The 118,632-nt window shown below is 39.0% G+C and overlaps 3 protein-coding genes across 4 annotated transcripts; 1 reads left to right on the forward strand and 2 right to left on the reverse strand.

Annotated features, from left to right (window-relative positions):
* Positions 1-3,089: 3,089 nt before the first annotated feature.
* EFHB (EF-hand domain family member B) lies at positions 3,090-45,892 on the reverse strand. The gene is made up of 13 exons (XM_037143769.2): positions 44,975-45,892; positions 36,909-36,971; positions 35,642-35,785; positions 34,518-34,698; positions 32,237-32,347; positions 25,176-25,305; positions 21,027-21,110; positions 20,145-20,212; positions 16,517-16,671; positions 10,480-10,687; positions 7,531-7,737; positions 5,620-5,801; positions 3,090-3,263 (listed from the first exon to the last, which is right to left on the reverse strand). The coding sequence occupies exons 1-13, from the start codon at positions 45,890-45,892 to the stop codon at positions 3,090-3,092; spliced, it is 2,625 nt and encodes an 874-aa protein (XP_036999664.2).
* Positions 45,893-50,473: 4,581 nt separating this feature from the next.
* RAB5A (RAB5A, member RAS oncogene family) lies at positions 50,474-76,703 on the forward strand. 2 transcript variants are annotated; one of them, XM_037143978.2, is made up of 6 exons: positions 50,474-50,841; positions 54,582-54,835; positions 69,712-69,863; positions 70,183-70,305; positions 71,832-71,925; positions 75,272-76,703. In XM_037143978.2, exons 2-6 carry the CDS (start codon positions 54,673-54,675, stop codon positions 75,385-75,387), a joined length of 648 nt encoding a protein of 215 aa, XP_036999873.2. In that variant the 5' UTR covers positions 50,474-50,841; positions 54,582-54,672; the 3' UTR covers positions 75,388-76,703. The 2 variants fall into 2 exon arrangements, with proteins under 2 accessions (XP_036999873.2, XP_053525292.1); XM_053669317.1 differs by lacking the exon at positions 50,474-50,841 and adding an exon at positions 51,156-51,174.
* A 123-nt stretch (positions 76,704-76,826) lies between these two features.
* PP2D1 (protein phosphatase 2C like domain containing 1) lies at positions 76,827-91,332 on the reverse strand. The gene is made up of 3 exons (XM_037144047.2): positions 91,310-91,332; positions 86,291-87,342; positions 76,827-77,708 (listed from the first exon to the last, which is right to left on the reverse strand). The coding sequence occupies exons 1-3, from the start codon at positions 91,330-91,332 to the stop codon at positions 76,834-76,836; spliced, it is 1,950 nt and encodes a 649-aa protein (XP_036999942.2). The 3' UTR covers positions 76,827-76,833.
* Between the last annotated feature and the right edge of the window lie 27,300 nt (positions 91,333-118,632).

The following is a 118,632-nucleotide window of genomic DNA, read 5'->3' on the forward strand; positions in this document are numbered from 1 at the left end:
ACTGAAGGTAAACTGGAAGGTTTCCAACTGCTCAGACCTTAGGAAAGACAGCTTTTATAAAACCACAAGGGAGCGTTGGTGATACCGCAAGCCATGAAAGGGTTCTCAGGCAGACATCTGGCAAGCCAACACGAGCCAGCCGGATTATATGAGGCAGAAGCAGCCTCAAGATACAGCCTGCTGCAATTTGAAGTACAATTCAGTTAGAACGCTCTTGCTGTACTTATAAGGGGCAGTGACCTTGGCCGATAGCAGGTTGCCAAGATGCAATAAGAAGCAGCTAGGCAAGGATTCAAGTATAGAAAAGAGTGTTTCCATGTACATAAGCCCTTTTGAATATTAGGAGGTAAAAGTTTTTTTTTAAAGATTTTTATTTATTTATCTTTAGAGGGGAAGGGGGAAGGAGAGAGGGAGAGAAACATCAATATATGGTTGCCTTTTGTGCGTCCCCTGCTGGGAACTAGCCTGCAGGGAACCTGCCTGCAACCCAGGCATGTGCCCTGACTGGGAATCGAACTGCGATCGTGTGGTTCGCAGGCCCGCACTCAATCCACTGAGCTACACCAGCCAGGGCAGGAGGTAAAAGTTTTAAACAGTAAGTCAATTCAGATGCTTTTAGGCTACAAAGCTTGGTAGTCTGGTTCTAGCTTTTTTAAGTAGGGCTTACCCAGATATATATCACGATGGCCATCACCCCAAAGCCATCCTGCATTCAGAGCAGGGAACAAACCATCAATCAGCTTAACTCGGATTCATGTGGCTCAAAAAACCATCCCCATCACATGCCCCACTTTGACTCTAGGTGACTTAATTTATAGGAGAAAGGAATCTTCACAGGAGGTGAGTTTCTTAATCCTAATCAATTCCAAAGCAAGAAGCAACTGAAACAGCTCCTGGGTGCAGGAGTGAGAGGCCCACTCACAGGGGAATATTGACAATAGCCTGCGATGCAGTGCATTCACTCAGTTCAGTCCCTCGAGGCTTGGATAACACCAATAGGCACGAAGCTTAAAAACAAAAGCATTGTTTCAGATGAACAGAAACTAAAGAGACATGACAACTTAATGCAGCATGTAATTGTAAATTGGGTCCAACCTAGACCAAGAAAAATGTGTTTGCCATAAAGGACAACATGAGTATGATAAAGGATTATTGGAGAAATTTGAAAAATGTCTGCGGATTAGATAATAATGCCATAGCAATGATAATTTCCTGACTTTGGAGATTACACTATGGTTGGTAGTGGAATATCTTTGTTTATAGGAAACAAGAAATACACACAGGAATGTTTATAAGTAAAATATGCATGTGTGGATTGGTGGATAGGTGGGTGGGTGGATGGATAGATGGAGTTAAAGATAACAGAGCTGGACAATAGTTAAAACAGTATAACATAGATTTTATTTGCAATAAGGGAAAAGAGATCTCAGTATAGAATTCGGCTTAATTCTGAATATAGTAAGGAAAAAGGGGGGTTTGTAGCCAAGGATCAGGTTGGGACAGGTTGGTACATAAAAATTATTAAGAAAAGACATCAAGGGTAGGAGGAGTTCTTGCTAAACAACTTAACAGGCATTCTTGCTAAAGGCAAGCCAAGGTTTCATATATTAAAGATGAGGAATGAGGGATTTGATAGGACATGATAGAGGGGAAGGGAGTCAGACATCTAGGGTGAGAGGATCCTTTCAAAAACTGGGCAATGTAGGCCCAGTAAGGACAAACGCAGAAGTTCAAGGTCAAGTCCTAGTTGAGAAGAGGGCTCATAGGAGCCTTAGTAAAGTTTGGTCAATGAGTCTGTCTTTGTCAATGAATCGAGAGATGAATAGATGGACAGACACACAGACCTAGATATGCTTGCAAATGTTTAACAATTGACTCTTTGGGGGGGAAATCTCTAATCTATAACTTTGGTTTCCTTAGTGTAAATACTCCCGTATAGTTAGTTTCAAGCTACCAAGGTGGGGTCCCTGGATGCAGTGCTGGAAGAACTGCTGGACTGTGGGCGGTCAGCTCCAGCACAGCCCTGGGAAATTCTCTGTGCTACCTTCGCAAATCTTCTGTAAGTCTGAGATCATTCTAAAATAAAAAGTAAAAAATTTTAACATATATATGTAAGTTCCCTATATCATAAATCTATTATAAAATTATTTTTCTAGAGATTGGGTACAGCAAGTTTTTAAACCTTAGTTCTCTTTAAGTAATGGTAAACTACAGTATAACCACAATGTGTATGTTAAATACTGCTTTTTTATACTAACAGACAACAACAAAAGGTTAAGGTCTATCACAGAGAAATATTGATAGAATTCACATTATTGATTATTGAATTAATCAGGTTATATTACTGATAAAGCTTCAGGCATAGATTTCACCCATGGTACAGAAAAATCCCACGGTCCCGGGATCACACACCTCCCCCTTCCCATGTCATCCAGGCTGGGCAGCACCTGTGTATACCAAAGAACTGAGGCACGAGGGATGGAGCGATTCGGCACAATTTGCTACCAGACACTCTCTAAAGCTACATCTAAATAATGGGTCAGCTGTGTCCTCTTCAGTCTCTTCAAGGACATTACGATTTGCAGGCCACAGAAAGATATTAAAAACCAATGGTCATGATGTCACTGTTGGAACTCAAGTTTTTGCTAAGTTCTGCTACTTGTGATTAAGTCTCAGATGCTCAAAGAAACTAAAAGTCTTCTAAGCTTACATTTGTATAGTGACGTCCAAAAAGAAAATGAACAGAATGTGGAAGGCAAAATTTCTGTGAACCTGGCATCACAGATCAGACCTTCAGACAACCAACTAAAATGCAATGAATTCTTAGTCACACCAAACGTCACAGACTTCTAATGTCATTCCAAACTACAGCTTTCATGAAGACCTTGTCAAGTTCTTTGGTGCTTTATAAAATAAAATGAAATACATTTTAAAATCCTAAATCCAACTTATTAGCAATACATACAGACGTATTGGCCCTGCCACAATGATTACTGACAACAAAATAGCTAAAACTGGAATGGAATGAACATTTTATATAAACACAGATTTAACAATTCTTTTATTTAAGTGAATAAACTCCAAAAATATCACACGGTTGTTTTACTTTTGATCCAGTCTGCATGTCGCAGCTCATCGAGAGCATTTCTAATATTCTCCATACAAACTTCTCCTCTGTGATGTTTTTTGGATGCAAGGTTCCATACATTCTCAAATTCTTCATCAGAAAGCTTGACGCCAATGTTACATAATATCTGTGAAATCTAGAAGAAAACATGGAAAGTCAAGACAAGATTTATGTTTATAAATTTGTATTTTTGCCATGTTTGTAACATGTAATACTACAAATGTTTCCCCAAAAGAAAAGGTATGTGGGAGGAAAGGGAGGTAATTTGTGTGTGTGTGTGTGTGTGTGTGTATGTATGTGTTTGTGTGTGTGCTTGTTACATATAACAAGCAAATATCAAAATTCCAGGACTTTCATTTCAGGAAGAATTTTGTGAAGATGAACATAATGGTGTCCAACTATAACAGCCAAAGTATAAAATTGCTTTCAACTCTAAGTGTTTTGGTTATTTTAAAGGGAGGCAGCCAAATTCCAGCCAAGAGAGTTAAAAATAGAATACCTGCTGGATTGGAGTTCCGTCTCAGTCACTTCTTGTCACTACAATCTTACGTCATGTTAGCCCCTTGAAAATTAGTTTCTCTTCTTTAAAATAAGAATGTGTATAAAACACCTCTAACTGGCCTGTTGCAAACGTTAGTTCTGGGTGTGCGACTGCCAGAGAGATTGTGTGTGCACAAGCAGACCGAAATCTGAGCACATTGAAAACCAGCAAACTGTGGTTATTAATAATCACTCTGCAATAATAATTATTAAAAGAGATGAAGGAAGAGGAAAATACGCTTCTCAACTCCCAGAGAAAGTATAAGAAAGGAACAATTAAGAACTAGCAGTGAAAAGAAATGTTAGAATGAATAGAGGGAATAAAAGATTTGAAACAAACGAACAAAAAAGAAACTAAATTTAAAAGAGGAAAAACATTTACTATAAAGTGTACAGGGAGGGGAAAAAAAGCAAAGAGGGAAATGAAAGGTTAGGGAATACGGAAGCCAATGAAATAGAACAGTTGCAGAATACATTTATTAAGCGGAATCTGAACAACAATTAAAAGATCCCCTAGAAATGATGTGCCCTTGTGGGAAATTAACAGTAGAACCCAATACACTTGAAATTCCGAAGAACCGCTCTGCCAGCAGCCGAAGCTGCTGCACAGCCCTGCAACACCTCGAGGTCCCTGTGCAGGGCTGCTATTTTCCTGCGCCCAGTGGCAGGTGGAGAATGTCCCTGCGTGGCAAACGCTGACGTGGTCTGTGTCATCCTTGGGCACCCAGAGCTCCTCTTCTGCTTCCTTTCCCCGTCCCCAGGAGGCAACCCTCCCAAGTTCAGCGTTCCAATGTGTATTGATTAGCTAATGTAATACTGTTACAGAAATCCACGTCTATTACCCGGTTAATTCCAACCAGGCCTCCAGGACTTACTTTTCATCCCGAATTGTGAAATAAAGGATGTCTTCCTAGTTAAAAAAGAATTTTAGACTTTGTAAAACAAGCAGGAGATTTTCGCGGGGTGTTTTGTTTGTTTGTTCTTTTGGCAACCCTGACCTTCAGTTTTCAGGGGCCCTTTGAAGTGACTGGAGAAGTGAGAACACGGACTAGGTGTGTCTCTTCTCTGACCCGCTGGGACGGATCCTGAGTTCCTTCTTTGGAACCAGCCAGGAGGCGTAGTCCTCTGAACTTCTCCCTGCCTGTCTCCCCCACCGCAACAGAATGAATCACTGCAATGAAGCCACTGTTAATTTAGTATTTAGTAAGTTTCCAAGCCATCGCCCCTTCATCCGAAGTCCCAGAAGGCTTCGTTTTTCTCTTCAGATTATTTCTACCTCCAGCTCAGAAGGTTCTGGGGAAGCAGTTCCTCACTAGGTCACAGGTGCAGTGCTAACCACGCTAGTCTGACCAGGCGCTGCTATTAATCCTCGGCCCTCTGAACCCGTGACTCACTGGCTGCCCCTGCTTTGATTGTCTAGGAAGAAAATCACCTGAGATACGAGGACCATGTTTTCTGAAAAGAAACAGGATGGATGGGCTGGCACATAGTACGGATCGAGTATTTGAAATCAGTGCTGCTTGCAGATCCTCGGAAGCGGGGCGGCTCCCCCCACCCAGCCGCTCCGCACCCACTCCCTGGTTCCCTGGTTCTGGAGACTCAGTCACTTACACAAAGAAGGACTGATCCTTTCGGCTGCTTTTTTCAACTAAAAATGATGTTGAACGGTTTAGGAAAACATTCTTTTTTTTATGACAGGTCACAGTGAATATACGACGTGAAAGCAATGCTTGCTTTCACAGACTGAATTCTACTTCGAGAATCATCCCAAAAAGTCACGACCAATTTGAACATCCATCCTCAAGCACCATTTATTTGGGGATCCTGATGACTTCTGATAGCTGATAAAAAAAGCTCAGGTTTTACAAAGCCTAATAGTAAGTAGTTGTTGACATATACACATTCCTACATTTACGTATTTATGGCAACCCTTTTGAAATAATGTGCTGTACCTCTTTTTTTGACCTGCTCTGGAAGAAGTCTCTTTCAAACACTCCTTTCTGGCCAAAGATGCTGGGATGTAGTAATGAATAGGCATTGCCCTCTTCACCATAATCAGTCCTATCACTGATACGGCGGAATCGGGGGGCAGGAATGTCCGACCGGATGGTTGGGACACCATGGATGGGATAACCTAGGACATCGGCAAGGGAAGAAAACACACAGTTTGAAACTGAGCTGGAGAATGCGGCAGCCAGCCGCCACACGGGCTGTTTCCAGCACTTGAAATGGGACTGAGATGTGCTGGAAGTGCAAAATACACACTGAATAGCAAAGATTCTGTCCCCAAAAGTGAAATATTTAATTCATCACTTTATATCAATTACCCATTAAAATGATAATATTTTGGAGGTACATATTATATACAAAAAATATATACTACTATTAAAATTAATTTTACTTGTTTTCTTTTTCTTAATGTGGCTACTGAACATTTATAAGCACATATGACTCCAGTTATATTTCTAGTAGACAGCATCATTCTATTTCTCTTTTAACATTTTTTATTGTTGTTCGTGTACAGTTGTCTGCCTTTTCCTCTCCCCCTCCCCACCACCCCAGCCCTCCCCGCCTCCCTCCCCTGTTTCCCCCACTCCCCTGGTTGTTGTCCGTGTGTCCTTTGCCATTGTTCCTATAAACCCTTCACCCTTTTCCCCCATTATCCCCTCCCCTCTCCCTTCTGGTCACTGTCAGCCTGTTCCCCATTTCAGTGTCTTTGGCTATACTTTGCCTGCTTGTTCGTTTTGTTGATTAGGTTCCTGCTAATGGTGAGATCACACAGTATCTGTCCCTCACCACCTGGCTTATGTCACTGAGCATAATGCTCTCCAGTTCCGTCCACAGACAGTGTCATTCTAAAGAATAGCAAGACCTCATGCCAGAACGTATAGCAAGTCTATAAAATCCAGCTACAAAAAAAATGTGCAAATGCTTAATCATGTCCTTAGTCCAAGGAGGTGATCTTAGCCAGCATAAAATGGTCTAATAACCAATGTTCATCATACTTGATATGGAGATATAGAATATTATGGGTTAAACTGTATCTTCCCCGGATTTATGTGTTCTAACCCCTAGAACCTAGAATGTGACCTTATTTGGAAATAGGGTCCAAACAGATGTAATTAAGATGAGATCAAATTGGAGTGGTCCCCTCACCTATGATGTATGACAGGGGGACATTTGGCCACACAGACACTCACATAGGAGAACACTCTGTAAAGATGACAGCAGATGATGGGTGATGCAGCAGAAGCCAAGTGGTGCCAGCTCTGCCAGCAAACCACCAGAAGCCAGGGGAGAGGAGAGAACAGATTCTGCCTACCAGCCCTCTGAAGGAACCAACTCTGCTGACACCTTGATCTTGGACTTCTAACCTCCAGAACTGTGAGATGGTACACTTACATTGGTTAAACCATCCAGTCTGTGGTACTTGTTATGGAAGCCCTAGCAAACTAATAGAGAATGAAGACAGTGAGGATTGTTTTGTTAGAGCTCTTCAAGTATTTGAAGCCAAATCTGAGTGTAGCTGAGAGACACATGGTTTAAAAGTCTCCTAAAGCTTGGTGACGTCTGAATTCCTACAATGTATACCATTCAGTGTTCTGATCTATGATGGTTTCGATTTCATTATTGTAGAGAGAATCCTTTCACTGGGATCGTCACCAACAATAGTTCCGTTCAGCCTAAACTTACTGAGACCCCCTGGGTGCTTGGATACAGAATTAAATGGAAGATCCTAGAGTTTGAGAAACTTAAAGTCTAATGGAAAGAGGCTGGGGGACAATGCAAGGACCAACGAAGGACATGTCACTTCCATGTTTGCTGATCATTTCAAACCTCAACAAATATGGTGACACACTCACAAATGGAAGGAACAGCTCCTACGACCGCACTGATCTCAGAAGAAGAGGTCTTGTGGTGACTGGCAACTTTATCACTAGGCCTCAGAAGTGTCCGGAGGGTCTTTTCTGAGCTCCCACTTAAGACAATATCTTCAGGCTTTATCAGGAGAGCTGGTTCAGATTCTTCGAGATTAGCCTCAGCGGAGTTTGCACAATCTGGCTTTCTACCTTTAAGCAAAGAGGGAAAGGGGAGGAAAGTACAAGAAGTAGTTACTACTCGGTTCTTCCAACTCTGCAGCAAAATCATTTTTCCCACTCTTTTTCTTCCTGCTGGTGAAAACTGAGCTGGGGCTGTAGTAAACCCTCCACGGGTGCCAGCGCCCCACTGTTGAAGAGCAAGTTCAGGCCAACGTCATACACCAGGAAATTAGAACCTGGTCCAATGTTTCTTTTCTCCATGCCACTCATTCAACTCTAGAATAAAGCTTTAAACCTAAACGAATAAAAACGCAGAACCTATTTGTTTCTTACTTCTTTTTTTATGAGACTGACGCGCTACCTACTGCGCTAACGAGGCAACTTCTTACTTCTTTTTTTTTAAATCAGTGCTTATTTTCATATTTTACTTGAACTACAGGATTTCCAGAGTTGCTCCTAAGGCTCTGGCCGAGGAGGATGTAGGAAAAGACATATTTAGAGTTGTAAATTCCACACATACCTGACCAAGGAAGGGGAGCCCCCTATGTTGCAACATTTGGAAAAACGATGAGAATTCACTATGAGCTCAGAAACTGGTTATAAGTTACTCCCTTAAAATCAGTTTATAAAAGAAAACCCTGAAATTAGAAGATCTTGGCCTGTTTTGCAGATTAGCTCTGCTGAGTCAATTACGAATTTTAAGAGTACATTCCTGACATTGTTTCAAACAGAGCTGCTAACTTGACAGCTAGCACTAGAGGGCGCTACGGTCCTTCACTCTCTACAAGAACTCGCAGTTCTGAAACAGCCCAAGCAAGCTTTGCAAAGGCAAATGGGGCCCCAGTATGAAAATGAGGTGGGAACCGGGGCCAAGCAGAAGACAAGCCTCCGTAAAGTCTGCACTCCCCATTCAGCACCTAACAGTTCTTGCCATGAAAGCATTCAGGCCAATTCCAGATCCTCAAATCCCCTCCCCACCTCCACCACCACCCCGTACACAAAAAACAGAAATCTGTTCAAATATGAAAAAAAAAGTTCCTCAGGAAAGTGTTGGAAAGCCACTGTCTTAAAGAGTGCTTACTCACCCCTTCCCCCTTCCTCCAGAAGCCAACAGTAAGACAGAATTTGGTATAAGACAATCCCTGAGCCCCTTCTGAAGCATGGGCCACTGTCTTAGAAGATGAAAAATCTCAAGAATTCCATTGAAAATGGCTGACAAAGTCAGGACCCAAAATCCAGGAACGATTTGAAAAACTAGTTTGAAAACAGGCTTCTACTTTTCCCCCACTACTCGTTAGTTGTGCCAAGAAGAAAAAAAAAACAGCCCTGGCTGGTGTAGCTCAGTGGATTGAATGCGGGCCTGCGAACCAGATCTCGAGATTCGATTCCCAGTCAGGGCACACGCCTGGGTTGCAGGCCAGTTGCCAGTGGGGGAACGCATGAAAAGCAACCATACATTGATGTTTCTCTCCCTCTCTCCTTCCCTTCCCCTCTAAAGATAAATAAATAAAATCTAAACACACACACACACATTTCTGAGAGCTTAATTAGGTAGAGAAGATTCTCCCGTTTCCCCGGTGGGTAGACCAGCACGGCTCTGGAGAAAGCCACGAGGAAGGGATAGAAATGAAAACAGTATCTTTTTAGAAGAGAGAAAATAAAATTGTAAACAACCTTGTTAAAAGGTCAATCCTCTCTAATAATCAAGATTTGAACATTAAAGCAAATGATGGATCACTTACATAGTAGCTAAATTAGAGGACCGTTTGAAATAACACTCAGTGAAACATGGTTGCGTAAAATCGTCTCCCAGCCTTGGCTGACAAAGCTGCAAATTGGCCGAATCATTTAGAAAAGCGAAACAAAAATAGACAAAGAGAGTTTACTTTCTGGTATAAAAATAACATTCATAAGGAATGAGATATGATTAGAAGCACAAAGCTGTTTGAGAGTTAACCATCATTAAAGCATTGCTCGTATTACTTTAAAACTGTCTGGAAACAACCTAAATTTCCAAGAGTGGAACAACAGTTTCATAATTTATAATACTCCAGGACGAGGGAACTGAAAATGAAGTTTACAGAACACACAAAAGTATCTCCTCATTCCATAGAAATTTGAAAGTTAACTTTAAAAAAACAAATAAAAACGGTATACTCACTGTCAATTTAGCTATGTTTAAATATGTACATATATACATACAAATGTGTATATAAGTATACCTAGATACGATTAGTGATGTAGGAATATAATATATAATCATGAAAATATTTAAATAAATATAAAGATTATGGTTTCCTTATTTTTTTAAAGATTTAAAGATCAAATCTTCCTCTGTCGAATTCTACTTTGCTCACTGACTTTCCCTGATGGAAGAGAGCGAATTACAAAAATGATTTTCAAACAGCTTTCTTGAGGAACTCTACATACTATTTTGTGCTTCTGGATAACTTCTTTTGCTTTTATTTTTTTTCTTAAAGGAGTAATACATGATTCTAAATTCAAAAGAGACAAAATATAGATTAAACACTGAGTCTCAATGGTAATGTATCCTTTGACTACCCAGTTGCCCATCCCTAGAAATAGCAAATGTTATCAAATTCTTCCCTATCCTTCTACAGATATTCTATGCATAAACAAGCAAATAAATAAATATGTCCATAACTGCATATCTTAAAATATACAATATTGAAATTGAGAAGAGATGAGCTCCTGGAAAAAAATAAAAATATAAAAGTCCATTTAAGAACTCAGCAAAGTTTCAAAAATTACCTTTAATGACGACCCTCTCTTCATACTCTTTAAGAGGCATTTTGTCTTTCCAGTTAAGAAAATTTGCAAACTCCAGGTAGTTAATCAGCCCGTCATTGTCCACATCGCAGTACTCAAACAGCAGGTCCAGCAACCTCGCATCCAAGCGCAGGCGGGCCTGCTCACAGGCTTCCAGGAGCTCGGCTTTATCAATCACCCCGTCTCCTTTCTGTGAGGTGCACAGCAAAAAAGGTGAGGTGAGCATTGCCTCCCAGAGCAGAGAATGCAACATCTATTATTTCACTTAAGAAAAAAAGAAAGAGTTCTATCACATAAATTCAATGCATGTGTCTTATTTTTCACAAGCAAAGAGTCAAGTGTTAAGTGAGATTGGTCTTCATTGTGTCGACCTAATATGTGCAGTGGTTTCAGCCCTGGTCGGAGCAGGGTGTGGCTCGGAATCTCTGCTAATGCTATGGAATAATCTTTTCATTTAAATCATGCTGTTCACATGGTGGTAGAGCAGATGTGGCCACGGTTCACTCCTGCCATTTCATCTGACCAACACGTGTACTTTTGACAGCTCTCTACAACATTTCATGCTTTCCAAACCCTGTTTCACCCCGTTCTGGTGTCCCAGCGGGGTAATCAATGATCCTGCACTTCACTACCTGGTAACGAGGAGAAATTGTGGCAAGTAGCTCTTAGCCAAGTCAGGGGAGGCAGATTCAAAGACAGTTGCTTGCTTCTTGTTAACACTCCTATGGGCAAGAGGGACCTGCTACCATTTTGGTGGTCAGCCTAGGAGGGGAAGTTTCTACCCCCTTTCAGAGAATAGTTAAATATAGGAGCACCTACGCTAAGTGTGATAGGAGGGAAATTTACGAGGCTCTGGGCGGAAACTGGCTGATCCACCTGGGAGATGAGAAGGCAAAGCACATAATGCTTGTTAAGGAAGAATGACAGGAGCTGAGATGTCTCACCGCTCGGCCCCTCCTGTAGTCTATGCAGCCAACCTTAAATCCATTCGGAGATGACAGTAAAGGATCTGAGTATGTTTTCAGTGGCTGTTATAAGGGGGCTTCAACCCTCTCAGAGAGATTTCTCTGAGACAAAATATAATGTAAACAAGAAACAGAAGAAGAAAAAGAAAAACAGTAAGAGAAAGGAGAAGATATAAACCAAAGACAGAGAGAGAGAGAGTTCTCTGAGGCAGACCAGGGAAACCATAAATGACTCACTGACTGGTGTTCAGCTCGTATGCCCGGGATTGGATTTACAACGATAAACATGATCCCTGGAGACCGAGAAATGACCCAGTGATTCTAAATAAATCCCTGTTGTCAGCTCCGTAGGCCTGGAAAATGTCCCTGACCCTTATGTGGAAACAGAATGAGAATTTAAAACATATTTTTAATGCATCCATTGCTATTAAGATGTATTATCTTAACGAGGGAGCTACAAATGCCCTGGACTAAAATAGATTCCTTTTTAAAAGCCTCTGCAGCAAACCCAAGTCAACCAAAAATGCAACCCCTGCAGCCCTGACTAAAAAGCAATGTGGGCTGTGGCTGTTGAACCAAGAGGTCTTCAAAACTGAAATAGACGGTGTAACTAATGGTGACCTTGTGGCCCATGTGGGGCTCTGCGTAGACTGAAAACATCCGTGGTTTTCTTCATTTGTGCGGCCTGATAACTCCGGTGGTTTGTTCCTTTGAGCTGCCTGCCACCACCATACCCCTCAGAACCGAAAGCACGTTTCTTACTCACTGGTGCAGAGCTTCTCCCTCTGCGCCCTTGACCTCTCCCTTCCCATACCCCAACCTCAGCAGCTCGAAGAAGAAGGATGACTAGATGTGGGACTAAAGTCGCCCTGTCCCCAAGGGACAAAGGCCACACGCATCTGTCCAAGTAGGCCATGAAACTTCAGTGGGGCAGAGATTCAAACGTTTGTGGCTTCTTTGGATACAGGTGCCAAAGTCATCAACCTGCTCAGTCTGCAGAGCTGGGGAGAGATCTAGATGGGGGGGGGGGGCAGAGTTTGTTTGAAGTGGAGAAGGAAAGCTAGCAAGAGTATATTTCTGTGGCTTCCAATATGAATGTACAATTGATACTGATACTTTACATCCCTGTACTGGGATGTTCTTAAGAGCCAGGGCACTTATGATCGAGAAGAGCCACATGTAGAGAATTGCTACCATCAGTGCCTGTGGGATCCCACAACCCAAATGACCCCTTTGAGCTGCAAGCCTCCATGACTAATGATTTTGCCACTTGGAGCCGCTGGAAATGAGAGGCAACCTCCACTTGGAAGTGCCCCTTGGGGTTTAAGACTCACTGCTCCCTTCACCCCATAACCACGTGGACACCTTTTGAAAAGCAGCTATTAGCCAGCTACCGAGCTCTTGTTGAAACAGAACACCTGGCCCAGGGAGGCCTTGTGACTTGCCAGATGGATCAACATTTTGAAGTGAGCTGACTTAGACTCAATGATTAGCAAGGTAGAAAGAGCCTAAGAAGCCTCGTTTGTGAAATGGTAATGATATATTCAAGAAGGTAGCCAGCCTGACCCCAGTAACATCTCAGCTTTACAGGAAAAAGGGCAAAAAGGGCAGCAATCCTTTTGGGGAAATTTTTGTTCATCTTTGCTACCTAAAGCAAAAGCTGCTGGACCCTCAGTTCACAGAGGCTCTCCAAGTGCCGGGGCCTCATTCACTAACCTGAGAGCCCGTGCTCTTCACTAGGCTGCTGTGGCTTTGAATCTGAATGAGCGCTATGAAGGACCAAAAATAGACATGCTCACTCTACTCAGTGAACAGAACTCAGGGCCATTCTCATGGCTCTGGGCAATACTTTCTTTGATGAACCCATTACAGTTTTGCTGACCCTTGGACTGTTGCCAACAGCCTGCCGGTTTGGTTTGCCACTTGGAAAGCTACAGACTGAAAGATTAAAGACACTCCTTCTTGAGCCTGAAAACTATGGAAACAAATCATGGTTACTGAATGAGCTATCTGGGTGATTCATACAGATGACTGTGAGAAGGATCCATTCTCTAATGAGAATGACTGTAATCCAGCTTCTGATTGAGCCTGTACCATGCAGATTGCCACCGTTGCCACCATTGCCACCTAGATCCATCGTTGTGCCAGACATGGCACCACACCCACCAGAACAGACAAGGCACGAAGTAGAGTCCTCTGTGTTTCCAACGCCAAGGCTACCACTGTGGCCAAACTGTAACTCCCGTCAAAGGCTGACCCCTTTGTCTCATGATGAGGGAGGACACATCACACACAAGACACTGCTCGGTGCTCCTGGAAGATTGACTGCATCAAATCTTTTCCCATCTCAGAGCTATTAATGGTGCTTCACCACTGTTGACACATTTTCAAGTTATGGAATTGCTGTTCAAGTCTAATCAACCCGCTCCAGCATGGCCCGTGAAATTAATCTGTCATGTGCTTTGCTTTCTGGACCACTTCCAGTCTGACAGTGCTGTGCCTTACAGCACAAAAGTTACTCAGTGATGAGTTAAGCAAGGTATGTAATGATCCTTTCCTGGTCTCAACTATTTACAGCCATCCGGTATTACTGAGCTCTGGAACAGCCTCCTCCAACATTGACTACCTTCCTTATCAGCTCCTGCTCGTACATCTCACAGTAAAGCAGTTTTATCTCTGAATGCAGCTGTCCACTAGAAGGACTCCATTCACCTCAGCTACTTCTGGATAATAATTAGATAAAAGGAGTGAGAATTATATAAGCCTGTTTTGAAAATGTGGGACTCTGTCATGACCATTCTCGGACATGATGCATTATTTTCCCCTCTGGATTTTAAATTCCCTAACTAGAAAGTCTACACATTATTCAGAATAATGTTTGATGGATTGCGAGTGTTCAATAAATAGCAGAATTAATCCTCTGTTTTATTTGCTCTGTTTCGTTTTGTTTTGCCATTAAACTAAAAATGGGCGTTCAATAATATAAGACTCAAGTAATGAAAAGGTACCTACAGCTGCAGTAGGAAGACCCACCCTCCCAGAAAGAAGCCCCTCAAGGACAGTGAGCACTACATTGTGCAGAGTAAAAGTTCACTATTTAAAAGATGTATCGGCATTAAATAATTCTCAGTAATTTCCTCCCTGCTTAATTTAATTTTATCACAAGGAATACGCCTGCTGGTTCACTAAGATAATCAACAGCTATTGAGATGATCATCTTGCCCGTAATTACATTTAAAATGAAGATTATTCTAGAAGCAGAGCACTCTGTATTGTGGTAGGTTTTCTTATCCATACCACTGCTGCCTGAATTTCCCTGGATATCATCTTTGTAAGACAATTGGATTTGAGTTAAGTTTAAAATGTACTTGTTTTAGCATTTAATTCTGAAGAATCCTTTTTAAATTACCTGCAAATAGCAGTTGCTCTCTATTAAGAACCAGAGGAACAGTTGAATACTTATATTTTCTTTAAACACAACTTTATGAAAAATGTAGTTGATGACTGATGGGTGTGTGTCTCTACACAATTACACACACTTAAATGAGAATATTAACCCACTTTTTATTCATTAGCACGGCACAGGTACACAGGCCCTAATCTAAAGACAAATAAAATAAATGGACTTAGAATTAATTAGCCAATGAGTGATCAAGATTGCTTTAAGAGAAAGAAATATAACATGTAACTTTTCCAAAATTGCACTCAATAGTGGAAGAGAAATAGAAACATTATATTTCTTATTTCTGAGATAAACTAAAATTATTCTGCTCTTTTTTTCTTCTCATATCAAGATTATGATACATTGTATCATCACAGATTTATTTATAAGCTTTGTTTACATTACAGTCATTCTAAAATGGTTCCAAGGAAAATACAGTTAATAAAAGTAAAAATAAGCACAAGATAAAAACAGAGCCAAAACAAAAGTGAGGAAATGGAGGCAAAGAGAATATAGGATGGGAAAAAATAAGATAAAACCTGAATAAAAAGATCATACAACATGTATGCTGTAAGATGGATTACACTGAATTGGCTCTGAGCTTCCTAGTTGCCAAGTCAAAAAGGTATGAGCAATTATTACAAAATTCACATTGTTCATGAAGTAAAACAAGCCAAGCACAGTTATTTCCTGTAGAAAGAATGAGATGTCCTCATAGAGAGGATGCACATGACAAAAATAAATGGTCTCGTGGGCATGCTAACAAAAATGTGCCGTGTTTCACAAGCAGTTTACATAACAGTGCTCCTTAGTGTAACCTAAGGCCTGTGGCTTCATAAAACACTCCTGTGATGACCTATAATGGTGTCAGGTAATTATGCAGCTCTGGACTGATTTGACTTTACCAAAAGATAACATTTAGAGTAGCTTGAAAATTGAATTCTTGTACGTCGCCTTTTCAAAACTGAAACCACACCCTGCTCCTCGGGGGAGAGAGAGTCTAAGTTTGACTGGGACCCAGATTGATGGTACTGTGTGTACATATTCGGATTTAGGCAGAGGTTGTCTCTACCTCAGAAGTCTTCCCCAGGCCACAGTGCCTCCCTCCCCCTGCTCCCAGCACACTATACGTAATCGTGTACAACAGTGGTTCTCAAACTTGGATGTGCATCGGAATCACTTGCAGGGCTTGTTAAGAGCACAGTTGCAAGGCCCCACCCTAGAGTTCCTAGTGCAGTGGGTCTGGGGTGGGCGCTGCAATGTGCATTTTTAAACACAATCCCAAGTGAGGCTCATGGTGGTGCCAGAACCACACTTTGACAACCACTGATCTGCTGCAAGAGTCAGCCACCTTTTTCTGTTAGGGACCAAAAACACAAATATTTTAGGTTTTGCAGGACATGCAGTCTATAATGCACTACTCTGTATTTGTTATGCAAAAACAGCCATAAGCAACACTGAAAACAAATACATGTAAAACTATTCACACAAACTGGGGGTGGACTGGATTTGGCCCACAGGCCATAGCTCCCTGACCCCTGGTCTACACCAACCTGCAGGGATCTGTAACCCCACACACAGACAGACCAAAGAGCCCTGCTCTACTACTGGCCTTGTCATAGTGCCTGAAGGCCGCCAGCAAAGTGTCAAAGTTTTGGTAGTTCAAGTTCTTCAGGCGATGACGAACCGCTGAGACCAGGGCTCGCTGCCTGTCCTTGCCTCGGCGATATTCACCCGGGAGTCTATTGTAGATGAGATCATCGGCGCCTATTGAAGAGGAGGCAAAAAGTCTTTTATCTGAATTTAAATTTTGTCAATAGTACTCCCATCCTAAAGAAAGAGGGAGAGTGTGGTTGAGCAACTTCTGTGAGTGAAAACCTCACACCTGACTCCAACACTGTGTTCCAGTAGGACCAAATCTTGTATATAAGAAAGCACATAAAGTAATCGATAATCATTAATATTTCTGTTTTATGTGATTTCTCTGTTCAATGAAAAAAATCTGTAAGATAAATTTTGTGGGCGAATCGTTAGCCCTACTCAGCTGTCAAGTCGTATTCCTGACAGCGAAGGCCTGACTGCCTCTTAGCAGACATTTGTCTGCCGTGCTGAGGACTAGAAAGCTGGGGCGATTCCATGGGGGAGGGGGGGGGCATCTGCACGCCACAGAGTTGACTGCCCCTCTGGAAGCCCCGGTAAAAACTGGGCTAAAATTCCCTACTCCCTCCCAATACACGTTTCTAGTCTGCCTTCGGCCTGTAGTTCAGGTTTTCATTTCTCAGCCCTGCTTCTTCCTACACCACTACCAGCTCCACTGCCCCCATCCACAGCTCCATTAAACTAGAGTCCTGACCCTCAATGAGCCCTCTGTTCTCTGGGAGCAAGGACCTCCCCAGTCCACCTGCTACATCCCCCCACCCCTGGCCATTGCTTCCATTTACCCTTCATGACTTAAAGGAACTTCCCTGAATTATGACACAAAGAAAGAACAAACACACACACACAGCCTCCAAACCTATTCCTTGCCATTCGTTCTCTTTTGGAAAACTTTCTTTGGTTGTTAATGTTGACAGAAATCAGATTAGAGTTGACTGAGCTGCCTCAGATATGGTGGCTTGGTGCATGTGACCCGAAGAGACCTTCTGCCTCTGTTCGTTTCCCTTTGACCTACACCCCTTCCCCTTCCTGTTTATTTGGAGTAGGGTCAGGCTGGCAGTTGAATGTCATACCCTGGACAGATTAATTTAAATCACAACATTGGCTGCGGTTCAAGGGCAACTAATATTTATACCTACTCTGTACAAAGCTCTATATTAGGCTCTGTCAAGAGTCTCTTTTAATAGGTACTCATAGCACCTCTCAGTTTCTTATTATAAAATCTGAAGCTAATCAGGCATGCTCACATATACTTAGAGTATAGGTGAGACGCCCACAACTAATGCTGGTGCCAGGAACTGGGCAAGTGCATTGGACCAAGGCCATCTTTTATGGAATCAGCTACCGTCAGACCACCCTGAAGAGTACAAAACACAAGTAAGGCTCTGGAAGAGTAAATGGAGATGGTTAGAGGTGATTTTTGACAAATAATCATGGCTTCCTTTCCTTCTCCACACTTCTTCCCCAGATATAAACCCTTTGGGTAACTATTCTGTATAAGGGAGGTCCTCACTCTTCTGTGAGATGGATCTTGGTTGCACATTTTTTATCTTCAGAGGCCTTCCCTCTCCATTAACATCCAAAGATAACCATTAATGGTTGTTTTTCCAGCTCCACTCAGGTTTCCCACCACAACCCCAGCAGGTTTAAACGCCTGGTAAGTGAGACATAGGTTAATACCCACTTCTAGCCTGGCCCTGAAAGACTGTTTATGAAGCACATGACAAATCACTTGCAATTGCTCAAGGGCCATGTCTAACAGCTGAAATCATGAATACAAACTCTGGCCCTAAGAGAGAGACCCATGTCCCAGCTATCATACCACGGCAGTCAGGAAAGCTGAGCAAGTGCCTCAGTTGTATTCAGCCTGCAAACGATTCCCATCCTGCACCACTGTGCACCTGCCCTGGATCCTCCTTTACGCTGCCTCTGCCCTGGTGCATTCCAGAAGCTGCCCACGGCCTTCGTGCTCTTCCTGGAAGCGTCCTAACCAACGACTCCAGCTCCTAAGAAGACGGCATCCTTTCTAAAGCTGCCTTTATGTCCCTAAGTAAGGACAAAGGAGAAATCCAAGCCTCGTAAAGAAACCAATATATCCTGGAAGCAGGCAGACCCTGGAGTTCCCACATACTAAATGCTATTTGTTGACCATAATCATGGCCACAAAATGTTAGAACCTAGAGGAAACCGTGTCCATCCATGAGCTCGAGAAAGAGTTCAGAGAGGGCACATAGTCTCCTCCCCCACTTACATTACACAGCACCAAGGCTGGGACCACCCTTACATATTTTTTAAATTAATGTCAGTATCCTTCCCTTTCATTTTATAACACCATCTTATCATCCCAACGATAAAGATAACATCGATCAGGAAATCTGCCAATGTTGTCCAAATGTCAAAGGGATTTATGCTACAAATCTTGGTGAGAAATGCACTGTGTGCCAGACCCGGAGGGCCCAACAGACAGCAAGCCAGAGCACCTACCACATGCAGCCTGCCCTCAGAGTTTACCGCCACTCCCTACTCAGTTTCAGGCTAAATGACCAGCCTCCTAAATCATCTCTGTCCCCCTCTACAGGTGTAAAGAGCTGTAAGATAAACAGGCATCGATTCAACATAGAACAGTTCATCTAAAGACAGAACCAAAACACAATCTCCTAATGTGGCAGTTAATGATGCTCCTCTACTGATGCTGCATAAGCTCACATAAAAATGAATGTTGATTTTATGAGTGAGTGGACTTGAGCTAAAACATTTTCAGTAGTAGTCCTTAAACTTCAGGGTATATAAGAACCTACTAAGTCAGGCTAACAGGGCGTGGGCCCCAGAAACCTGCATATTTAATAAAGTCCCAGAGTGATTTCTGCAGACTTTATTTTGAAAATCACTGATATGTGGCCCAATCCTGATCAGCTTTAGCATAGTTTTTCCTTTGGATGTCTGCGGTTTACATTGCTTAGAAATAAAGACAAAGCCTGGGTTGGTTTCTACAGCCACTTTATGTATTGATTAATGGATTTGCTGGTGGGGAGAAAGTGGCTCTTAATCATGTGATTGTAGAGTACAGTGCTTTTGCAAACCGGAGTATGCCCACAATTTACCTGGAAATACTCTTAAAATGCAGTTTTCTGATTTGGTTGATCTGGGGTGGGGCCTGAGAGTTTTCATTTCTAAGAAGTTTGGGGGGGGGTGGGCAGAGACAGGGGACAGCACTTACTGCCAGGCTGCGGATCACACCTAGAAGAGCAAGTAGCTACTACAACGTTTAATTCATGAAAAGGCCGCCTCACCTCACTTTGGCTTGTTTAATACAGGCCACATTTATTTTCTAAATAAAATTGGAAGCCTTAACTGACTGGAGGTATCATTGCAACAGCTTTAATCAGTGCCTATCTCAAACATAATACAAAAACTTTTTTTTTCTTGTGCTACAAACTTTTCTCACTAATATCACATGGTATTTTAAGCCTCTAAAATTTGAAGCTTTGAGAAGACACGTGAACTTAACTGCTTACCACTGGGGGTGGCGGGGGGGGGGGGGGATGATGTCGTTTGTTTTGTAAGGAGAAAGTTGGTATATTTACCGTAGTCCTCAGGACGGAGACAGGCTCCAAATGTGTGGTCTGGGGGAACATTCATTGTATCCGCAATGCTATCAAAGAAAATAAATCCTGTAGTTAAAATACCCACCACATGCCATCCTTGGAATTTAAAATGTTTGCCATATGTTTTTAATAGCCCGTATTTTCTCCTATAACCAAACTACGAAGATCAAACAGAAGTTCTCACAGATCTTTTCTCTAATCTTCCACTTGCATTAACAATGGCTGAATGCTCTCACTGGCTTTCAGTAGCCCAGATTTAAAAAGAAAAACACAGAACATATTCAAAGCAGATTCATGGGAGAATAGAAAGAAAGACAGCCAGAGAGACGGGGAAGAGAGAGAAAAATGTAACACAATAAGTTAAATTTCTGAAACCCCAGAAATAAAGCTTTACACAAAATAGAACCAGAGACATTGAAATTAAGAACAATCTGGCAGTAACCAGAGAGGAGGTGGGAGGACATATTGGGGGGAAGAGGGGATGGGTTTTTCCGGGAACATGTATAAAGAACACAGGGACAAAACCAGGGGAGCGGAATCAGGGGAGGGAGGTGGGGATGGTTGGGGTGGGGGAGTAATGAGGAGAAAATGCAGACAACTATAATTGAACAACAATAAAATAATTTTTAAAAAAATTCTCCCTCCCTCTTCTCCAAATGCCTTCTCCATCTCAGAGGAATCAGCACGTCCCTGGAGTCCCAAAATCTAAAGAAGCTGCTAGAGTTCCCTAGCAGACACAAAAGGGTAGCTTTCTTATTTAATGGGTAGGAACTAATAAAACACAAACCAACATTTACTTCAAGAGTACTTTTTAAATTCGACCCACAGACACTGACAATTCAAAGTTAATCGTGAACTCACGGATCTAAAACTTTTCCAAGCTTGTGTTGAAACTTTTCTTTGAAATCATCAACTCTCTTGGATACAATCTTAGCTCCTCTTTTCCTAGAAAATTAGAAAATTGTCAGGTATCTCCACTACCTAAAGTATTCTCAGCTGCCAAATATATACACACGGTAAGGAAAATACAGTACAATTTGGGTCATCAGAAAAATGATTCCAGTTTCAAAAGAAATTGTATGCTAAAAAGAAAGCTCTGTGCTCATCCTATCATTCTTATGTTCTATTATAACAGTAAGTTTATAATAGAATATATACTTTTGATAAAAGAGTAAGACAAGCAGACTTAAAAATTTTTCAGTAAACAAAACCAAATTGTTAATATTACAATATTATTATAAATGAAACTTTTAAAATTGCTAAAATATTAAACATTGATTACATAAATAAATAAAGGATGTAAACAAAAAACATCTAGTAAGCAAATATATGGAGAAATAATGAAAGAAATGTACAATTAAAAAGTGACACTTTTAATGTATTATAGTACATAAGGATATATATATAGAGAGAGAGAGAAAGAAAAATACCTAAATAGGCAAATAGTAAACCATTCGTAGATTATTACTGCAAATTGCTATAATCATCTTAGAAATAATTTAGTAATATGATTCAAAAAGCATAAAAATGTCCATTCCCTTGTAGCCATATCTGGGAACAAATCATAAGAAGATTATCCACATAAAAATTTAAAATGTGGAAAAGTTATATTTATAAAATGTTTGTAGCATCATTGACTAAGAAATGGAAAAAAGAAAAGAATCTAAATGTTCGATCATGAAGGATGATTATATTATGTCATATTAACAAGAACACACAGCCCGCAATTTAAATGTGGTTTATGAAGCATGCACAGCAATATAACATTATTTAATGTTAAGTGAAAAAAGATACAAAATAGAATTGCACTCAAATTTAACCTATGCAAAGATCTACACAGGAAGCCACACTAGAAACAAATACATTAAAAAAGATAACAATGTGATTTTATTTTGCCAATTTTCTGTAATAGAATTTTGTTCCTCATTGTGATTAAATTAGTAAGATCTCTTTTGAGAACTGTAAAATTACAACACTACTATCTAATAACATTAAAATTAATAAGTTCTCTGTTGTTTTGCTGAGACTGAAAATAACGAATACAAAATTCTCAAAGTTTATTTTCTTTTAACACTCTTTCCTGTGCTGTAGAACTATTGAGCTGAATAAATTTCGGAGGAAGAGTGATGCTCTGTGGAGAAACAAAACATGAACTGCAAAGTGAGTGACCTCTAATTTCTTCATTTACATTTCATTAGTTCAAAAAGCAGAGAAAAAAAAGAATATGGGTAAAGCCAGAATGATCTGAACAAATGAAATAGTTAATCTAAAAACCAGCTCCAAGAGACATAATTAGGAACATGGAAGAATGATAAGGATTAGGACCTAAATCACAGAGCCCACCCTTTTCAGTTCAATACTGTCTGGGTTAAGTTTGTGAGAGAATCAGAAGGTATCTGTGAGTAGCCACATATGTCGGAATATCAATCACTGTAACATCATTACACGACCACACAGCATTTACTAACCAACTCAGAATAAAGTCCTTTGTGTGCCCGTGAATTTTTTTCATCCAGAAACACACACACACACACACACACCCCTATTGTTTGAAGATCCTGATTCTTCAAACCAAAAGTCATAAACAATATAAATAGAGGTAGTTTTACAGAGGAAATGTGTCTCTTAAAAGTTCAGAGGAAACCAGATTTATGTAAAAATAGTACATATAAAATTCAGAAGCCTTAAACTGTAAACAAACATGCTTAACTTCAAGTTTATAATAGAAATCACACCCAAAAATAAAGTAGTGAGTTCTGTTTTTTAAATCCAACAAAATGAAGGAATAAATACTATTATTTTAGCAATATGTTTCCAACTAAGTTTCAAAATCCAAAAAGTAAGAACAAATAAAATATTGTTCCATAAACGATGTGTCCTTGGGGGTAGAGACAAATTGGAAAGAAAGGTACTGTGCATCTTGCCTCCTTTTATAAATTAAATGTATTTTTATCTAGATATAATGAACATATAGCATTGTACCAGTTTTTGGAGTACTCAGTGTATTTATCTATGACTATGCAAAATCAGTGATAAATATGTCCTTATCAATAACCCAAAAGACTCTGCTTTTAGAACATTCTTAGGGACTACATTGTCATTAATGTATTTATTTTATGTCTTTTATAAATTGATATGTTTGGATTTCTAACCTTTCATAACTGAATAAACCATATTTGTCATCTCCCTTTGAGTATTAATTTCTGTATTATATGTAATTATAAATATCTATAATCCTTAAATTTTTAAATCAGTTTTTCATGTTTTCCTTTATGTATAGTTTAAGCACTTTAATAATGATAAATTAATGAATATTATATAAGATTTTCTGTTATACCCAAAAGAGAACTATTTCATATGGGTTTACTATAATATTGTAAAGTTCATTTTGCATTTGTGTTTTAGCATTATTGTTTTGAATAATTTGAGTATCAGAAACTCATTTAATTAGGGAGTAGGAAAGGGACAGAAATCATCTTTTCAGGTCTATGATCACAGAATCAAGTGCCTGTAAACCTGATGGGGTGGGTAAGGACAGCCCTTTGGAGCCACACTGCCTGGGTTTCATCCTTACCCCTAGTCCTTCCACCTACATGCTCTTGGGAAAACGCTGTCATTTCTCTGTATGTTATTTCTTCATCTGTAAAATGAGTAAAATAAAAATTATAGTACACCCACTCCATGGAGGTGTGGGTGGAATTAAATTAATAATAAATCATTAACACTTTGCCTCAATAACTGGCAGCTGTGGTTCTCAGAGACCAGATGGGCAGGCTGGGTCACAAGCTGTAGGAATGCACCTTTGTGTCTACACTGGAGCCTGGAAACCTGGAGGGCGGTGTCTCCTTTAAAGAAGGCAGAAGGCAAAACAAATCCACTCCCACCCCGATGTCTAGAAGAAGTATAGGCCCAGTATATTAGTTTCCTGTGGTTACTGTAAAAATTATTACCACAAATTGGTGGCTTTAAGCAACAGAATGTATCTTCTAACAGTTCCGAAAGCCAGAAGCCTGAAACCAAGGTCCCAGCGTGACTTCATTCCCACCAAAATTCTAGGGGAGGCTCTGTTCATTGCCTCTTCCCACAGCTGGGCTGCGGGCGTTCTTTGGCTCGCCTTGGCTGAGGCACATCACTCCAGTTTTTCTCCTCCACCTTCACTTCACCTTCTCCTCTGAGTGTCTTCTCTTCCGTCTCAGATCTCCCTGTGCCTCTCCCTTATAAGGTAAGGACACTTCTCATTGGACTGAAGGCCCATCCAGAGAAGTCCAAAATGATGTCTTCATCTTAAGATCCTTAATTTAATTACATTGACAACAACTTTTTCCCCCACAGAAGGTAACATTCAGAGGTTCTGGGAATTATCTGGACATATTTTTTCAACCTACTAGACCAGTATTCCCAATCTTCTGATTTTAAAAACATAGTAAGAAATACGAATTTTTATGAGCAATCTCCCATTGTTTAATCTCCCACTGTTTAACTGTTAGTTTAGGTATAAAATAGAACACAAGTAATGAAAAACTAAGGAAGCTTATTTCAGTTTTCTAGGGAAGTCATCATACGTAGAACAAAGGCGTAAAAAGATCACAGTTTACAAGATTTAATCAGATGCTCCAGTACCCAAATAACTATTAAACAAAACTAAATGATAAATGACAAGTCAATTATACGTGACATGATTGTCTTTGTAGACTTTGGAAAGGCATTGTCTTTAAGAAACATCAATAGGGTTGATCCCATAGATTAAAAACATGCACACATCTCTTCATATTTGGTTGTAAAGGCAAAAGGTAACTTTAGAATGATACGTACGCATACACACACACAAACACAAAGTGTCATGATTATCCCTGGGGGAACGGGAAAGTTAAGAAGATAACATACCGTACAACTTTCTATTAATTTTATGTTTGAAACATGCCACTGAATTACCTCTTCAAAAAATAATTTTTTTAGTCCATATGTCATGCATCTAACACTTGTCCCAGGATACAGTATCATCAAACTTACTTTTGTAGTTCATGCAGCCAGTATGTAGTTTTCGCCATGGTGCGGCCATCGGTATAATGTGGTGTTGGGACCCCATACAGGTCAAACCTATGGAAACTGGATGGGTTATACTTTCGGTTCTTTGCTTCTCCTGTGGAAAGAAAGGGGAGATGTCTGCCTTCGGTGACACAGATAACCTTGTCTTGAAGGAAGCACATTATGTTCTCATTGACACTGAAAATGAGAGTGGAACAACGAATGAAACTGTAACAGGGCAGAGACCTGCACACATTTGGCTACAGATGATAGAAGCATTCTCCCGTGAGAAGTGGGACACAGGTGGGACCGGAGTGCATTGTGTTCCTATTTGGAAAGTAAGTCGGGAAGTGATGTAGGACAAGGTCATATTAACGATGAAACATGCAGGCCCAATTAGCGCTGCCCAAATCCTGAAGGTCGGGGAGGTACAGCTATGGGATGCAGCAGTCCTTTCTACAGTGCTAGGATCTGAGAGGTAGGTGTTTTGTCATCGCTTTCATGGAGATTTGGTGACATTACCAGAATTCTGCAACCCCCACATTGCATGTGAAATAAATAAGTCACATGATTTGAATGAAATAACTCACGCAGGGTGATTGAGAGTTGAGAACCCAACAGGGAAGTCTTTGTATTTAAGACCTAATACCGCAGTTTCTTCTTTTCCAGTTGCAAATGGCCGACAGCTTTCTATTTCTAGGTAAGAAAGTGAGACTGAAACCAGAGACCAGATCAAAGGTTAAGGTATAATGGAGGGAAGATATTCAGCCTCACCAGTAACCCAGATAATGTGAATAAAAGCAATCATGTGAAATCATAATTTGTCTCTCAGTTAAGTAACAAAAGAGGAGATTGGCAAACTCACTGTAGGAGAAGGTGTGGGGAAGTGAAAACTGTCATGGGTATGAGGGTAAACTGGGGGAGCTATTCAGGTGGACAGTTAGAAATCGTCCACCTGAATAAGTGGGAAAAAGTGGAAATTTTTCCTAAGAGGGAAAGTTTCAAATGCTCAGAAATATAGGAATGTACCCTAAGGAAATAGATAATATTCACAAAGATATATAAATATTTTTTACTATTGAAAAATACTGTATTGATACTGACATGAAAAGACAACCAAGACATTTCAGACAACGGGGGTGCGGGAACAAACAGGGAAAGAAGTGCACACAGTGGGGAGAAAAACACATACACACGAACAAAGAAAAACATCTATGAGAGTTTCATCTACGGAACATTGGAACTGTGGGAAATATGCATTGCATTTTATACATTTCTCTGTAGCTTGTGTTTTAAGTATATTTTATTGATTATGCTATTATTCTTGTCCCAATTTTTTCTCTCCTTTGCCCCCCTCTACCTAGTTCCCCTCTTCCCTCCAGCAGTCCCCCGCTTAGTTCACGTCCATGGGTCGTGCATATAAGCTCTTTAGCTTCTTCATTTCCTATACTGTTCTTAACACACCCCTATTTTGTATCTACCAGTTATGCTTCTTAATCCCTGTACCTTTCTCCTCCCAGCTGATAACCCTCCAGGTGATCTCCATTTCTGTGATTCTCTTCCTGTTCTAGTTGTTTGCTTAGTTTGTCTTTGGTTTTGGTTTTGGTTTTTAGATTCAGTTGTTAGTTGTGAGTTTGTTGTTATGCTAATGTTCATAGTTTTGATCTCCTTCTATTCCTTAAATAAGTCCCTTTAACATTTCATATAATAAGGGTTTGGTGATGATGAACTCCTTTAGCTTTATCTTGTCTGGGAAGTACTTCATATGCCCTTTAAATAAATGATAGCTTTGCTGGATAGAGTAATCTTGGTTGTAGGTCTTTGCTTTTCATCACTTCAAATACTTCTTGCCAGTCCCTTCTTGCCTTCAAAGTTTGTTTTGAGAAATCAGCTGACAGTCTTATGGGAGCTCCTCTGTAGGTAACTCTTTGTTTTTCTTTTGCTGCTTGTAAGATTCTCTTTTTATCTTTAATCTTTAATTACAATGTGTCTTGGTGTTGTCCTCTTTGGGTCCAACTTGTTTGGGACTCTCTTTGCTTCCTTGACCTATATATCTAATTCCTTTCCCAAATTAGAAAAGGGTTTTTTTCATTATTTTTCCAACTTCTTGCTCTTTCTCTCCTCCTTCTGGCATCACTATGATTTGGATGTTGGCATGTTTGGAGATGTCCCAAAGTCTTCTTATTCTCAGCTTGTTTTTTTTAATTCTCTTTTCTTCATTCTGTTGTGGTTGACTGTTTATTTCTACTTTTTGTTCCAACTCATTGATTTGAACCCTGGGTTCCTTCCCTTCACTGTTGGTTTCTTGTGTATGTTTCCTTTTTTTAAAAAAAAGCTTTTATTTATTTATTTTTAGAGAGAGGGCAAGGGAGGGAGGAGAGAGGGAGAAAAACATCAATGTGTGGTTGCCTCTCATGCGCCCCCTACTGGGGACCTGGCCTGAAAGCCAGGCATGAGCCCTGACTGGGAATCAAAACAGCGACCCTTTGGTTTGCAGCCCACACTCAATCCACTGAGCTATACCAGCCAGGGTTCTGTGGATTTTTCTTTATTTCACTTAGTGTAGCCTTCATTTCTTCCCTTATACTTTTGCCGTACTCAGTGAGATCTCTGAGCATCCTTATTACCAGTGTTTTAAACTCTGCATCTGATAGGTTGATTATCTCCATTTTGCTTAATTCTTTTACTGGGGTTTTATTCTGTTCTTTCATTTAAGCCATATTTCTTTGTCTCCTCAATTTGGCAGCCTCCCTTTGTTTCTGTGTATTAAATCTGCTTTGACTCCGTCTTGGCACACCTGTTACCTTGTATGGGCCTTAGGTAATCACCAGGGTGGGGCAGCCTGCTTCAGCACTTTGTGCCTTTGTAGGCGAGGGAGTGGTCGGAGAGGGGGCAATGCTGGAGCCTGCCTGCTGGAGGCTTGTTCAGCACTCACCCCACTTCCAGTCACTTAGGCAACTGGCACCCCTCTAGCTGTTGGCCTGGTGGTGATTCCCAGAGTAGGTGGGTTTGCGTACATTCTAGGACCCTGCAGGCCCTTTGAACAGTTTCTCCTGCAGCCCCAAACCTCACTGGTTTTTTCAGCCAGAAGTTATGAGACTTTATTTTCCTGGCGCTGGCACCCTGGGCACTATGGTCAGGCCTGTGGCTCCCTTCCCAGGTATCCCTAATGTGGGACCGTCTGTTCCGCCCACCACACCACCGCCCGCACTACACTGTGTCCTCTTCTCCCCATCCCCCTCTCTGCCCATGCTACCCATCCGGATAAATATGTCTTCTTTAAATGCTTGATCATCTGACTCCCATACAGTTTGATTTCCTGGCAGTTCTGGGTATTTTTTGTTTTGAAGTTAATTGTAATTCTACTTATGATTGTGCAAGGGGGCAAAGCATATCTGCCTATGTCTCGTCTTGACCGGAAGTACATAGCTTGCATTTTATAAAAAAAATATCTATTACTTTCATAGTGCTTAAAATTAAGTGTGTTTAAAAGAGGTTATAAATGCATAAAAACAGACACATGGATCAATGGAACAGCATAGAGAGCCCAGAAATAAGCCTATACCTTTATAGTCAATTAATATTCAACAGAGGAAGCAAGCACATACAATGGGTTAAAGATAGTTTACTCAATAAACGGTGTTGGGAAAATTGGACAGATACATGCAGAAAAATGAAACTAGAGCCAGAACCATAAAATTTCTAGAGAAAACACAGGCAGTAAAATCACATTGCTCATACTAATATATTTTGTTGATAGATCTCCTCAGACAAGGGAAACAAAAAAAATAAACAAATAGGACATCAAACTAAAAAGGTTTTGCATAGAAAAGGAAAGAAAATTAAAAGACAACCCACTACATGGGAGAACATATTTGCCAGTAAATCTGATAAGGGGATAATATCCAAAATTCAAAGAGAATGCAAAAAACTCAATATCAAAAAACATACAATTAAAAACGGGCAAAATGCCCTGGCTGGAGTGGCTCAGTGTATTGAGTGCTGGCCTGTGAACCAAAAGGTTGACCGTTTAATTCCCAGTCAGGGTACGTGCCTGGGTTGCAGGTCAGGTCCCCGGTTGTGGGTGTGTGAGAGGCAACCACACACTGGTGTTTCTCTCCCTCTCTTTTCCCCTCCCTTCCCCTCTCTCTAAAAATAAATGAATATTTTTTTTAAATAGGTGAAGGACCTGAATAGAAACTTCTGAAATAAGACATACAGATAGCCAATAGACATGTGAAAAGGTGTTCAACATCACTAATCATCAGAGAAATGCAAATTAAAACAACAGCGAGATAGTACCTCACAGCAGACAGAATGGCTGTCATAAATAAATCAACAAACAAGTGCTGGCAAGGATGTGAAGAAAGGGGAACCCTTTCACTGTTGGTGGCACTGCAGACTGGTGCAGCCACTGCGGAAAGCTGTGTGTAGATACCTCAAAAAATTAAAAATGGAACTGCCTTATGACCCAACAATTCCGATTCTGAGAATTTATCTGGAGAAACCTGAAACATTAATCTAAAAGAACATAAGCACCCCTATGTTCATTGCAGCATTATTTCCAGTCGCCAAGATATGGAAGCAGCCCAAGTGTCCATCAGCAGATGAGTGGATAAAACCACTATGGGACATTTACACAATGGAATACTACTCTGCTGTAAAAAAGAAGAAAAATTTACCCTTGTGACAGCCTGGATGAACCCGGAAAACATTACGCTAAGTGAAATAAGTCAGTCAGAGAAAAATACCATATGATTTCACTCATGTGAGGAATCTAATGAACAAACTGAAAAAGCAAAATAGAGACAGACTAACAGATAGAAAGCAGGCTGACAGCTCTGCTGCCGGGGGTTGGGGGAGGTTAGTGAGTAGAGGGATCGATCACAAAGGAGACAGGACTCATGGACAAGGACAACAGTGCGGTGACTGCGGGGGGGAGGGGGTCAGGGAGATAAACGGTAATGGAAAAAAAAAGTAACTGATTTTTAAAAGAGGTTATAGATATATATTTATTTATTGTTATTTAATAGTGTCATTGACATATTATTTTGAGTTAAAAAGACTTAATGTGTATAGCGGATTCTCCTAATCATGGAGCATATGATCACATTACACTAAAGATAGATCGGTGGATGCTGGGTTGGAGAGATGTTTAATATATCTCTGGTGAAAAGCATTTCAAGGTTACATTTATTTTTTATTCATTTTTTAACATCTAAACTCTGCACGATATTATGTATATAATAGAAATGAAGTATTCTCACTATGAGAAAAATAAGGACAATATTTCAAAGATTGGATTTCATGACTTTTCAAGTGGCTCATGAAACCTCTATAAAAATCAGCACATGAAGTTAATTTCAGTCATGTTTCAGTCTGTTAAAGCTCTTCAAAATATTGTTTTAAAATTGACACTCACCTCCGATTGCTAGGTGCACATAAGATATCTCACTATAGGTTGTCTACATATATTCATCATATAGTTCTTTTTAAAACAACTAAAAGGCATTGGATTAGATCGTGCAATAGATGCTAAGCTTTTTTCCGAAAGATGAATAAAACATTTTCATGGGAGAGGGTGGGAGGGAAGGAGAACAAAAGGAAGGGAGGACTAGAGGGTGGAAAGGAAGAAAGGGAGGGAGAGTCAGAAAATAAAGGGGTGGAGATATGGAGAAAAGCCAAGGTTGTGAGAAGGAACGTGGTGACCAAGTGGGCGGAAGCAGTGGCAGTCCGTATGGGGGGTAGAAAGACCATCTCAGGACTGAGAACATTGGAGAGTTTGGGAAGCAGCAGAGACTGGTCGTGAAAGAAGAGAATGGCAGGTTCCAGACAGAGAAATGGTGGGTATAGGAGACAAGTCCTAGCTATGAGCAAAAGCTCAGAAGGAAGAGCATAGAGAGGGAGTAAGGTGTGAGAAGATGGTGGAGGAAGAAAAGTAAGGAAATAAGGAAGGTCTCTGACTGGTGTGGCTCATCCACACCAGTTGGTTGGACATCGTCCCACAAACTGAAAGGTCACCAGTTCAGTTCCCAGTCAGTGCACTTGCTTGGGTTACAGGCCAATCTTTCCCTCCCTCTCTCTCTCTCCTTCCATTCCCCTCTCTCTAAAAATAAATAAATAAAATCTTAAAGTAAAATATAAAATATTAAAAAGAAATAAAGAAGGAGCAAGGGAGAGAGCTGCCTTAAGTTGCAGTCAGGGAAGAGTTGCTTCTAGCTAATGGAGGTTGAGTTTACCAATCATTCACAATGCAGCAGCTTTCTGAGGACATATATCAGAGTCTAATTCTCAGTCCTCTGTTGTATCAGGATTCTACTTAACATCAACACCTCAACGATTAAGTTGTGTTTTCAGCACTATAAACACCTAGTGCCTTTTAGCTGTGCTTTAGAGTAATTCTAGTAACAGGCTACTATTAATCAAGATGACTTAACACCACTATTAATAGTGATTGAGCCCTTACCATATTCTAGGCACTATGCTAAGCATTTTGCAAGCACTCACTACATCCTCGCAATATTATTATCCAATTTAAGAGACTAGAATAGATGGTAATAGAATTAGTAAAACATCCAAGATCTAAAAGATGAGCTAGAATTTGAACCTGATATATCTGATTCAAAATCTGTTCACTTAACCATTACCCAATCAATATTCCTCATACAAAGCTAAGCCCTTGGAATAATTCTAATCAATATTCCTCATACAAAGCTAAGCCCTTGGAATAATTCTAACATTTGAAGAAGAACAGTCTTTTAAAGGCTAAAACCACTAAAACAAAATAACACTATCTAACATTTACTCTCTCTTACCTGTTTTTTTTCATTTTAATAATACATACATTTCTACATTTTATAACAAAATATGGAAGGCTATGTGTTCCCAGCTACCAAGGTTTGGGACCTTATAAGAAACTGCTATTATTTATTGATCACCCATTATACGCCAGGCACTTAACTTCATGCACATTGTTTCTTTTATCCCTCTTCACAAACCTGAGAGTCCCACATCCTCAGGCTGATTTTATACTGCTGGACACTTACCCACATAATAGTCATTGTGAGAAACAACATACAGATCATGTCCCTCCCGTCCTTCTTTAAATACTTCTTGATAGGATTTTGGTGGGTTCACCACAATGCTAGCAGGTATTTCTGGAGAAAGAATTAAACATATCAGTTTTAAGGTATTTTTCATCTATTTATATTTAAATTAACTAGAACAAATGACAATAAGGTAAGCTGATAGCATAAGCCACATAGCCAACCTAGGAGAACACAAAGCCATACAAATGAAGATTTATCAAGATAGACAGGACATAGCACAGATGTTACTGTTCTAGGGACCCTCATTGGACCTGGCTCATTTCCTAGAATTCTGAAGATCAGAACTCTGTATCAGTTAACCATTTAGGTTGTCCTGAGCCATATTCCAAGCCTGGTTAAATTCCCAATTCTAAGAATCTCTAGACAATTTTTATTTTAGTTTGTTCCAGATTTCTCACCATGATCTAAGCAAATTTGAATCACAAATCAGTCTCAGAAATCCTGATACCCTGAGGGGTAGCCTGGTGCAAATTTTCACAGCTGTAGACTGAAGCACACACCCTGAGTTTGTTTTGATCTGAATATCCATCTTCAAAGTAGCCAGAAGTACCAAGGAAATCACTGGATCAGAGCTATAACATGTTTCTTTAGCAGATATTTTCCCAGGTTGGCCCCCAGTCTCCTATACAGTGAATTATTTTGCTTTCATTGTTCTACATGATGATTTTTAAATATAATTCCACTTACAATTTCACTCTTCTCTTTCAACCTAAAAACATAGATGAATAATAACAATATATAATAGCATTATAAAGTAAATAATAATTGCTATATAATTATATTAACTAAATATATAATTACATTTATTATACATTAAATATATAATTATTGTTATATTATAATTATAAAATATAATTCCATTTATAATTTCACTCTTCCCTTTCAACCTAACCACTTGTTTTCTTTCTTTTGGACATTTGCTGAGAACTGAGGTCTGTAAACAATGAAGAACACCAGCAGGTGGTCCTAACTCAAAACAGTCCTGTAAAGTCCTGTAAAGCAGTACTTCTTTCTGATCGATGAACCACTATACTTATAAATACATATATACACATTTTGGAGCTTTCTATGATATATCTCAATGAAGTACACCTAGACAGCACTTTCCTTATTCCACAAACTAATCATAGGCACACTTATGATATTAATTACTGTAACACTGTGATTCCATGTCTACGTAAATACAATTTGTAATCCTATTAAAGAGAAATAAAAAGATTTTTTATCTGTTCTAAAACACACTTTCCATGTTTCCGTTTTTAATTTAAGCGCCAGTACTATACTGTACTACTGCAGATTTTGCATTCCAAGACACAGGCGTACTCTGTCTCTAGGACAGATGTTACTGTGTTAAGGAAAAGAATCTAATAGACTTTTTGGTGAAAAATGTCCTGGAGCAGAGCCTTAACGGGTGCAGAAAGACAAAGAGAACCGAACTTCTCTGCAAGATAAAGGTAGAATCTGAGTTCTCTTGTAAGGCCCCCGGAGACAGGGTAGAAACCTGAAAAGGGCAGTAGAAGATAAATGTGAGAAATGTGTAAAGAAAGGCGCCCAGTGACATGCCAGGGGGCTAGACTTCGGAAGATATAATGGCCTGTGACCAATTAAATTATACGTTGTTGTTTGTTGAATGATGTGCTCCACTCCCTCACAAAATGAGAGTGCAAGTCTGCTCTGTACACTGCCCACATTTGGTTAACATGCGGGTAGATTCTGTGCATCAGCACGAGGGGAAGGAGGTACTGCATTTATCAAATTGATTTGCTCCCCAGTCTACTTTATTAAAGAGTTCCCTAAAAAGTTAAAAGTTGGGTACTCACATCCTTCTACAACCACATGAAAAATAGAGCTCAAAGATGTGAATACACCAGGGACACTGGTGGAAATAAAACCCAGGGAGACAGATGTCCAGGGAGAAGGAATTGCAGCCTTCACAGCTGGTCCCAGAGTCAACTTTCTGAGACTCTCTCCTGTCTTTACATCATTTCTACTCCGCTCACGCAATCCCCACTCCAAAGCTTGAAGTTTTACCTCCTGGCACTCATAAACTTTAAGGATTCTGGGTCTAAGAGTAACTTTGTTACTATGATCCTGTCTTTCATTCTTCATTCATCATTGGCACCACCACCAAACACCACTCCAATGGGATATTTAATCCAATTTTCTAGGAATTATTTTACCATCCCTCCTATTTCCCCCCCCCTTTTTTTTTTACTACCTCTGATGACTGCTGTTCCAAATGTCGTATTGAGTACATCCAAGCCTTTTGGTAATCCTGGAGATTGATCATGAGATTTTCCTAATGGTGCTCTTTGATTACTAAAATATATTGATTCCTTTTTATCTTTAATTTTCTGTTGAAATGTTGTAATGGGCTGTGGGTTTATCAATACCTTTGCCTAAAGAAATTATACAAAGCACTGATGTAAGAACAAAAAGAAGTAAAATTCTGAAAGCTGACACTCTAATTAACAGCTAGAGAGAAGAAAATATGAATGCAGAAAAGTAAGTCCTCATTATTGCTTTGCTCTTTCAAAGAACTGTCCCAGTTGGGGCTATGAAGGTCAAATATGCCTAAACATGAACTTTCTAAAGGGTTAAAGGTTTCAGTGGGGTTAAAAGATTTATGACAGGAGCTCCCAGGTACTTGCTTTAACATCCCAGAAACATGGGAATGGCCCTGGCTGGTGTGGCTCAGTGGACTGAGGGGCACCCTGTGAATCAAACGGTCTCTGGCTCAATTCCAGTAAGGGCTCATGCCTGGGTTGTAGGCCAGATCCCCAGGTGGAGGCCTGTAATAGGCAACCAATCGATGTTTCTGTCCCTCTCTTTTTCCTTCCCCTCCCCTCATGCTAAATATAAATAAATGTTTTAAACTTTTTTTTTTTAATTGGGAGTGACAAGCAGAAGAACCACATGACTTTCACAAGCTTTCTTCTGAATCTAGACTGTGTATTCAGTGAACAGCAAATCCCATTCAGGCCCCATCTCCACTCATCAACGTATAATGTATCTAAGCATTCTGGCACTTCCTGATTTTTTTTCAAACTATAAAAAAAAAAACTTTATTTAGAAAGTCGCTGAAGTAGAAGTGAGCTGTAGAAGAAATGGGATCAGGAAACAAGTTAAAGAGGCAAATGTAGGGCCCTTGGAGCTTATGAGAGAGACAGGTAAAGGTAATACTAGGGAGAAGAAGAAGGAAAAGAGAGACACATTTTTTTTAAGTGCTCAAGATTAAGGGTGAAAAGGAGATTGGGACTGTGATTTCACTAATTCCTCATTTTCACATTTTTATCTTGCTAAGTTAGTAGTAATATACATGGAAAAAAAGGAAAAAGGTACCGGTACTGAAATTTTGGAACTTATTCCATGTGTCAGATAAGGAGCAATTTGAGGATCATTTGCTCTTCCATAAAATATTCTCTCAGCTCCAGCAGGTGGATATCTGAAGTTGAAAAATTTTTTTGCCTCAGGTGGAGTAACTGGCTACAAACAGTAAGACAAGAAAACAGAATTAAATTTCTGAAAATATTAGGTGTGAAAATATTAGGTGTATTTAGTTTTTTAAATATTAGGTGTGATTTATACCAGCGATTTTCAAACGCTGTACGGCAAGACTTTTTAAAACATGCCATACTTGACTATTAAGTCAGGGGCACTGACCTGTGTTTCCTTAGATTGTCAAATAAAAAAATGACAACAGACAACACAACTATAGCTATCCAATGTGAATGAATCAAAATTATACCTATTTTGTCAGATTGGCAAAAATATATATATTTCTTGGTGTGCCACAGAATTTTAGTAATTAGTTTATGTGTGCCATGAGATGAAAAAGGTTGAAAATTGCTGATCTATGCCATTCAATGAACACCTTTTATTGCATGTGTACAGCAAGCACCTGGGGACCTATACCTCCAAATAATGACATTTTCTGAAATTTGGGTTTTTTTATGGAAATAAACAATTTATTTTAAAAGTTATATTTAGCCCTGGCTGGTGTGGCTCAGTGGATTATGTACTAGTCTACAAACTGAAAAGTTGCTGGTTTGGTTCCCACACAGGGCTCATGCCTGGACTGTGGGCCAAGTCCCCATTTGGGGGCATGTAAGAGGCAACCAATGAATGTTTCTCTCACACATTGATGTTTCTCTCCCTCTCTTTCTCCCTCCCACTCTTTAAAAATCACAGGAAATCATAGAACTGGAATTTTCACTTCCTGGAACAAAGTTAACAAAAGGCCTCAAAATACACTCAAGAGCCCTGGCTGGTGTGGCTCAATGGATTGAGTGCTGGCTTGTGAACCAAAAGGTCTCAGTCAGGGCACCTGTCTCGGTTGCGGGCCAAGTCCCCAGTTAAGGTCGTGAGAGAGACAACGGATCGATGTATCCCTTGCACATCAATGTTTCTCTCCCTCTCTTTCTCCCTCCCTTCCTCTCAGTAAAAATAAATAAATAAAATCTTTTTAAAAATACAGTAAAGAATACAAATCCACATCCAATAGATTACATTTGAACAACTTTCATAAGGAATGTTGAGAGTTGTCTATCTTTTAATGTTCACATGCAAGGCAAAAATATAAACGCAAATGCATATTAAAAATGCTCACCCTGGGAAGTTTTTCAGTCAGGCAGGTTGCAACTCTGTATCCAATCGGAATAACTTTCCCTGCCTAAGGGAGGAAAAAAAGCATAGTTGATCATGGCAGGTGGGGTAAGGAAGGGGAGTCTGTAGGGAACATTTTGAAGAGTGAAATTTATTTCAGATTTGGCCTGTGCTCCTAATGCTACAAAAGTTACCTTCAGCTATTGAACATAATTAAGGGAAAAAGTAAGAACAAATTGCAAATCTAAAGCAATCTTGATATATAATATAAACATTCAATGGTAAGTGTGTGTGTGTATATATATATATATATGCATGTTTTTACAGTGCTAGCATTGTAATCCAACTGTAGGAGCTCTGTGAAAAGCTGAGGGGTTCAGCTTTCAGAAATAACCTTGTTAGAGTTCCTATCAGTACAATGGGAACCCGGCCGCATTCAAGCTAAACTCAAGATAAAATGTTATGTAATTCTGACTATGTGTGGGTGTGTTTGTGGGTGGGTGTATTTCCACCAACATCGGAACTTTTGGCAAGTGAAAACCTGTCACTCAAGGCCCAGCGAACGTTCTTTGTTCATCTAATTCTAACTTGGATCTTATCTGACCATCTTTGCCCAAGGCCAAGATTATAACTGTTCATTCCCAGAAATGCACTTCTTATCTATTCCCCTTTTATCATTTCAAGACAGCCAGGAGTCTTCAATCTCAGCTGGTTGCTCTGTAGGTCTGGTGCAGAGAAGTCTTGTCCTGGGAATTTTTCCTGTGCCATTCTGTAGAGCTAGATTGCCCTTCGCTCCCATCTTTGCCTCCTTTCGAAAGGACTTCGAATAAACGTGAAGTCCTTTCGAGTTTATTCCCCATTGCACTGAAGAAAATTCTTTAGCCATTCCATTCCCTAAGAAAGAATGCAGAAAAAGCCATTTTTTGATTCCTTATATCCTTGAAAGTGTTTTCATTCTGGTCTTACATATGGTTATTAGTTTGGCTCAGCATAAAATTCAAGGGAGCAAATAATTTTTTTCTGAACTTTGATGGCATTCTGTCAGCATCCTTTAAAAGATGGTCTTGCTGTTTGGAAGTCTGATGCAGTTCTGAATTTTGTTTTATCATATGTGACTTTTTTTCCTCCCCCATGGAAATATTTAGAATCATCTCTGTATCCTGAGTTATCAGAAATTTCACAATAATTTTGTAGTACGGGCCTTTTTGTCTCTTTCATTTGATTTGATCCTCAGTGAACTCCTTGCAATTTTGATCTGTATCCTTCACTTCAAGGAAATTTTGCCACATTCCTTTGATAACCTTCTCCCCCTTATTTTATCTTTCTTTCTGAGACTACTATTAATCAAATGTTTCCTATTGGGGGGGAGGGGGGGGAGTTTAAGCAATAGTGGCAAGATTTATTAGAGTGAAAGGAGATAGTACAATCTTGGAGAGGCAGACAGCAAGCAGGCTACAGTAGCAGCTGTGTGGACTCAGAAAAGGAAGTTACAAAGGCAAAAAGGAGAGTCCTCTGCTGCTGCCTGCTGCTTACCTGGTCGCAAGTCTCGTGGGGGCCCTTGGAGTCCAGGACAAAAGAAGGTGAAGAGTACATCTCAGAGAGAAGGGAGCAGGCAGGCTCCAAGGAGGGTATGTCCGTTTCCTAATACTTCTTATCTTTTTGTTTTCATGCCTGGGAAATGTCTCTGAGTTCATCCTCCTGTGCCCTTTTGAATTTTTAGCACATCTAATTTGAATTATAGCACGTCTTCTTAAAGGGAGATGAGCCAGATACCTCCACAGCCACCACCCGAGCACAGCATTTACTTGTCATGTCTCTTTCCACCAGGAACAGTTCTTAACACTTCTTTGTTTTCCACGACCTTGTCATTTTTTTAATATAAGCCAATTATTTTATAAAATGTTTAGTGTTTTCTTATCAAAGTGACACATTTTTTGGTCAGGGATATCACAAAAACAGTGCTGTGTCCTTCTATCAGGGAGCACACACTGTCAATCTGTCCTATTCCTAGAAGTGTTAACTTTGATCTCTAAAGGAAGGTAAGGTCTGCCAGCTTTCTCCAGCATATAAAATTATATTTCTTGTGTATTTAATAATTATTCTCTGTAAGTATCCAGTTTCTCACTAAACGTTTACCTACCATTGATGATTCTTATCAAAATCATTAGTACTAGATAGTTGCCGAACAGTGACTTTCTAAGTCCATCATTCCATCTACATCATTACTTGGTATTATACTGCAAGAGAGCACTCTTTTCTTGCCACTTACTCAATCCTTCCTGTATTTATATCAGTAGGGGCTCATGGATTTCTATTTTATTAAATAGCAATTTTACACAATGCCCAAAGTACAACAGTTCGAGTCATCGACAGCCTCTTCAAGCTTGTCCCTGTGCCTCTTTGACATATCTGTATTTTTCTTTAAAAATTTTCATTTTGGCTCTCAAAGGTGTTTCAAGTTGAAATACAAACTGCACCAGCCCTAAAGTCAGCCATTGCCCCAAAGAGTCCTGATTCCTTTTAATAAAGAATATTTAGAAATCACGATCTGTGTTTTGGTGTGCTTATTGTGACTACAAATACACTGTTTCTAGGTCCTCTTAGAAGATAGAGTTAGGAAATGTATGTATGTATGTATGCAGAAATCTATATTAATCCCATAATGTTTGATTTAGTTAAATGTGCATACGTACATATATGTAGATTTTGACATGAACACAGGCATAGACATAGACAGAAACAGAGGCAGAAATAGACACAGCATGGGTTTCCACCAATACCTCCAATTACTATCCTACACAGAATTACTTCTATTCTTCTCATATTTGTAGGTTTTTTCCCCCTCATTGAAAAACTTGGCTCCCATTGTCCTCAGTATATTTACTTATCTGCTTAGGCCTCTGTATGAAACCAAATAAATTCCTACTTCACTGACTACCTCCTTGATCAGCCGCCTCCTTGTTCAGTTCCTAACCACACCAGGACCTCCTCACGCGGACACCTCTTCATTAGCCCTCAGTGTTACAGCTTCTGGTGGCCCATTTTACTTCTCACGTGATTAGCTTCCAAGATTGAAGTCAACTTAAGAAGGCTGATACAAGAGCATTTTTAGCTGCTGAAGACCCACCAACCCATAATCACTATGTTGCCTTCTACTGTCCAAACTCAATGTGGGCTAATATTATGGTTCCATCTTTGCACTGGGCCTTGGCCAAGATCACTGTGTTTTATCCATAGATACCTCTAATTCCGAATATCTCAGAGAAAACACTAGGTGTGATAGCATCAATTTCTTTCTGCCCAGAAGGCCCTGAACCCATCAAGCAAATGAAACCACCCACTTCTCAAAATTCTGCAGTTTGGCTCTTTGCAAATTCAGACAAAATAAAATTCTGCGCCTTTTTTCCCCCGGTACCAGGGCCTGCATAACTAGCAAGGTCTCACAAGAATTACCAGTGGGTGACTCCTTTGCTTCCACCCATTCTCCAAATAGCTCCCTTATCAGGTTCCCTTAGTATAGAACAAGAAAAAAAAATAAGTCATCTCTTTGCATGACTTTCACCATGTTATAAAATCATTGCTTTATTGGTCTCGACTTTCTAGACTCTAAGTTCTTTGAAAGCAGACACCGTATCATTTTCATCTTTGTAGACACAGTGCCTAATCTAATCTCTAGTTGTTGTAGACATTATAATTTGTTAACCTTTCTTTGAACCATTTCTTCCTTCTTCCTCTTTGTACTTCAAGGCTCAATACCATTTACCAATGTTCTTTGTAAGGTTCAGTTGTTTTTTCTTAATAACCCAGGGTTCCTGCCAGAATCAGTACATTAAGGGAGATCAAAGGACAGTCTCAAAATTTGTTGAAGAAATGAACATTACAGAGATTTTGATGTCCACCAAGGGCCCTTTCAAGGCTTCTACAAGGAAAGAACATTTTTTACCAGACTCTTTTTAGTCTTTGAAGGATAGTTCCAAAATCTCCCCTCAGGCCTCTATTTCTTGGAGACTTTTCCTGAATACAGAGCCATGTTGCTATACCAGACTGTTTTCCTAAAAGGACCAGCACGACCAACAGGGCCATAAATCCATCAAACCAGACCTTCCCTTGCAGCTCGATACCAACTTGGGCAGCAACTTCAAACCATAGGAAGAGTGTCCTTATGATGTGATGTACCAGCTTCCCTTCTCCCAACATCGGATAGGCCTCTCATTGGAATGAGCTCCCCAATTCTATGAATGCACCTTGCTGCAAAGCAGTTGTCCTCAGGGATTGATTTTAGCAGGCTCTTCACAGTGGGAATTTCCATGTGAACTCTCCTCACAGTCATGCTTGACTGAAACTGGGCTTTGACCTCACCCAAATGCACTCCCTCCCCTAAGACTGAATGAACTTAAGGCCGTCGAATAGTTCATCATTCCATCCCTTGGTCAGGGTGTTGGGGGATATACGGCCCTTCTCCTTTCAGCTATGAGGCCTATAAGCAGTAAATACACATAATGTAAAAATTGTTACAAGTGTAAATAAAATTGAAAAGATGGAAGGCTTCCCAATTCTTTGCATATACTAGCATTAACCTAATGCCAAACTCAGAAAGAAATAGCACATAAAGGGAAACCATGGTCCAATCATACATAGGATCATAGTGCAAAAATCCTACTAAAATACTGACAAATCAATTCCAGGAATATATAACAATAATATAACCCAACCAAGCTGGACATAACACAGAAACATAAAGAATGGTTCACTATTAGAAAATTAATAATATCAATCTGGAGAAGATGTATTTCAACAAATGAGAGAATTTTCCATAGCTCATGGTCTATTCCTGATTTGTAAACATTCTTAGCAAACTGAAAGTAGATATAGGTGCCCTTAACTTGATATATCAGAAATTTTCAACAACAACAAAATATAATAATATTCAATAAGGAAGCATTAGAATCATTCCCATTAAAATCAGGAAAGAAACTTTACTTTCAATATTATATATTGATCATAGGCAATGCAATGATATGTAAAACAGAAATGAGGTATATGTACTAAAGAGGGAAAGACAAAAGTGTCAATATGATTGTTTACCTAGAAAATTCAAAAGAAATAATGATAAGCAATTAAGACGGTTGACCAAAAAATGGGGGTTCTATCAAAAGTATCCTAACAGGGTCGGTCATAGTGGGTAGTCATGCCCCAGACCTATAACTTCTCTTATGTCAGCCTTGTTGATTGTTCTAGCATATCCAGGTTAAGACACCTTTGAAATATTAGAAGTCACCTTGGTTGGTGTGGCTCAGTGGACTAAGTGCCAGCCTGAGAACCAAAAGTTCACTGGTTTGATTCCCCATCAGGGCACGTGCCTGCATTGCAGGCTACGTCCACAGTTGGGAGTGAGCAAGAGGCAGCCAATCAATATATTGCTCTTGGACATCGATGTTTCTCTCCCTCTCTTTCTTCCTCCTTTCCCCTCTCTTTAAAAATAAATAAATAGAATCTTAAAAAAAAATACCAGAAGTGATACCCCTCCTCCAAGGGGGTATAAACCTCAAGAGAACACACAGTCTAAGCTATTCTGTAATCCACTCCTCACCTCCATGAAATTCTGCTTTAATTTCAAATGCATAAAAGAAACTGCAAAACTGTTATTGTCAGGAGCGTATTTCTCCCCAGCATATATCAGTTTGACTCAAACTCTACAGGTTTGGACATTTCTTACATGGACAAGACTAACAAGAGTGCAGCAAGATGATCAGATATAAGAAGAAGAAGAAAATAAAACAAACATCTGTAGCAATTTTCAATCTCATTACAAATCAAATAAATGTGAATTAAAACAATACCTAATAAATCATTATCAATTTTTAAAATTTAGTGGTACAGTCTTTTAAGAAGGGATTTCACCACAGGAACTAGAAAAAGATCCATCTCTTGACTTCTGCTGAAACTCTATCCTAAGGAAATATTTCAAGACATATACAAAGAAACATGCATAAAGATGTTCATAAAATCTGAATTCTCCCTCCACTATGCCATTCTAATAATGTTGCTAATTTCCTTACTGTCCAAAGCTAATTAATCTTTATCTTAGTTACCCTATTAGAGATGGTTTAACACTGCTAGTCACTTTCTCCTTGACCCCCTTCCTTGTGCTATCACATGTAGAAGGTGGTTGTGAGAGTTAGGAGCAAGCAGAGGTTTTAGAATCGCCCTGTTGGCAACCAGAAGCCCTTGTCTGCTTGGGTGTGTCAGGCCTGAAGCCATAGACTGCAGAAGCAATCCAGAAAGGAGAACAGATGTGGTCAAATGAGAAGAGAGTGGCTGGAGAAATCCAAAATGAGGACCAGAAAGCAAAGTTGGTCAAAGACACCCTGAGTCCCAAGAGAAACAAAAAAGTCTACATACACAGACAAAATTCTGCAGAATCCCTGGGATTATTTGAGCTGAATGGTATTCTCAAATCTCAGTGTGTGGAATCTTTTATTCTCAGAATATCTTAACTATGCTTTCTTTCTATTCCTCCATACTGCTCTCTCAGACTCACCTTTCTTCTCTGAACTTTCCCCATTTAATCATCCAGCCTTCTTTCCATTTATCAAATAAATACTTACCAAATAACCACTATAGGCCAGGCATTGTTATATTCCATGAAGCTACATAAAAATAAGGTAAAAAACCCTTTTCCTCAGGAGCTCACTTAGCCGATATTTCCTTCTCTGACCACCTCATAAATGTGTTAGCCAAGGTTCTTGCCTAGATTTCTCCTCTTATCCCCACCCATGGCTCCAATTGTCTCACATGACCAACTATCGTCATCCTGTACCTATTTCGAACTCAGGAGAGCCAACCCCAGAGAGCCATCTGCCACCAATATGGAAGAGATCATAGAAACTCCTAAGTCATCCATCAACTTCCCTCTTTCACCACATAGAACCACAGCTGGATCGCAATTGGTAACAATATCATCTCCTAAAAAGCTCTCAAAAACTGCACACTCCTCTCTATTTTTTCCAACTCTACCTTAATTTCAGGCAGACATTACTTTGCAATAGACTTCTAATTTTTTCCTGTCACCCAAAATGTTCCCTTTCAACCAGTCCATCATTACTACTGATAGAAGAAATATCTTTCTACAAGGAAACTTTCTTTCTTTATTTTCTTTTTTTAAAAAAATCTTTCTTTTCTTATTAAGGTCCACCATCGTTTCTGTATCCATATGTTTCCCCCCGCATTTTGGACTTTCAGACTTCTTCCACCTATTTCTTCACCTTCAGCTCTCAACACCACGCTGGCTAAACAGAATTGCTTATCTCTCGCAAACACAAGAAGCTTTGGTCATGCTCTACACCTTTCTCCACCCAAGATGCTCTAACCCTCTTTTCCCTTTGACAAGTACTGGCACCTTTCAAGATGAACTCAAATAGTACTTGCTTTGTGAAGCCTTTCCCATCTCCTCCGCACAAAGCTGTCCAATCCTTCTACTGTACTCCATGCTTAGAGATATACTTCCATTAAGGAAAGATCATATTTGTTTCCTATTTATTTTGAAATTTAAATTTGCTTACTTACCTGTCTCCAAATATTGAAGTGACTGCCTAACCCTAGAGGGTAGGGATCTTGTGCTTTTCACTTTATATTGCCCTGCACCCAGCATAGTTACCACCACAAGTCTGCAGAAATAATGAATAACTCACAGAATAAATGATGAATGGAAAAAGAAATATGAATATTAGGATACAACATGTATCTCAGTAAGAGGATTGAGAAATGCAGACTGAGGAGTGAAATGAAGGTCACAGGAAGAAAACAAGAGGAACCACCAGTGTGCACAGAAAACAAAGCTGACATCAAGGAAGGCAGAGAACCAGAGGAGAATGGACAAAGTAACCAGTGGGACAAGAAATATCAGAATCCCAATAAAATCTTTGTAATTTGGCTCCACACTCCCAAACAATTCTCGTCGGCTTATCATCTCTCTAAAGATAGGACTATACATAGGTTCCCAAGGAAAATACTAAAAAACAAAACAAAACAAACAAACAAACAAAAAACAGAAACAAAAACAAAACTTACACTGGGCCAGCAAGGCATTCGATCAAAAAATTTCCCGGAGTAGATAGGTCTGATGCGATCTGGAGGCTCCACTCCTGGTTCAGTGTTCTCGGCCTCCTTTTTACCTTCAGGTTGTTGGGCAAACTGGCACTCAGGGGGTTCTATCACCAAGCCTATCTGGGGGTCTGTATTCATTTCAGCTGACTCCTCTGGTTGGGGCACCCCAGTGTCCACCTCCACGGAAGGCTTCATCTCTGCACTGGACTTCGTCACCTCACAGGTGGACTCTTTTTCCAGTTCCTGGCTAGGTTCCACACCCAGAGCTGGCCGCTTCTCCACTGAAGCCCCTAACCCTTGAGGGGCACCAGCCTCAGGATCTTTCCTGCTCCCTAGAGCCTGTGGACTTCCACACACCACGCCCAAGGGCGGCCTCGTTATCTTTCCGGGACGCCCGGCCAGAAGACACTCATTTTCTAAACCCACTCTTTTTGGCAACATACCCAGAGAAGGTTTTGTTTCCTGTGGGGCTGAGACCCTGTCGATTCCTAAGTTACTCCTCCCCATGAGGGTCCCAGAAACATTCTGTCTCTTTAATCTCATTTCAAGCCCCGTGTTCAATGGGCATTTTGATGTCATCCTTTCCTCATATTTATTACTGACCAAACGGCTCTCCCTCGATGGGGAATCTTCTTTTCCTAATTCCACTCTAAAACCTAACTCCGTAGGAGATTTTGTTCCCACGAAGACCTTTCTCTCTCCTAAATCGTCCTTTCCTCCGTGGGTTAAACCGACCTCAAGGTTTAGGGCAGATTTCCCCGCAGATACCCTCGTTCCTCCAACGGCACCCATCTCTAAGGGGAACCCTGGTTCGAGGGAAGTTCCCAATTCCTTCGGGGGCCCCAATCCTTTGGGGGACTCCACTCGCACGAAAGAGCACATCTTCGCTCCCCCACGGCTTCCTGCCTACCACTTAACACCTAGGGAGTTCTCAGAGCCAAAGGAGGTGGAGGTCTGTTTACCCGTTACCTGGGAAACAGGGGCGTGGCTTGGCGGGCAATTCTTCCTCAGGCCAATCCTCGCCAGTCTTTCTCCCTATTTCTCTGTCTTGGTTTTTCTCCCTCTCCGTCTCTCTCTCTCTCTCCCTTCCTTCCTCTCTTATTCTTCCCGTCACCCTCTCTGATATTACATTTGGAAGGCAAGGAAACTTAAAGGATGTGGTCTTGGACACTGTATCAAATGCTCACCAATTCTCTTTGGTTTCCCAAGCAAAACAGTCCTTCGGGATGGGATGCGCTGCGGGCTTTCTAGTCAATGGGCCATTCATTTTACTGGTGATCAGGGAATAAATAACAGTTTGTGGTGGTGATCACTAATTTTAGGTTCTTCCATGCACAAGTACATTCAGACTGCATTTAGTTCTTTTAGCGCTAAAGAACTACTTTAAATTATTATATTAGATTATTTAATTTAAGTTATATTGGCCATCTGTGGTATAGAAATATCTTGAAGTCTTTGAGAACACTCACACTTTGATAACTAGGCTTTAAATGACATTTAAAGTTACTACATTAAAGTTTGAGATGTGTTATACAATATGCATATTTAATTTTTTAAATATCGGGGTAAACTTTGTTTTCAAGTATGGTATTTCCTTTAAATTGGGTTTACCCTCTGTTGGGTTTTAATCAAAGTTTCAATATTTGGTGAATGTTTGTCGTGTTCTCTCTATATAGGGGACATAGAACATCTAGCTTAGAATTTGAATGCAATTCATAGGATTCTAGTCTTTTTAAGAAATCTATGAAAAATGTGTGAAGTCAAAACAAAATTTAAAAAGTAATTAAGGGATACTATCTAACATTTGTAAAAACTGTTTACCATAATTTTCGAGATAGTCAATATATTCCTCTCCCCCTAAACACTTTAAATGGCTTGATAATGCATAAATCAGGGAATGTTGGTATGAAGTGTTCATTCAATTCCTTTGGTTTACAAATATCTATTGAGTCTCTACTTTGTGTCAGTGTTGGGAATACAATAGAATATAAGCCAATCCCTACTTACAGAATTTATATTTTAGTGAGGACATCAAATAAATCAATACATAAGATCATATCACATACTGATAACTTGTGAAGAAAACAGAAAGCTTTGATATGGAGGAAAGATACTTTATTTTTTATTTTCTTATTCATTTTGAGGGAAGATACTTTAGAATTAATAGGCTTAGAAGTCAACTGATGTCATTTGGGCAATTAGTAGGTGACATTTGAGCTTGCATTATGCCCTGCGAAGACACAAGTTCCCATAGCCTTTTTCTCTCTGCCTTGCCACCACCCACAATTCCTTGTTATAGTGTCTCCAGGCAGTCCAAGTTAAAAGTAAATGTTACCATTCATTACCACCTACGCAAATGTTTATTTTTCAAATACACAATGGAGGAAATACTCTGGAAGAGAAGGCAGAACATACAGGGTACTGTGGATGATTGAGAGAGGTGCTAGAAATTTGTGAGTGTTTAGAGATTTGAGGGCAAAGGGAGCACTAAGGACAGTGTTCACGTCTTTATGAGTTTATTTAGAGCCCATCCATTTTGTAGTTCCTTAACAAATTCTATCAGCTAGTAGGATCCCACATTTGCCACTAAAATATATACAATTATAAGTCCTCCTCAATTATCTGGGGGTTAGGATTTTTTAAAAAAGCATAGTGTGAATGGCATTATAAAGGCAAAACTTTGCCCTAACCACTGTGGCTCAGTCGGTTGTACTATTGTCCCACACACCAAAAGGTTGGAGGTCTGATTTCTGGCCAGGGCACACACCTAGGTTGTAGGCTCAGTCCCTGGTTAGAGCATGTATGGGCAGCAACCAGCTGATGTTTCTCTCTCCATCGATGTTTCTATCTCTCTCTCTTCCTTCCTCTCTCTCAAATCAATAAACACTAAAAAAAAAAAGGCTTTACTCTGGCATTTCTCTCCAAAATTACCACTGGATCTCAGAAGTGCTGGCCACTGGAGCAATACTCTCCCATGCAAAATTTTTTTTGAATTAGATAGATAGATAGATAGATAGATAGATAGATAGATAGATAGATATGACTAAATTATAAAATATTGTGGAATATATTAGAGGAGATGAAGTAAAAGGCAAAATTGGTAGAAGGAAATGAAGAAGCGATAGCCTAGAATGAAATTAATGAAACAGGAGTTCCTAGCAATTTATATCAGCATTCATGTGTTCTTTGTGAGGCCTTCTCAAGTCAAATATTCACCATTTGAAATGTAATACCAAGTTCACAAATATTTTTGTATCTCCCTCTTTTTCCTAAGCTCCAAGGGCTCCTCCATCATCTTTGTAACTTTCTAAATAAACATTCACTTATAATTGTTTTTCTTTTTATTGAGTTTAGAAAGAAATAGACATCAATTTGTTGTTCAACTTATTTATGCATTCATTGGTTGTTTCTTGTATGTGCCCTGACCAGGGATTGAACCCACAACCTTGGCTCATTGGGATGATGCTCTATCCAACTGAGTTACTTGGCCAGAGTCACTTCCCCTTCTAACCTGACCCCCCAAAAAAAGTCCTCTGGAAGGAATTAAAATGATGAGTAAATTATGGTCTTGGCCCTTAAGAACTCTGAAATCCTAATGGGGATGAAAGACTGGGGAAAGTCTTTATTCCCTAGACTCTAGGCACTCCTAACTATAAAATAAAGCAAATGTTAGAATCTTTATAAAACAAAATATCGTGAAACTACAAAACAAAAAAGATTAACAAAATCCTGGAGAAGTATCCTCTGCTGCTGTCCAGGGAGTTGGCATCCTGGCCAAAGTAAGGCCTACGGTGATGGATAGTAATGGTGCTCCAGGTGGAGAGAACGAAGTGATCAAAAGATGCAACATTCTGGGAACACAGAGTAGACTGGTATGATTGGGGGACAAAATATGTATTTGAGAAGGGGTAGGCTATAGAAATAGAATGAAAGAAAAGCAGGTTAAATCTAGAGCTGAAGATTTTTTGGCTCTATGTAGCAAGTAATGAGACACCATTGACCATTTTTCAAGTGTGACTGGTTGAAATGTAAGGAATGAACTGAAGAGGCAAGAGTGTATGTACATTAATTCCAGTTTATTTAAATGCTATCATAGCCCAAGCACAGGGATTAAATCTCACTTTGGGGATTAAAGAGGTTTTGGTGCTAGAAAAAACAATGGGTCATAAGAAAAAGAAGGTAGAGTTGAAGATGATTCTACCTTTCCCGGTCCGGGTGACTGGGAGGCTATAAGGACGTTACCAAGCAGAAGCAAGTTTGTGGTGGTATAGGTTCGATTTTGGTCATTCTGTTGACAGGCCAAAACTGATGTGACATAACCTATTCCTGATTCTTCCTGGGATTGTGTAAGAGGTATTACCATGACTAACATATCATATTCGAACAACACCTTGGGGATAAAGTGCCACAGATACTATTTACCTATGACACATTATACTCTCCTGGTTAGTAACCGGGGAGTGATTTGAAAGACTGGCTGTTCAAGGGCTCAAACCATCTTCATTGCCCAATGTTGACTGAGCACCCACGGAATACCTTATCCCAAGTACACATCCAAGGCAGTCACTGTTGATGTCCTCACAACAGAGTTATAATGGTAAACTGCATACTGAAAAGTAGCCATTATCCTCAGTGAAAAATCAATTAAAGTCTGCCAAATTACAAAACAACTTTTTGTTTTGTTTGGCTTTGCTCCAGATGCCTGGACAGATAGATATTGGCCATTGTGAGATTTAACCAAAGGAACCTGTCTTACCAAGGTCTGCAGTGGAGGGTAACGTTTCCGGTTGTTTTTCACTAACTAGAACTGTGCTTCAGAACTCAGGTTCTTTGGCCAGCCTGCATGTTAAGAATTTCATCACCAACTCAATGTTGATTTCGGACAAATTACACAATCTCTGTGCTTCAAATTCTTTAGCTGTAAAACAGGTTCGCCTCATCCATTCATTCCACAACCGTGACTGAAGACTGCTGTCTAGACTGAGAAAAGTACCACTTAACTGCCTTTACCGGCCCACCCAACCCCTGGGATATATTCAGGGGTTCTCTCCTGCTAGACAGAGTCCGTAGACCGGTTGCCAGGGTTGGGGCGTTGCGGGGTAGGCTGAGAGGGAATGTGAGTCAATATTCACCGCCCCACATAGGATGGAGCAACAAAACCCGAGTCCTCACCCGCTCTCCCGAAAGAACCGAAGCAATGGCATTTACCATCCCTGGCAGCCCCAGACCGCCGCCCAGATAACAATGGCGCCAGCGAGGGCGGGGCGCGCGCGCGCCGCTGGGGGTAGGAAGGTGGTGGTATTGCGGAGACCACGTGACACACCTAGCCCCGCCCCTCGACCAGCTCCCGGTTGGGCTGGCTTTGAGAGGCGCTGAAGAGCCGGGGAAACGCTGGGACCGGCGGCGGCAGGAAGTGACGAACAGGCGCAATTCGCTACGTGCCGCGACGTGGCGGCGAGGCCGGCTCCCGGCGGCGGAAGTGGCTCCCTCGCAGGGACAGGAGTGTTTGTGTTTTGGTTCGCGAAGGATCCCGGGGCTGGCCTGAGGGGAGGAGGCAGTGGAGGAGGCGGAGGAAGAATTAGTGGGAGCTCTAGCGCCGGCGGCGGCGGCGGCAGAGGAGGAGAAAGAAAAAAGGAAGGCGGAGCGGAGAGAGGCGGAGACCCAGCCCGACGGGGGCGGCACCACGGAACTAGCCCCACACCGTCCAGTCTGAGGGGAGCGGCGCGAGGAGGAGACGCCCCGCCGCCAAAGCTACAGCCTTTTCTCGGACTAGGCCTGGGACCTGCTGCCCGGAACCTTCAGCCCTGCGGCTCTGCGTGCTGCGGTCTAAGGTAATCAAACCACCCCTCCCCGTGCCCGGGACGAGCTGGGACCCCTGGTTATCCGCTGTCCCCAGGCTGTCGGTGGCCCTGCCAGCACTCAGTCCCCACCCCTTCTACCTCTGGCGCACCAGTGCCTTGGAGCAGAGAGTTGTTGACCCCGGCGAGACGAGCCTCCTGCCCGCCCCAGTGGCTCACCCTTCAAGAGGCTACGGGGGACTAGGATTTGGGGGCTGGGTAAGGGAGCGACGGGTGTCCCTCTCTTCCCTTCTCAAGATGGCGCCGTGAAAGCGTACGGGAGGCCGCGGTTTCGCCGGCCCCCTGCCTTGGCAGTCTTAGGGGGAGGTAGGTCCGGGCAGGCCCGATTCGAGGGAAAAGGGCCGGAAAGATGGCCCAGGGGCCTGGCCGGCCCGGCTTGTTCCGGCGGTCGGAGTTCGGTACCAGTCACTCAGGTAGTCTCCGGGAAGGAACCGGGGCCTACAGCAGGTGTGAGTTTGGGGAGCTCCGCCTACCCTCGACTTCCAGAGACCGGGTAATGGAGGGAGGAGAAGGCTCGTCTAGATAGGCTCTTTGGAGATTCTTGTCTCATCTAAGGAGGGTGGTCAGTCTCAGCCTTACAGAACTCGAGACAGCTAGGCCGCCGAACACGCTCACTGGGTAGAGACCATTAAACCTGCTCTGCTGTTCTGCTGGAAGCCGGTTACCTCCCAGACACTGACTTGAAGCTCTGAACGTCGTAATTCACATATTTGGTTTTTGTCTTTTGTTTAATGGAATCAAAATGTTGGATCAGTTGCCTTTCACAAAACTAGTAGGAAAAGAAACAGGCACAACGCTGTGATAATAAGGGACAGCTCCAAAACTTTAATATTATTGCCCCTATTACAGCTCAGAGTTGCTGTAAGCAAAAGACATAGAATAGTACTTGGCACAATATAAGGCCCAGTAAATATTAGCTGCTCTTATTAAAAGCTTTTATTAACTATAGAATAGCAGTTATTTTCAAGACATTAAAATGCATTTTATGCCAAATCTTTGTTTTACAAGAGTTTCAGTAGTTAATAAAAGTAAATGCACATAATATTTCACCTTAATGTTAAGCTAACTGTATATAAGTAAACTTAGTTATTTTCTGATTGAAAGCCTCTGGGGAACCACAACCCAATCGAAGGCAAAGCTAAATCATAATTTTTTAAAAATGGGAATGCGATGTTTTTCCTGATGTTTTGGAAGTACAATGCAGCATATTTTCCTTGATGAGTAATTTAATTTGCTGTTCTGTAAGGTAATTAGACAACTGTGAAGTATTTCAATTGCTATTGTATATAATAACTGAAGGAGTGTTGGTGCATTTTCAGTCTATATGATATCTTTTTTTAATTTGTATTTATTGATTTGAGAGAGAGAAACATCAATTTGTTTCACTTATTTATGCATTCATTGGTCGAGATTTTTTTTTTTAAGATTTTATTTAGTTTAGAAGGGAAGGGAGGGAGAAACATCGGTGTGTGCTTGTGTTTTGCACCCCCCAGGACCTGGCCTGCAACCCATGCATGCACCCCTACTGAGAATGGAACCTGTGACCCTTGGGTTCACAGGTCAGCACTCAATTCACTGAACCACAGGGTCCAGGGCTCATTCGATGGGATGATTCTTGTATGTGCCCTGACCAGGGCTGATACCCAAAACTTGTGAATCAGGACAATACTCTAACCTGCTGTGCTACCCGGCCAGGGCAACATGATAGACTGTTTGATACATGGCCATTACCTCATCAAAGGGCCTCTACCAGTTTTCCAGTCCCTACTCTGTGCCACTATATTGGAGATTTTTTTAACATTATAGTCTCTCATTTAATTGTCAAAACAGCTATGTAAGTTAGGTATTCCAAAATTAGAGACTTGGAAATGAAAGAACTTGCTCTGGCAGAAATTGGTATAGCTAGCCAGGTTAGATTCCAAATCTGGTACAAATTTAGGGTGGTGGAAGGGTCAGGGCAGAATTATTTCGGACAAAATTTTAAATTCACAGAAGTAAGGAGAATAGTACAAGAGAACCCATCACTTGCCTTTGGTACTCTTATGACCAGTCTTTCTTTGTTTACATCCCCATTATTTGGAAGCAGTTCAGACATATTTCATTGTGTGTTAATAATAAAGGACTTGCAAGCTACTGTTCAGATAAGGCAGAGATGGTTTTACTCATCTCATATGAAACACATCTCTCTCAGATGTGTTTATTAATGAATTCATTGTTGAGGCATTCTTATGTAAACTCATTTCATGGGGAAGGCAAATATCTTAGGAGGTACCTAAATGAAATATAACAGTGATTCCAGGGACAGAGCTATCAGACTTAATAGTATTAGTAAGGACCTGTCAGATTTTTTATTAAAGGTGGGAGAAAAGGAAACTTTAGGATTGATTTGTGACCAGATTGGAGCTCTTTAAATGTTTGTTAATTCCTTTAAGATTGAAAATTAGAATAATAAAAGGAGACAGAAGTTGCTATTCAGGCTAGTTTTTTCTAAATTACTAAGTAGAAAATAATGATGTTTAATTGTTAGGCTCCAAACTACAGGAAGTATAAATAAGATACTAATAAGCTCACCATATAGAGAACCACAGTTAACACTTCCATGTATGTGTACTTGAGCACGTGGAGAAACAGTTCTAAGTCTCTCAGCCATTGGACACACAAACCTGGGAGCCAAATATATTTGTTGATCAAGAAATGAAGAAGTACAGATTGGTGGTGGAAAATAGTCATAGGTATATAAGTACAACATAGGGGATATAGTCAGTAATATTGTAGTAACTGTGTACGCTAGAGTTAGGAGGAAGGGGTACACTTCATAAGTTATATACATGCCTAATCTCTATGCTGTATACCTGAAACTAAAATAATATTAAATTTCAATTATAGTTGAAAATTAAAATTTAAAAGAATTGTTGCTCCAAAATCACCATTAATTAAACAAAAAACATGTATAATTTAACAGAGACATTTATATAATAGCAACATTTATTGAGCTCTTACATTCTAAGAGCTTTTAATTTATTAAAACTTTTTTAACCAAGGTACTGTGGTTCCAGAACCTGAAACTCTTGAGTCACTTCTAAGGTTACCTGGGATTGAGACTTTGTTGCAGCCCTGTCATAGTAACTGTGTGACCTCAATCAAGTTACTTAACCTCTCTGTGCCTGTTTCCTCATTTTTTAGGGTATAATAGTCTAACTTTATAAGATTGTTGAGTGACTGACTATGTTAACTACCTGGCACAAAGTTGAAGGGGGTTTATGTTTTTTAAGATTTTATTTATTTGTTTTTAGGGAGAGGGGAAGGGAAGGAGAAAGAGGGAGAGAAACATCAGAGTATGGTTGCCTCTCATGCCCACAACCTAGGCGTGTACCCTGTCTAGGAATCAGCCAGCGATACTTTGGTTCACAGCCAGTGCTCAATCCACTGTACACCAGCCCGGGCTCGTAGTTTGAGTTTTTAGTAAAGTACAGCTTAAATTTTTTTTTTAGAGTTCTGAAACTTAGCAGCATGATTTTAGGCTCAAATCTTAACGCCTTTAACATTATTTTATAACAAAGGATTTAATGAATTAAACTAAATAGTACTCAATGCCCAGTAGAGGTTATAATTGTCATATAATAATATGTTATAAGCAAAATTTACTGAATTAATTAATGTATTTATTCTGTTTTACTGACTTGCATATTTAATTTCTGTTTGTTTCTTTATAGGTTTCTTTGCCTCTAGAAAGAAAAATTGACACCTTGCATCCTGGAAGTTCATTTCAGAGACTGAAATTAGGGACTTCTTTAAAAATTGGACATGGCTAATCGAGGAGCAACAAGACCCAACGGGCCAAATACTGGAAATAAAATATGCCAGTTCAAACTAGTACTTCTGGGAGAGTCTGCTGTTGGCAAATCAAGCCTAGTGCTTCGTTTTGTGAAAGGCCAATTTCATGAATTTCAAGAGAGTACCATTGGGGGTGAGATTTTCTTTTTTTCCCCTTCTTCATTTAATTGAATCATACATTGGCAGAAAAGATTTTGCAGTTCCAGGTATGATGATGAAAACCTAAATAGGTAACTCAGCGAAGAAAAGAACTGTTCAGCATACATCACGCTTTAAAACTTACCTTGATTCTTACTAACATCTTTCTACATTTTGATTTTCTGGTTATTCTTATGTGGTTGTATGAGAACTAAAATACAGATATAAGTATGAGTAGATTTAATGTCCTAAGTAATAAGATTTTATCTGCTATCTATTTTTGATAATTATTAGAAGCTTCTTCAAATTACTACAGGTGTGTGCTGAATTATACTGGCTTTAGAATAGTAAAAGAATTAACCTTAAAGTTTTAATTCTAAATATTGCTGGACTATTTGTAAAGATATATTAAATTTTATTAAACTTGTTTTAAAACGCTCCTAGGGTGACAGAAGAGAAAAAGAGTGATTATTGGTGAGAGACATGAAAGGAAGTGGGACCTGAAGAGAAAGGCGAAAAAGGCGGGGGCAGGGGAGTGGTATAGGTCCTGCATACAGTCGTCGTGGTATGAGCATGGTGCAGGGAAGGTAATATGTAGGACAAAGAGGAGGCAACGAACAGTTCAATATAGTTAGAAGAAAGGAAATTAGATAATTGTATTTAATCAAAGAAATCATAACTATTATATGTGAAGTGGTGGGGCAAAATCAGAGGAATCACACAGTGTTGAGATTCATAATAAAGTCAAATTTTTGAACTGTGTAAGATATATGCCCACTGGCATGTAGCAACTTCTTAGAATCCATCTTGCAGAAGCATGATTTTATGCTGTGCGTTTTGTGTATGTTCTCAGGAAAGTACTCTTGAGAATTTTATTCATAGTCTCAGACCCTCCCAGTACAATAAATTACAAAACTCTACTATATCCTGGCTTTTCCCTACCTACAGGAAATAGACTAGATAAATAGTATTCTCACTGTAATAGACTCAGCAGTATAATAGTATTTGTCAACTTATGTTTGTATGACTGTTACAGTGTTATATCATTTTAGTGTTACATGTTTTTATAATGGGTGAGCATCAAAAATGTAGTCCATATCATGGAGCTTTTAATTGGAATCAGAAAATCCTAGTACTTATTAAAAATTTAATGAGCAATATATTACACATTCTTTGTGAATACAGCTAACTAGCCCACATAATAGGAAGAGTTTTAAAGACTGTTATTTTAACTGTTTTTTTGGCAAGTGATTGTCAGTGGTACCATTTTCCAAAGTACATACGTATTCTAAGCTAAATACCTAGACCACATAGGTTTGGAACTTATGGTATGCTACCCTCCCCCACTTCCACAGTGCACATACTAAAATAATAAAAACACTGAAGTACTGTAGTAAAGAACTTAATTCCTGAAAAAGTTTGTTGGAGCCTGAAGAGCCTCAGAGTAGAAGTTTTGTTTTTATCTTGGATACTCCGAGCATCTTTTAAATGTATTTTTTTGTAATGACATCTCCAGAATGTTTAAAAGTAAGATTTAATCCTATATGAGTCCATCATAAGTACAGTTATTCTCTAGTGTATGTGTATGTGTTAGATTAGAATATACCAATTAGATTGTCTGCATTTTTGTTAATGAATTTTTCAAAAGGACTTTTTTTGTTTATTCCTGTGCATAAAGCTTCCTTAATATTTTCTACCCATACAGATCAAATCAGTCTTTCCAAATCAACTTAGGAAGAAATTACATTCAGATTTCTATGTTACTGACTAGACTATTGTACACTATTCCACTGTGTCGACCAGATGTTAATATTTTCAGGCGGTATGACAGTATCATTATAGCTGTGAACACTGTTCTTTTTGTTTTTGAGGGGGGTTTTTTGTTGGTTTTTTTTTTGAGATATTGACATTTGGCATTCTGTAAGTGTACGGTATTAAGACATGTTGTTTTGATATGTTTATATAGTGAGCACTGTTTCATGCTCTTTGCTAACAGCTCTTTAACTCTAGGGACTATAGTAGATTCTAAGCATTCAAAGATTTCAAGGTGTGAACTATTTAATAAACACCATGAAGGTCCTTAACTTATAAGTAATATATATTCTAGTTTTGGCTGATGTGTGGGAACAGTTATCTAGCATGTGAACCTGCCCATATATTTTGCATTTCTTGTGTTCTTTATTTTTTTACTTGTTTTTACCTAGTTACATTAGTTGTGACCTGAACTTAAAGTTTTTATCTCTGTATTTTAAGGTAGAAATCATATGCTGCACTCTTGTGTATTCTAGAACCTCATACTCATCAAGAATAGTGAAGTTTCTTCCTTGGTTTGTCTGGCTCTTCTAAATATGATAACTTGATTTAAAAATCCATGTTGACTCACCACAGCCCACACCCCTGCCCCTTGAGTCTATAGCACTCATAGTGAGATTAGCTAGGTAGGTATTGGGTTTAGCACTTTGGGGAAGTCTAGTTTGTAGAGGTTTAGAGTCTGCGTGACATATATGTTCCTTTTGGTTGTCTAAACAGAAGTTTAGCAAGGAGAATTAGGCGCAGAGGGTTTTTTCTTGCTGCCTCATCTGGAGGCTCAGTAGCCCTGCAGTAAACACTTTCTAGATGATAGGCCTGCCAGCTTTCACTTTATACTTTAATACCTGAAGATTTCAAAGATTTCTAATGAGTTCCTCTTGTTAAAAAAAAAAAACTAATTTTTTTTTTACAAATGCATTTGCATGACATTTATTTAAAAATGGATCTCAGATGAGGCAGAACAAGGTTAAAATATATAATGAAACAGCATACAGTCATCCAACTCTTTTTTTGCTTTTGAGAGATGGTTTGATACCATAATTTAATTGTATATGCATTAATCATCCAAAAAATGTTTTACATACTATAAAAGTTTAGGTTATGGAACTGTACATGAGAATATTGACAAACATTCCTTTTTCTGGTACTATAATTTTTGAGCTTTAGTTTAGTTCGTTTTCAAAAGAGTATTTGTTACCTGTTCCAGAACCATTTGCATTACCTGAGAACTTGTTAAAAATGCAAACTCTCATGTTGAACCAAAACACTGGGGTGAGGCCAGTAATTTGAAGTTTTAAAACACCTTCCAGGTGATTCTGCTGCATGTTAAAGTTTGAGAACCACTTCTTTCTGTGTTCTGAGTAGTCAGTATTACATTTATACTAAAGTTGTTCTCCCACAAATGGAGTCATTGCTTTTTTTTTTAACTGTTGTTGTAAGACTTAAAAAAAAAATACTGGTCATTCAGATACTTCAGTTTGAGAATTTTGTTCTGGTTTTACTGCATATTACCTGTATCTCTTTGCATGGAAACCCCTTTCTATGGATCTGGTGACTTGCTAGGTCTCTTTAATAAAGTATGGTCCCTTCTCTACCCCATCAAGGACTCTCATAGTGACTCTCCCTTGTCACTACCATAAAGGAGATTGAGTATCCGTAGTTTTCGGTCATTGGTACCCGTGCTACTCCCCATTGTTGCCACAAGTAATCAAGGACTGATTATGCACTAAATTAAAAGAAATATGTACCTCTTTAAAGTTACTTTCAGCAATTATTAGCTCTTAAGTAGAGTGCCTAAAGTATTATTTCAGGGTTTTTACTGGAAGAACAAAATTCATTATACTTCTACATTTAACATCCATCATTAGATACTCTGAGGAGCTACTAGGACTTGTTTTTCTGTTTATACACAAAAACACCTGATGGGAAAAATTTTTTAAATTAAGAGAAACAAGGTTGATTCCAAAGTTATTAATGCACTCTTAATCATTTTATTATTAGGACTTTCTCAAGAGTAAATTATTATAGTTAAAAAAGTAAAGGATCTTGCATCCTTATGGTTTGATTTTATTTTTTGTTTAAAAAATTTTTAAAGATTTTATTTACTTATTTTTTAGAGAGAGGAGAAGGGGAGGGAGAGAAATGTTAGTGTGAGAGAGAAGGTTGTGTCTTGCATGCCCCCAAAGGGGGAACCGGCCTGCAAGCCAGGTATGTGCTCTAACTAGGAATGATCTTTAGGTTCACAGGCTGGCACTCAATCAACTCAGCCACACCAGTCAGGGCCATGTGGTTTGATTTTAAATTCTAGCCCTAGTTCTTAACAGCAATCTTAGGCAAGTCATACCCAGCTTTGTATTTCTCTTTATGAAATGGAAATAATAGTACCGAACTTGAAAGATCTTTTTGCAAAGATTAAATGAAAGCGCATATAAATGTTAGTTAGCACTGTGCCCAAGCACAGAGTAAAATGCTTATTAATACTACTGTGACCACCATTATTTATTCCTGAATCATTGTTAATTACTGATGATGTTTTTGTTACATTGTTCATGACATGGCATTATTTTGGAATCATGGCTCTTCTCCCTTGTGCATAGCATTTGGTTTAGCATTTGACAGTGTGCAAGAATGTTTAGATTTTACTCTCTTACAAGGTGAAGTTTCTCATCAAGAATTAAAGAACAGTTCTGGCTGGTTTGGCTCAGTGGATTGAGCTCTGGCCTGCAAAACAAAGGGTCACCAGCTTAATTCCCAGTCAGGACACACGTCTGGCTTGCAGGCCAGCTATGTGAGAGGCAACTGCACGTTGATGCTTCTCTCCCTCTGTCTCCCTCTCTTTCCTCTTCCTAAAAATAAATTAATTAAAAGAATTATAGGAACAAATAAGATTTTAAAAACTATAAGCAAGTAGTTCCTAAATTTGAGCTTTCCTAAAATGAGGTTTTTGCAGATTCATTCAAGTATGTAACATGTGCATTTACAATTAAGTTTCTTAAAATTCTGTATGCTAAATTCTTACTAATTTTCTCCCCCTTTATTGGTTTCACCAAAGTGGTTAATCATATATATTATGTTAAGTGTATGTCACCCACATCAACTAAGTTATTTGTGGAAGTTTTTTCAGAGGGAGAAATCACACAGTTAAATAGAATACTACATGTATGCAGATATCAAAGTTGCTTTCTAAACAGAAGTAAAAACCAGCCAGAAAATTTAAATAACTCGTGTTTTTCCTGTAGTAAATTTTGTACTATTGCCCTTCACTTACTAACCTTCGAAAACACTTGTTTGTATACTTAAAATCTTTGCATTTACTTACTTGCCTTTGTCTTTTTATATCTGTGTGTTGTTTTCGATTAAAATTACTTTTGAGGAAGGACAGGACGTACAGACAACCACCACCAGTGTATGTTTTTGATTCGTGAGAAAAATGGTTTTTAAAACATTCATTGTCTGATACAGAAGAGTTAGAACTTGTAGAAGTTAATCTTTTTGTTTCAAGTGAAAGGATATTATCTTTATGCATATTTCCTTTTAGAAAGTACATAATTCTGAATTTGAGATACATTATATTACTCAGAAGTTGGTAGAGATTTGTACTAATTACCATCTAAAAATAATCTTTCAATAATCTTAATATCAGTTCTCCAGTATTCTAGATTAAAATGTGATTGTATGTGGCTAGTTAAACATTGCTGTGAATTAGGAGACAATAAGCTTGGTTCTAGTTCTGACATCCTTTTATAAACAACCCTTTTTACACATTTTTAAGATAAGCAGATTAAGCTAGATAAGGATTTTTCTAGAGCCAACTTTCGTTTAGAGTATGTACTCTCTCCTCCATATTAAACAATATAATCAATACAATTTTACCTTTTTTTGCTCTTAAAATTTATTTCACATTTTGGGATCAGTTTTAGTCCTGTCTCACTTAATTCATTGATGCTCTCTGGTGGTGCTTACATGTTTCAAGCTGTTTGGTAGAGTGATTTTGCTAGTTAGCTCCAGCTATAGTAAACTACCTCTGTTTTTGTAGATGTCGTCATTCAACTGCCTTGAACTGCTTCTTTTATTTGAGTATGTACAGGGAGTTGAATGGACTTAGGAAATGGTTTTCAGACCTCTCATGGGTTACAGTCAGTGCTGGGCCTAGATTCATCTCAACATATCTGGCAGCTAATGCTGGCAGTTGGTTGGGGCCTCCACTGGCTGACAGCCAGAACACCTGCAGGTGACCTCACCACCTGGCTTGGGTTTCTTCATAGTATGCTGTCTGTATTCAAGAATGAGTGTCCCAAAAGTACCAGGTAAAAGCTGGATAGTCTTTTATGAACTGGCCCCAAAAGTCACATAGATGGCATCAGTTATGTTCTAGCCACAAACTCGAACAGGTTCAAGAAAGTAGTTTCAGTGTCATAAGAAGAATGTGTTACGAGAAATCTTGTTGCAGCCATACAGCAAGATTGGAAATACAATGTTGTTAGGAATACAGTCTGCCAAACTTCTCCCCATGTCACTTTATGGGGAGCATCCTCATTTTTCTTGACTGTACTAGTATTCCATTGCATGGATCTTATCAATATATATTTAATTCAGTTTTCTAGTTTTGGATATGCACATTGTTTTATATATATGTATGTATGTGTGTGTATATATATATATATAGTCTCTTAACAGTGCTGCAGTGAATAACTTAATTCTTAGTTATTTCTCACATATTTTAAGTAATTCTGTAGTATAAATTTCTATAAGTTGATTGCTGTCAAAGGTTATACATTTGTAAATCTGATAAATTTTTCCAGACTGCCCACCAATCAGCAAAGCTCAGAATGCATATTTTACTAACTGGAGATAAATATTGTAGTTGTAAATCTTTGCTATTCTTATATGCATTGATCTCGGCATTTTTATGTTCACTTTTCCCATAGTGAGGTCAGGCATCTTGACATTTTAGAGCCCATTGTATTTCCTTTCTCTGAACTGTTTATGGCTTTATGATATTTTGTGTAGGTTCATTAATAATAGTAATATTGCATTCCATTTTATTTCTCAATATCTCTGGATTATATTCATATTTATTAACTGATAATCTTTATTTTTTAATCATACACTTATTGTTGGACAGTTAGTGTTTATATTTTTTGTTTGCTCTTTCAGGTAATCATGTATAATAGTGGGATTTTTTCCCCCTTTGGACTTGTTCCTGTAAGATCAACTTTTAGATGTGGTACCAAACCAGAATTTTACCTAATTATTGTGGGATCAAAAGGATTTCAGTCTTTATCACTTTTTTCTTCCAATGGAGGTGTTCCCAATTTGGGGGGTCATTGCTTGACATAGATAATTCTATTTTGAGACTACAGGTTTCCTGGAATTGCTATTACTCTGGGGTTAGAGGCTTCCCATCTCTTCTCCCTTCTTTAATTTGCCCTTTTTCATTTCTGTGTTGTAAAATTCTCAGATATTAGAACTCAGTAGGCTTATTGCTAAGCTTTAAAGAGTCACTTTCAAGGCTGGTAATATTTTAAAGGCGTGGGAGATTCCCTTGAGGTCTGGGAAGCATTAAGTGCTAGGTTCTTAACCCAAAAGGAGAAAGGGTATCACTAAGGAGAAGGAAGAAAGCTTCCTTTGCAAAATAGCCTGGACACTATTCATGCACATTATCTTTGATTTTCTGTAGTTTGAAAATGATATTCTTAAGTGTAGGTATTTCAGTATTTTATCTTTCTTGGTGTTCTCTGAGCTTCCTTGGATCTATAGTTTTTCCTGGGATATTCTGTTCTTATTTTTCAGTCTTTGTTCTCTTTATATTTTCAGTGATAGAAGTGTTAAGGCCTGAGAGTCTCTCCTTAGCTGTGCATAGTCTTCTAATGAGCCTTTCAAAGGTATTCTTCATTTCTATCAGTGTTTTTGATCTCTAGTATTCTGTTTTGGTCCTGCATTAATGTAGTATCAGAAAACTATCATGACAACGTTCAGTTGGTGATATATAACCGGTTTATTTCCTGGTTAGTGAATTCCTTTAGGAGAGTTATGTATACTTTTAGAGTAACTGTCAAGTTGTGATAGTAAACACACACACACACACACTGAATTCTCTTACTCTTAGAATATTTCTCAAAAAGTTACATGAATTAGTCATACATTGTTAAAGAAGTTATTCTTAATCTTCACCTCATTTTACTTGGCTTTATGCAGACTCTTTCCTGTGTATCGTTAATAATTCCCAAGATTGCATTTCATTTGGGAACAATTACCTTTAGATGTTGCTCAGTGATTTTTGTTGTGGTAAAATATGCATAATACAAAATTTACGGTTTCAGCCATTTTTCAGTTTACAGCTCTGTGGCATTAAATACATTCACATTGTAAACCATCACTACTGTTCATCTTCAAAACTTTTTCATCTTTCCCAACTGAAACTCTACCCAAACAATAACTCCTATTGTCCCCTGCGTCTGCCCACGACAAATACCATTCTACTTGTGTCCATGAATTTGGCTCTAGGAGCCTCATATAAGAGAAACATCAAATATGATATATCATATTTGTCCTGTGGCTGGCCTATTTCGATTAACCTCGTGTCATCAAGGTTCATATTGTAACCTGTCAGAATTTCCTACGTTTTAAGGGCAGAATAATAATATATGTATGAACCACATTTTGCTTATCTGTTCATCCTTTGTTGGACTACTGGTTTTCTTCCACTTTTTGGTTATTGTGAATGATGCCACTATGAACATTGGTGTACAAATATCTATTCGGGTTCCTGTGTTCATATCTTTTGGGATATCCACCCAGCAGTGGAATAGCTGGATCATACGTTTAATGTTTTTGAAGAATTTATACCACTTTTCACAGCAACTGCACCATTTTACATTCCTGCCAGTAATGCACTAGGGTTCAATTTCTGGCTTTTTTTTTTTTTTTTTTTGCCAGTTTTTTATTGTTTTGCTAATGATTGTCCTGATGGATGTCTTTGTGGTATTGATTTGCATTTTCCTAATGATTAGTAACGTTAAGCATCTTCTCGTGGGCTTGTTGACCATTTGTGTTATCTTTTTTGGAGAAATGCCTACTAAAATTTTTTGCCCATTTTTTAATTGGGTTTTTTGGGGGTTTGGGGTTGCTGAGTCATGCAAGTTCCTTCTGTAGCAATCTCTTATCAGGTGATTTTGTTTTTGTTTTGTTTAAGAATGAATCCTATATGATAGATGTTTTAGATCATCTCATAAGATGGATTTACTTTTGGGAATATTGCTGTCTTTTTACATATTGTATAGTAAATATTTTTATCTTTTTGTCAGACTTTTGGAATATTTTCTGTTTAGTCACATGTATATGCTTTCTAGTATAACTCTTCCCTATGTTAGATATGTGGGGTTGGTCTAGTTTGTTTTGCTGCTATAATTCACTGGGTACTCCTATATATACATACAATTTTAATGGGTGATAAAAGTGGCCTTAGTTTTTATTTTGCCTCTTGTCAGTCCTGACCATCCATATATTCTTCTCTGTACAGTTTATCATCTGCAATGAGTGCTCATCTGTCTGAGAAAAGTCATTCTTTAGATTACTGTTACTGATACTCATTTTCTCAGTAAACCAACTTCTGACTTGACTGATAACTTCAGAACCTGGTTGTTGATGCTGCTTAGTCAGTTGCTGCTATTTCTTCTTCTTTTTTAAAGATTTTATTTTATTTTTAGATACAGGGGAAGGGAGGGAGAAACAGAGGGAGAGAAACATCAGTGCGTGGTTGCCCCTTGTATGCTCCTAACTGGGGACTTGGTCCACAACCCCAACATGTACCCTGACTGGGAATCCAACCAGCAACCCCTTGGTTTACAGGTCAGTACTCAGTCCACTGAGCCACACCAGTCAAGGGTGTTAATTCTTCTTGATCCAATACTCATCATGAAGTTTGATCCAGATCCATTAAACTCTTACTGAATTACTTTGCTCTAAAAACCTTTGCTTTCCTTACACATCACTTCCAAATGATGTCAAACTTGGATTTGATGATCCCAAGGTCCTAATATACTGAGATCTTGAACAAGGCCCTTCCCCTCTATAGTAATTTATATTTTTAACTTTCAGTTTTGACAGAACCTCAAATCCACCACTTTTGATAGTTTTACATAAGGGAAGACAGTCATGATTCAACTATGGAGACACTACCATTTTAATTTTTTTCTCTTCTATGCAAAATTTTCCATTCGTGTTTTTACATAGATGGATTTTTTTACTTTATGGCAATAAGTCATTTTATAACCATTTGTGGTTGGTTAATGTTGCTACAGTATTGACGTAGTTATAATTTGAGTGCTAAACTTTAAATAGGTCTTTTTTTATAAACATTTTTAAATTGCTACTTAATACTTACCATGCCCACCAGTGTCTTTTCATTTATACATTTTGGTGGTTTCCTTTTTTTTTTTTTTTGGTACAGAACATATTGTTCTCCCTGCCTTCCCTTTATACCATATTTTGGTAATTTCATGATATAATAGATTAATAAGTAACAGCATTACATGGCTTTGCCTGGTTGACAAGATTATTTCCAAAACAGTTATATACCATCACCAGCAGGGTGTTTTTGCCATACTTTTTTGGTAAGTTAGGAGATAAACTTAACATTTTTGCTGTGAAGATGATTTTGTTGATTATAGTGATACTTTTTTCTATGTGTATTCCTTTTTTGAATTTTCTTTACAAATTTATCCTTGATGCTTTTTGAATTTTTTGTAAGATTTAAATGAGCTTCCCACACATTAAAACTAATCTGTTAACATTCATTGTAGAGACTTTCCTGAATATATTCTGTCCTGTGCTATGGGTGTATAATACATATTTTGCAAATCTAGTCTCAAATTTTTGTGTACTTAAACCTCATAGTCATAATACATGGTTTTTAGTTAGTCGTTAAACTTTTTTTCTTAGTTCTTGGCCTTTGGCTAATGCTATTGATTTGCATAGACTTTCCCCTGCCTACTGTTTTTGCAGTGTCTCCTCCTTGCTTACTATTTATTAAGGTCTTAACACATTCTGGGCCTTTGGTATTTGGAGATTTAACATTTACACTTTGGGGTATTGTCAGATGACCCCAAGGTCTGTGATTCAGTAATTTGTACTTTTGCTGAGACTGCACTGTTAGGTACTTGCTGCTAGGCTTGCAGGTAGGAACTGATCGTGTAGCTCAATGAGGGAGCCTACTAGACAGGCCAGCACCCGCATCTCAACGCAGCTTTGTTTTTCTCTACTTGTCGTCGCGTACACAGTAACTCTCGAAGTGATAAAAGCTGTTTCTTTGTGAAATATGGGCCCGAAAAGAAAACCAACTGCTAGTGCTGGTGATGGAAGTGAAGAGAAAATGAAGAGGTCTAAGAAAGTGATGGTTCTTAGCCAGAAAATAGACGTTTTGGATATATTAAAGTGTTTTTGCAGATTCAGGTAAGTTTGTGGTTGGTTAATGTTGCTACAGTATTGATGTAGTTATATTTTGAGTGCCAGAATTTATTTTTTTTATAACTTTGTAAACGCCTGGTAATATATTTTTAGAAGCACTAAGGATTTGAAGATGTCAGCTGTACATCGCTGCATTTTATGGGGAAGTTAAATGCTTTAGTAATATTTGAAAACTTGTGAACTTTGGGGAATAATGATGGTCTTGCAGTATATGTTTATTATAATACTGGGTTATTCTATTCCCATAATGTATGTTCTTGTGGCACTACAACATTTTAATTTTTCTTTTAAATCCTCACCCAAGGTTGTTTATTGACTTTGGAGTTGGGGGGAGGGAGGAGAGAAACATGGATCTGTTCTTTCATACTGGCCCCAACTGCAGATCGAACCCAGCATCAGTTGATGCTCCAACCAACTGAGCCACCAGATCAGGACTAATTGATGTAATATTTTTTGATGTATCCTAAATCTTACTTCCTTGGCCTCTGACACTGGTCTTTTTCTCTCCCAAAGTTACACTGCCATCATACCACATGAGCAACAGTATAGTGTAACCAAGTTAAAAAGAGTTTGATGGTATTTTGTTTGAGATTGTGTGAGGTATATAATACCATACTCAGACATGTATGATGTGCTCCTATATATAAGGTGCACCCTTATGTTTTCCTCAAAAATTTGGGCCAACAGGTATGCATTATATGCATGGCAAAATATGGTAGCTTGAGTATAGGCCTTTTGAGATGTCTATTTTTTTCCCATTTGGGAACTGTCTATTGCAAATTTTAACTGAACTAGCCCAGAAATAGTTCCACATACCTTGTATGAACAACTTTTAGCAAACATTTTGAACATTTATATGAACTGGGATTTATATTAGATGTTGAGAAGAATAACTAATAGTAATTTCTCAAGGAACTTCCAGTCTTAAGAAAAGAAAAAGATAATAACTATAATCTTTTTAAAAATATTATAAAAAGTGTGAAACATTGTTTCACAGGGCAGTCTGGGAGCACAGAGGTAGGAGCTATTAAATAGTGTGAGCTGAAGAATGGTTTCTAAGAGGAATTGAGTTAATTGATTGTTCTTATTCTTTGTTAATATGATTGAGATCCATTCTTCTCCCAGCATGATACTGAAAACCTGGTCATTGTCAGTGTATGGTAAGACTGTTGACTTTGATCTGTTCTAGTCAATTTAAACAACTGGTTATTATCTGCTGCCTTTGGATTTTCATGTCAGTCTTGTCTCTTCCAAATGTCTCTTTCCCATATTTTTTACTTTTATTATTATATGGATATCCGAGATAATGTTAATAATTGTGATGATGTACTTTCTTGTTTGGTTTCCAGATTTAGCGGTACTGCCAAAGAGCTTTGCTATTAATCACAATGCTGATTTCAGGCTTAAGGATGAAGTGGACACTTGATACATTTTAAGGAAAAAGTTTTATATGTATGTTAGGAACATATGTTGACTCTAACACCCTTTTTAATATATTTAAATAATACACAGTTTTACAGTTTGGGTTTTTTTGTTGTTGTTTTTTTGGGTTTTTTTAGCCTACTGGTGTAATAGCTTTGTATTTCTGAAAGAATTTCTATTTGATCATGGGTTGTGGGGTTTTTGTTTGTTTTTACTGTATTTGTTGCTGTTTCTTTGCCTATATTTTATTTGCTTTTGTACATGCATCGATAAAAAAGATTGGTAGCCTTTTGTGATGTGTTTAACTGGTTTGAGAATCAGATTATGTTTGCTTTAAGGCAGCATTAAATAATAGTTATTTCCCTGAGCCTAGAGTTGACTTATGAAAGTGTAGGTGAATGGTTTTACTACCAGTGTACTTTGTGGTTATTGAAAAGAGAAAACAGGGTCTGAATTGCAAATTATAACCTAATTTTTTATTAGTGTGCATCAAAATTTACTTAAGAAAAACATTTTGTAGTCCATATCTTTTACCCCCTTTTATTGAAAAGGTGTTGTCTTGGAGGGTATATTTTAAGTGTTTAAAAATATTTTTGATTCTATGGGAGAACCATTCATGAAAGTGAAAAAAAAAGGTAACATAGTACTTTCTTGATATCTTTTATCATAAATACAGGATTTTATTTGCTTTTTATTTTTAAAGATTTTATTTATTTATTAGAGACTGAGGAAGGGAAGGAAAAAGAGAAGGAGGGAGACATCAGTATGTGGTTGCCTCTCACACGCCCCCTACTGGGGACCTGGCCTGCAACCCAGGCATGTGCCCTGACTGGGAATCCAACCTGCGACCCTTTGGTTCACAGGCTGCCACTCATTCCGCTGAGCCTCACCAGCCAGGGCATAAATACAGGATTTCAGAAAATGAGTATTACTGCTAATGTTTTAGGGGAAAAGAAGTTTGAATTCGAATATATTTTAAATATGACTATTCTTGTGAGAATTCACAGAAAATTGTAGCTTAAGCTACAATTCTAATTATAATGTTTGTAAAATTAATAACAATTCTATGCCAATTTGGGAGGAGTTGAAGACCACACCTTTAGCTGAAAGTAAAAGTGAGGAGCATACTAGTTGAACATGAATGATAGAGCTGAGGGTTTAACTACCAAAGTAAACGAAGGAAGGAACTATAAGGTATGGTTACTGTTGACCAGTGTGCTGCTAAAGATGGCTGTATGTAGCTCTTGTTCATAACTCTCTTTAGTGCAGCTAGCTGCAGTTAGACATTTACTCTAATGTGGTATTTTAAAGTTAATTCACTTGATTATAACCTACCTTTTATAAAAATCTGTGTATGTTTTCATAAGAGTCCATTGTAGTGTCTTTCCTCGTGTTAATTAATCATAGATCCAAGATAATTATTTGTGATAAATATTTACTTCATGTTGTTCTTATGAAGCAATTCAGAAAGTGATAAAGTAATACTTTGCAGAATTTGACAGCGACCTCTCAATTTTAAAAGCAAAGATATCATTATAAAATCATGTTTTTTCTTATTGTTAAAATCTGATAGGAGATGAAAAGGTACAAATCTAAAAAGTCCTATAGTAGGCAGTGAAAGAGTTAATATGGAATCTGCATTTAGAAAATTACGTCTAGATTGTGAATAGAAAAATTAAAAGTGTAAGTGTTTTGAAAGAATAATAACAAAATACATTGATTTGGTGGTAATAGACTGGGACCGAAACCCCAGAGTATGACAGTAAAAATCAAGAGTATGGAGCAAGGGGGCGTAGTTTGGCAATGTAGGTGATAGTTATAAGTGTGCTGATTTTTCCCCCATTTTTCAAGAATTTTAATATACTTCTTAAATTGTTTTACAATTTTACTTTAAAGACAAGTTAAGAAACTATCAAGCTTATTTATTACAAAAACTTTTAAGAATGTAGGAGAAACTTTCAAAATACTTTTATTATAAAGGTCATATATATTTATTTATGATCTTAATAAATGTAAAAGCATGTATATTTATCTTTGAAGCAGATCTTACGAGTATTTAAAGCCACTGTTAAATGTGTTTATGCAATAATACATCAGGTTTCCAGGTATTTTCTGTATTATGAAAATATTAGGGGGGAAATGATAAATTTACTGTACATATTTTCTTTTCAGCTGCTTTTCTAACCCAAACTGTGTGTCTTGATGACACAACAGTAAAGTTTGAAATATGGGATACAGCTGGTCAAGAGCGGTACCATAGCCTAGCACCAATGTACTACAGAGGAGCACAAGCAGCCATAGTTGTATATGATATCACAAATGAGGTAAGTAAAAATGCTGATATAATGAAACTGGTTTGAATATCCATTTTTGATATTCAGAGTTTTGATTAGAGAAAAGATCTTTGAAAATCTTTTTTTTTTTTTTTTGATAGGCAAGCAGGACATTTTCTGCCAAAAGCTTTTGAATTTGAAAAGCTGATTTGACAAAAAATGAGATGAAAGTATCTTTAATAATACATTATCCTAAGAATTTCTTTTCAAGAGTGACTTTGGACAGTCTTTAAAGCCTTATCTCACAAAGACTTTCCCTAGCCATTTTTTTAAATTTGTGCCTCAAAATGGCTGTTTATTTGTTTCCCAGGAATCCTTTGCCAGAGCCAAAAATTGGGTTAAAGAACTTCAGAGGCAAGCCAGTCCTAACATTGTAATAGCTTTATCTGGAAACAAGGCTGACCTTGCAAATAAAAGAGCTGTTGATTTCCAGGTATGTTGAATTTAACTTTTATTTGAATGCACACATTTATTGTAATTTTTTTTCTGTATCTACACTTGAATTATAGTTATTAGTTCAAAACCATGCCAGTAAGAGAATATAAAATGTATTAAACAAATGTGATGTACTATATGTAATAAAATGCTTGTCATGATAAACCTGAATATTTAAGTATCTTTACATAATTGTAGTATATAAAAATTCAGATTTTGTTTACCTAAATAATTATGAAATAAACTATTATTTACAATTAGTGCAGAAATAAATAAAAGCCAAATGTCTTCTACCCTTCCTTCTCATCCTTTTTCTGTTTATTTAACAAATTTATCAACATGCATATGCATACCCATATATACCTTACACATTTGTGGTACACATAAACCTACACTCATGTGGTTGTTCTTAAAAGGGCCTTCAGAAGTGTTCTGAAAGCCCACTTTGCATGTTATCTAATATAGCTAACTAGGAATGTTCCCTGGCATAAAATAAGTACAGTAATTTAAAATAAAGCAAACACCCTAGTGGCTTAGTTGGATGGGGTCATCCCCAGGCACCAGTGAATGCATAAATAAGTGGAACAACAAGTTGATGTTTCTCTCCCCCTCTTCTTCTCTCTCAAATCAATAGGTAAGAAATAAAGCAAATGTCTTTAATTAGACATTTAAAAATCTCTAGTTTTTTGTTCTTTAACTTTTCTACCAGAGGAATTTGATTGTGGCCATTATATGTATAGTATCAGTGATAGGATTTTTTTTATTTTTTTATTTTTTGATGATGGCTAGATAAAGGGAAGAAATGGTTGTCACACCCATTAGGTAGAAAGTTGAACACACACAGTTCATTTGATGCTGGTGACAACTATATGAGATACAGTATCTTCTATTACTGTTTCTAAGACAGTTACCTCCCTAGCATAGAGTAGTAAATAGAGCACCTGTAGTCAAAAGTGGCACTGTCACATCAGAGTTCAAAGGAACCTCATACCTCATTGTTTGTCAGATGGGAAAGGTAATTAGTTGCTCTTCACAACAACAGCTGTGCGCATCAAAGGCAGTAATCTATATAAACTGTAAAGCATGACAAAAATTAGAGTAGTAACACGATTTTCAATGGAATGATTCATATTCAAAATTAAAATGTTCCTTATACAAGTCATTTAGAATTTATATGAGTATGTATCATTTAGTGATTGAAGCCATGGTTTCCCTTTGACTTCTTTGCAAATACTGTAAATACAGTTTTCCATTGAGATCAAAATTTTTATATTTAGAATAGCTTAAATTTTTTCTTCTCTGGAAAGCAGATTTAAGATGAGACCAGGTTAATCAGGCTGGGATAGTGTAAGAAGTAAGGCAAAAAGAAAATTATACAATACTCTGACCTTTGTTTTATCTTGATTATTGGTTATAGGTCATTAATTGGAATAGTAATAAGGAGGCCTCTTCTTTTAATAACAAAAATAATGCAGGTGTAGTATATATAAAAGATATATCTTACTATTTTTATTCTGTAAACAGGAAGCACAGTCTTATGCAGATGACAACAGTTTATTATTCATGGAGACATCAGCTAAAACATCAATGAATGTAAATGAAATATTCATGGCAATAGGTAAGATTACCTTTTATTCCAAACTGTATATATAGGCAAAACAAGTTATACACTAGGGCATTTTTAGTTTGACTTTTTAAAAAATTATTGGATTTTTTTTAATGATTACAGCTATTTTATATTCATTTGACTAAGCATTCATTACTTTGTTAGTAATTGTGTTAAATTTGATTATTACCTATTAGGTTATAATACTTGCAATTTAGTTTCTTCTGAGTTGGAAGCCTGAATTCCGAGCTGAATTTCCTAAGGATTTCACTGAGAAATTTTAATAAATGTGTTTTTTTTCTATTAGGTTATACTTTTTTATATAGAAGGTAATATACTCAGCCATATTTTTCAGTGCAGCATGTAGGCATAATGAGATTTTTCTTACTGATCAATAACAGTTTTCATCTCTCTTGTGCCCTGAACCAGAGCACTAATTTTGTTTTTCAAGTTTTTTTAGGTCATTGATGTATAAATATACAGATGTATAAATTATTTTAATGCAAATATTGCATTAGAAAGTTTCAAAGCATGAAGCACAGAGGGAAAGGGAAGGCAAAACATTTTTGCTTTGTGTGAGCTCAGTGGTCATTGGATCCTTGATCCTGTGCAGACCTCTTACCTTCAACATTCTTTTAACTGATGATGACTCCTAGTCCACAGTTGTTGAATGTAGGTAATGAAGTTGGAATAGTAATAAAGAAGTTTCCTTTTGTCTATAACAAAAATAAAAGTATTTCTAGTGACCCTTCCATCAGTTTCAAGGTGCATATTCTATGAGAAGGGTCTACTTAGGTGGCTCTCACAGTTTTCTGCCTCCACGCTATTCATGTGCAAGCACTCTTCTTATACCATGACATTTTTTATTACACAGTAGTGATTATTAACTGGGTGTCCACATTCCTGCCCTCAAATAAGGAATACTTTTTTATATTGAAGTCATACACATTGACCAATTTAGAGCTGATTCAGGGGCTAAAGAAACCTCATTAAAAGCTGCAAGTACTGTCATAATATCTTTCATTAGATGAAAGAGTTGAATGATGGCTCATTTAGGGAAAAAACTTGCCTGTTTATTGTGTAAAATATTTTCCTGAGAAACTCAGGCTTGCAGTTATTAGGGAAAAGTGCTAGCACAGTTGTGAAGCATTGTTTGGCAGTGCTGTTTTTATAGAGGGGATGGGTGACACCCAGAACTGCACCTGAAAGTTTTACAGGGAACGACATGATCGGTCCTTCAAGTTGAGCTGAACTTTAAAGCTTTCTGGTAGTATTTAATTTGTATTTTTTATTCAGGTGTGCTAGGATGGTTATTTTTCCAGTCAAAGTAGCCTATATACTACAGTTTCCAATTATTTTTCTGAAATTAGAACATTACTTTCCTTGAGAGAATGGAAATGCCATTTCTTTTATTAGAATATAACAAATAAATCACACAGTGCACTCACATTTTTACTTTTGATGGCTTCCAAAAAGGGGAGAAATAAATACTTCGTGGGAGAGTCTACAATAATTTATTGTCTGCTTTTAATTGTACAAGGTTTTGAAAGGCTTCTTTTCTTGCACATCTTCATGAACTCGATCTAGGATTTTTAGTTTCTCACAGTTACCAATTTAGGGACAAATTGATAACCTGCAGTTACCCATATACAAAACAGTACCAGTTTTACTTTGGTAACAATAAGATATGAGACAGGAAACAACTTCCTTTGAGATCCCCAAAATGTGTTTTTAGTTTATCATCACAGTAAAAAATAACCGGTAGAAGCTAAAAGTTCTTCATTGCAGTTTATTTCCATCAGCTTCCTGATTTCACTCATATCTAATTACAGGTAGCCCTTGGAGAAGCATGTTAAAGTGAGAAATGATCACTCAGTCCTAAACCTAACTTGGTATTAACTGTATTAAAGTTTATAGTACTAGTCTACTGTTTATCCTACAAGGCTTTGTTTGTGAATACAGTTGACTGGAAATGTACCATTGTATTACCATTTATAACACCATCTCCAGAGCAGTTCCTAGAGAAGTGGCCCAAGGTAACGGCTTTTCTTCCCAGACCACATTGCTCTTGGCTCCCAGATCATTGGTCATTCCAGCATCTAGAATTCTAAAGATGGTTACTACAAATAAAGGATAGAAATCCAGAACATAACTAGGCATTCAGATTTTGAAGTAGAGCATGTTTAACTTTTGTGTAAATTGAGCCAAGGCTGAGGTTAAGTTAGAGTCTTACTATAGTATGTAGTCTGCCCCCAAAGTGATAGAGACCAGTGTGTCTAGCCACCCTTAACAATCTGTACTCTTAGAGATGTTTAACATTGAATGAATCCAGCACATCAAGGATCCTCAGATTCTAAGCAGGTGACATCTGATCAGTAGGAGCCATGCCCCAGAGAGCAGCATGTTATCCTGCTCTTATTACAGTAAATGCCATTAAATGCTGGTTGAGGGGCAGGCCATGCTCATCTGACTCAACATTGGGAAATCGTTTTTTTTGTTGTTTTTTTTTCTTTTTTTTGAGAAGGAGCCTGAGGAATAGTCTCACTAGTTAGAGTTACTGATGAATCAGCCTAGTGTTCTTAATCAGCCACGAAAGAGGAAAGTGGTTGGTATTTGAAGGACAAAATCTATAAGCCAGAAAGAAAATAAGAGATGTGACCTGTCATAATTTTGGAGAATAATTAGGTAGCACAGTAGAGAACAGTTTCTGCTGGGGTGATGGTAATGGTATTCGTTTATATCCTGACTTGTTCCAAAAAGTGTTTGTGGCAGTCCAAAAAGCAATGATACAAGTTGAGCTGCCGTTACCAACACATTTATTAAATAATTAGGGTTTTTAAAAATAATGATTATGAAATCAAGTATAACTCTTCTGGTATTACTAAGTGAATCTATGTAAAGAATTTAATATAGCTCTAGTCAGGTTAAGTTTTAGTTTTGTGTCAGCAACTGGTCCCCATTTACCCTTCCATCAACTCACTAAGCTCCCCAAGGCCAGGGACCGATGTTTTGATGTTTAATAGATACCCAGTAAAGATTTGAACAGAAAGAATGAACATGTGGTGCCCTTGACCAGTGCGGTTCCATTGGTAGGGCATCATCCCGCAAACCAAAAGGTCCCAGGCACATGCCTGGGTTGGGGATTTGGTCCTGGGTTAGGTCTGGGTGCGTACAAGAGGTAACCATCTAATCAATGGTATCTTTCTTTCTCTTTTTCTTTTTTTTTTTTTATAATGGACGTGGTTATGTAATAATTTTGGGATAACCTAACTGTAAAGGAAGATTATAAATAAGCAGATGAAAGTAATTCTAGTATGAATATTCTAATTATGTTTATTTTAATAATTTAATCTCTTAGCTAAGAAGTTGCCAAAGAATGAACCACAGAATCCAGGAGCAAATTCTGCCCGGGGAAGAGGAGTAGACCTTACTGAACCCACGCAGCCAACCAGGAGTCAGTGTTGTAGTAACTAAACCTCCAGTTTGAACCAGCTGGAATATTCTTCTGCTTCTTAAATATTAACGGTGGAATTGGAGCATTTAACAAGCTCAGTATGACTTCCAAAAGAAGAGACTTATAATAGAGTCAAGTTTCTAATACAGAATTATTTTAAGTGTTTTGAACTTAATTTTTAATAACATGCATGTGACCCTCTGACTAATGTTTTAGCAGCAGAAGGGGGAAATGAGAGCTGTGTGTACACTTGTTTCCTTGGAAGGTTAGGGGTAATCATTTCTCATCACCGGGGATATATATAGACAAACGACTATCTGAACCTACAGTTACCCAGCCAGACCTATGAAAAAGATTTTAAATTTAATTTGAGCTTTTCAGAAACATTCTTTTTTAGAAGAAGGTTCTAAAGATATTTATGCTTAGCTATGGTATACAGGCAACTGGTAATTTCTCATAGTATCCGTATTTAAAGTGTACATTCCACATTTTAGAAAATTAGCCACAAGAAAACAATTCCACATCTTCAGGACAGGGTAAGAAATGAGCATTAGTGGCATTGAAATTGTAGACAGTCCTGTTATTTTAAGTGGGGTGTAAAAAAATCAAATGTTAACCCCATCTTGTTTTAGGAATATGAAAACTGATAAATGCATTTTAATGGGTAGTGTTTCCTTCAAACATGTGAGCTCTTCAACAAAAGTGGAACAAACCAGGTGTCTGTAATTTCTGTTTAATCACTGCGGGCCATTATATAGGTTTAGTTGTTTGGGGCATGGAAGGGGCTTCTGTTCCCTTTGGACATGATATAGTCAATGCACTAACAATTATGTACATTCAAACTTGATTATTTTAAATTCAAGCTGTACTGTAAATAGGGTACTGCATTGTAGTCTCCATCTGTTTACTGCTTTTCTGTAATATTTAAGAATTGCTTAAAAGTATACAAAATGTACAGTTACTAAAACAGCTAATTTTTCCCTTCTCACCCCCTTTCAGTGGAAGGGGCTTCAGTTCCTACATGGCTAGAGCCATGATAAACAATGTACCAGTAATTTGTAGCATAAGTATTGCAATATGTTAGTAACAATCTTGCAGCCTTGTTTTCCAAAGTTCATTTTATCTGGATCAGTTTGGTATATTGCACTAATTGTTTTTGGTATTTTCATTATATGAAATCTACCATGTGTCAGAGATGATTTAATCTATTTAAGTGTTGAACTGCTAGCAGAACTTGTATATTTACAGTAATTCAGAATTAGTAAGGAAAACGGTTCGCCAGTGTTTAGTTTTATATTGAGGTGCCTAGGTTGGAATAAAGTGGTATAAAAAGCAAGTATTGGTTTTTCTCTCTTTTTTGGCATGGAACAGTAAACATATATAAATGGTATTGTATAACTTAAAATCTTCTTTTATATTTTCGTAACCACATTCTTAAAAATGATTTGTGTGGTATTGATGTATTATTATCCTAATATCTGGTTCATTGAAGAAATTGTCTTTATATTTTTGTATTCTGGATAATCAGAACTTTTATCTTTTATCTTCAGAAACTGATACTCACTTCCACTGAGAAGTATGACCATAACTGTAATGTTGTCTCTGGAGCCAGCCATTAAAGCAGCATTTACAAGTTCATGGCTGATATACTCAGCTGCATCTTCATAGAAACTACCAGTGCTTATTTTTTCTTTTTCACTTGAATCTTTTGGCACACTGTCTACATGTCTGTCAGTTTCTTCCTCACTGCAAGGATCACGATTAGTCATTTCTGGTAGAATTTGTGCATTTCTAGGAGCACAAGTAAAAAATTGAGAATATTTTGAATCAGACATATGTTCTTCGGAATTTTTACTTGACACACATTCTTCAGATTTACGTTGAAACAATACGTGGATATCACTGTCTGATTTAGAAATGCTTGGTTTATTGATTGGGGAAAACAGAGGAACTTTGGATGGTGAAGATTTGTTTTGGATGATGGAATGGTGTGTTTCTTTATACGCTTGAAACATTGTTATTGCCAGTGCGGTGACTTCCTTGTTATCCAGAACTTCCCAGAGTCCATTAGTAGCTACAATAAGGAATTGACATAAATTATCTATAGCGACAGAAATAGTCTGAGGTGCTGGAATAATGAACTTTTTCAGTTTGGGGTTTCCATGAAATCCAAGTCCTCTTGTAGTTTTTATTTGCCCTTCTAGGAGCCCATATGGTTCATTTGAACTAATTATCGCTCCATTCTCAAGTGCTCTTCTTTCTTCGTCTGTGTTTCGCATAGTGTGTTCTTTGGTTAGGCGAAACCCTTGCCCATTTCTGCATAAGACTGCTTGCACATTACCTAGAAGATTATTAGAAAAAATTGATCCTAGAGATTTAATAACCAGTTGTATCAAAGTATGCTGCTAACTTTATTCTGTGTTTCATTGCATAAACAAGTATGTGTAATATCGATATCATTAATTGGATAATAGATAGTAATTCAGGCTGGGAAGCCAGTTTATTCCTTATTTTAAAGCAATTTAGTGTTTAAAGTACTGCATTTAATATTAAAATAACAAATTATAGATACTGAAAAGTCAAATTTGTTTATGAAACCACTTCCAAATGTTACTTATTTTGTAGAGCCAAGAGTTTAACTTTTTTATAACCAACATATATTCCATAGAGCAGACATTTTTTAATGTTTAAGTAAATATCTTTTCATTTAAAATCATAAACCTTGAATTTTTTTAAGTGAAATTTGGTGATTTTATAACTGGTAAAAATTAAAAACTAAACATGTATGGGTGATGAAAAAATTAAAATACCGCTGTTAATGTCAGTCTTGCGAGGTTCCTGATGTGTATGGCTAAAAAGAAATCAAGTCACCCCTGTGAAGAAAAAACTATGTATTATTAATGTATTAAATGGTTAATAGTTAGCCAACATGAAATTAAACCTTTGATTGAAAACTGAAATCATAAAAGTTGATTATAGTTAATGTTTCGGATGAACCTGTTATGTGTGCTTCATTGAAATCTTAAGAAAATAAACAATGCTCTGAACAGATTGAGGGATGGTTTTACCAGTACTTTCTTTGGTTTATAAAAAGGGTTTGTTAGGAAAATTAATTTTTCACAATTTTTTAGAACATAATTGTATATTCAAGCATAGTTCATACTTGATACAGAATCATTTATAAAGGAGTATTTAAATTACTCCGAGGTGGGGTGAATGATGGTTGAATATTATAATACCTTTGAGAATGACTTCCTGGAATAATAAGAAGTATAGCATATTCTGGTTCGAACATGGTGTTATACCCAAAATCAGAAGTTTGTTGTTGCAGAGGTTCAAGTCTAAATCTGCTTTTTTTTTTTTAAGATTTTTTTTTATTTTTAGAGAGAGAAACATGAACATGTGATTGCCTCTCACATGCCCCGCACTGGGCACTTGGCCTGCAGCCCGGCAACCCTTTGGTTTGCAGACTGGCACTCAAGCCACTGAACCACACCAGCCAGGGCTAAAACCCTGGGTTTTAAGGTGAAGGAATTTAAATTTCAGAAGATGGAGGTCTGCAGTCTAGTATAGGGGACAGAAAGCATAGGTTAGTGAGGGATTAGTAACAGGCATAGACTGAGCCTGTTGGTTCTTGTACATAATGGGAATTGTTAAGGTATTTGAGTTAATGAATTGGACCAAAAGTTGAAGATGCACGTGGAAAATGTTTTAGATCTATGAACTGTATAAATGACAATCCTAAAAATTACATGACCTCTTCTTCGTAGTGGGGTTTATTAATTTGTATTCACATGTCTTTTCTGCTGATTAATATACTGAACACTTTGCAAAGGGTAAATCAGTAAAGTAATTTGTCGGCTGGCTAGTGTGGCTCAGTGGATTGAGCTCTGGCCTCTGAAGAAAAGTGTCGCCAGTTTGATTGCCAGGGTGGGTCCGGTCCCCAGTATTGGGGGGTGTTTCTCTCCCTTTCTTTGTCCCTTCCCCTCTAAATAAATAAAATCGTTTTTTTAATAATTCTTGACTTTAGCTAGTTGTAAATTATTGCTGTACCAGCAACAGAAAATGACAACTTTGTAAACTGAATTGTACATGCCAACTCTGTAAAATGAATTGTTCTGTAAAGAAGGCATAGTGCCTCTTTTAAGTTAAATTTAAATCTCTTTATGTGTATACACACATGAAAGTAGTGCAACCATAGCTCTGAAAAATGAGACAAATTTTGGCCCAGAATAGTCAGATCTTCTGAGTTCCTAAATGTTCACTGATGTCATAGTTCAAAGCCCATGCGAGAAAAAGAAAAGGCTTTATTTTTCTACTCTGAAGAGAATTTGATACAATTATGTATTTAACACTGGAAGGGTAGTAAACTGGTATTTTGATTTTAGTTGCCTCTGCAGAGAGCTTGATATACATAGCCATATGCACTGTTTGCCTTTTTTTTTTTTTTTTTTTTAATTTGCTGGAGAGTAGGAAATGCCATTTTGGCTGATTTTCCTCTTTCGTTACTATTTTCTAGAAGAAGGGACACTAAATCATGGTTGCAGTTTTTGCTCTGCCATTGACTTTAGGTGAGTTACTTAATTTCTTTGACAAATTATCCTGATAAAAGGGAAGCTAGTGCTTTCCAAATAACTCACATTCTTACCGGTGTGAATGGCACATGAAGAGAAGGTAAAAGTGAAGGACAGGTGCCCGGTACTTCTCAACTATTGAAGCATAGCCCAGGAAGTAGAGGGATAAGTGCAACTGAGGGCCAGGAAGAGTGTTAATGGAACAGGTAAGAAAAATTGGATGTGCTAAAGTCAATCATTTTATTTCCTGGACCACCTAGGGTTGCATATGCTGTCAACTGCAAATGGAGTGTTTGAAAGGGGTTGACTGTTAAGCTAGAAGTTAGGATAAACTAATGAACAAAAAGCCCCAAGAAGATGGAAGATGAAGAAGATTTAAAAACAGAACTATATGTCCATATGTCTGCAGAACTGAAGGAAGAGAGGAGCAAGTCATGACTAAAAGGGAGGACAGATGGGCTTTAAAGTTGGGTCCCTGTAACATCTGTTCAGAGAATACGAGAATTAGCAAATGAACTGTGATGATCCCCCACACAGAAATTCTAACGAACCTAAGCATAAATAATTCAAATTCATAGACATAAAGTTATCATTAGCTGGAGAAAGTGTGCTCTTAAGAAAATGCTACCAGAACAAAAATGGAATGGCTACTGGAAGAGCAACATGTTAGGGACATTAATCATGCAGGCATTAAGAGAAACTGAGATGGTACTTGAGTCTTTTTAAGATGTCATATATAGTCCAGCAAAGTGTTCCTTATGTAGAGGGCAACGATGTAACTGCCTCCTGTAATTGCTGGGCTATTTCCAACTGGCGAAAAGAGTATTCCTGTGAACTCAGAGGGACCTTGGAATACCAAGGGGAATTCTGCATCTGAATGGACAAGATCAAGATTTTTTTTAAGAAAGAACTACAAAAAAGAAGAAAGGTTTTATATAGTAGTAAGAAAAGGAAACACCTAGCCAGGATGTGTGGGTGCCCTGGAACAAGAAGATGGCTTGTTTAGAAGAAGAAGCATGGGGAGAGGACAGACTGGAGAGCCTGACACATTTGAACTTGAGTCCCAACTTTGCATCCCTGTGACCTTAACCTAAGTCACTTTATGTACCTGAATAATTGATTTTCCACCTGCCGTTTTTTGTCAAGGTTATTGTGAGGATTTAAGAAGGTACATAAGTAGACACTTGATAAAGTTTCCCTGAAGGGGAAAAGCAGGCAAAGAGCCTATTCAAAAAAGATTGAGACAAAACTATTTTATATCAGACCCATTTATATAAAAAAGTAAAATTATGAAATAGAATTATGGGTTAAGGGAGTAGGGAAGAGTAACTTGGGAAATGAGGTAGTTATTCAGGAAAGAAAAAGTAAAGTTAACAGGAAAGAAAGTAATTTAAAGTTAACATTAAGGAAATTTAAATGCACATGAAATATACCTAAAATGGAAACATAACAAGAATGCATGTAAATAAAACATGTTAGGGAAACAACCTTTCCAGTTATCTTCACACCAGTTAGGAACTGTAGGAACTATCTTCACACAAACTACAGGGCTGTAGTTTTGGCAAAAAGAGGCTGAATTTGTGTACATGGACACCAGGCTTCCTACTGAACACAACAGCCTCACCGATGTATTTCATGATCGTACATCTGGAGCCTAATGATACTTCACGCACCAGTCAACCCAGCTGTCAAATATTTGTCGAATGTCTTCGCAGAATCAGGTTTGTATGTATGTGAGTCCACTACCAACCACCAATGAAGGGAAAGTGGGGATGGTAAAGTATGTGAAAGGTCAGTGTTAAATTTTAAGAATACAGTTTCCTGCATAAAATAAGATGATTCTGGAGTTGAATTAGATTTTTAGGGGAAAGGGTAGGGCTGGAAATGATTTTAGTAGCAACTAAGACTACCATGAGTAAGCAAAATAAATCTTGATAGGAAAACGACAAAAAAAAATTCAATGAGATCCGCAAATACAGCATCGATCATGAATGAAGGTGAAGGCAACAGAAGAAGGAAGATAAACCCTAAAAACAAGGCGGCTGGTGATGCTTATTTGATGTAACGGTTAGTCTAAAGGACATCAACTCATCGTTCATTATTTAATGATGTAACCTTATTTAATACTTCGGTGATTCTCAGTCATCTCCTTTATTAAAACGTGGTTATCCTTACCTCAAAGGTTGTGAGGATTAGATAAAAGGAGTCTCTCGGTAACCTGGAGAAGAGAAGGAAGGGGACTTGAGCTGGCCAAAATTAAGGAATTGGGAATAATAGAAAAGAAGTGGGTAAAGCCCTGCTTCCTCTTTGGATCTCGAGTGGGTTCATGGGATGGAAAACTAGATGCTAGGGAACAAAAGTAGTTTGGGGGATCTCAGAAGAAATGATTAAGAATAAGTAGTCTAGACAATAAATATTGGAATAGCAGATACACTAAAACAAGTACTACAAAGGAGCAGTAATGTGGCAGTCTGGGTCTCCAATTGACTTCCCACTGAGTACCAGAAATGCCCTGGATGATCTGCCTATACTTTTAGGTCAGGTGCATGGATGAGCTATTAAGAAAGAGTTCTCAGGTCAAAAGATAAGGGCTGAATAAATGAGCTTTTAATTTTCACAAGGTTGTAGAACAGGAGGCAAAACAGGGCCTGTCCAAGGTGGGGAAAACTAATGGTTCTTCCCAACACAGCTTGGACCTTAAAGAATCATACCCTCACTGAAAACAATGAACTAAAACACGCCCCATACCACCACGCAAATAACCAAAAAAAAAAGAAAAAGGGAACTACCATTAGGAACCACCAACCTTCACATACAAGCATACCTTCTTCTATGGGTCTTCATTGTGCTTCATATACTCTGCATTTTTCACCAAAACCCTCCCCCAGCAAAAAGATTATGACTTGCTTTATTGCAGTGATTTGGAGCCAAACTCACATTTCTGAGGTTTGTCTGTATTTGTTTTCTGGAAAACCTCAAGTTGATTGTGTTAACAGGCAGCAGCAAATGCATACTCAGGATAACATAGGCCTCGTGATTCCCCAAAATAAAAATTTTAGGTTATTTCTGCTGCTGGCCAGTGACTGGAATTACCTTTCATCTGTGTTGAGGTGATTGAACTGAGTCTGAGGACACCAAGGGAGCTGGAGTTGACCTAGGACAGTATATCACAGAGAAAAGCTGAGAGAATCCCAGCGCCCTGCAGAGAAGCCTCCCCCAGTGTTCAGTAGGATATCAATCAAGGTGTGCATGAGAAAATCCCCTCGACACTCGCAAAAAAACCAAACAACTATTTTAGAAGGATTAGAATATCACCAAAGTTCACTTAGGGTTGGGAACAATGTCTGTTCTCACCAGTCATACTGGGAAAATATAAATTCGTGGGTCATTAGGTAGTGAACTTAGGAAGGTCTCGCCTCAATAGAGGAAAATAGCCCAAAATTGAGCACTATCCTGGACACGCCGACAAATCTTAAAAGGTGTATAATCTAAGAGGATCAAACTATTGGGGAAATAAATTCAGCCCAAAACAAAGCTTAAAATAATGTCCAAAAAAAAAAGAAAATATTTCCCCATGCTAACAACCCCTATAGCCTAGATTTGCAAGTATAATTGAATCTTGAGATCATCCAATAGAATCCTTATCAGAGACAAGAGCCACGCAGAGGAGTGGAAAGCTGTGCAAAGATGGAGGCAGAGATTGGAGTTCTGCAGCCACAGGCCAAGGTGCCTGGAGCCACTAACAAGCTGAAAGAAGCAAGCATTTTCCCTTAGAGGCTTCAGGGGAAGCATGGCCTTGCCAACACTTTAATTTTAGGTTTCTGGCCTCCAGAACTGGGAGAGAATGAATTTTTGCTGTTGAGAGCGGCCAAGTTTGAGTTAATTTGTGTGGCAGACCTAGGGAGTGAGGACACCAGGCATGCAAGTAAGCAGGAAAATGCTGCCCACAATAAAATGAAAAAAGCAAACAACGGAAACTAACTCAGAAATGACACCGATGTTGGGATCAGTGGGCAAGAACATTAAAAGTTGTAACAGCGTGCCCTATGTTAAAAAAGTTAAGTACAGACGTGAAAGATAATTTTTAAAAAATGAAACTTCTAAAGATGAAAACTACAATGTTAACAATGAAAAATACAGTGGATGTGATTAATGGAAAATTAGCCATTGCAGAAGAAAAGAATGATTTTGAAGATGGCAATAAAAATTCAAAAACAAAGCAGAGAGCCAAAAAGTTTTGAAAACTGAAAAGAGCATTATGGAGATTTTAGATAATTTCGGTTGGCTTAAAGTATATCATTGAAATTCCTTAAGGATAAGAGAAAACTGAGCGGCGGGACGGAATTTGAGGTATAGTACAGTTTTGCTTAAAACCAATGATACATTTAAACCATCCAAAGAAGGTAACCATATTATGGGCAGAGAGGAACAGTGATACTAGACGACAGATTCCTTACCATAAACAATGCAATGTAGATCAGCGATTCCACTTCTGGGAATATACCTGAAGAAATTCAAAAGCATATAGGCACCCCTATGTTGTTGGCAGTGTTATTTACAATAGCCGAAATTTAAAACAGCACAAGTGTCCATCTGTAGATGAGTGGACAGAAAAGCTGTGGCACATTCACCCAATGGAATACTACTCAGCTGTTAAAAAAAAAAAAAAGGAAATTTTACCTTTTATGACAACAGGGATGAGGGACCTGGAGATTTTTATGCTAAGTGAAATAAGCTAGTTGGAGAGAGACAAGTTCCATATGGTTTCACTTATATGTGGAATCTAATGAACAAAATTAACAAAATGAGAACAGACTCAACAATACAGAGATCAGACTGACAACTGTGAGTGGGGTGGGGGGTTGGGGAACTGTGTGGAAAGGATGAAGGGATTAAAAAAACTCATAGATATGGAAAATAGAATAAAAAATACCTTCACAGCAAGAAGGAAAGAAAAGGAAGGAAGGAGGAAGGAAAGGAGGAAGGAAGAATCTGTCAATCTAGAATTCTATACCAAATTTGAAAGAAAATAGTGTGAATAGTCTTAAGATTCAGCACCAGAAGACACATACTGTATTACAAAAACTATTAAAAGATGTTTTTAAAGCAGAAGGAAAATAATCAGACAAATATAGATCTACAAAAAGGAATAAAGAACACCAGGAATGGTAACCACATGGGTAAATATGTCAATTTGGCCTATTTAAACTTACTTTAAATGCTTCGACAACAAGAATATATATTATGTGTAACACACAGGGTCCAGCAGAAGTAATACCTGCTTATGTGTAGTTGGTAGAGTAATAATATGAGTGTAATATTTATAGTTTCAATTTGAAAATTTCACCTAAAATGTCATATGGTGTACTTGAGTATGACATTTTGTTATAGAATTACATGCTTATAATTTTGTAATATGAAAGGGACATTATTTGCGCCCGACCCTGTATATTTTGTTAAGATCACAGTACTTGAATTGGTCTGCAGAATCAACACAATGCTTTTTTTTGGTAGAAACCAAAATATCCTAGATATTTTTTGAGAAACCGACAAGCTGATCTTAAAATTCATATGAAGCCCTGGTTGGTGTGTCTCAGTGGGTTGAGCACCGGCCTGTGCACAGAGAGGTTGCTGATTCCATTCCCAGTCAGGCCACATGCCTGGGTTGTGGGCCAGGTCCCTAGGTGGGGGCATGTGAGAGGCAGACATTTGATGTTTCTCTCACACATCAGTGTTTCTCTCCATCACTTTCTCCCTTCCCCGCTCTCTAAAAATAAATAAGTAAAATATTTTGCTATGACTAAAAATTGAAAAAAAATTAAAGAGTACGGTAAGTATTCGAGAATATATACCCATAAAATTGAGGCACGAACTATTCTTTTCCATAAGGTGAAGCTGATGCTGCTTGGCCAGGAAGCACAAGCGTGGCCTATTGGAAGTGTATTAATTATCAGAGTAACTACTGATGGACCAAATGAACAATTATACTAACAGTATTCGAAGAACTTTCCATTCTCTTGAAAAAGAGAATTGTGGGAAATGTTTTTTGTTTCATTCAGGTCCAAACAAATATATTTGCTTTGCCTCTATCAATAGCTGTATTGCTACCCACTTAGGAAATTTAATGTTTTGAGTACATTAATTCGTAGATGTGCCTTTTTGATAAATAACTGTGATTAATTGTGTGCCTGCAATCTGCATTTAAACTGGGTATTGGTCATTTCTTAAATTGGTCGATGGAATTTCTAGGCATTAAGAAGTCACAAAATAATTTTGGAAGCATAAGAGCCTCTGCTGCCAGGAATAAAAAATGTTAAGGTTGTAACCCGGCATTATTCAACGTACATACCAGTGTTTGCAACATGTAGTTCTCCAGAAATTATTTGCGCCATCCTCTGGGAAGAAAACCTCTTTAACCAACCATCCTGACCAGCAATTCCCCTCTGATTCCTCTTGGCATAGCGGCTCTTAATTTTGCATTCCAATATACAGGCAACCGCAGAACAGCCACTCCACTGAACCCTGGATACTTCTTTCCTTCCAAGACGTAAAAGCCTATCCATTCTCCAAAATGCTTTGGCAAAGGCCTTGTGTATGTTCTCCTGCCCATGCCTCAACTCTTTTGTTTGTTTCTTCATAGAGAAGAGGTTTTCTATAGCTCTGTATTCTTCCCTAAACACTGTGTGAAAGGAACTGATTAGTTTTTGCTCTTCAGTGGTCATTTGGTAGGAAGGATCAAATCTGGAAAGTTGATGGAGAAGCAAAACTGGGAGTTCCCTTGATGCGAAGTCTGCTGCTGAGGCACCGTGATGCCCGTCAAACAAACCGAAAAAACACACATTGGGTTTCTTGCCAAAATTATTTACTACTGTGAATTTATTGTTCATATCAACTTTCCATGTAGAATTCCTGTCATTGCAAATGGCTACTCCTTTAATTAACAGATGGCAGATTTTCTGTGGATATATGAAACTGTTGTGAATGTTACCAATATTATAGTTTGCTGGTATTTGTTTCTTCCAAAGTAGTTCAACAGCATGATTAATGTTCTGTAGAACTTTTTCACTAAATGTAAGAGATGACAACAGTTTAGTAATCATTAGCTGTCTCTGAACAACAATCACTGAGGGTGCTGGCTTACTGTCACCCTTCCGTGTGAGACCCAGTGTGGCCAGAGCTGCGTGTTGCTTCTTATGGAGGAGAAGTCCAGGTAGGCCAATTTTGTGCTTGCATACAGAACAGGGACACGTGATTACTCGATCAGAGATCTTCTCCTCATGGTTTACATAGTTGCTTGATAGTGTCTCCTTTTTAATATACTTTTTTGGTAAAGGTAGGATTTCCTCATCCGAATCAAATGTGGATAGTTTCTCATCCCATTCCTTTGATCTCCAAAACACTCTGCAAAGAAGATAAAAAAAAATTGAGTTACATTCCAGGAATGACGCACTGAAAATGTCTTGAAGCGGACCTTTATCTTCACAATTTGCTCTGGTTCCTCACAATTTTATATAGGCCTAGACTTGAATATTCTGATGCATCTTTCAGTTTTCACATAGTAAATACTGAATAAATTTGGTGATTGACCTGTGTATGACAGAACGAAATAAAGAACAAATACTCAGAGAAATCAGCCCAAGATTTAACCCCAGGTATATGGATGTACATGCTTGACACCTAGGGATTTGATTTCAAAATACGAGCATAATTGCTTTTGTACTCTCTTTTGTCTTGCTTCAAATGCTTTTGTCCTAATTAAAGGGTTCACAAGAAAATGGGAGATACTAAAAGCAAATTGCATGTAAGCACAGAATTTTTTAGGTCTGCGATGGAAAAGAGGTATGGACTGAGGAAAGGGAAGGCAAGCTGTGCAGCCGGATGATAGATTTCTGGAGAACGGACACCCTCTTGTCAGAAGCATCTAGAGTAATATTCAGCATGAGACATTTTTTATTTATTTTATGCGCAACTCCCAAGGCAATGGCATCTTTGCAAGGACCTAGGGAAATACGAGAGGCCTCAGAAAAGTGCTTTGGTTATAAAATATTTCAAAAATCTGAAACATCAGAGTCAGTGCCCTCAAGTACTATGAGACGTGGCATTTTGAAAACTAGATTACTTGAATTTGACTCACATAAATTTCGTTTGGTATGAGTACATTTAAGGCATTAGATGTAATAAAGGGTAGGGCCTACAGGTATAAGAATATTTGGAGAACACAGGGACTTAAAACATCCTAAGCATCATAATAGGTATTCAAGAATGTTGATGGTGTCGATAAGAAATGAGCCCATTTCATGTCTTCAATAATAGTGACAAAATATTTTAATATAATAACATATAATGAAAAAAGCATTTTTAAGTTCAATATAGAAGGATACGAAGTAGAAACAAAAGAATGTTCTATTTTTCTCTCCACCCCACTCTCAACTCCCAAATCTCAGTGTCAGTAGTAATTAACAGCTTGCTCTCCTTTTAAATATGTAGTGTATATTTGTAATAAATATTGCTATATAATAATTTTAGATATTGATAATAATATAGTGATATATAATATGGTATGCATTATAGTAATACATTCACATAACTATATTGATATATACTGTAATATATAATATACATATATAATACATATGTAATCTTTTCTAAATTGTAAGTGGGATCATATTTTGCATACCATCCTAGAATCTGCCATTTTCACTCAATACTATATCATGACCTCATATTGAAAGTTCAAGCATTTGAATATTGTGAACAATGTAGAGTCTGGATTTTTTTAAACTGTCTTAACTTACTAACTATACAGCCTTAGTCAAGCTGGTCAATTTATGTCCTGGCTGGTATAGCTCAGTGGATTGAGCACCAGCCAGCGAACCAAAGGGTCACTGGTCCGATTCCTGCTCAGGGCACTTGCCTGGGTTGGGGGCCCACAAGAGGCAACCACACATTGCAGTTTCTCTCCCTCTCTTTCTCCCTCCCTCCCTCTCTAAAAATAAATAAATAAAAGCTTTTAAATTTAAAAAAAAAAGTCAGTTTCTCAGAGCATCTGCTTTTTTATCTGTAAAGCAAACACGACTGGTTTTACCATCAAACGAGATACATGGTGAAGCAATTAGTGATAGGGAACACTAAAAAAAATGATGCCCCTCCTCTGCCAAGTAAACAGGACACCGAGAACCGTAACACATGAAAACATACTACTACTTACAGATCAGTGCTTAGGGAGAAATGTATTCTTCATAAAACTAGTTGAAGAAAATATCAGTAAGTCAATGAGAGAATTTTTCAAAGCAGAAACTTAATCTGAGTATTTCGGAATTAAGTAATATGCATGTATTAATACGTTGTGATAAAATGTACAAGTAGATATCATTGCCTGCTTACAGTTATGTTACTCAGTTTTAATAAATAATAATAAACTGGACAGACAAAATGCACAAATTTGAGAAATGTCAATAAATTAAAAGTGAATGCATAAATAAAATAGTGGCTATAGAAAATAAGCAAACATCTTTCAGATTCTTGGCAATAGAATTTTCACCCTATAAAGAATGTGAAAATTTCATCTCTAGGAAAGACTTCTGTGATAAGTGATAAATAAAATGGTGAACTATGTGACAGAGAAGTAGGCTTTAACAAACTTTATATATAGTTTACACATGGCAATAGAATTAAAAGTTAAAGAGACAAGCAAAGCTATGATAAGTTTGAGGTGCTTTTGCCGCTTTTCTAATTTATATTTAATTCCCTGAAGTCACAACTATATTAGATATAGCTATATTAGATATATTAGATATAGATCCTATTTAGAATCTTATTTACAAATTTTTACTGTATAAATGCTTCTAGAACTATTAGCATATTAGCAAGCCTCCCTGGATCTAATCAACAAATTTTTGTTTCATTTTTTATGGAAAAGTTACATAAAAATTGAGAGAAGAATATAATGAGCTCCCATAAACTCTCCACCAGTTTTAACAATTATCAACATTTTTTCACTTATTTCATCTGTGTCCTCAGCCACTTTATTTTATTCTATTATTTTTTTTTAAGTTTTTTTTTAATTAGAGAGAAGGGAAGAGAAGGAGAAAGAGAGGGAGAGAAATATCAGTGTGTGGTTGCCTCTCAAGCACCCTGTGCTGGCTGGGGACCTGGCCTGCAATCCAGGCATATATGCCTTGACTGGGTATCAAACTGGTGACCCTTTGGTTTGTAGCCTGTGCTCAATTCACTGAGCTACACCAGTCAGGGCCTATTCTATTCATTTTTTTTAATGGAAAATTTTAAAGCCAATCCCCAAATTATGTCACTCTTAACTACTTCAATCTCATCAACAAATTTGATCGGCATCCATTAACTTCTTTAATCCCTGCAATAGGCCAACTACTGTGCACAGTGCAAAAGATGCACAGACAGGTCAGGCTGTGTCCTCGAAGTTACAGGGGAAGAATTTGCAATGCTGTCCATATCCTCATACAAAGGGTTACACAGGTCAGATGGAGCCCAGGACAGAGTCCCATTACAGTGTCCAACCAGGGGCCTCCCCCTTCATCTAGGTGGAAAGGCATTATGGGACCTGAGAGGCTGACCTAGAAAAACTCACAATTGAGAGAAGTCAGGAAGGAGTCCAAAGCAAATCCGAGGGAAATGCCAGTTAGACAGCAGCAGGAGGGAGAAGACCCACCAACGGAAATAGACAAGTAAGTAGAGAAGTAGGGGAAGAGAATAGATACTGGCAAAGTTTTTAGGCTCTTCTGACCAAAATGTATATTCAATATTTCCATTGCTATTATTTGGTAACATGCAGGTAGAGGATACAGTTTTTCTGAGGCTTGATGAACTGTTGGAAAAATATATAATGCACCTGAATACTATTTTTTTTATCTTGATTTAGTCTTTTCTAATAGCCATAAGACAGCTCTCTCTCTCAGGGAGCCATTCTTAGAATATAATGTCGTTTATATGTTTATTCATTCATTCATTCATTCATTCATTCAGCATATACTTAATTGTCTGCAGTAGGCCAGGTACTGTTTGATTTTCTGGAGATATAGCAGTGAACAAAATGGTCACAGACTGAGAAGAAGGTCATATTCTGATATGTAAAACAAAATAAAGGATGCATGTAAACATAATATCAGACAGGCAAGTACTCTTATGGAAAATATAGCAGATTCGGAGTAGAGAGAGGAACAGAAGCCCTGTTTTGTATAAGGTAGTCAGAGGAATATATCCTTCTTTCATGCACAGAGTCTAACAAGGAGCCAAGATTTCATTTGATTACTAAGTAGGTGGAGGAAAAAGAATAATGCAAATGTAATTGCTCATTGATTACCTTTATTATTTGGTAGAAATGGGAAAAATTTACCTGCAAGCATCATTTTCCTCCATGTTCCTTTGGCAATGTTATCTTCCTTTGCCCTGTCTTTGCCACCTTCCCCCTACGCTGTTCCTCCAGCCTGGGTGGGGGGTGGCAGCGGCAGTGGTGGGGACGGCCACAGCAGGGGTTCCACTGACTCTATGGTACACACCTGTCTGCGTGGAATGTTCACTACATCACCCGGAACCTCAGGCAAAACTCGCTTTATGAGTTAAACAATAAGGTGCCAAATTCTATTCACAAACTAGTCTTTGAAATTGCTGAAGGAAGAATTATTCATTAAATATATTATCTTATGCTTGCATCATAAGATAAAAACAAAACAAGTGGAGTGATTATCAAGTAAGGTTTTTTTTTTCTTATAAGTCCTGGCACTTTTAAAATAGTGATTCCAGGAGACACTTCTTAATATACAAAGCAGTGGCCTTCCCACCGACATATATCTGGGGCATCTCGGACCATCTCTCCAGGACACCCCCTCCTACCTGTGCTGTAGAGCCCGCCCTATCCATGTCACTGTTCCAAGTCACAGCCTGCAAGTTATAGACCTTTTCTGAACTGTCCTTTTGTTTCTTGAGCTTGCCTTCATTCCTGTTGTTCTATTTCCCCCCTTCATTCCCCTCCACCCTGCACACCCCCTCCCCCACCATCCCCCCTGTAGTTTATGACCACATGTCTCAAGTTCTTTAGATTCTATATTTCCCCTACTATTCTTGCCTTCCCCTCTATCTATTTTCTACCTACCGTCTATGCTACTTATTTTCTGTACCTTCTCCCCCCTTCTCCTCCTTTCACTCCCCTGTTGCTAACCCTCTATGTGATCTTCATTTCTATGGTTCTGCTCCTGATCTAGCTGTCCTCTTAGTTTGCTTTTGTTTTAGGTGTGGTTGTTAATAACTGTGAGTTTGCTGTCCTTTCACTGTTCATCTTTTTTATCTTCTTTTTCTTAGGTAAGTCCCTTTAACATTTCATATAATAAAGGCTTGGTGATGATGAACTCCTTGAATTTGATCTTATCTGAGAAGCACTTTATCTGTCCTTCCATTCTAAATGAAAGCTTTGCTGGATAGATCAATCTTGGTTGTAGGTCTTTGGATTTCATGACTCGGAATGCTTCTTTCCAGTCCCTTCTTGCCTGTAAGGTCTCTTTTGAGAAATCAGCTGACAGTCTGATGGGAACTCCTTTGTAGGTGATTGTCCCCTTATCTCTTGCTGCTTCTAGGATTCTCTCCTTCATTTTAATTTTGTCTAATGTAATGATGATGTGCCTTGGTGTGTTCCTTCTTGGGTCCAACTTCTTTGGGACTCTCTGAGCTTCCTGGATTTCCTGGAAGTCTATTTCCTTTGCCAGATTGGGAAAGTTCTCCTTTATTATTTATTCAAATAAGTTTTCCACTCATAGCTGTTCCTCTTCCCCTTCTGGTACCCCTATAGTTCGGATGTTGGAATGTTTGAAGATGTCCTGAAGGTTCCTAAGCCTCTCCTCATTTTTTTGAATTCTTGTTTCTTCATTCTTTTCTGTTTGGTCATTTTTTTCTTCCTTCTAGTCCATTCCTTTGATTTGAGTCCCAGTTTCCTTTCCATTACTATTGGTTTCCTGTGCATTTTCCTTCATTTCAATTAGTTTAGCCTTCATATGTTTTTCTAATTTGTGACTAAAATCAACCAGTTCTGTGAGCATCCTGATCACCAGTGTTTTGAACTGTGCATCTGAAAGTTTAGCTATTTCTTCATCACTTAGATTTATGGGCTCTGGGGCTCTGAGTTGTTCTTGAGCCATGTTTTGATCTGTTTGTGCCTGTTACGTATGAGGAGAGGCACCTTAGTTGTTTACCAGGGCGGGGCCACCCAGGTCGCTGGTTTGTGACCCTGTATGTGGGGGTGGGGTCATAGAGGGACAATAGCGGTCCCCTTCGCCACTTCCCACCACTGGGGCCTGCACAGTCTGTCTCACTGCTCGCTCCTTCGCCAGTTTATCTGCACAAGAATGTGTGACCGCGATCAGCCCTCAGTGAGTCCACCACCTTGCGCCCTCAGTGGGTCCTCCCCCTTCTCCACACCTGGGATCCGCCCAAGGCTGCCAGAGCACCTGGGGCGCGCATTCCAGTAGGTCCAGTGGATCTTTCCTGCCCAACCCTGCCCTGCTGCTGGCTCTGCCCCTCTTGCCAGTTTGGCTGAAGGGTTTGTTGTTGTCAGACTTCCGTATAGTTCAATTTTCTGTGGTTTGGCTGTGTTTTTGATGCTAAAACTTTGTTGTTTTTAAACTTGGTTGTGCGATAAGGCCTTCATCTTGGCGGAAGTCCTCAGTCCATAGATTCTTAACTGACTGCTGCTTTCCACTCCTTCACCCCAGGGTAGATTAGAAGTCTAATCTAGAGTCATTAGAGTCATGAATCAGCTTGCTTGCACATTGAAGAGATTTGAAAAAGCTCAGGTGCTTCCTGGACATCAGCTCAAAGTCATGTCCAAAATGGAGTTAACTACTTTTCCTCCAGAATCTTCCCCCACCATTAGCTGGGTGAGGCTAGAAACTATTTTCCCAGAAACCCTTCCCTGTGTGGTTTCAGGTGAAAGTTGGCCAAGAAAGGAATTTGGAGCACTACATCTGAATGCCATCATGGTTCAGTGAGATGACCCACAGAGGAAGAGGCAGAGGTGCCTGGTGGGTTCCAGCTTGTCCTTGCTCCCTCTACTGTGCATTCAGCTCTTCCTACAAGCCCTACTGACCAACAGCAGCCCCACATCCATCAGCAGATGCCTGCCTTTGGCCCCGTCAAGGTAAACGCTTCCTTTAGAGTTCTCCATCAACCTCCCCTTGGTGGTCCTTCTTTGGTGGCTGGGCCATCCTTGGCTTCTCAGACTGACAGACAGGTTGCGAACTTCGCTGGTCCCTCAACTCCCCTCCTCAGAGGTCTAATTTCAACAATAATTTTTTTTTTTAATTTTTAGAGAGAGGGGAAGGAAGGGAGAAAGAGAGGGAGAGAAACATCGATGCATGGTTGCCTTTTTGTACACACCCACAACTGGGGACCTGGCCTGCAACCCAGGCATATTCCCTGATTGGGAATTGAACCAGCAACCCTTTAGTTCAAAGGCCAGCAGTCAATCCACTGAACCATCCTAGCCAGGGCTCAACAATGAATTCTTTATTCATTGTAGTTCCTACAGTTTGGCTTTACTAATTGAACCCTAATTCAAACAGGCACCTATCTTCCCTTTTAGGATATGTGCATTAATCATTAAGGCCCAGGTGACATCCTTCTTCAATATCTCTCTAACCACCCACTGGCCTCCTTCCTCACTGCTCCCACTGTTTCAGGGCACCAGACTATTTTGCCTGACTTACTGCCCCAGCCTCCTACCTACTCCACCCACCTGCACTACGCTCACCTCTCTGCATTCCCCTTGGAGCAGCAGATGTGATCCAACTGTCTAAGGCTTCTCACTGGTTTGCTCTTGTTCTTGAGATAAGCTCCTCAGTGTTTGAGAAATCTCTGCCTCCTTGGCCTCTGTGAACCTCTCATCGTCATTCCCTCACCCCATGCCAATACTGCGTAGAGACGTTAAACAAATCTTCACACGTTTGGTAGGGAATGCTGTGGGACACTTTTAATCTGAAAGCCTTATTATTCGATTGCTTTTCCATTCACACCACGGATGGATGTGCTGCATATTCATTTCCAGCAGCTGCATCACCCCCGCGCACTATAAGTGTGGGGAGGAGCGAGGCATCTTCTGCAAGCAGGTCCTGGGTCTCCTGCAGGCTCCCCGCTCCCTGGGGTGGGGCACCTCGCCGGGCGGCTGTGGTGCTCATTGCTCATCTCCAGGTGCAGCTCTCAGGCTGTGACTAGGGCAGGAGGAAAACCCCCTTACAGAAGTTGACCAGTGAGTTAATGACAACTTTTTCCCAGAGAAAAATAGTGAAAACATGTTCCAGATGAAATTCTTCCCAAGAGGGAATGTGGTTATATCTCTACATGGGTCCTCGGTAACTTGTTGACTTCCAAGGTGTATTTGTTGTCAGTTGATTTTGTTTATTTTATTAATTGATTATTTTATTAATGCTATCTTACTGATTTAAAAACATGTTGTACATTTATTTATTTATTTGGTAGCCAGTTAATGCATTCTTCTTTTTATAACATTTAAACCATAAAGAAAGATGTAGAGGAAGAGCAGAGGTCTCCCTTTCCTCAAGGTAAATGCTGCCTAAAATCCAAAGTGCATTGTTCCAGACTGGTTTCTACCTATTTTCATATTTACATGAAAACATGGACACAATCTGTTTTTAGACTTAGGTTTAATTTGCATACAGTCAGCTGCAATAATTCTAAATGTACAGCTTGATGAGCTTTTATATAAGAATATATTTGTAAGTTCCATTCATCTTTTTTAAAAAAATATTTTATTTATTTTTAGAGAGAGGGGAAAGGAGGGAGAACAAGAGGGAGAGAAACACTGATGTGTGAGAGAAATATCAGTTGGTTCCCTCTCATGTGTCCCCAACTGGGGACCTGGCCCACAACCCAGGCATGTGTCCTGACTGGGAATCAAACCAGCAACATTTTGGTTGGCAGGCTGGTGCTCAATCCACTGAGCCACACCAGCCAGGGCCCCATTATATCTTGTTTTCTGTATTTTTTAATTATCTTGGCAATGTAAGCATAATATTCTTCTATAAATGTTATCTGTCACTAGTTATGAGGAGGGAATTTAAAAACATTTTTTTATGGGAGGGGATTTTTTAAGTTAGTAACTATCAACCTATCCCATTCTTTTGAGTAATTTTTATTTTATTTTATGTATTTATTGAGAGAGGGGAAGGGAGGTAGAAAGATCAATATGTGAGAGAGAAACATCCATTGGTTGCTTCTTGCAGGCCCCCAACTGGGGACCTGGCCTGCAACCCAGGAATGTGCCCTGATTGGGAATCAAACTTGTGACCTTTTTGGTTTGCAGGTCGGTGCTCAATCCACTGAGCCAAACCAGCCAGGGATGCCTCATTCTAACTGCTGTATTATATTCCATAGTGAATGAAAAGATATAACAGATCATTTAGTCATTTACACATGATGATGGAATTTACTTTTTATTATGATAACATGACAATGAACATGAACGCATGTATACAAGCTCCTCTGTACACATGCCAGTGTGTGCAGGATGTCCAAACCACAGGAAGTCTGCATGCCAAATGGAAGGAACAAGGGCCTAGGGCAGGCAGGCAGGACTCAAACCCTAGCCTGCTGCTGACTCGTCGGCGCTTTTAGATTATGTAGCCTGGTGTGCGCCACAATTTTGTCAGCAGTGGGACAGAGATAAGAACAATTGCCTTGCTAGACTGGTGTGCAGTGAGAAACATCTGTCAAGTGCTTAGCAGTGTCCAGGATAGATACTCAAAAGTAATTGTTATTATCATTAATAACACTTAATATCCCCCCACTTCACAATCATCTCTGCACATGTATTTCCATTAGAGTCTCTCCCCTGGGCTGCTGTCACCTATCTGCATCCCTCTGCTCACTCAGAGCCCTCCATATGCCGGCCTCTATCCTCACCACCCTCGCTCCACATCACCTTTCCTGGGACACACACGCACGTAAATACGTGATGTAGGTCCCAGCTCCTAGGGTCCACGCTGTTATGGATGAGACGAGACCAATTCACATGGACTACTGAGTCCTGTAAAGGAAAAGGGACGGTGCAGCTTCTCTCTCAAGAGGACAAAAAACCTTGGAGCGCCTCGGCCACCCTTTCCAGGGGAGGGCGTCTCAACCTGTGCCTGGACAAGCTTTAATTGGGTTCAATTTGCATAGGAAACTCTGAGGGCTTGTTCTGAGTCAGGGTCAGATAGTTAAAGTGCCACAAAACTTTGAGGAACAACTCACTTCCTGCTTGGACCCTTATCATTTAAATTGAGGGTATTAGCAAAATAGGTTTCATAGGATTTTATGCATTCTTTTTTAAGCCTGATCACCCTAGGGAACCCGCCCTTTCCAGCATAGGGTGGAACCCACCTCCAGCATTGTTTCAGGCTTAAATCAGGCAGGGGAAGTAAGGCAGCCAAGAGATTAGGAGACTTCTGGGAGACAGAATGAGGACTCAGACTATGTCAAAGCCAAGGGATGAGGGTCCATCACTCCCTTTTTCTGTAGTTCCCCAAGTCCTTCCCTGAAGGCCCCTTTATGACCATGCCTGTCTTAGGTCATCCCTCTTTTGAGGAATCTTACCCGTCATTGTCTAAACGGTCATCTGCCCTGAGCCAAGCAGGGTGAAGAGAAAGGGGGCAGAGGTGGGTGGCGCCCCTACAAGGAAGATAAGCTTTGTCTCCTAAGTGGTTTATGGTCCCAAGGTCTTTTACTCAGCCTTAGCCGTGGGGGATTACAGCTTCTGAAACCAGGCAGGGCAGTTCCCAGCAAATATGTATACTGATAGGCATTCACACATGCTTACACACAAACATGCTTGCTTAAAAAGCAACTTGAGAGAGTAGGCAGGAAACGAGGTATTCCAGACTCTTTCAGAGCCCAGAGCCTTTCATACTCTTGAGAGTATCTTGTGTCCACTAAAATGGTAACTTGTATTCAGTTTGCTCGAATATAAAGAAAAAAAGTAAGGTAAGTTAGGAAGGTGGAGAATGACATAATTAATTTTTTAAAATTAATTTGAAAATAGAAAAACATTAGATATTACAAATAATCATTTAATTAGGAATAAAAAATTAAAAATTTACATTAAAAAACCATAAAACTCTACCAAGAACATAAAGGAAATCTGAACAAAGGCAAAGGTCTGCTTGCTTTTAGATTGGAAAACTTGGTGTTGGGTAGATGTCCCCATAAAAGGGGGGAAGGCAAACCATTCACAGGGAGAAGATCTGTGCAACACATCTTTGGTAAAGTATTTAAATCCAGAATATGTAAAAAAAATAAATAACTCAAATGCATCAATAGTAGAAAGAAAAACATTCTCTCCCAAAAAGGCAGAAGACTTGAGAGGTACTTATAAGAGGAAATATGATTAATTAATAAACATGAAAAATTGGTCCACCTCAGATTTATATATTTATAAACATATATTTATCAATTACTATTTCCTATGCACCATATTGCACCTTGCACTAGAGTCTGATCATCCCAAATACCGGTAAGGATGTGGAATCGTGAGAACTCTGATGCTCTACGTTACCGATGGGAGCAAAATCGGCGCCGTCACCTCAGAAACAACATTGCACTATACGGTAAGTGGAAGATGCACCTATCCCGAGGGCCTGTGGGTCAAAGGGTCACCACCAACTATGGCCTAGGGGCCAATCTAGCCTGCCACCTGTTTTTGTACAGCCTGAAAGCCAAGAAAAGTTTTTACATTTTTAGTGGGTTGAATCAAACCAGAGGTATATTTCATGATATGTGAAAGTTATTCAACATTTACCTATCAGTGGTCAAAAAGAAAACTATATGGGAACACAACCATGCTCATTCATGTACACGTTGTCTGTGGGGGCAACTTTGCCCTCAAAGTCCCCCCCACCCCCATCCCCGTCCGCCACAGATGAAAGTGAAACTACCAAGACATGATCTGCTTGGGGAGGAGAGGTGGCTGATCCCTCAAAGGAGAAGGGCCAAGAGCCCCTTCCTCAAGAGGCTTTTATCAGGTTCATTTGCACAAGAATACAGGTAAGGATCAAACAATAGATAGCATTCAAAAAACTATGAGGGCTATTCTCAGTCAGGGTCAGGTAGTTAAAGAGCCATAAAACTTTGAGGAACAAACTTCTTGCTTGGACCCTTATTATTTAAATGAGAGCATTCTAAACAAAACAGGTTTCACAGGATTTTACATATTCTTTCTTAGGCCTGATCACCTTGGATCCAGCTCTAGTCAGCAAAGGGCTGCACTGCCTTCCCCATCATAGGTTTTTAGGCTTAAGTGGATTAGAGCCAGGAAGCACTTCTCCCAGATGGAAATGGGGACTTGAGCTATGTCAGAATAGCCGAGGGGGGGGGGAGGGCGCGTGGCAAGGGTACATCACTCCCTCTTTGATGCAGTCCCCCGAGTCCTTCCATGATGGCCTCCCAAATGATCATGTCTGGCTTAGGTTGCCCCTTCTCTGAGGAGTCTTACCTGTCATCAAGTATCCAACCATGCATTGGGGGCAGGGGAGTAAGCTGAGGCAGCATTGGCTACCAGAGACAAGCTTTGTCTCCTAAGTAGTTCGCATTCTGGAGGTTGCTCACTGAGTCTTAGCCATGGGGGGCAGTTACAATTCCTGAAACCAGGCAGAGCGGTTCCCAACAATTGTCTGTGATTGCTTTTGTAATATAACAGCAGAATTGGATCTTTGCCACAGAAACGACAGGGCCTGCAGAGCTTACATTTAACACAGAAATGTTATTCTCATAACATTTACTGTCTAGTCCTTTACAGAAAGAGTTCATCAACCTCTGTCCTGCCCCGTGCCTTAGCAAATCCATTTGCTCTATAGAAACTATTATATGTATTGCACCAGGGGACATGCATTAAAGCACTTATATTAGTGCAGCTGATAATCATGACAACTGGAAACAACCCAAATATCTATCAACGAGAGTACATTAGTTATCTGTTTCTGCAGAGTAAACTACCACAAAGTAAACGTTACTTAAAACAACATGTTTATTACTTCACAATTTCTGTGGGTCCGGAGTGCGGGAACGGCCTCGTTGGGCCTGTGCAAGGCTACAGTCAGAGAGTGGTCAGGGCCAGGTTCACAACCGGAGACTCAGGTGAAGGCACACTTACAAATTCACTCAAGTCAGTGGCTATGTTCATTTCCCTGCATATTTAGGACCCTGGCTTCTTGCTGGCTGTTCACTAGAGGTCAACCTTGTTGCCTAGAGGCTGCCCTCACTTCTGACCATGTGAGCTCCCAACATGGCCTTACTTATTTAAAGCTAGCAAGGGAGAGAGTATGCCAGCAACACTGGGGTTTATGTAATAAAATCATAGGAATCACCTTTGCCATGTTCTAATGGTGAGGAATAAGTCACAGGTCCCACACATACTCAAAGGGAGGGGAATTCACAAGAGTGTGAATACCAGAGCTGGTGGTCACTGGGGTCACCTTTCAGTGACTCTCACAAGGAGAAGGAATAAACAAATCATGATGTATTCACACAATGAAATATCATGCCTCCGTGGAAACAATCACTCCAACCACCCACAAATGTGAAAGAATATCAGGAAGTAAGTCTATATTGATCGAAAGAAGTGCCAGCTTCAATGCATTTAGAGAGGAATTTTCCATTCACGTGAGATACATAGACTTGCAAACTAAACAATACATTTTTAGGATGCAAATATATGTGATAGAATGATAAATAAAAACAAGATAATGATAACCCAAAATCCAAAACGGCACTTATCTCAGAGAAGCCAGAAAAAGTAGTAGAATTGAGGTCTTCCAGGTAATGCTCACTAGATGATGTATACATTATTCTGCACAGTATCACTATTATGTTTTATGAATACCTTTAAAATGTTACTTTGTGCCAATTCATTATTATAAAAATGAATGAGGCAGCATTGTGATTATTGTGCTCAAAAATAACTGATTAGTTTTCTAAACAAGTTGTAAATACAGTAGCATACTAAAAAGCCTATACAAAATCTTATTTATTTATAAAAAAGTCACATAACTGTTGTTTGATGAGAAAAAGCAGACAATAGAACTGCATAAATAAAATAGGCCGATTAATGTAAAATTATATACATGCATAAAAAATAACTAGAAGGGTGTTTATCAAACTGCTAACATTAGTTTTTTCTAAGAGATTTTTCTTTCTTCTTTTTGCTCTGGTATATCAATTTTAAATGAGAAAGTATCATTCCCCCCTCCAAATTAAGATATTTTCAACGAAATAAATCTATGTCCTTTATATATTTTATGTAAAGCTTTTGCACATTTTATATTTTTAAAAATAAATTAATTTTTAAAATCATAAATATTGTACTTGCATCTTATGAAAGTGGAGGAAGAAAGCAAGTAAGCGAGCTCTCCAGTGAAAGTGTCCTTTACCTCCTTCCTCAATCTACCATCCAAAGACAGACTCACTGGATGTCATGAATCCTTTCAATACAGGTCAGAAAAGAAGTTGATTATATTTCACATCTTCTCACTTAATGATGCTTTATAATTTGCTTTTTAACTTAGCAATTGTTTCATATTAGTTCACAAAGATCTACCTTATTCTTTTGATAGCTACATAATATCCTATTGTATGAGTATACAAAAAGTTATTTAACGTTTTATCTATTGATGGACATTTAGTCGGCTCACAGCATTTGCCTCTTACAAATAATGCTGCAACAACGATCCTCGTACATCTAACCTCAAAGTAAATTCCCAGTAGCAGAATGCCTCTGTCAGTGACCAAATGCATTTTGAATTTCTCAAAGTTTTTCAACAGCACTTTCTCGAGGACATACTATGTGGCAGTTACTGTTTTTAGCACTGGGGATTGCATGTGAAAAAAAAAACAATTTCCTTCCCTCAAGGAGAACATGCTCAAAATATTGTCACCTGTACCTTTTATACCAGCTTACATCATTTTTGAGAGTTTTAGTTCCTCTGTCCTGATTAATAATGAGAATTAAAAAAACGGAACTTTACAGGTCTGTTTTTTGCATTTTCAGTTAAGAGAGAGGTTAATGTTTTTACAAATATTTGTAGGGCATTAGACTTTTTCTCTGAAACTGATGACTCAGATACTTTTTTTTCCTATTGTGTTGTTGATCTTTTTCTCATTGATTAGGAGTCAATCTTCTATTTACTTCTATTTGCTTTATTAGCGAATTTTTAACATAGGCATTACTTTTCTATATTGTTTGTTTTTTTCTTAATACACATGAATAATTTCCCTCAAAACAATAAAACCACTTTAAAAATAAAGGTAACTAAGGGGGGCAAAAGAAAAAAAAAGAAACTGGGACAACTGTAATAGAATAACCAATAAAAAATTAAAATATTATTAATTGCGAAAAACAAATAAGTAGCTGATACAATATTGGAGGGAAAGAGCAAAGTGGGAGGAGGGACACTGCCCAGCCTCAGGACTGACTATAAAGCTGCACACTCATTGAGACAATGTGGTATTGATGGAAGAATAGACAAATAGATCAATGCCACAAAGTAGAGAGCTCAGAAATAAACCTACGCAGATATAGTCAACTGCTGTTTGACAAAAGAGAAAGGCAATTCAATGGAGAAAGGATAATCTTTACAACAAATGAGGCTATAATAACAAATTCCCATGTAGAAAAAAAGAGTCTAGGCATAGATCTTACAATTTTCACAAAATTAACTGAAAATGGTTTAAACAGCTAAGTGTAAAACACAAAACTATAAAACTTCTGAAAGACAACATAGGGAAAAAATCAAGGTGACCTTGCATTTGGCAGTGACATTTTAGATAAAAAGTACATTCCAGCTTTGGCTGGTGTGGCTCAGTGAGTTGGGTGCCAGCCCGTGAACCGAAAGGTCATGGGTTCAATTCCCAGTCAGGGCACATGCCTGGGTTGCAGACCAGGTCCCCCAGTGGGGGGCATGTGGGAGGCAACTGATCAATGTTTGTCTCCCTCTCTTTCTCCCTCCCTTCTCCTCTCTCTATAAAATAAATAAAATCTTTTTTTAAAAAAGTACAATCCACAGAACAGAATGTGGCAAGTTGAACTTCATAAAAATTAAAAATTTCTGGCAGTTTTGGACACTGCCAGAACAACAAGACAAACCACAGTTTGGGAGAAAATATTTGCAAAACGTATCTGACAATTTACTACTACCTAAAATATACAAAGGACTTTTAAATTTCAACCATAAAAAAAACACCAAACAACCCAATTTAAAAATGGCCATAAGATATGAATATTCACGAAAGAAAAACATACAGATGGCAAATAAACATGTGAAACAATGCTCACTCGTACATGTATGTCACTAGAGAATTGCAGATTAAAGCAACCACTATAGACCGATTAGACTGGCGCAAGTCCCAGCCAAAACACTGACCACACCGAATGCTGGAGAGGCTGTGGAGCCTCAACAACTCTCTCGCTGCTGGTGGGGATTTAAACTGGTGCAGCTGCTGTGGAAGGACAGCTTGGCAGTTTCCTCCGAAACTAAACATGTTTCAGCAGCTAAGTTCCTTGGTATTTACCCAGACTAATTGAAAACTTACATCCACACAAAACCCGCATGGGAATGTATAAAGCAGCTTTATTCATAATTGCCAAACTTGGAAGCAACCAAACTGTCCTTCAATAGGTGAATGAATAAATAAACTTGGTATATCCATACAACTGAATATTGTTCGGTGATAAAAAGAAATGAGCTATCCGGCCAGGAGAAGACATGGATGAATCTCGACTGCATATCTAGATGAAAGGAGCTAATGATATTGCAATGACTATGTGGGTGCTAGCGTTTCATTTTTTTGTGTTGATCATCTACAGCAGTAGGCATTAGACCTAAAAACAAATGGCCGGTCCCTGCACTGGAGGAGCTCAATGTCAAGGAAAAGATAGACATGCATCTGTACTACTGGATAATAACAATGTCAGTCAGAGCTTACCATGTGCGGGGACTATTTCTAAGCATTCTATGTTGTTTCACATCCACACCACCCTGCAAACAGACATTATGAACCCATTTCACAGACAAAAACACTGAAGCTCTGGACCGTAAGTTGCCTTGCCTTGAGAAAGTGGCTGAGTTGGGAATCATGCTCAGGTTGTCAACCAGCAAAACCGGTGACTTTCCTGTTATGCCAGGGACAGAGGTAAAATGAATTCATTTTGGAAGAAGAGGACAGTGATTCATTTTGCTTCAGTAAGTCAGATGCTTATTATTTGAAGCTTTTGAAGTTCAGATACACTCATCACCAGTCTTTTTTCTCATTTTACTGTTCTCTTCTTGCTTCTTCCCCACAGAAATACATCTTGAGCTTGTTATTCTCCCAGCGAAGGTCAATCAACCTCATGTGGCTCAGTGAAAAGGTGGCCAGACTAGTAAACAGCGAAAGTCGATCTCTCTAACAGGCTGCCCATGTTCCGCTTAAGCCTGCCTGTGAACTTCAGGTTTACTAGATGTTTCACAACTATGATCATAAAGGTTAAGGCCGCAGGCACCTGCCCTGTGGAAGAGGGTTTTAATAAGTAGTCCTTGAGGAGCCGTCTCTGGATATCACGGAGATTTCTGGTACAGGCTGTTACTGTTTGAGGGCGTCTGGGCCTGCAGCGGAGAAAATGGAGTGGGTGGTTTGCTGACAGTTTTTATAAATACCCCAGTATTTATTTAATGGCAGAAACACACAGAGAGAGCACACAGAGCATTAGAGGAAAGAACACAGCTTAGCTCCATTCATCGTCTGGGCCCAGGACCAAGCACTTTTGGTCTGTTCTGAGGACCGGCCTCCGGAGCCAGCTGCAAGCCTGCGTCTGGGGAAGTCACCTGCCCGCCTGCTGGAGGAGGAAGGAAGGAAGGAACAAAGAACAATGAAGCCCTTATTAAAAGCCAAGGTTTTTTGTTTTGTTTTGTTTTTTAAATTTGTTTTCTAGTCATGTCGCTCCTCTGCTTGAAACCTTCTAGTAGCTCATCCGTGCTTTTAGGCTAAAGGCCAAAAGCCCTGATATGATAGTCAAAGCTCTGCCTCTTCAGTCTCATCTCTCCCAGCTTTTCTCTTCTTTAAAGCTCCTCCAACATGACCGTACTTTGCCATCTCGGGCCTGTGAATGTCGCTCCCTCCATTGCGAATGCTTTTCCCTTCACTGTCACTAATTCTGACTCATTGTTCATTTCTCAGCTAAAACATCTCCTTTACAAATTGAACTTTAGCATCATCCGAAAGGGATCTCCCACCGCCTCAGATGAAGCCTCAATCCTTGCCATCGCCTTCCCAACTCATGCTTTTCATCTGCTCATGTTTCTAATCATGAATTTGTGTGATTATTTTACCTCCTGTCCGTCCACTTCTGTCTTGCTTGCCAGTTTTAGCCCAGGGCCAATGTCGAGATGCCTGCCTGCAAGAAGAGTTCTGTACATATTTGTTAAAGAAATCAATGAACAAATGAAATAAGTGTTTGAGCACGTATTTCGTTTTTAATAAAGGGAGTAAGAAAGATATCGATTGTCTCCCCTTTTCCTCAGTTGTTGGCAATGTCTTAGTCTGAATACAGGTGCCCATAGCTGGCCAGTAGGGGGGCTAAGAGAAGGGGAGTGGAAATGAGAAACTCTCAGACTCTGCTGGGCCCTTGGCCACCATGCAGTCTTACCCTCTACAGCTGCGCTCTGCAGTGTGGGAGCCACTAGCCACATGTGTATTTAAATTTAGTTAAAATTAAATAAATGTTCAGTTTACTAATCTCACTAGCCACATTTCACGTGTTCAGTGACCACGTGGGGTCAGTGGCTTCCCTGTTTGACAGCACCAGTCTTGAACATTTCTCTTATCACAGAAAGTTCTGTCGAATGGTGCTGCTCTAGAATAAAAAATCCCTTCCGTACAGAACACGGGAGTCTCCACAGGGTGAAAGAAGAAAGTGCACTTTCCCTCCTGCTTTTCTGTCAGGAGGTGGGGAGAGACCCTGCACCCATTACAATGATCATTTGTATTATATGTGATACCAGCTGCTGCAGCTGAAGCTGTTTCAGCTGGAAATGGTGCTTCTTATTAGGGTCCTTATGAGGATTAAATCAGGTACAACACATGTTCAGGTCCTTAGTCGACCCTCTATAAATGGTAGCTACCATCCTGAACAGCTGAAAATTAAAGTCGTTAAGAGCAGGAGAAACACTGGTGCAAGTTCCTTAACTTCTCTGAGACTTAAGTTCCTTGCTGTTAAAATGGGAATAATACCTTTATTATTGGTAAGGAATAGGCAGGATATTTTGCCAAAATGGCTTAAGCACAGTCCCTGGCATGTACCCTAAAACTGTTAGCTGACCTTATTTTATTATTGTTGAGTGCCATAACGGATTTGAATTTCTCACCAATCAACTCGGAAATGGGACTCCAGCTGTTAAAACATCCCAGGTATGTGCCCGAAGATGTGTGGATGTAACCAGTAGTGCTGACTTCCTGAAACTTCCATTGGGCTTTGCTGCAAGGCTGGCAGCCCAACCTGTAAGTCAAACTGTTAGTAAGTCATTAAATTCCCCTTGGTCACACTCACATTTCTGAGATGCCTGTGACCTCTCACCAGGCCAAGAAATGCCTTGCGCAGGCTACATATCAGGGTTTTGCTAAGAAGACTGGTTGCCTTAAACAGTTGCACTTGATGTAATTTTTCTATTTGGAACTCAACGAGATTCTTCTAATTTCTCCTGGCTCTGTTTTCTGCTGGCTCTGATTTCTTCCAAACTTTAGATTTGTCCCCATCAGACAACCACATTTCAAATGGGATCTGTATGTTTGTATTTGGAGGGTGGAAAGTGGGGGGGAAAGGGAGAAAAATGACGTTTCATCTGATGTCAAGAATAAAGCAAGGGGGGGGAAGTGGAGGAAAGTAGTAAAAAATGGAATTCTTATATTTACTGAGTATGCACCATTTGCAGACGCCTTATTTTCTTACAGACTTTCTTTTTGCCTTTATTTTTTCTTGTAATCTTTCTCTTGCCTTCTTTTATATTTAATTTTTAATTCAGAGTAATACATGTACAGGGTCAAAGTCTAATTGTATTTAAAGTGAATTTTCAGTCAAATTTTGAGTGTATTTGCATCCTCAAACTGTGAATGACAGTAAATTTCAAAACAAAATTATTTTTTAAGTTTCAAAAAATGTTACCCTTTAAAATATTATAAAGGACCTCTCATAACTGAAAGGCAACATGAAGTTATAGTGAGTCACTATCAAATTTTTAAAGACAATAAAATTAGCTGAATAGCTTATTATTTTAAAAATTCAATGTCTTTCAAAGTAATTTTTAAAAAATGTCTATGGCTTTTGTGTTCAGTGTTCATCTATTTGCCAACTAAAAAACTGATGTCGCTCTTCCCATATGTACTGTTCAGATCTATACACATGTAAATTTAAAGGTAAAATAAATTGTTTAATATTATGAAACGTTCCTCAGACACTGTGCCGTGTCAGTGACTACTGTGCTAATTTATGAGCATCTTCAAAAGCATGAATTGGAACACAAAGAGAAGCAAGAAAAGGGCTGCTTGGCACTCTGGGAAACAATACTTTGTTATGCAAGAATCTTTTTGCATTCATGCTAAGAAGAAGGATTTGACAAGTTAATTGATTTGTCTTTTCTCTTACCTAAGCATTCCTGCCACTCAAATCCTTCGTGTGCTCCTAAACTGTGCCTCTCTCACATGCAAAACTTCTCAGTATTCTGAATCCGGCACTTTCTGTTTGAGGAACTGGGACAAGAGATGGGAGGAAGGTTGTCTTCCTGGGGCTTGATACTGTTAAGCTAGAAGGGTGAATGTCTAGGTTTCCTGTTTTGCCCTGTCTGGCGCTCACACCAAATGACAAGTGACAGAGGTGACCCTCCTCCTCCTACCACCCCCACGCTGCCTTTGAGTGTTTTTGACGTGGGTAAATCTCTAAACCATGGGTCACAGAGTAGGGGCTCCTTCTGCCTGAGGCCAACGGTGATGCTGTTTTAAATTCTAATTAAAGACCATGCAATCTTTAATGGGGTACAAGACTATTCTTAAAAAGCACTACAGTGAACTTTCAGCAAAGATTGAGCTACAAGGTCATGCTATAAAAGCTCTCCTGCTCCAAACATTTAACACCGATAGTTAAAAAGGGAATATAAAAAGAAATTTAAGTAGGATGGCAACCACTACCTCACACTATACTCAGCAATTTGCTGAGATGCAACAGGGTCCAACTGTGAAAGAACAATGAAACCAAAACAACACAGAGGAGAATAAAATATCCTTACCAATGGGCATCAGGCAGAGTTTTTAAATAGGACACAAAAGCAGCAACCATTAGAGAAAGTATTGGTAAATCATACCAATTAGTAAGAGCTTCTATTCATCAAAGAACACTATTAATTGTAAAGGGCAAGCCACAAGCTATGAGAAATTTGCAACACACATCCACTGAAAGATTCAAATCCAAAATAGAAATGAAAAGTCCACCACAAATCAATAAGAAAAAGAGAAACTAATTTTAAAATGGGCAAAAGACACACAGGAGGATACCGAAAATGCCACTAAGCCAATGAAAATGTGTTTAACCTTATTACGCGTTTTGTAAATGCTAATTAAAACCACGAAGAGATATACCACCACCAAAATGGTGAAGATGAAAGAGAGTGATAATATCAAGGTTTGATGCACATGTGCAACACTAATCATTTCATACCCTGCAGACGGGTGTAAGTCGGTACAATTGCTTTGGAAAACTGGCCATTTCCCTATGATACAGCAAGTGTGCCCCTAGGGGAAATGAGTGTATATGACTGCAAAACGGCATTATAAGAATATTCATCACAACTTTATTCATCATAGTAAAAAACTGGACATGTTCATCATTGAGAGAGTGGATAAGCCGTGGTATAGCCACACAATTGAATGCAGGAGTGACGCCTGCCCACACGGAGCAACAAGGCGGGCGTCGTACACATAGCCCTGGGTCGGCCAAGAAGTCCGTTCAGTTCGGTCCGTTCAGTCCTTAAAGTAAATGGCACAGTTTTCATTTTCCCCAAGAACTTTATTGATTTGGATATTTTGGGTGTGTTGGCTATTTCCCATATGGTATAATGTTGATTGTTCTCAAGTCTCGATTTGATCGCTATCAAGTTCAAGTGGTCTACCTGACCATGGAGCATTGTCCACTGAGCGTTCTCTGCACAAACTTCACAACCTGCTTTTGACACATTCGATCAGTCACAGCACCTTGTCCATACACTGCACAAATCTTTTTCTGAATTTCAGTTGCGTTTTTACCTTTCATGAAATAATAAAGCATAAAATGCGGAAAATGTGGGTTATTTCTTTCATCTTCAATATTAAAATGGTTACCCCCCAAAATTCACAAATTTTGATAAGTTTTGTTTTCAAATGCACGCTGACATACCAATGGTCACAAGACAATAAAAAAAAATTGTTTTGAATGAAAGACAACTAAGCCCTACTAGAGTCATTGTACCGAAAAACCGAACGAACTTTTTGGCCAATGCAATAGTATGCAACAAAATCCACACTCTATGATTAAGAACAGGCAACACTAATCTATGATGATAACAACTGCCTTACAATAAATAGACAAGAAAGGGGCAAAAAAGAAACCTTCTTGATTATTAATATATTGATCTGAATAATGAGTAGCCAAGTATATGCATATACAATTTCATTGTGGTGGACAATTAAATTAGTGCACTTAACTAAACATGTCATATCTTTTTAAAAAGTCTACTAAAAAATAAATATCTCAGAACACAGGGACGAAGGAATAAAAGCAGCTGAAAATGCAACATAATGGATTCTGGTTCTATTCTTTGTTTCTTTTTTTTCTTTTCCTGTGAAAGAAACACAAATGTCTATTATTTTTAATTTATTGATTTTTAGAGAGAGAGGGGAAGGGGGGAGAGAGAGAGAGAGGGATTTATACTGATTTATACGTTCATTGGTTGATCCTTGTTTGTGCCCTGACTGGGGATAGAACCTGCAAGCTTGGTATATTGGAACAATACTCTAGCCAAATGGGCTACTAGGCCAGGGCCAAAAATGTCTATTTTAAACATTGACAGAAAAAATACTATCTCAATGTAAAGGTTATCATTTTTCTCTATAGACTTTCAAAAAATATCAAACTCATCCCAACCAGATATAACACACTTGTTGCAAATGGTCTACCTCCTATAGATTTAAGGCCTCCCCTAATTGGAAGACTGGATAAGCAATGCTTTAGATCCTCTCTAAAATTACTACTATAATGTATGTTCAGCAAGAAAAAGAAGCAAAGTTAAATTGAAGGAGTACAGGGCAAGAAACTGTGAACATGGTAATTGTTAAACTATGTTGGCATAAATATATTAAATATGTTATCTACTGCAGCAATTTTTGATCTTTTTTATCTCATGGCACATGTGAGATAAACTAATTACTAAATACATGTATATATTGTTGATCTTGTAACAGGGCGCAGCCAAGAGGGGAAGCCCCAAACAGGGATTTGTAATGGGGTCCAGAACTCAAGGTGTCCAGGAAATATTACAAAAATATGTAGAAGATGTCCTTACTCCCACAAGTCTGAGCTGGTGGATGGATGGGACACATGGAGCAGGGCCATTCAGAGCTGTTTTGTGCAGCAACAGCTTTGCAGCTAACCTCTGGCATGGTCATTTAACATATCTATAACCTTTAACTGGTTTCATAGATTTGTTAAATATCTGTGGCCATGCTTTGAGCCAGGGGGATGGAAGTGACTTCCACCCAGGAGGTAACTGGGAGGCAGCTCCCCCTGGTTACGCACCTGCCTGAGAGTTTGGAGATGATTGGCACCATGCCATGGGGCCACACCTGCCCAGACTCACTATGGCAGCCCAGAAAAGCTGGAAGAATACAGGAATGCTGGCAGGTGTAACTGGTTGTAGGATCAGTGGGAAATGGGGCTGCAGAAGAAGATTGGTGCGGGGATTTAAACCCAGGCGAGGCAGCCATACCAGGAAGAACCACGCAGATTTGGCAGAATCAGCACCACACGACTTTGGGGAGATGCCTTTTGCCATGTGGCTTAGGAAGCAGGAGAGACTTTGCCTGGAAGAAAAGGGGTGAAAGGACTCTTGCTGGTGGGCCCTGAGAAGGTGCCACACAGCTTTGGATTAACTGGAGATCATGGTGGCGACACAGCTGATGGTGCTGGGAGCCTGAATCATGATGGACTTCAACTTTTCCTGAGATATGGCACCCCAAACTGGGGCAGAGGGAGAAGGAAGGACTGTGTGTGTGTGTGGGTATTCTATTCATTTAGTATTTTAGTGAAGACATTAAGTCACTACTCTAAGTCTGTATAGCTTTTAAATAAATAATTCCTTTCCTTTTCACAAATCTCTGGTATTGAGAAATGTCTTTCCTCTGGTGGCGGGCATAGGGAAACTAGTCGGGGGTCCTTTCGGTGATAGTATACCATACATCCCCTCTTGGGTCTGTTCTGTAACAATCTGACAAAAAATAGACATAATTTTGATTCATTCACACCAGATATCTATTGTTGTGTTGGCTTTGTCATTTTTTAACTTGACAATCTTAGAGAAAAGAGGTTAGTGTCGCTGACTAAATAGTCAGGTATTTCATACTTTAAAAATTCTCATTACAAAGCAGTTGAAAATTGCTGATCTACTGCATGTCATGGACTGAACTATACCCCTCCCCCAAATTCATAATCCTAACCCCTCAGGATGTGATTATACTTGGAAATCAGGTTATAAAGAGGTAATTAGTTACCTGAGGTGGTTAAGGTGAGCCTTAATACAGTTTAATTGATGTCCTTGAAAGAAGAGATTAGGATATAGACACAGAGAGAGGGAAGAGGCCTTGGAAGAAACCAACCCTGCCAACACCTTGATGTTGGACTTCTCATCTTCAGAACTATGAGGAAATAAATATCCGCTATTTAAGCCACCCAGTTTCTGGTACTTTGTTACGGCAGTCGTAGCAAACTAGTATGTTTTAGTAAAATAAGAAGTTGGTCTGTGTCATAAAAAATGTAGATCAAAATGACAATGAGAAAGACGGGAGTGTTTGGGGACAGTTGTACCATGCTAATATCCTGTTGGTTTCCACCCACGTGAGAGAAAGAAGTGTTCTTTCCCAGAACACTACACCTTGGCGGAGATGAGTAGTTGCAATAGAGACTATGACCCACAAAGCCTAATCTATGATCTAGCTCTTTAGAGCAAAGGTTCACCCAACACTTCTCTACAGGGTTTATTTTGTAAATGTTAAAAAGCATGAGCAAGAAGGACAGTTGGGAAATGAGATAAAGAGAAATGTGAAGGACTATTTTTAAGCTACACACACACACACACATATATATATACACACATATATATAATGAAAACATTAAGAAAATTCAGTTAGTGAATGTACCGGTGTTTTTATCCCTCACTGTATTTTTCTACGTGTTTGAAATAGTTTATAACAATGTATAAATTTCACTGCTTTGGAAAAATATGTTACTATGCACAGATATCATGTTTGGACTTTGTGAGGATATCATGTTACCATCGTATAGTTACTGTACTATATACTACTTTCCATTGTTCTTCTTTGGTTTCTTTACCCAAAGTGCTTGCTGATTATATAGTCCCTATTTCAGCAGTTGAAACACACTACTCTGAGCTTTGATTTTAGATCTAGAGAGTCAGATGCAGGGGGTTCAGCGAACCAGAATTTAGGATACAGGAATGGATGCCCTGGCTGGTGTGGCTCAGTGGACTGAGTGCCGGCCTGCAGATCGAGAGGTCACCAGTTTGACCCCAGGTCAGAGCGCATGCCTGGGTTGTAGGCCAGGTCCCCAGTTGGGGGCGTGTGGGAGGTAACCGATAGATGTTTCTGATCTGTTTCTCTGCCACATCCATGTTGTTCTTCCTTTCTTTCTCCTTCCTTTCCCCCACTCTAAAAAGAGATAAACAAAATATTTTTTAAAAAGATAAAGGAATGGAGGAAATAGGTTTTCCCTACAAAGGAACCCTAAATTAGAACACCTGTCCTGATAAAAAATTTTTTCTTAATTTGTAAAATTATGTATATGAACATTTTCACAGAGTTAGTGAATTAGCATCCCTCTTAGGTTTTTTTTTTAAGATTTTAAATTTATTTATCTTCAGAGGGGAAGGGAAGGAGAGAGAGAGAAATATCAATGTATGGTTGCTTCTCGTGCATCCCCTGCTGGGAACTGGCCCCTGCTGGGAACTGGCCTGCAACCCAGGCATGTGCCCTGACTGGGAATCGAACCTCAATCCTCTGGTTCGCAGGCCCGTGCTCAATCCACTGAGCTACACCAGCCAGGGCAGGTTTTTTAAAAAACAATTATCTGGCAATAACAAGAATAAAACTCATGATATTCAGATTGTTACAGAAAATCTGGGTCATACCAAAGTCTGGTTCTTGGAAATTTCATTTTCTTACATAATCTTCAAGTTGCTGAAAAAGAAAGTCACATCGTGCTTTAGAAATGCTGTCAGCCATTTAGCTTGAGTTCAGAAGAAAGGAGACATCATTTTTTCTTAGTTTATACCATCATTATAAATGGTAGGTAGGCTGGTAAAACAAGTACATGTTAATATTTAAAACAGAAACCAACAGGGCAAAGCCCTTTTTACAGGGGCAATGCTCAGCCCAATACATTTAAGTCTATTCATATTAAGTATGAAATATTGTTATCACTTCTGGTCAAGATGGCAACATAGGTAAACATGCCTCACCTTCTTGCACAACCACATCAAAATTACAACTAAATCAGGCTGTGATTTCTCCTCAGAATTACAACTAAATTATGGAACAACCATCACACAGAACCACCAGAAATCGAGTTGAATAGAAGTCGGACAAGTATGGAATTACAGAAACCACATCCCTCCAGACTGGTAAGAGGGTGGTTGTGGCTGGTCACACATCCCCATGTAGTGGCTAAAAATTTGGGAGGGATATCTTGGGAGTGAGGAGTCCCAGCCCCATTCTAGGCCCCACAGCCCAGAATTCCAGTGCCAGGAAGATAAGTCCCCCTAACTTCTGGCTGCAAAGTCCAGTGGGGATTGAGTCAGTAGAAGAAACTTTTGGAGTTCTGTGCAGTTCCTCTTAAAGAACCCAACACAGGCTCACTGAGACTTGCTCCCTCTGAGCTCCAGCACCTGGATAGCAGCTTCAAAGGCACCAATGGCATGCAGGGAGGAACTAAAGTGTCTGGCCTCAAGGCTAGAGCCAGACAGAAAGGTGGGCAAAGGCCATTGTTCCTTTTCTGAACCCTCCCCACACAGAACCACAGAACTGGCAGACAGGTGCCATACCTGACACTCCATCAACCTGGCTAACAGTTTGCCCTGCCATGGAAATCCCCCTGAGACTCTGTCCCACCCAATTTATGAACCCACCCAACCTATAAATAGAGACTTTTCCATATGAATGTCTAGCTTGGCTCATGCTTCACAACTTCCTAAATCCTCTCAAAGAAGCAATTGCCCGCCTCAGTGAGCCCTCACTCCTAGTACCTCTTGCTCAGAGGCCCCGGGCCTGGCACTAGCAGCAGCCAGACTAGATTAACAGCTTGGCTTCACCTGGCAATCTCCAGACCCAGCACAAGTAGCAGCCATCTCAGATTGCTTTATAGCCTAGGCAGGGTGGTCCTCAGCACAGCTCAGGTGGGCCTGACCTTGGCCTGAACCACCTGGGAAATCCCAGAGGCTGCACACCCAGTGGACAGCTGCAGACGACATTGGAGCACCACCACCCTACTCCTGCAGAGCTAATCTTCCACTGAGGGTGGAGGTTGGTGGTCAGTGGTCACGACCAGTGCTTGCAGCTGACTGGCCTGGATAAATCCCTATATTTGACCTGCCAACAGCAATCAAGGAAGGCTCCACTACAAGAGGAGGGTATACTCAGCCCACACAAAGGGTGCACCTTGAGTCCCCAGCTTGGGTGATAGGGGAGGTCGTGCCACTGAACCCTACAGGACACCTACTATACTAGGGCACACTAGGAAGACAGAAAGTCATAGCAGCTCTGCCTAACACATAGAAACAAACACAGGGAGGCTGCCAGAATGGACGGACCAAGCAACATGGCCCAAATGAGAGAACAGATCAAAACTCAAGAAAAAAATACTCTTGTTTCTCTTCGGATCATATAAATTTTCATCTCTTACAAAACTCAATAAAAAGAACTAAACAAAAGGGAGATAAGCAATCTATTAGATGCAGAGTTCTAAACACTGGTTATAAGGATGCCCAGGAACTTCATGAGGCCCTCAGCAGCATAAAAAAGATCCAGTCAGAAATGAAGGATACGCTAATTGAAATAAAGAACAATTGACAGGGAAATAATGGTAGAGTGGACTAAGCTGAGAAAGAAATCAATGATTTAGAACACAAGGAAGCAAAAATCAACCAAGTAGAAGAACATGAAGAAAAAAGAACCCCCCAAAACCGAGGATAGTGTAAACAGCCTGCAGGACAACTTCAAGCGTTGCAACATTCGCTCACGTCATAGGGGTGCCAGAAGGAGAAGGGAAAGAGCAAGAAATTAGAAACTGATCTGAAAAAAAATGGTGAAAAACGTCCCTAATTTGATGAAATAAATAGACATGCAAGTCCAGGAAGCACAAAAAGTCCCAGACATGATGGATACAAAGAGGCCCCCTTCAAGACATGACATAATTAAAAGACCAAAAGCTAACGATAGTGAATCTTAAAAGCAACAAGAGTAGAGTAGTTATCTACAGGTGAGTTCCCATAAGATTGTCAGCTGATTTTGAAAAAAAAAAAAAAAAACTTTGCAGGCTAGATGGGATTGGCAAGAAATATTAAAGTCATAAAAAGGAGGGACCTACAGTCAAGATTGCTCTACCCGGCAAAGCTATCATTTAGAATCAAAGGGCAGATGAATGACTCCCCAGACAAAAACAGATTGAAGGAGTTCATCATCACTAAACCATTATTATATGAAATGTTAAAGGGTCTTATTTAAGAAAAAAGATAAAAACTATGAACAAAAAGGCAATAAATACATATCTATTACCAACTGAATCTAAAAAAATAAACTCAGCAAACAAGAACAGAGACAGAATCATGAATATGTAGAGAGTTTTGATGGTTGCCAGATTGGGGGGGGTGGGAATAGGGGAATGAGTGAGGAGGTAAGGGGATTAAGAGGTACAAATAGGTCTTTACAGAATAGCTATGAGGATGTAAAGTACAGTAAAGGAAATGGAGTAGCCAGAGAAGTCATACTCATGAGTCATGGATAAAAACTATGGTGGGAGGACTGCCTGAGGGAGTGGGGTGTGCTGGGTGGAGGGGAGCAAAGGGGAAAAATTGGGAGAACTGTTATGGCATAATCATTATAATATAATTAAAAAACAACAATAAAAGAAAAATTGTTATTAAGAAAAACTAAAATGAAAAATGAATAAAACAGCACTAAAGGTATTCTGGGCCAGCCATGCTGTTTGGAGGAGAGTTTCAGGCGATATAGCAAATGCAAAGGACCTGAGGCAGGTAGGAGCATCCCGAGTTTGTCTGGGGTATGCCATAGACTGGGGAAGAGGGCAAGGAGAGGTGGGCCTTGCCCGCTAGGTGTATGGAGTTGAAACTGTGTTTTAAATGTTATGATAAGCCACTGGAAAGTTTCAAGCAGGGAATTATGGGGTAAGTTTTTCACCACAGCTTTAAACCTCTGTACTACTGTTTAGAGGAGATTGTGGTAGAGCAAGGTAAAATCAGAGAGACCAGTTAGGAAGTTGCTGTTAGTAGCTGGGGTGACAAGTGATAACCATGAGGACAGAGTGAACAGATCAAAGACAGAGCTTACCTGCTAGTATTTACCGAACACTTTCTTTGAGTGAGGAACCGGGAATAAACAAAAATGAGAAAAATGAATTTTACTCTCAAGGGTGTCCAGTGAAAGGCAAGTACTGTGAAGAGTCTTAATCTTTTTCTATGCATTCGTTGAACTTACACAGAATTGTGCTTATATGCCGATGTGAGTTTGTTTTTAACATAAATGGTAATATACTGTACTAGGATTCATTCAATAGTATTTCTTGGTGATCCAGCTAAACATCTGCATAAAAGTCATTCTTTGTAAACAGCCTCATAAGATATCAATGAGCCAGAAGTAGCCACCAGTGGTCAATGGGCCCTTTACAGTTCCTATTTATTCTCCATGCCCTTTCTTTTCTGATTGTGGCTTCCTTTCCTCAGTAAGTTGTAAATACTTTGTAAGCTAAAGCATTCCCTTTTACTCTCTTAAAAATTTTTATTAATTGATATGAGAGGAAGAAACACCAATTTGTTCTATCACTTATTTATGCATTCATTTAAGAGAGAGGAAGGGAGAGAAAGGAACATCAGTGTGACAGAAAAGCATTGACTGGCTGCCTCCTGAACATATCTGGGGATCAAACCTGAAACCTTTCTGCTACAGGATGAAGCTCCAACCAGCTGAGCCACACTGGCCAGGGTGCTGCCTTTCATTTTCTTGATACCCACTTTCTAAAAGGGCTCTCCACACAGGAGCTAAATGCTTGCAACAGCCCGATGAGGAAGCCTTCCAAAATTCTTTGCCCTTGAAATGTTCCTGCCTGGTGCTTATAAGGGACTTTGAATAGTCCTTGAAACTGTAGGCCCGCAGCCTGAGGCAATGTGTCATCTGAGTGCTCTGAGCAGGGAAATAATGAAAAATAATGTTCAGTTGATGTCACAAGCAATTCATCATTCAGACAGTGATAGTTTTCAGGGTGGATTGAAATGAGCTTTTTTTCCTACTTCAAAATAACCTGGAAATAGGCTGCACCCTGCATTCTGGGAGAGGCTTCGGAGGGGGACATGATGGTTAGTTAATATGAAAGCTGGGCTCCCCCTCCAATATTTTCTTATGGAAAATTTCAAACATACAGAAAATCTGGAAGAACCACACAGTGAACACTCCTATACCCACTACCTAGATTCACCCTTAACATTTTACTCTACTATCTTTATCTGTTCATTTGCTTATTTTCCCATTCATGGATGAATCATCAATCCATCTTACTTTCTGATGCATTGTAAAACACACTGCAGATACCAGGGTGCTGCACAACTAAACTTTCAGCATAAGCATCATTAACTAGAGTTCAGTATTGATGGCTTTTAGCTACATTTGATGGAAATTAATATCTCATGAAATGCACAAATCTCAGGTGGACTAGTCTATCAGTTTGATCAACGCCAGCATGGAGAACCTAACATCCTATCAATGCCTGCTAACATCGTCACAGACTAGGATCAAGGGATCACAGGTTTAAGACTTTCATCCCGCTTGGGTGAGAACGGCAAAAAAAAAATCCGGGAACAGCAGAGCCAGGGGAGGGTAAAAGTGCCAACATAAAGCACCCTCAGCAAGTCGGGAGAGGATATTTCCTTTTGCTCTAACATCACTGTTTAGATCTACAAACTTTGAAAACTTTTCCATTTTTATGTATCACTCTGCTTTAGAAATTAAATGAACATAGCGAATCTAGAAAAAGGGTAGAGAAAATTAACTGGAAAAAGCGGGATGGGAAGGGAGGGGTATGTCTCCAGTGAAAAGCACATTCCTTAAGGCGACACT

The sequence above is a fragment of the Artibeus jamaicensis genome, unplaced genomic scaffold (assembly GCF_021234435.1).
Source record: "Artibeus jamaicensis isolate MK-2021 breed Jamaican fruit bat unplaced genomic scaffold, CSHL_Jam_final contig_519, whole genome shotgun sequence".
NCBI lineage: Eukaryota > Metazoa > Chordata > Mammalia > Chiroptera > Phyllostomidae > Artibeus > Artibeus jamaicensis.

Bases quoted from the DNA above. Each gene is read 5' to 3' on its own strand.
- RAB5A (XM_037143978.2), top strand. From the start codon at position 54,673: ATGGCTAATCGAGGAGCAACAAGACCCAACGGGCCAAATACTGGAAAT. The intron at 54,836-69,711 runs GTGAGATTTTCT...TTTTCTTTTCAG, and splicing joins TCAAGAGAGTACCATTGGGG to CTGCTTTTCTAACCCAAACT. The intron at 69,864-70,182 runs GTAAGTAAAAAT...TTTGTTTCCCAG, and splicing joins TATATGATATCACAAATGAG to GAATCCTTTGCCAGAGCCAA.
- EFHB (XM_037143769.2), bottom strand. From the start codon at position 45,892: ATGTGCTCTTTCGTGCGAGTGGAGTCCCCCAAAGGATTGGGGCCCCCG. The intron at 21,111-25,175 runs GTAAGTTTGATG...CTAATTTTCTAG, and splicing joins TGGCTGCATGAACTACAAAA to GAAAAGAGGAGCTAAGATTG. The intron at 3,264-5,619 runs GTACAGCACATT...GTTTTCTTCTAG, and splicing joins AGAGCAGGTCAAAAAAAGAG to ATTTCACAGATATTATGTAA.
- PP2D1 (XM_037144047.2), bottom strand. From the start codon at position 91,332: ATGGAGGAAAATGATGCTTGCAG. The intron at 87,343-91,309 runs GTAAATTTTTCC...TCTTCTTTGCAG, and splicing joins GAGGAAAATGATGCTTGCAG to AGTGTTTTGGAGATCAAAGG. The intron at 77,709-86,290 runs GTATGTACGTTG...ATAATCTTCTAG, and splicing joins ACTACATGTTGCAAACACTG to GTAATGTGCAAGCAGTCTTA.